The sequence below is a fragment of the Glycine max genome, chromosome 2, assembly GCF_000004515.6.
Source record: "Glycine max cultivar Williams 82 chromosome 2, Glycine_max_v4.0, whole genome shotgun sequence".
In the NCBI taxonomy this organism is placed as follows: Eukaryota; Viridiplantae; Streptophyta; class Magnoliopsida; order Fabales; family Fabaceae; genus Glycine; species Glycine max.
In genome coordinates, this window is record NC_016089.4 from 22,795,317 (window position 1) to 22,914,453 (window position 119,137).

General features: G+C 39.8%; 3 protein-coding genes and 2 non-coding genes across 6 annotated transcripts; 2 read left to right on the plus strand and 3 right to left on the minus strand.

The window, feature by feature from the left end:
• Positions 1-6,437: 6,437 nt before the first annotated feature.
• LOC113001022 (small nucleolar RNA R71) lies at positions 6,438-6,544 on the minus strand. The gene has a single exon (XR_003266352.1). It is a non-coding gene; the product is annotated as a small nucleolar RNA R71 (small nucleolar RNA).
• A 25,933-nt stretch (positions 6,545-32,477) lies between these two features.
• Positions 32,478-40,968, plus strand: LOC113000456 (uncharacterized; the record flags this gene model as incomplete). Its single annotated transcript, XM_026127125.1, has 2 exons — positions 32,478-33,680; positions 40,954-40,968. Coding segments are annotated over 2 exons (1,218 nt in total), but the record flags the coding sequence as incomplete, so codon positions are not given.
• A 5,903-nt stretch (positions 40,969-46,871) lies between these two features.
• LOC100783262 (CDPK-related kinase 1) lies at positions 46,872-55,200 on the minus strand. Of its 2 annotated transcripts, none has more exons than XM_003518936.4 (11): positions 53,967-55,193; positions 52,076-52,206; positions 51,747-51,788; positions 51,506-51,614; positions 50,588-50,666; positions 50,203-50,499; positions 49,990-50,105; positions 48,231-48,338; positions 48,092-48,154; positions 47,840-48,007; positions 46,872-47,547 (listed from the first exon to the last, which is right to left on the minus strand). In XM_003518936.4, exons 1-11 carry the CDS (start codon positions 54,465-54,467, stop codon positions 47,410-47,412), a joined length of 1,752 nt encoding a protein of 583 aa, XP_003518984.1. In that variant the 5' UTR covers positions 54,468-55,193; the 3' UTR covers positions 46,872-47,409. The 2 variants fall into 2 exon arrangements, 1 of the variants encoding a protein (XP_003518984.1); XR_005890388.1 differs by lacking the exon at positions 46,872-47,547 and adding an exon at positions 49,082-49,115 and having other exon boundaries at positions 47,885-48,007; positions 53,967-55,200.
• A 4,008-nt stretch (positions 55,201-59,208) lies between these two features.
• On the plus strand, positions 59,209-97,349 carry LOC100813567 (zinc finger MYM-type protein 1). The gene is given in 4 exon segments (XM_014771782.3): positions 59,209-60,102; positions 60,187-61,242; positions 61,244-61,523; positions 97,188-97,349. Coding segments are annotated over 4 exon segments (2,199 nt in total). The 5' UTR covers positions 59,209-59,401.
• LOC113001079 (small nucleolar RNA R71) lies at positions 74,443-74,549 on the minus strand. The gene has a single exon (XR_003266410.1). It is a non-coding gene; the product is annotated as a small nucleolar RNA R71 (small nucleolar RNA).
• Positions 97,350-119,137: the final 21,788 nt, after the last annotated feature.

A 119,137-nucleotide genomic window follows, 5' to 3' on the forward strand; every position in this document is an offset into this window, starting at 1 on the left:
ATTACTGTCAACACATGATAGATTTGATGGCCCATATAATTAGGAATCGTTAGGTTCTCTTGTAACACCTTTTGTATAATTTTGGCTAGATGAAAGCTTTGTTCTTTTTATAAAATGAGAAGTTTTGAACTCATCATGTTATCTAAAAAACCTTGGGGTGGATCCAAGTGCTCCGATCATCCATTTGCATACTCATGTTTTGGTGGCATACTCACTGTTGTTTATTTCTTTAGGAATTTCATCATAACTAAGAAAACACCAAGGCACCCCTATAACACTCGATCCAGAAAAATGGATAATGAAGAGGGCGTGCAGGAACAGATGAAGGCCGATCTATCGGCCTTAAAAGATCAAATGGCTTCCATCTCGGAGGTCATGTTAAAACTCCAAAAAACCATAGAGGATAAGGCCACGGCAACCGCCTCCAGTACAGTTAGGGAAGCGGAGCCAGTGCTGCAGCCCGCCTTGAATCCGGGCCTAGACAGAAACACGGCCGTGTTCGGTCGAAGGTATAGTCCGCAAGCTTATCGTTATGGCTTGCCTCCGGACTTCACCCCCCGTGCCACCCCGGAAGATTTAAGCCAAGCCCCTACTTTCGAGGGGCAACTCCCGCCTTATGACGACTATCCCGGGCAAGACGATGAGGAAGGAGATACCCATCTTGGCCCCCTGCTCCACCTCAAAGATCCGTCCCCACATGAACTACCCCAGCCGAACATAGTCCGCCATATCCGGGCCTCACCCACACCCATAAAAGAATATGTTCCCTTCGCGGAAGATAAGGGAAAGATTGAGGCGCTTGAAGAGAGGTTAAGAGCAGTCGAGGGCCTTGGCAATTACCCATTCTCGGACTTAGCGGATTTATGTCTCGTGCCCAATATCGTCATTCCTCCCAAGTTCAAAGTATCGGACTTTGATAAGTACAAAGGGATGACATGTCCGAAGGGGCATCTTCGGATGTATTGCCGAAAGATGGGGGCGTATTCTGCGAACCAAAAATTGTTGGTCCATTTCTTTCAAGACAGCTTGGCCGGGGCAGCTGTAGCATGGTATACCAATCTGGAAGCTTCCCAGATCCGATCATGGAAGGACTTGGCAACTGCCTTCATTAGGCAGTACTAGTACAATACGGACATGGCTCCCGATCGGAACCAGCTTCAGAGTATGACTAAGCAAGAGCATGAGTCCATTAAGGAATATGCCCAAAGATGGAGAGATCTCGCAGCCCAAGTCGTACCGCCCATGACGGAAAGGGAGATGATCACAACTATGGTAGATACGTTACCCACGTTCTACTATGAAAAGCTGATAGGCTACATGCCAACTAACTTTGCGGATCTCGTCTTCGCCAGAGAAAGGATTGAATCTGGACTACGGAAAGGCAAGTTCGAATATGCTTCCAATGTGGCCCCCAACAACAACAGAAGAGCCCCAGTAGTGGGCACGAGGAAAAAGGAAGGAGACGCCCACGCAGTCACCACCGCCCCGACGTGGATGAAAGCACCCCAAAATATCCAAAGCTCATACCAGCCCAATCCCCCAAATTTTTTAATCCTAGCCAGGAATTCCCTCCCGACTCAAGTAAAAGGACCACCTGCAGCAGAAAGAGCGCCGACCCAACGCACAGCTCCAGCCGCACCCCGGCTAGTTAATAATACAGCCCCCGACGCGACCTATAAATATGCACAGCACCCGCCCCCGAAAGACAACTTCCCTCCTATTCCCATGCCATACTCCGAGTTATGGCCTTCATTATTGGAGAATCATTTGGTGGTGGCCATACCTGGGAAGGTTCTCCAGCCACCCTAACCCAAGTGGTATGACCCGGGTGCCAAGTGTGTGTACCATAGTGGAGTTCTCGGACACAATATTGACTCCTGCATCCCGTTCAAGTATAAGGTGCAGCACCTGATTAGTGTCGGCTGGCTATCGTTTCAGGAGGAAGGCCCAAATGTTAAAACCAACCCGCTAGCTAGTCATAGAGGGGCTAGCGTGAACGCCGTCAAAGAGGATGGGCCATCGCGGGCAAAGAGATTAGGAGACGTAGCTACTTCTAGGCGCTTCATCTATCAATCACTGCAAGCGGCATGCATGGTCTCCCGTGGCAGAGGCGAAAGGCACGAATGTTTATTTCACCTCGGGGATTCGCACGACATGGAAACCTATCCCGCGGTAGAAGAATTGCTTCAGCGGCTCATGGACTGGGGGCAGTGATATTTTCTTCTATTTTCTAAACCCTTTTTGCACCATTTTAATTATTGATTGGTCTTAATTGTCAATTAATTAGGCAGTTTTATTATTTGGGCTCATTTAGCTAATTTGATGTTTTTAATCTAATTTCAGGAATTAATGAAATATTGGGCTTAATCCGGATTTTAGTTGTGGACTTTGTCATACCCTAATTTCGTCTGAGGACCTTTGCTTGATGACATGCGACTTTTCTTTGGTCCTTGCAAGGTGCTTGGCACCCATCATTAGGCAATTTGTGAAATTCCAGGACATGCCGGAAAACCAAGAAAATATTGATGCACAATCCGTAAGTTTCCGTGACACACCGGAAATCAAAGGGAAGCATCGTTGCTTAATTAAGTGAGGTTCCGTAGCATTCCGTAAGTCAAAAAGGGGATGATTATGTAATCCGCAAGGTTCCGTAACATTACGGAAAGAAAACAAGTATCGTTACGAAATTCGTAAGTTTCCGTAACTTTACGAAAAAAGAATCACCAAAAAAAGCAGAGGGGGATGTACTTAGTAAAAATGGGGGTGCAAATAGCACCCAGGCCCACTTGGGCCCTCCAGAATATTCCTCCAGAAGGCTGTTGCTTCTGGAGGAAGCAACCTGGCTCGCCTGGGCGAGCTGGGCGGCAAGCACCTCCCCTATTTTGCTATAAATAGGGGAGGAAGTGAAGAAGAAAAGGGTTCAGCCCCTTAGGCACTTCTCTCTCTTTCGAATTTGCTTGGAAAAATTGTTTCCGTGAAGAAAATCTAAGCCGAGGCGCTTCCAAAACGTTTCCGTAACGTTTTCCGTGAAGAATTTCGCAAAGGTTTCAACCGTTCTTCGACGTTCTTCATTCGTTCTTCATCGTTCTTCGATCTTCAAAGGGTAAGTACCTCGAACCAAGCTTTTCGATTCATTCTATGTACCCGTAGTGGTCCACATTGTGTTTCGTGCATTTTTATTCTCGTTTTGTTTACTTTTTATACCCCCTCTTGACGTGCTTAAGCCATTTTACTTAAGTCATTTCTCGCTTAACTTAAAAATAAAATAAATTTCCACCGAACGTTTGAATTGTATTATCCGTTAACTTCGGTTAAAATAAATTCCGACCGTTCAGTCGTGCCGTAACCACGTTGGAAATCAAAAAAAGAGGTAAAAAAATAATATAATAATCAAAAAACATCTTTTAGCAAAATAAAGCGGAAAATCAATCGGACGTTTTCTCTTTGGGATTTCTCATTCTTAATCGAATTGATTAATAACTAAAGTGAAACTAAGGCTAAAATCAACTCGCCTAGTCAAGCTCGTCCATAAAAATAGGCTTTTGAAGTTTGTCATTTCAATTTCTCACTAAGTAAAAGGGATCATTTTTAAGGTCCAACGCCTTAAAATGATCACCACTTAAGTAAAAAAGAATCACTTGATAAGAAAGAACTACGTAGGTCTGATTTCCTCATCGCAAATTGAGGAATACGTAGGAGCAAAGGGAAACACCCTTGTCGACCACAAAAAGAGAAAAATATAAAAAGGGTATAAAGGATATAAGGACATAAAAGGGAACGTAAAAATCAAAGTCATTTTTGCACATTCGATTAAAGGCTGCCGTCCCTTGGGACGGACGTGTGGGGTGCTAATACCTTCCCCGTGCGTAAATACAACTCCCGAACCTTTCACTTAAAAGTTCGTAGATCGCGTCTTTTCCGGTTTTTCCGACGTTTTCCTCAAATAAACGTTGGTGGCGACTCCGCGCGTATTCCTTTCATGGAACACGCATCCCGTGAGTCTCGCGTCGCCCTCCCGCCGAAGGGTAGGTTGCGACAGACTTGAAGAGGGCAAATAAAGCAGCGCTTACCTTAGTTAATTTCTAATTAGGAAATTTCGCAATTTTATTTTATGTTGTTCAGTGTTTATTTTGTTTTGGGCCAGAGTATTGTAATAGGGCCCAGTGACTTTGAGTGACTCTTTTTAAATAGCTGCCTTGGGATTCGTGCAAGGCATTCTATTCTGCTATTTTCATTATTCAAAGCTTTGGTTTTAGGTTTTCACGTTTTTCTGTTCCCTTGTTACAATTTTCGTTCTTAATGCAAATTTTCGTTTTCTGCTTCTAATTACGAGTTCATTTGTGCTTCTTCTTCTACTTTCATTTACGTTTCTGTTCATTTACGTTTCTGTTCATTTATGTTTCTGTTTCATGTTTCATTTGCGTTTTCTGTTTGAATCCATGGAAGGCTAGATTTTCTGGTGTTGTTTCCTTTTGATGACGAAGCCCAACTCTCTTTGAGGTTTCGCTTGTAATGTGGGTTCCTGGCAGTTTTCCCTTCACCAGTTATCCCAATTTCGTGAATATTAATCAGTGCACGCTTCGTGTTCGATTAATTGCCTCTGAGCCTAACTTGCGTTCATGCTTAATGGACGAAGGGCTAACTGGTGTATGTGGTGCCTAATCACGTATTGAAAACCCTAAGTTGATTTTCGCTTAGTAAATTGAAATAGGGTTGGATTAAGTGGTTGACTGTTAGGGACGAATTTTCCATAACCCATGATAAGAGAATGGCTTCTGAATCAGAGGAAACAACCCGTTTTTAATATTAGTATTTTCGTATTCTAGTTTACTTGTTCTGCTCTTTAATTACCAAACAACCAAACCCCCCCCCCAATCGTTACTGTTACTGCAAGTATATTATGAACATTTGGTCTGTCACTGCTCGTTGGGAAACGACCTAGGATCACTTCCTAGTTACTGCATTTTCATGTTTATTTGATTCGGGTACGGCCTCGATCAAATTTGGCGCCGTTGCCGGGGAGCAGTGTCCAAAGGTTCATAATAGCTAGCTAGTGTTGTGTGTTTAATCCTTTCGTGTTTTATGTTTAATTGTTAGTATTGTGTTAGTATGTGTGTTAATGTTGTTTAGTGTCCTGGTATTTTGTTTAATGTGTGTTCTGTTTCAGTTTTCCCATTAAGCGTTTCCCCTGTTTCAGTCTTGGGTGTTTTGCTATGAAGAGTGTGCTTGCGGCAAAAATAGAGTAGTAGTAGAAATCAATTAGAGACGGATTTTAGCGACCACCCATGCTGAATTATTTGAGATTTTTTGTTTTAGTAGCTAGGGTTGTTATTTTTGGCTGAATTTTTTTGTGGTAACTTCTTTTAATCCATATTTTGTGGGAAAAATAGCTAGAGCCTTTAGTTTGGTCAGATTTGAAAGTTCCAAAAAACTAGCAAATTTTGTGTATGTCAAAACTTCAAACGGCCATAACTTTTGCTCCGGTTATCAGAATCGCAATTATTATATATGCATTTGGGGTAGAAAAAGATTTCCTATGCCATGGCAGCTGGCCTATGGCCGGCTGAGGTCTCCATCGTCCAAAAAAAGCGATTCTGTTAAAAGTTTTTTATTTTTCAAGTTTTATTCACTTATTTTTCTTAACTTACCATTTTTAGCTTTCATAGTTAGACTTTGAATTTTTGTCTGAAATTTTTTGTGCTATCTTCTCATCATTTTATAAGGTTTATCACAAAATTTAAAGTCATTTGGATATCATTTGAGGGTAGCTGTAGTTCAAACCTACACCTTTATTTACATGACAAGGCAACTAGTTGTGCATGCTGAATGTAGTGCATGACTAGAGGCAATCCATCTGACTTACAACCCTTTGATCCTGAGATAGATAGGACATTTCATAGATTAGTTAGGCATCATTTTATACCTTTTGATCATTCTGAGCATTCCATTACTGGTGAAGCTGTGCATTCTGTTATTGGTGATTTTGAGCATCCTGATTTTGAGCATTATAATTTTGAGCATTCTGATTTTGAACACTCTAAGGGAGATGGATGCACCTGATTTCACCTACGACACCCCGTGAGAGGACTCTAAGGGAAATGGTTGCACCTGATTTCACCTACGAAAGCTTGTGCATCCAATACCCTGATGAGGATGTCCCATATGTTCTTAAAACTGGACTGATTCATTTGCTTCCAAAGTTTCATGGCCTTGCAGGTGAAGACCCGCACAAACATTTGAAAGAATTTCACATTGCCTGCTCCACCATGAAACCCCCAGATGTCCAAGAGGATCACATATTTCTGAAGGCTTTTCCTCATTCATTAGAGGGAGTGGCAAAGGACTGGTTGTATTACCTTGCTCCAAGGTCCATCACGAGCTGGGATGACCTTAAGAGAGTATTCTTAGAGAAATTTTTCCCTGCTTCCAGGACCACAGCCATCAGGAAGGATATCTCAGGTATTAGACAACTCAGTGGAGAGAGCCTGTATGAGTACTGGGAGCGATTTAAGAAACTATGTGCCAGTTGCCCCCACCATCAGATTTCATAACAACTTCTTCTCCAATATTTTTATGAAGGACTCAGTAATATGGAGAGAAGTATGATAGATGCTGCCAGTGGTGGAGCCCTTGGAGACATGACTCCTGCTGAAGACAGAAATTTAATTGAGAAGATGGCCTCCAACTCCCAGCAGTTTAGCGCCAGAAATGATGCCATAGTCATTAGAGGAGTGCATGAGGTAGCTACAAACCCATCTACATCATCTGAAACTAAGAAGCTTGAAGGCAAACTGGATGCATTGGTTAACTTGGTAACCCAGCTGGCCTTGAATCAGAAATTTGTACCTGTCGCAAGGGTTTGTGGTTTGTGCTCCTCTGCTGACCACCATACAGACCTTTGCCCTTCCATGCAGCAACCTGGAGCAATTGAGCAGCCTGAAGCTTATGCTGCAAATATTTACAATAGACCTCCTCAACCTCAGCAGCAAAATCAACCACAGCAGAGCAATTATGACCTCTCCAGCAACAGATACAACCCTGGATGGAGGAATCACCCTAACCTCAGATGGTCCAGCCCTCAGCAACAACAATAGCAGCCTGCTCCTTCCTTCCAAAATGCTGCTGGCCCAAGCAGACCATACATTCCTCCACCAATCCAACAACAGCAACAACCCCAAAAACAGCCAACAGTTGAGGCCCCTCCACAACCTTCCCTCGAAGAACTTGTGAGGCAAATGACTATGTAGAACATGCAGTTTCAGCAAGAGACCAGAGCCTCCATTCAGAGCTTAACCAATCAGATGGGACAATTGGCTACCCAATTGAATCAACAACAGTCCCAGAATTCTGACAAGCTGCCTTCTCAAGCTGTCCAAAATCCCAAAAATGTCAGTGCCATTTCATTGAGGTCGGGAAAGCAATGTCAAGTACCTCAACCCGTAGCACCTTCCTCATCTGCAAATGAACCTACCAAACTTCACTCTATTCCAGAAAAAGGTGATGACAAAAATTTACCTAACAATTTCTATGCAGGTGAATCTTCTTCCACAGGTAATTTTGATTTGCAGAAGCAGCACATTCCCCCTCTTCCATTTCCTCCAAGAGCAGTTTCCAACAAAAAAATGGAAGAGGCAGAGAAAGAGATCTTGGAAACGTTTAGAAAGGTAGAGGTAAACATACCTCTGTTGGATGCAATAAAGCAAATTCCAAGATATGCCAAATTCTTGAAGGAGCTGTGCACTAATAAGCGGAAGCTTAAAGGAAGTGAACGGATTAGCATGGGCAGAAATGTCTCCGCATTGATTGGTAAATCTGTTCCTCAAATTCCTGAAAAATACAAAGATCTAGGTACATTCAGCATACCTTGTATCATAGGGAATAGTAAGTTTGACAATGCCATGCTAGATTTAGGAGCTTCTGTTAGTGTTATGCCTCTGTCTATTTTTAATTCTCTATCTCTAGGCCCCTTGCAGTCAACTAATGTGGTAATTCATTTAGCTAATAGAAGTGTTGCCTACCCTGTTGGTTTCATAGAAGATGTCTTAGTTAGAGTTGGTGAACTGATTTTCCCTGTTGACTTTTATATTTTGAATATGGAAGATGGATTTTCTCAAGGATTAGTTCCCATCATTCTAGGCAGACCCTTTATGAAAACTGCTAGAACTAAGATAGATGTTTATGCAGGCACACTGTCCATGGAGTTTGGTGATATAACTATTCATTTTAATATTCTGGATGCTATGAAATACCCATCTGAAGATCTTTCTGTATTTCGTGCTGAAATAATTGACCATGTTGTTGATGAATACATGACTGATCTTTATTCTAATCTGCATGCCTCTCACTCTTCATGCATTGAGTCTGAAATTGTACTTGATCATATGTCTGAATTTGATGCTGAGAGTGAATCTGAGAGTGATATTGATTGCATGCCTGGTGGTGGTGTTTTACCTCTTGAGATTGATTTTATAGAGTCAGATAGGACTAACCATGTTTCAGGAAGTACACATACCTCTGACTTTCTTTATGAGGTAAAGGCTGAGAAACCATCCCCTTCCACCACTGTCCAGCCGACCACACCAGAATTTAAGCCTCTGCCAGATAGCAAGAGTTTTCCAATGATTATATCTGCCTCCCTTGCTGATGAGCAAGAGGAGAAGTTGTTGTCAGTTCTCAAGAAGCATAAGAAGGCTATAGGCTGGACCCTGGCGGACATTCCTGGTATTAGCCCATCCACATGTATGCATCGAATAAATTTAGAGGATGGAGCTAAACCAGTAAGACAACCACAGAGAAGACTAAACCCGATGATTCTTGATGTAGTGAAGAAGGAGATAACCAAGCTTTTGCAAGCTGGAATCATTTATCCTATCTCCGATAGCCAATGGGTGAGTCCCGTCCAGGTAGTCCCGAAGAAGACTGGCCTCACAGTGATCAGAAATGAGAAGGAGGAGCTAATTCCTACTCGGGTGCAGAACAGTTGGAGAGTCTGCATTGACTATAGGAGGCTGAACCAGGTTACCAAAAAGGACCATTTTCCCCTGCCATTCATTGACCAGATGCTTGAACGCCTGACAGGTAAATCCCACTACTGTTTCCTTGATGGTTTTTCTGGTTATATGCAAATTACTATTGTTCCTGAGGATCAGGAAAAGACCACATTCACCTGCCCCTTCGGCACTTTTGCTTATAGGAGGATGCCTTTCGGCCTATGCAATGCCCCTGGTACCTTCCAGCGGTGCATGATTAGTATTTTCAGTGATTTTTTAGAAAATTGCATAGAGGTGTTTATGGATGATTTCACTGTATATGGATCCTCTTTTGATGGTTGTTTGAATAGTTTGGAAAAAGTTTTGAATAGATGCATTGAAACTAACCTTGTTCTAAATTTTGAAAAATGTCATTTTATGGTTGAGCAAGGTATAGTTTTAGGCCACATTATTTCCAATAAGGGTATTGAAGTAGATCCTGCAAAAATTTCTGTTATTTCACAATTTCCTTACCCCTCTTGTGTGCGAGAGGTGCGATCTTTTCTTGGTCATGCAGGATTCTACAGGCGCTTTATAAGGGATTTTAGCAAAGTAGCCCTTCCATTGTCCAACTTGTTGCAAAAGGAGGTGGAGTTTGACTTTAAAGACAGATGCAAAGAGGCTTTTGATTGCCTCAAAAGAGCGCTGACTACCACCCCCATCATCCAGGCACCCGACTGGACAGCCCCTTTTGAGCTTATATGTGATGCATCAAATTATGCATTGGGGGCTGTCCTTGCTCAGAAAATTGATAAATTGCCCAGGGTGATATATTATGCTTCTAGGACTTTAGATGCTGCCCAAGCAAATTATACTACTACTGAGAAAGAGCTTCTAGCCATAGTTTTTGCTCTTGAAAAATTTCGATCTTATTTGCTTGGTACTTGCATTATTGTTTATACTGACCATGCAGCTCTAAAGTACTTGTTGAAGAAGGCTGATTCTAAGCCTAGTGTCGCAACCTACCCTTCGGCGGGAGGGCGACGCGTGACTCGCGGGATGCGTGTTCCACGAAAGGAATACGCGCGGAGTCGCCACCAACGTTTATTTGAGGAAAACGTCGGAAAAACCGGAAAAGACGCGATCTACGAACTTTTAAGTGAAAGGTTCGGGAGTTGTATTTACGCGTGGGGAAGGTATTAGCACCCCACACGTCCGTCACAAGGGACGGCAGCCTTTAATCGAATGTGCAAACATGACTTTGATTTTTACGTTCCCTTTTATGTCCTTATATCCTTTATACCCTTTTTATATTTTTTCTCTTTTAGTGGTCGACAAGGGTGTTTCCCTTTGCTCCTACGTATTCCTCAATTTGCGATGAGGAAATCAGACCTACGTAGTTCTTTCGGAACAAAGTGTTTGGTTTAAGTTTGTTTTTTGTCTTTTTTGCAAAATATGTTTTTTATTTGAACAAAAGGTCATTTAAGGTGTTGGACCATTAAACGGTCTTTTGATTTTGAAAGGAGAGAAACGTTAAGGCATTGGACCATTAACGATCTCTTGTTTTTGAAAGGAGAGAAACGTTAAGGCATTTGGACCATTAACGATCTCTTGGGGTGGTCGACAAAAGCGGGGCTTTTGCTCCTACGTATCCTCAATTGCGATGAGGAAATCAGACCTACGTAGTTCTTTGCAAAAGCGGTAAAGTTACATGTTGATTTTATGCTTTTGAACGGTCCATGTTAACCGATAAAAGCAAAGAGGACCGTTTAAGGCGCTGGACCTTAAAACGGTTTTTAGTGATTTTTCGGAAAAAAACTTGATTTGTGAGTTGATTTTAGTCTTAGTTTCACTTTGGTTTATTAATCAATTCATTCAAGGAAACTTCCAAAGAAAAACGTCCGATTGATTTTTTTTATTATTTTATTCAAAGATATTTTGATTATTTTATTATTATTTTTCAAGATATTTTGATTATTTTATTATTATTTTACTTTTTTTGGTTTAACCGAGGTTATAGCGTGAACGATCGGTTAGATTTCGTTTTAACAGTGATTAAACGAGATTACAACACAAATGATCGGTTGAAATTCATTTTATCATTTATTAGACGAGAAAACGGCTTAAATAAATGGTTAAAGCACGTTAAAAACGGAAGAAAAGAAAACTGAAAGTAAACGAAATTAAAGTGAAAGTACACAAAACAAGAAATGAATTGAAAGTCTCGAATTCGAAAACTTACCCGTTGAAGAACGAAGAACGAACGAAGAACGGATGAAGAACGGTGAAGAACGATGAAGAATTTCCACAGAACCGCTTACGGAAGCGTTTCGGAAGCGCCTCGGCTTAGATTTTCTTCACGGAAACGATTTTTCCAAGCAAATTCGAAAGAGAGAGAAGTGCCAAAGGGGCTGAACATTTTGAAACAGCTCCCCCCTCCCCTATTTATAGAAAAAAAGGGAGGTGCTTGCCGCCCAAAGACTTAATGAAGAAGATTTCTAAGCGCACCCGAATTACTAAGTTCACCCCCCTTTTCGTATTTTACGGAAAAGTTACGGAAGCCTTACGGAACTGTTTTCGAATTTGATTTTCATCTTTTTTCTCTTCCCTTTCACCAATTTTAAGTGGAATATGCTTACCCAAGGTTTTCGGAAATTTTACGGAAGTATTACGGAAGCCGCGGAAGCCCCGAAAACCATTTTTCAAAAACGTGGAGGAGCTTGCCGCCCAGTTGCTTCCTCCTTAAGCAACCCAACTTCCAAAATGTTCTAGAAGGGCCTAGATTTGAATTGCTATTTACACCCCTATCTTGATAAGTTCACCCCCTTACCTTTTTTGGTGATTCTTTTTTCGTAAAGTTACGGAAACTTACGAATCTCGTAACGATACTTGTTTTCTTTCCGTAATGTTACGGAACCTTGCGGATTACATAATCATCCCCTTTTTGACTTACGGAATCTCACTTAATTATGCAACGATGCTTCCATTTGATTTCCGGTGTGTCACGGAAACTTACGGATTGTGCATCAATATTTTTTGGTTTTCCGGCATGTCCTGGAATTTCACAAATTGCCTAATCATGGGTGCCAAGCACCTCACAAGGACCAAAGAAAGGTCGCATGTCATCAAGCAAAGGTCCCCGGACGAAATTAGGGTATGACAGTTGCCCCTCTTTACTTGTCTTTTATTGGAGATAAAAGGAAAGTAAAGATAAGACACTAATTTCGTTCCTCTCGATTTGACGAGAGTCGCGGGTGACCATAAAATCTCCACATGCAAATGACTTGTTGTTTCCGGAATTTCACAAATTGCCTAATGATGGGTGCCAAGCACCTCACAAGGACCAAAGAAAGGTCGCATGTCATCAAGCAAAGGTCCCCGGACGAAAATTAGGGTATGACACTAATTTCGCTCCTCTCGGTTGACGAGAGTCGCGGGTGACCATGACTTGTCGTTCCTGGATTTTCACAAATTGCCTAATGATGGGTGCCAAGCACCTCACAAGGACCAAAGAAAGGTCGCATGTCATCAAGCAAAGGTACCCGGACGAAAATTAGTGTATGACACTAATTTCGCTCCTCTCGGTTGACGAGAGTCGCGGGTGACCATGACTTGTCGTTCCCGGATTTTCACAAATTGCCTAACGATGGGTGCCAAGCACCTCACAAGGACCAAAGAAAGGTCGCATGTCATCAAGCAAAGGTACTCGGACGAAAATTAGTGTATGACACTAATTTCGCTCCTCTCGGTTGACGAGAGTCGCGGGTGACCATGAAATTTCCGCATGTAAATGACTTGTTGTTCCCGGAGGAACAAAAGGTGCAGAAGACTATGTCAGCCTCTGCATGCTATCAAGCGTTCTGTCTTACAGATAGCAAAAGAATGTTTATACGGATAACCACTCGGGTATTTCCGCGTATCATCGGGCCCGCCGCCTCTGGATGATACAAGGGTGCAGAATGACCAAATTTGGTCTCTGCTTGTCATCGGGCCCGCCGCCTCTGGATGACAAAAGGGTGCGGATAACCGTAAGGTATCTCCGCGTATCATCGGGCCCGCCGCCTCTGGATGATACAAGGGTGCAGAATGACCAAACTTGGTCTCTGCTTGTCATCGGGCCCGCCGCCTCTGGATGACAAAAGGGTGCGGATAACCATAAGGTATCTCCGCGTATCATCGGGCCCGCCGCCTCTGGATGATACAAGGGTGCAGAATGACCAAATTTGGTCTCTGCTTGTCATCGGGCCCGCCGCCTCTGGATGACAAAAGGGTGCGGATAACCGTAAGGTATCTCCGCGTATCATCGGGCCCGCCGCCTCTGGATGATACAAGGGTGCAGAATGACCAAACTTGGTCTCTGCTTGTCATCGGGCCCGCCGCCTCTGGATGACAAAAGGGTGCGGATAACCGTAAGGTATCTCCGCGTATCATCGGGCCCGCCGCCTCTGGATGATACAAGGGTGCAGAATGACCAAATTTGGTCTCTGCTTGTCATCGGGCCCGCCGCCTCTGGATGACAAAAGGGTGCGGATAACCGTAAGGTATCTCCGCGTATCATCGGGCCCGCCGCCTCTGGATGATACAAGGGTGCAGAATGACCAAATTTGGTCTCTGCTTGTCATCGGGCCCGCCGCCTCTGGATGACAAAAGGGTGCGGATAACCGTAAGGTATCTCCGCGTATCATCGGGCCCGCCGCCTCTGGATGATACAAGGGTGCAGAATGACCAAATTTGGTCTCTGCTTGTCATCGGGCCCGCCGCCTCTGGATGACAAAAGGGTGCGGATAACCGTAAGGTATCTCCGCGTATCATCGGGCCCGCCGCCTCTGGATGATACAAGGGTGCATGTCACATGACCTCAGGGTCAGTATGACAAAGATTATGGGGCGGCCGACAAAAGCAAGGCTCTTGCTCCTACGTATCCTCCAATGAGGAATTCAGACCTACGTAGTTCTTGATAACTTGTGAGACTTGAAAAGTCTCCATCGGAAGATGCTGACATCTCCGGAAAGGGCGCAGATGACCATATTGGCCTCTGCTCGTCAATCACACTTGGGGTGACTGAATGATGAGGTGCGGATAACCGTAAGGTGTCTCCGCGGGTTACCAGCTCTTGGGTCATGGCAACAAAAAGCGGTGCGGTCGACAAAAGCGAGGCTCTTGCTCCTACGTATCCCCCAATGAGGAACTCAGACCTACGTAGTTCTGGATAACTTGTGAGACTTGAAAAAGTCTCGGTGTTTTCTCCACTAAAATGCAAACATGCTTTAGCAAAGAGACAAATATTCCAACTGATTTAGAGCAGCATATGCTTTTTTGAGTGAAAAACAATGCGTCTACCGGGGAAGGAGAGTCTGCTAATGAAATCTCCCATAACCATAAATGAGATTTTGGATGTTAGCATTTCGTTTCTAAATGACCATTTAGAGGAAACACTGGGTTCGACAAAAATAGAAGAAATCCACTCAAAGTGTATCAATCTCGCACAGGTAAGTGTTTCATCCTAATTCCGAACCATAGATATGTCATGACTTGACTTTGCAAATTATTTCCTATCAAATCAAAAATTACATGTGTGATCATGGATCAAATAGGACTTCCCTTGGGAATGGGTTCTTTTGGGGAGTTTTTCGGCTTTTGATTATTTTTTTGCCTTTTCCTTTTCTGTTTTGGTTTTGCGCAAGGCGAACAAGTCACCGACGCACAGGATTTTGGTTGGTAATCAAAGGGAGAAGACCACTTTAGGTCATGGTTTCCTTTTCTTTCTTTTGTTCATTTGGTGACAATTCTGTATTGTTCAGATATTGTCTGGTCAAAAGACCTTTCTGCACATTTCTTCTAGTTTCTTTGATCAAGAACTTTCTTTCCTTCCTTTTTTTACTTTCTCCCATTCTTTGGTTGGGAATTTTCTTTCTTTTCTTTTTGCTTTCTCCCACTCTTTGATTGGGAATTTCCTTTCTTTTCTTTTTGCTTTCTCCCACTCTTTGATTGGGAATTTCCTTTCTTTTCTTTTTGCTTTCTCTTTGATTGGAAATTTTCCTTCTTTCCTTTTTTGCTTCCGAGGGTAAGGATTATAGTGAGTCATGATTTTGGCTCAAGGTTTGAAGAATGGCTAGACATGATACATGTCGGGGTTTGGTTTGGCTCAAGGATAAAAGGGGTGCCCCACATTATTTCCATGACACAAATGCAAAAATGATGATTTGGAAACTTTATGCAAAACTGGTCATGCATGCACCTATGCGGACACTCAAGTGTCAAATTTTTATGGTCATGTGCTAGGGCTCAGGATTCATTTCCTCTATTTTAGTCAACCCAATGTTTCCAAAATATGTTCTTTTATCCGTTTGTGCATTCATCCAAGTCCATTTCGAGCGTCCGAGAAAATTTTCACATCATTCACCTTTCAGGTGTAGACACATTTTTTTTTTCCAAAAACTAGCTATGATCAGCGAATTTTTCTTCAAAGAAAAGTTGGAAGTCATCTCTTTTCAAAAGCATGTTGGTTTTTCAGCTAGACAACTTATTTTTCTTTTTTCTCTCTTTTTTTTTATCATTTGTTTATTTCTTTTTCTTGTTTGTTTTTTTTGTTGTTTTTTTTTTCCTTTTTTTTCATGAGGTATTTTGCTACCTAAACATGTGTATATTTTTGTGAGGTATTTTTGCTATATACACGCATATCCAAGGTATCTTGCTACCTAAACATACATATATATGTTTTGTAAGGTATTTTTGCTATATACATGCATATCCAAGGTATCTTTCTACCTAAACATACATATATATATTTTGTGAAGTATTTTTTGTTTACATACATGCATATCTAAGGTATCTTTCTACCTAAACATACATATATATATTTTGTGAAGTGTTTTTTTGTTTACATACATGCATATCTAAGGTATTTTCACTACCTAAACATACATATATATATTTTGTGAGGTATGACTACCTTCCGAGCTTGCGCTTGTTTTATTTAAATTCCCAGGATCATGAGCAACTAGGTGCGTCCTACTATAAAAAGTGATCAAATAACAAGCATAGATTCAAAAGGTACTAGGTTGCCTCCTAGTAGCGCTTCTTTAACGTCTTGAGCTGGACGCCTTATGACTTGTCGGTCAATGACCTAGTACTTTGCTTACCTTTGGCTTTGGACTTGGTCGCCTGCTGGTCGGCCATGTGTTGTAGGCAACGCTCTAACCTTTTTGCGGATGAGCTGAGGTGAACTCTAGAGGTGGTGGCAGTGTGTCTATTGCCCGCTACCGGCCATCCCAATGCTGCTGTGGTGTTTCGCCCTGCGCCTGCCTGGGGGCGCAGTACTTCTTGATGAAAGCTCGATTAGTAGGGGGCCTGATGCCCTTGCTTGAGGTGACAGGTACTCCGTAGAACTGACAGAGACCCGTAATTAGAGCTTGACAACTCCAAGACCCTGTTGGATTTCTTCGGGTCCACTGGGTGTCTTGCAGGCGCGATCCCTGCAAACAATAGATGAAATCAGAAATCAGTTGAGCGATGTGCATACTTACCTATGATGACGTGACCTTGTCGGGGGGGTACGGGCACCCTGTAGGACTGATAGAGGCCCGTAACCAGAGCTGGAAACCCCAGGGCCCTGTTGGACTTTTCCGGGTCCACTGGGTGTCTTGTGGGTGCGATCCCTGCAAACAATAGATGGTATCAGAAATCAGTTGAACTATATGCATACTTACCCATGTCGGGACGACACAGACCAACTGATACTTTTGCAGGGAGAGATTGGCATTGCGGTCGCTGGGCAGAATGTTGCTAAGTAGCAATGTCATCTATATCTGTGTAAGAGTGGTCATGTTGGTGCGCATGATCCGCACTCGTCTCTTTGCAGCGGCACGGGTAAAATCTTGCCCCGGTATGCATAGTAGCTGTGTGATAGCCTCCCTCTCTGGTTGTGCTCGCACAGTTGGCCGTCCTCCAATATCAGGGGGTGGCCCAGGAACCGTTAAAAGGAAACTACTGGTCCCTTAACCGGGAGTGCAAGTCTTGGTTAAGCATTTAAGGATAGAGGACCTTAAATTCTCTTAAGGTGCGGATGTGGAGCACACTGAAAGTGAGGACGCGTAGTCCTCTAAAGGCGAGGGCGTGTAGCCCTCTGAAGTTCAGGACGTGTCGCCTTTCGAAGGCGAGGGAGTGTAGTCCTATGATGGCAAGGACGTGCAATCCTCTAAAGGTGAGGGCATGCCCCCCTTTGAAAATGGGGAACATGTAGTCCTCTGATGGCAAGGACGTGTAGTCCTCTAAAGGTGAGGACGTGTAGTCCTCTGAAGGTGAGGGCGTGTAGTCCTCTGAAGGTGAGGGCGTGTAGCCCTACAAAGGTGAAGGCACATGACCCTTTGACGGCGAGGACGTGTAGTCCTCTGAAGTTGAAGGTACATGACCCTTTGAAGGCGAGGACGTGTAGTCCTCTGAAGGTGAAGGTAACTAGTACCCAAGGTGAGGGCGTGTAGCCCTCTCAAGGCGAGGACTTATAGTCCTCTGGAGGTGAGGGCGTGCAGCCCTCTGGTGGTGAGGACGTGTAGTCCTCTCAAGGCGAGGACGTGTAGTCCTCTGACGGTGAGGGTAACTAGTACCCAAGGTGAGGGCGTGTAGCCCTCTCAAGGCGAGGACATGTAGTCCTCTGAAGGTGAGGGCGTGCAGCCCTCTGTTGGCGAGGACGTGTAGTCCTCTAAAAGTGATAGGTACAAGTACCCAAGGGTCCACCCTTATGAGAAAGCAAGAGATCGACTCATCGAGAGGGCCAGTCATCCCAAATCCACAAGATTTGGACATTAGATGTAGGAAATCTATGCAGTTAACATGATTTTTAGGGATGCATATGCATGCAACCTTTGTCGTGAAATTTGGTAAATGCGGACTTCATATGAAACAATGCAATGTAATGGAAAGTTGTACAATGTTCATGGCATTCTTTCCCTATTTTGTGATTTTGATTTTGATTTGATTTTTTTTTTTTTTTTTTTTTTTTTTTGGAAAACACAGATTGACTGCCCTTTTGAAAAAGGTGATAATTCATGCAACCTCATCCTATCTTTTTGCAAATCTCTCCGGGAACTCCCTCAGAGTGTATGTTCTTTTTGATTTAGTCACTTGACCATTTTGGAGTGACGGCAATGGAGTCGTTTGATGTTTAATCAATCCATTGAAATCCTAGGGTTTGTCCCTTTTTTTTTTGTTAAAAACATCGATGGGTGAGAACTTTTGATCGGCCCCTATGTTCACTTGAGGCTCATGCACGGTGCCCCTCATTGCCCCAGTGTAAGGCTTTGAGGTACCAATCGTTTTCTTTCGTCATGACCTTGTAGGAGGGAACCTATTGGGTGAGAACTTCTAATCTGCCCCTAGGTTCGTTTGAGGTTTATGCATGGGGCCTTTCATTGCCCCAGTGTAGGGCTTAGAGGTACCAATTGTTGTCTTGTTTTCACAACCTCGTAGTGAGGAAGAATGAAAGACGCAATTGATTCTTGCAAAAAGAATTTTCCAAGGACGAGAAATAGTTGAAGGATTTTTTGATGGATTAAGTCAAATGACTCCTATGTAGAAGCAAGATGTTTTGATGTTTTGATGATGCCAAAGGATCAAGTGCTTCCAAGTTTTATTCAAGGCAAGAATCCAAGAATACAAGAAAATCAAGATATATGATCAAGTTGATCTCTAGAATCTTAGGGAGAAGTTTCCAAATTGAAGAAGCAAAAGGTTTGACCAAGGAATTATATCCTTTCAAATTGAGATTTGCTCTCTGGTAATCGATTACCAACAGTTTGAAAATGTTTTAATTCAAATTTTTAAAACCTGTAATCGATTACATAAGTCTTGTAATTGATTACCAGAGGGGATTTTCAGAAAATAATTTCCAAGAGACATATCTATTCAAATGTTTTATGAACGGCCATTCAAATGTTTTAAAGAGAGTTTTTATTGCCCAAACAGTTTTATCCTCTCAAAAGATCAAGAGTATTTCTAAACTGAAATGTCTTATCCTCTCAAAAAGATCCCTTGGTCAACCACTTGCATATTCAATAAGGAATTTTTGATTGATCTTCATTTTACAATCTACCTCTTTTAAGAGAGACCTTTTCTTCTTTACTTCTTATTTCTGAAAAGGGATTAAGAGACCGTGGGTCTCTTGTTGTAGGGGATTCTTGAACACAAGGGAAGGGTTATCCCTATGTGCATTGTTAATCCGAAAAGAGAGAGTGATAGTTCAATTGGGGAATAGTCTTTGCATCTTAATTCAACCCCTTTTTTTCTTAAGGTAACTGAGGCCATTTGTCCAACATCCTATTCTTGACAACTCGCTTCTCTAAGAAGACAAACTTTCTGGAATGATAAAATGAAGTCACATGAACGTCTATATTTTTACTTGAAAACACAGTCAATCAAATGCCTTTTTATTTTTTTTTATTTTGAAACTTATTTTTTTATTTTGAAACTTATTTGTTTTGAACTTTACTCGTTGTTTTACGGCACCCCCACCAACGTGCAAGACGAGTAATCTCTGATTGAACAGTCTTGGAAGTCAACACTCAGGAGCGCAGGTCGCTTGAGCAAATAGACCAATGGCTTGCACCCACATTCCGGTGAAAGTTGAATAAGCAAACATGCATTTGTGAGAGGATGAGGGACAAGGATGTCCATTTTATCCATATCATTTAGCATTGTAACTGTGGTTTATAATAATGGCATAAACTTGAAAATCCTGATGAGTCATAACAACAGCTTCCAGAATTGCCCCATGTATGATGTTGCTTGTCAATGTTATGATTCAACACGCAATTCTCCTCAAATTTCAGCCAGCCCGCATCAATTAGACCTTGCACCTTACGCTTCAGAGCCCTACCATGCTCAATGGAACGCCCCGGGGCTTCTCCGTGACAAGCACACGTTGCGTTTGAGTCGTATTCTCGGAGAAATGGAGGTTGATGAACCTTGGCTAGGGTTATGGCTACCATTGAATTATCAAGTAGATATGGGAGCAAGTCAGCATAGGACACTGGAATTGGGGTGAATTCTACAGGCTTTCTCGCTGCAAAATTCACTTCTTGGTTGGTGTTTTTTGGTTTACGCTAAAGGTGGTGTTTGTCATTGGAAGTGCGGTAGGTAGGCTTTGTGGTTGATTTTAGGGATGGCCTTTGTGGATAACTGGGTGGTGGGTAAGGAGGAGGTTTGTTATTGGCTGAGTAATGACATTGTTGGGTTGGTGGGAAACTTGGCCGTATAGGAATGGCAGTCACAGCATGGGTTTCTCCCTCTTTCTCACCCTCTTCATTTGCCCCAGTTTTCTCAGTCGTCCTAGTAGGATGATCAAATTTGCCTCTTTTCGGACCCACATTGATCCTTTCACTGGCGAAGACCAAATCTGCAAAGCTTTGAGGGTGCGTAGCCCACCATCTTTTCATAGTAGAGTACCGATAATGTGTCTACCATCACGATTATCGTCTCCCTTTCCATTATTGGGGGTACCACCTGGGCCACCAGATCCCTCCACCTTTGGGTGTATTCTTTGAAAGATTTGTGCCCCCCCTTTTGCACATGTTCTGTAGTTGCATCCTATCCGAAGACATTATACTGACACTGCCTAACGAAGGCCACCACTAGGTCCTTCCAAGAATGGACTCGGGAAGGTTCCAAGTTAGTGTACCAGGTAACAGCTACCCAGTAAGACTTTCTTGGAATGAATGTATCAGTAATTCCTTATCTTTTGCGCATGCCCCCATCTTCCGATAATACATCTTTAGATGGTTCTTGGGGCAAGTAGTCCCCTTGTACTTGTCAAAGTCCAGCACCTTGAACTTGGGAGGGGTGATGATATTGGGTTCTAGGAACAACTCTTTGGGTTAGCAAAGGCATAATCTTCACCTCCTTCAATGGCCCTGAGCCTTTCCTCTAAATGATCCAACTTTCCCTTTTCGGCCATAGCAGGAGGGGCTCTTCCCACCGCAAAATGCAATGGTTGTAGTTGCGGGCGAAACTGAGGGCCCTCCAAAGTGTTTTCAAAGGGTATACCACCAACTGCTTGCCCTTCAGTGGCATATCCGAGCCAAGGCTCGAAGTCAGCTAGATTGTGGTGGGGAATTTTATGTGTCTCCCCCATGGTTTGAGAGATATGTGCCTGATCAGATTGAGGTTATTGGTTCTCAATGAGTATCGGAGTGGAGTTATTGAGATTTTCATTGAGAGTGTACGCCACGTTGGGTGGTGTATAGTTGGGAGGCAAGCCATATGATGGGAAGGCGTGCTTGTTTTGAATTTGCACATCATGGGGTCGTCCGTACTTCCTAAATCTTTGCCTACCATATTTGAGGTTGGATGATTCATTTGCTTGAGGCCGGATGGGGACGTCGGGTTCACCTTAGCAACAACGTTGGTAGCGGCAATTGCAACCGCATTGGCTTCCATTATCTTCTTCACGCTCATCATGGCCTCCATCATTGTGGCCATTTTCTCTTTAATGGCCTCCATGTCGGCCTTCATCTTCTCTTGTATCTCCTCTACTTCACCCATTACTCTAGCTCTAGCACAAGTTCGGTGAGGACGCCGTAAAGCATTTTTTTTTTTTTTTTTAACAATGATTAAGTTCATTTTATTTTATTTTATTTTATTTTTCAAGGAAAGAATGCAATGAGCAATGCAACCAATGAAAAGCATGGATGTATGCGAATGATGTACAGTTGAAGTATTGCGAATTTTTACGCAGGATATGGGGTTGAATCAATTTAGATTTTCAACATGGTCCATGACATCTTTGTCAAGGTGAAACTGGAAGTAACAAGGACATCAACAATCCTAAATATGTTTGGCAGTAGACGAAGCAGTGATGTGACTCGATTCATCTTTTGCCCCAATTTTGCAAGACGGTTACTTCCATATTTCAACTTGACTTGATGAACCTTTTTATAAAAGCATGAGCTTGGTTCAACCCTATAATCCAAGGAATGGCAATTCTGATCGCCAATATTTCAACAACATCTCATAGGGATGAATGACTCGGGCATACTTTAAGCTATGCATGGAAAATGTAATTATGAAATTGAGATGCCCGAAGAAACACCATTTCCTAGTTAACCATGCATTAGGTACCATGTTCAATTATTTTGTTTTGTTGTTGTGAAACGGGTTTATGATCCCAACATGGTTGGCTCATGGTACCGAATATATGCAACCAAGAATGCATCATGAATTTTCATGCTTCCTTTTTTTGTTTTCGTTTTGTAGAGGAAAATGCAAGGCTCATGCATGAGCAAACATGAAAACAAAAGGTATGCAGTTTGTAGAACAAAAAGTATGTTGAACGCATATGCATGATGATGCAATGACTCATGCAAAATGTGAGGCTGGAATATGATAACGGACAAATGCAGGAACGATATGTTCATTATGATGTTATGAAGAGATGCTTATGCGATGCATGATATGAATGCATTTTACGGATACGGGAGCCCGAGAAATTGTTTCCTTCTTGGATACAACGTTTGGGCAGCATGGCACCCAACGCATGTTTTTTAAGAAGGCGACACGGACCCTCCGTCGGTTTGCTAAAGTGAGGGGATCAAAGACGAAACCCACGCATGATGCATATGCGAAAGGCACAACACGGGGATGTACGTAGTACGATAATATTCACAAACAAATATAAGCAAAAGGGTATATGATACTTATGCATGGCAGTGTGAAAAATGGCACGCAGCGTGTTTGCTCCGTGCCCCTATTTAAGGGACCTATAAGGGAGAGAACTAACTAGGCTTTTAGCAATAATCCCCAAGGTAGTCATATCTCTCTTGATGGTTTCTAGAGGTATCATCCCCTTCGAAGAACATATTGTAGCAGTAGGGACTACTAGCAACAATAAATTTTCAAAGAGAAAAGCTCTAGATGAGGGTTCACTGTAATCAAGCAAGTCGGAGACCTAGCATGATCACAGATTCACCTCCACTCCTTATGTTCCCATGAACCCGGGTATAGGGCCCTTTTTCACTCACAGTGTGTGCAAATAGTGTTAGTGTTTGTGTGCATCAAATGAATAAATATTTACCTCATGCATACATTCTAAAACACACTAAAAGCAACAAATAGTTTATATACACAAGAACATAAGACAAATAAAGGGAAACCAACAAAGGAGAAAGTCATGATAAAACATTGCACAAGATTAAATGGCCTAACTCTCTAAAAAACAGTCCCCAGTGGAGTCGCCAACTGTCGCAACCTACCCTTCGGCGGGAGGGCGACGCGTGACTCGCGGGATGCGTGTTCCATGAAAGGAATACGCGCGGAGTCACCACCAACGTTTATTTGAGGAAAACGTCGGAAAAACCGGAAAAGACGCGATCTACGAACTTTTAAGTGAAAGGTTCGGGAGTTGTATTTACGCGTGGGGAAGGTATTAGCACCCCACACGTCCGTCACAAGGGACGGCAGCCTTTAATCGAATGTGCAAACATGACTTTGATTTTTACGTTCCCTTTTATGTCCTTATATCCTTTATACCCTTTTTATATTTTTTCTCTTTTAGTGGTCGACAAGGGTGTTTCCCTTTGCTCCTACGTATTCCTCAATTTGCGATGAGGAAATCAGACCTACGTAGTTCTTTCGGAACAAAGTGTTTGGTTTAAGTTTGTTTTTTGTCTTTTTTGCAAAATATGTTTTTTATTTGAACAAAAGGTCATTTAAGGTGTTGGACCATTAAACGGTCTTTTGATTTTGAAAGGAGAGAAACGTTAAGGCATTGGACCATTAACGATCTCTTGTTTTTGAAAGGAGAGAAACGTTAAGGCATTTGGACCATTAACGATCTCTTGGGGTGGTCGACAAAAGCGGGGCTTTTGCTCCTACGTATCCTCAATTGCGATGAGGAAATCAGACCTACGTAGTTCTTTGCAAAAGCGGTAAAGTCACATGTTGATTTTATGCTTTTGAACGGTCCATGTTAACCGATAAAAGCAAAGAGGACCGTTTAAGGCGCTGGACCTTAAAACGGTTTTTAGTGATTTTTCGGAAAAAAACTTGATTTGTGAGTTGATTTTAGTCTTAGTTTCACTTTGGTTTATTAATCAATTCATTCAAGGAAACTTCCAAAGAAAAACGTCCGATTGATTTTTTTTATTATTTTATTCAAAGATATTTTGATTATTTTATTATTATTTTTCAAGATATTTTGATTATTTTATTATTATTTTACTTTTTTTGGTTTAACCGAGGTTATAGCGTGAACGATCGGTTAGATTTCGTTTTAACAGTGATTAAACGAGATTACAACACAAATGATCGGTTGAAATTCATTTTATCATTTATTAGACGAGAAAACGGCTTAAATAAATGGTTAAAGCACGTTAAAAACGGAAGAAAAGAAAACTGAAAGTAAACGAAATTAAAGTGAAAGTACACAAAACAAGAAATGAATTGAAAGTCTCGAATTCGAAAACTTACCCGTTGAAGAACGAAGAACGAACGAAGAACGGATGAAGAACGGTGAAGAACGATGAAGAATTTCCACAGAACCGCTTACGGAAGCGTTTCGGAAGCGCCTCGGCTTAGATTTTCTTCACGGAAACGATTTTTCCAAGCAAATTCGAAAGAGAGAGAAGTGCCAAAGGGGCTGAACATTTTGAAACAGCTCCCCCCTCCCCTATTTATAGAAAAAAAGGGAGGTGCTTGCCGCCCAAAGACTTAATGAAGAAGATTTCTAAGCGCACCCGAATTACTAAGTTCACCCCCCTTTTCGTATTTTACGGAAAAGTTACGGAAGCCTTACGGAACTGTTTTCGAATTTGATTTTCATCTTTTTTCTCTTCCCTTTCACCAATTTTAAGTGGAATATGCTTACCCAAGGTTTTCGGAAATTTTACGGAAGTATTACGGAAGCCGCGGAAGCCCCGAAAACCATTTTTCAAAAACGTGGAGGAGCTTGCCGCCCAGTTGCTTCCTCCTTAAGCAACCCAACTTCCAAAATGTTCTAGAAGGGCCTAGATTTGAATTGCTATTTACACCCCTATCTTGATAAGTTCACCCCCTTACCTTTTTTGGTGATTCTTTTTTCGTAAAGTTACGGAAACTTACGAATCTCGTAACGATACTTGTTTTCTTTCCGTAATGTTACGGAACCTTGCGGATTACATAATCATCCCCTTTTTGACTTACGGAATGTTACGGAATCTCACTTAATTATGCAACGATGCTTCCATTTGATTTCCGGTGTGTCACGGAAACTTACGGATTGTGCATCAATATTTTTTGGTTTTCCGGCATGTCCTGGAATTTCACAAATTGCCTAATCATGGGTGCCAAGCACCTCACAAGGACCAAAGAAAGGTCGCATGTCATCAAGCAAAGGTCCCCGGACGAAATTAGGGTATGACACCTAGGTTGATCCGATGGATGCTCTGGCTCCAAGAGTTTGACTTGGAGATCCGTGATAGGAGCGGAGCACAAAATCTAGTTGCTGATCATTTAAGTCGGATCGAACGTGTATCTGATGCAGATTCACCTATTCGGGATGATTTCCCGGATGATCATTTGTATATACTGTATAGTATTTCTGACTCTCTTTCTACTCCCTGGTTTGCTAATATTGTCAATTATTTAGTTGCTTCTGTTTTTCCTCCCTTAGCATCTAAAGCCCAAAAAGATAAAATTAAAAGTGATGCTAAGCATTTTATTTGGGATGACCCCTACTTGTGGAAATTGTGCAGTGATCAGGTCATTAGACGGTGCATTCCAGATCATGAGACTGACTCAGTCCTGCAGTTCTGTCATTCTTCCGCACCGGGAGGTCATCTGGGTGTTCAAAGGACAGCTCGCAAAGTGCTTGATTGTGGTTTTTATTGGCCCACCATCTTTAAAGATGCGTGGAAGATCTGCAGCACTTGTGAGCAGTGTCAGAGAGCAGGAAATACACTTACATGGCGACGACAAATGCCTCAGCAACCTATGCTATTCTGTGAGGTGTTTGATGTCTGGGGTATAGATTTCATGGGTCCTTTTCCTGTCTCTTTTGGTTATGTTTACATTCTCCTTGCAGTTGACTATGTTTCAAAATGGGTGGAAGCCAAGCCCACTAGAACTAATGATGCTAAAGTTGTCGCAGACTTTGTCAGGTCTAATCTGTTTTGCAGGTTTGGAGTACCTAAAGCAATTGTTAGTGATCAAGGAACCCATTTTTGCAACAGGACAATGCATGCCCTGCTTAAAAAGTTCGGGGAGGTACACAGGGTATCCACACCATACCACCCCCAGACTAATGGACAGGCAGAAATTTCTAACAGGGAAATCAAGAGAATTCTAGAGAAGATTGTGCAGCCAAGCAGGAAAGATTGGAGTACCAGGCTTGGTGATGCTCTCTGGGCACATCGGACTGCCGACAAAGCACCCATAGGAATGTCTCCTTATTGGGTTGTCTTTGGAAAGGCATGTCATCTTCCAGTGGAAATTGAGCACAAAGCATACTGGGCAGTGAAGACTTGCAACTTCTCTATGGATCAAGTTGGCGAGGAAAGGAAGTTGCAACTGAGTGAGTTAGATGAAATCCGCCTAGAAGCCTACGAGAATGCCAAGTTCTACAAAGAAAAGACCAAGAAGTTCCATGATAGTATGATAGTTAAAAAAGACTTTGTGGTTGGGCAAAAAGTGTTATTGTATAATTCTAGGCTTGGACTCATGAGTGGTAAGTTGAGGTCTAAGTGGATTGGTCCTTTTGTTGTTACTAATGTTTTTCCTTATGGTACAATTGAGATCAAAAGCGACTCCACAAACAAGAGCTTCAAGGTCAACGGACATCGACTTAAGCCATTCCTCACGAACCCTTCTTTAGTGGACGTAGTGGTGGAAGAGATTTCCTTACTCCACCCTACTCTTCCTCCACCATGACTTAGGGAGTTTTTCTTTTCCTATCTCCTTCTTTGCTTTTATTACACTTGTCCGATTCTCTTTGATGATTTAATTGTTTTTAATCTTTTAATTGTGCTACATTGAGGACAATGTGTTGTTTAAGTATGGGGGGGAGTGTTCTTTGGTTTTGCTAGTTTTGTTGGTTTTGTTAATTTGTTAGTTGTGTTAATTTGTTAATGTTGTTAGTTTTGTCGGATTTTCAGTTTAACATTTTGGGTCAATTTTGTGTGCACGTACGAATTTGCATGTTTTTCTTTGAATTATAGGATATGTTCAAGAAATGGGTAATTGTTTTGAAAATAAAAGTTCTTGACATTTTGTGACTTGAAATCCTTGATTCTTCTCTACATGTCATGATAGTTTTGAAAGCTCAATTTGAAAGTGATGAGTTTACCTTTGTGAGAATTTGAGCCATCCATCATCATAATCATTTGGTGTGTTTTGCCCCATTGATTGCTTGCACAATAGCCTTGGCTTGATTCTTGTTGATGCGTCCTAATTCACATGCATATTTGGAAATGATTGAGGCAATTTTGTTCTTATAAGCTTCTAGCCAAATGGACTTACCTTGAATTAATTCCTTTGATAGCCCTTTTGAGCCTTGTTTCCCTTTCCTTGTTTTGAAGCTCACTACAAGCCTTAAGTGAAAAACCATGATATCACCATATCCTTAAGGAATTTTGGAGCTTTGGAATTGTTTTGGGACTAAGTGTGGGGGGTTTTTGTTTCATTGGAAAACTTGTTTTGTTGGCTATGCTTCATGATGTATTTTGGGCCATACTTGATGTACATTGTATATTGGTTAAATGTTGGACATGCTGAATGAAATGTTGTTTCTCAAAGGCTATAGAATAAAAAAAAAGAAGAATAAAAAAAATTCGAGAAAAAAAAAATTCGAAAAAAGAAAAAGAAAAGCAATAAAGTTGAGTGAATAAGATCTTAAATGGCACAAGAATGATGAAACTCTTGGTTCTACTCTTCATGTTTAATTTTTATCTTTACTTCTTTTTATTTTCTAATTTTTTTTCTTAATATGCACTTATTCCCCTTTGCTCCTCTATTCCTTTGGGATTTAGCCACTTATTCCATATTTCTCCATACCTTGTCCTTGGCCCCATTACAACCTTAAAAGACCTTTTGATCCTCATGTGCTTGTGTTTGTGGGTTGATTGTCAATTTTAGAATCTTGCCAAGTCTATGTGGTGTTTGCTTTCATGGGTGCTTTGAGGGTAAATAGTAGCCTAGACACTTGAGAGATAGAGTGTATATCTTGTGAGGCTTTATCACTTTTCATTCTTGAGCTGATTAACTATTTTGCCATGATTGGGTTGCTTGGATGATTTTCATGAATGTCTTGACTTTTTGGATCTCCTTATGTTAGATGTTACCCATTCCTTTCATTCCTTGATGTTCATTGAGAAATATATGAATGTGTTTGTTTGTCTCTCTTTGATATCCTTGGATTTTGTTCTTTGTTTCATTATGCCCAGGAGTGCAAAAGGCTAAGTATGGGGGGTTTTGATGTGCCATCATTTTCTTCTATTTTCTAAACCCTTTTTGCACCATTTTAATTATTGATTGGTCTTAATTGTCAATTAATTAGGCAGTTTTATTATTTGGGCTCATTTAGCTAATTTGATGTTTTTAATCTAATTTCAGGAATTAATGAAACATTGGGCTTAATCCGGATTTTAGTTGTGGACTTGAAGAGGGCAAATAAAGCAGCGCTTACCTTAGTTAATTTCTAATTAGGAAATTTTGCAATTTTATTTTATGTTGTTCAGTGTTTATTTTGTTTTGGGCCAGAGTATTGTAATAGGGCCCAGTGACTTTGAGTGACTCTTTTTAAATAGCTGCCTTGGGATTCGTGCAAGGCATTCTATTCTGCTATTTTCATTATTCAGAGCTTTGGTTTTAGGTTTTCACGTTTTTCTGTTCCCTTGTTACAATTTTCGTTCTTAATGCAAATATCCGTTTTCTGCTTCTAATTACGAGTTCATTTGTGCTTCTTCTTCTACTTTCATTTACGTTTCTGTTCATTTACGTTTCTGTTCATTTATGTTTCTGTTTCATGTTTCATTTGCGTTTTCTGTTTGAATCCATGGAAGGCTAGATTTTCTGGTGTTGTTTCCTTTTGATGACGAAGCCCAACTCTCTTTGAGGTTTCGCTTGTAATGTGGGTTCCTGGCAGTTTTCCCTTCACCAGTTATCCCAATTTCGTGAATATTAATCAGTGCACGCTTCGTGTTCGATTAATTGCCTCTGAGCCTAACTTGCGTTCATGCTTAATGGACGAAGGGCTAACTGGTGTATGTGGTGCCTAATCACGTATTGAAAACCCTAAGTTGATTTTCGCTTAGTAAATTGAAACAGGTTGGATTAAGTGGTTGACTGTTAGGGACGAATTTTCCATAACCCAGGATAAGAGAATGGCTTCTGAATCAGAGGAAACAACCCGTTTTTAATATTAGTATTTTCGTATTCCAGTTTACTTGTTCTGCTCTTTAATTACCAAACAACCAAACCCCCCCCCCCCCCAATCGTTACTGTTACTGCAAGTATATTATGAACATTTGGTCTGTCACTGCTCGTTGGGAAACGACCTAAGATCACTTCCTAGTTACTGCATTTTCATGTTTATTTGATTCGGGTACGGCCTCGATCAGGCAGCTTGAAGTGTCCATAGGAGGAAGGGAAGAACCACAAATTTGCATGCAGTCGGAAGAGAAGAAGGTTCCTCTAACCCCCAAGGCCCTAGTGATATGTTTTACTAGGAAAGGGACCGACTCCACACCCATATACCCCTGGACGGCGCCCAAGCCAACGCCATTTGCATATCAAAGTAATAAGGTCATTCCGTGGAAGTATACCTCTCCCGCGTCCAGCGAAAGAGTTGCAACCGAAGTTGACTCCCTATCAGCTAAGGTAACCAACATCACCGGCCTCAGTGGCGTAACCCGCAGTGGTCGGGTGTTCGTTTCCCCTCACCCGGCGGAATTGCCCTCTAAAGGGAAAGCGCCCATGGTCCAAGAGCCCACAGATATAGCCACCCCCTCGAAAGAAGCAGATCCTCCAGTGGTAAGAGGGGCCGAAAAGAAAGAGGGACTTCAAGGAAAAATAGTGACTTTGCAAGAGGCCCATGAGTTCCTCCGCCTCATCCAACAAAGCGAGTTTAAGGTAGTCGAGCAACTGAATAAAACTCCAGCAAGGATCTCCTTGCTTGAACTACTCATAAACTCCGAGCCTCATCGTGCGCTGTTGATGAAGGTCCTTAACGATGCCCATGTAGCACATGATATCTCAGTGGAGGGTTTCGAAGGCTTCGTTAATCATATAACCACCAACAATTATATCGCGTTTGCGGAAGAAGAGATTCCCGTTGAGGGGAGAGGACACAACAAGGCTCTACATGTGTCGGTGAGATGTATGGACCACGTTGTCGCAAAGGTACTTATCGACAATGGATCGAGCTTAAATGTAATGCCGAAGACCACTTTGGAAAAGCTTCCTTTTAGTGCGTCACGTTTAAAACCAAGCTCGATGGTGGTGCGAGCCTTTGATGGTACTCGGCGGGAAGTGATGGGGGAAATCGACATTCCCATTCAGATAGGCCCCCACACTTGCAACATGGTGTTTCAAGTAATGGATATAAATCCCGCCTATAGCTGCCTCTTGGGAAGACCGTGGATTCATGCCCTGGGAGTGGTCCCTTCAACGCTTCACCAGAAATTGAAGTTCACAGTGGGTGGACTTTTAGTGATAGTGTCGGGTGAAGAGGACATGTTAGTGAGCTGCCCCTCCTCCACACCATACGTAGAAGCGGCGGAAGAATCATTGGAAATGGCTTTCCAATCCTTTGAGGTGGTGAGCTGCGCCTCTGTGGAACCAAGTCCGTCACTACCTTCTCTCTCCAAAGTGGCCATAATGGTGGCGCGTGTTATGCTCAGGAACGGATTTGAGCCCGGAATGGGTCTAGGCAAGGACTGCCTCGGGAATGCCGACGTGGTCGATATCAAGGGAAATCCATACAAGTATGGATTAGGGTATGAACCCGGGATGCCGGGGAGGAGGAACGTGCCATCAAGATTTCGGGTGGATAGGGTATGGCCCGGCCGTATTAGCCAGTGTTTCACCAGCGCTGGAATGGTGTCCGAGGAGGAGGTGGCCGCAATAGAAGAGGAGTTCCCTCAAGACCCACCAAGTTTTGTGCAACCATGCCACCCCGATTCCCAAGTGGGGAACTGGCGCGTGATAAGCCAGTCAGAAGTCTATACCGCGGATTCAATGTAATTAGAGCCTATAGATTTTCGTTCTCTTTTGTTTTGTGAAACCTACCTTATTAAATAAACAAAGAGATCTTGTTTCATCTGTTCTTGCAATACCACCCTTTCTCATATCATTTTGCATGTTTTTTGTTTCTTTTGCCTTGTTTGGTATTGATACGAGGGTCGATTCTTTGAGGATCCTAACAACGAGGGTTTGACAATCGATTTCGATCGAGATATAAGCCAAACGATAAACGAGGAAGAGAAAGAGGACGTCCTGTCACCAGAGTTGGAGAGGTTGGTCGCTCAGGAAGAACATGAAATGAAGCCTCACCAAGAAGAAACCGAATTGGTAAACTTGGGGACCACGGAGGAAAAGAAAGAAGTAAAGGTAGGAACCGGTATGACCGCGCCTATCCATCAAGGCTTGATAACCCTTCTTCAAGAGTATCAAGATGTCTTTGCATGGTCATATCAAGACATGCCCGGTCTGGATTCCGACACTGTGCAGCATAAGTTGCCTTTGAATCCTGGGTCTTCCCCGGTTAAGCAAAAGTTACGAAGAATGAAACCCGAGATGTCCTTAAAAATTAAAGAAGAAGTAAGGAAGCAGTTTGATGCAGGATTCTTAGCTGTGGCCCGGTACCCGGAGTGGGTGGCCAACATTGTCCCAGTCCCGAAAAAGGATGGCAAGGTTCGAATGTGTGTAGACTACCGGGACTTGAACCGGGCCAGTCCAAAAGACAATTTTCCCTTGCCACACATTGACATATTGGTAGATAATACAGCCAAATTCGCCCTTTTCTCATTTATGGATGGTTTCTCGGGGTATAATCAAATAAAGATGGCACCCGAAGATGTAGAGAAGACCACTTTCGTCACCCTATGGGGGACATTCTGCTATAAAGTGATGGCCTTCGGGCTGAAAAATGCTGGGGCAACCTATCAGCGTGCCATGGTGGCGTTGTTCCATGACATGATGCATAAGGAAATAGAGGTCTACGTAGATGACATGATTGCTAAGTCTCGGACTGAGGACGAACACCTTGTCAATCTGCGTAAGCTGTTTGGAAGGTTGCGGAAATACCAATTAAAACTAAACCCAACGAAATGCACCTTTGGGGTGAAGTCGGGGAAGCTGCTAGGATTTATCGTAAGTCAGAAAGGGATAGAGATAGACCCCGAGAAAGTGAAGGCCATCCTTGAAATGCCGGAACCACGTACGGAGAAGCAGGTTCGGGGATTTTTGGGCAGGTTGAATTATATCGCGAGATTTATCTCGCAACTCACCCCTACCTGTGAACCCATTTTTAAGCTATTACGTAAGAACCAGGCGGTCCTGTGGAACGGTGACTGCCAAGAGGCCTTCGAGAAGATCAAACAGAGTCTCGCAAATCCCCCGGTGCTCATGCCACCTGTAACAGGAAGACCTCTTTTCCTGTACATGACCGTGTTGGACGAGTCTATGGGGTGCGTGTTGGGTCAGCATGATGATTCTGGGAAAAAGGAGCAAGCCATCTACTATCTGAGCAAGAAGTTTACTGCATGTGAGATGAATTACTCAATGCTGGAAAGGACGTGTTGTGCTCTGGTATGGGCATCACATCGGCTTAGGCAGTACATGCTCAGCCATACCACATGGCTTATTTCCAAAATGGATCCCGTGAAATACATCTTTGAAAAACCGGCCCTCACGGGACGAATCGCTAGGTGGCAGGTACTATTATCTGAATTCGATATCGTTTACGTCACCCAAAAAGCGGTAAAGGGAAGTGCCTTAGCAGATTATTTGGCCCAGCAACCCCTCCAGGATTATCGGCCGATGCACCCCGAGTTCCCAGATGAAGATATCATGGCCTTGTTTGAAGAGAAGCGGACGCACGAGGACATAGACAAATGGATTGTTTGCTTCGATGGGGCATCTAATGCTTTGGGCCACGGAGTAGGGGCAGTCCTTGTATCCCCGAATGATCAATGTATTCCTTTCACGGCTAGACTAGGTTTTGATTGTACCAACAATATGGCCGAGTACGAAGCATGCGCCCTCGGGGTTCAGGCGGCCATTGATTTTGATGTAAAACTACTCAAGGTGTATGGAGACTCAGCTTTGGTGATACGTCAGTTGAAAGGAGAATGGGAAACTAGGGATCCGAAGTTGATACCCTATCAAACTCACATCTTGAGGTTTGTCAAGTACTTTGACGACATTTCCTTCCACCACATACCTCGGGAAGAGAATCAAATGGCTGATGCATTAGCCACCCTGGCATCCATGTTTCAACCTGCCCCACACGGGGATCTGCCGTACATCGAATTCAAATCTCAAGGCAGGCCGGCATATTGTTATGCAATAGAGGAAGAGCGGGATGGGAAACCGTGGTATTTCGACATCAAGCAGTATGTCGAGAACAAAGAATACCCACCAGGGATTTCTGACAATGACAAAAGGACGTTGAGGAGATTGGCTACTGGTTTCTTTGTAAGTGGTACTATCCTATACAAACGAAACCACGACATGACCCTCCTACGATGCGTAGATGCCAAAGAGGCGAACTTCATGATTGAGGAGATCCACGAAGGTTCCTTTGGGACACATGCCAATGGGCATGCTATGGCCAGAAAAATTCTTAGGGCCGGTTATTACTGGCTCACCATGGAGAGTGATTGTTGTGCCCATGTAAGGAAGTGTCATAAGTGTCAGGCATACGCGGACAATGTCAATGTTCTGCCACATCCTCTGAATGTTATGTCCACCCCTTGGCCTTTTTCCATGTGGGGAATAGATGTCATTGGGGCCATCGAACCCAAAGCGTCGAATGGTCACCGCTTCATTCTTGTGGCGATAGATTACTTCACCAAATGGGTCGAAGCAGCTTCTTATACTAATGTCACAAGGAATGTGGTAGTTAGATTCATAAAGAAGGAGTTGATTTGTCGATACGGACTCCCCAGGAAGATCATTACTGACAATGGCACCAATCTGAACAATAAGATGATGCAGGAGATGTGCGAAGGCTTCAAGATCCAGCATCACAACTCTACCCCTTATCGGCCAAAGATGAATGGGGCCGTAGAGGCTGCGAATAAGAATATTAAGAAGATTGTTCAAAAAATGACAATGTCATACAAAGATTGGCATGAGATGTTGCCTTTCGCCCTACACGGATACAGAACCTCGGTACGAACTTCTACTGGGGCAACGCCGTATTCCTTGGTTTATGGGATGGAAGCAGTGCTCCCATTTGAGGTAGAGGTTCCTTCTCAGAGGATAATGGCGGAGTCAGGCCTAGAAGAGTCAGAATGGGCTCAAGCACGCTACGACCAACTTAACCTTATTGAAGGTAAGCGTTTGGCCGCCATGAGCCATGGGCGTTTGTATCAACGAAGGATAAAGAACGCATTCGACAAAAAGGTACGCCCGCACAAGTTCAATGAGGGGGACCTCGTGCTGAAGAAGATGTCCCATGTTGTTAAAGATAATCAAGGCAAGTGGGCCCCGAATTATGAAGGACCTTTCGTGGTGAAAAGAGCTTTTTCTGGGGGTGCTCTGATACTCACTGATGCAATCCTACCCCGCAAGGGCATTGGATAGAAAACTCCAAGTAGATTGGGCCTTAGGGTTCTTATGAGCCTTAGGGTAGATTTTGGGCCCATGGGCTAAGTACGAGCCCACTTATCTTTGTAAATATTAGATTAAGGTTTCATTATTTTTGGGCCTTGTATTTAGGGCTCCATAATGTAGGTAGGGTACCCTAGAAATATAGGATTTTTCAGCCCTTGTATTTTAGGGCACCTAGACTAGTTTTTGTATTAGGGGTAGTTTTGTAATTTCACATGCACTAAGTGGATATTTGATGTGTGTGGTTGGAAATAAATTTAATTGAATTGGTAGAAGCCCAATCCAATTAAATTTTAGAGGGGGAGGTGAGCATTTGCTTACTACACCCCATTGCCACATCATATAGTCACACTTTGTGCATGTCCTTCATGCTTTTCATGCCTCATGACACCTAAGCACACTTAGTGGAGAATCTTGGAATTGATCTTGGATTAGTGGGCTGAACCATAAATAAAATTCTCTAATCATAATTAGTGAAATTTTGGCTCCAAAGTTTGGCTCCACAAATTCAATTTCAAATTCAAGTGAAATTTGAATTTCCCTCCAATTTTGTGTGACACTTAGGCTATAAATAGAGGTCATGTGTGTGCATTTTTTTCAACTTTGATCATTTGAATATTAACTTCAGATTTCAGAGGTCTTTTAGAGCACAAAATTTCGTGCTCTTCTCTCCCTCTCTCTTGATTCATCTCCTTCTTCCTCCAAGCTCTTATCCATGGCCTCCTATGGTGGTGAGCTTCTTCTAGACTCATCTTCTCCTTGAAGTGGCGTCTCCTCTCTCTCTTCCTTCTCCATTCTGCTGCCATTCATCTTCCAAGAATCAAAAGAATCCATTGATGAAGAAGATCCTAGGCCTACAAGCTCCAATGGAGCTTACATCACTCACCCACATGGATGGCGAGGAGTTGCCCTCACTCGTGAACTCCGATGTAGTTAAACGTTATTATGCTTGAAGTCTGGGGCAATCGAGAGGACCGTTGCACGTTTTTTTTAATTTTGAGTTTTTGTTCTTCTTGGTTTCCTCCAGGGATTCCCTTCCTCTGTATTTGTCTCGTTCCTTTAAAAGAAGAAAAGATGGGCGAGGTTTTAGTCCTCCCTTTGGTTTCAAACCTTGTGTTTTAGATTTGTTATAGCTTGAGCCCTCTTCGCTCGGTGTATGGGGTGCCCCAAACGCTTATTTAAAATTGAATCTAACCAGCCTTTACTAAAATAAAAATCATTGCGTTAGAAACATTCATACATGCACATGCACATGCATATCTTGTGATAGCAAGGAGCAGAATCGTCTCAGGCCACGGTCAGAAGTCAAGACAAGTCAATGGCAGAAATCAACCAAGGTAAGACGATGACCGGTCACGATTGGTCGCATATCGTTTGGCTCTTACTTGCAGGTACTTAGGGATGGAAGCGAATGGAGGATAGGATCGCGACCGGCCAAGCGCCACCCCTTCCCGGCGCTAAACAAGCAGAGAACGTCGCTGCAAGGCAGCCCAGTATCCTTTGCGTTCGCAGTTTCTTTTACTATTGTTTGTTTTAAATAAATAATCGACACCTAATTCTAATTTAAGTAGGTTCAAGTGGGCAAACGCTAACCCATAAGGAAGGAGGGGACATGGTTAATGTTCCCCTCAAAAAAAAAATGTGGCAGGTTAGCTCGCCTGGGCGAGCAACCCCTGCATTCAAAATATAAAAATGAGGGAGGGGAACGTTTTTGCATCCAAAAACTTCCCCCCCCCCCGCTCATTCAAAAGAGAGGACTTAGGAAGGCTTGCGGTTCTTGCTCCCTCAAGCCACTTTTGGTTGCCTTTTGCTTTCATTTTTGGTGTTATTGTTCACTCCAACAAGTAAGTATTCAATCCTTGATGTTTTCAGCTTCCCATTGGTATATTTTCTTCATCTTTTGATGCTCCAAATTGTGGGAATATGCTTGTATTTGTGGGGCAGTTTTGGTTTGTTTTTATGCTTGTTTTCTTGAATTGAGGATTTGAATGAGAAGGCCTTAGGCCTATGCTGTATTCCGAAGCAATGGGGCGTGCCACATTGTCCCCATCCTCTTGCAATTTATGTCCAAACATGCGCTCACCAAGTGCTCAGTGAAATGCCCCAATGATGTATGAATATGATTTTGTAAAATTGGGAGAGTGGGACTGTTGCTTATATGTGGGTACGGCATAGGAGATTCAAAATAGGTACCCAAATGCAATTCCGAGCTTAGGAACCCAAACTTGTAGCTTCAATGCAAGGAAACATGCTTATGGCTAGGAATTCAAAATTTGGTTTTAGAATTAGAAAAACATGAAAATTAGGACTTGCTTGTGAGAGTTTTTGCTCGAGTTTGGGCTGCCCCATGTTTGATACTTTACATAGGGGTAGCGTGGAAAAAGCCTTGCAATAGTATGTATACATAGGTAAATATAAGGAGCATGAAATTCCTAGCAAAGTGTGAATGATTGTCTTCCTAAATGAATGTATGATAGCACAAAATTCCCTTTTGAATGCAAGTGTGTGCATAATGTAAATAGCTTGCCAATATGAATAAATGTGAATGAAACAATAAAAAAATTTGTATGATATATATTTCAAACATATGTAGGTAGTTTGTAAATAGCAAATGTTTAGGATATAAATTAGGTGTAAAGTTTGACGCAACACTTTGAGCATGAAAGTGTGTTTTCTTTTTCAGAATGTATATAGGTGTATGGCAGTTAGGATATGTTGGATGTTCTTGCATGTTGACATGAGTAATAGGATATTTTCTACACATACACGTGTGCATAAATGGATTACATGAGTTTGGTCTAAATCAGAGGGATTAGCACGACCTTTTTGCGTTAAGATAAGCGTTATCTTGTAAAGCTAACTTCTAAATGTTTGTTCTCGCAGGAAATGGCCCCGAGGAAACTTGCCTCAAAGAGATCCAGGAAAGATAAAGCGGCCGAAGGAACTAGTTCCGCTCCCGAGTATGATAGTCACCGCTTTAGGAGCGCTGAACACCAGCAGCGCTTCGAGGCCATCAAGGGATGGTCATTTCTCCGGGAGCGACACGTCCAGCTCAGGGACGATGAGTATACCGATTTCCAGGAGGAGATAGTTCGCCGGCGGTGGGCATCACTGGTTACCCCTATGGCCAAGTTTTATCCAGACATAGTCCTCGAGGCAATCCTCCATTCTCCCCTTTTTTCGGAGCTGTGTTTCATGATTGCCTAAGTGCGGACCCTCAAGGCAATCCTCCATTCTCCCCCTTTTTCGGAGCTCCATGAATTGCGTTTTCGTTCATGTGTCCTCCACTTTCGAGTTTGGAGCTGTGTTTCATGATTGCCTAAGTGCGGACCCTCAAGGCAATCCTCCATTCTCCCCTTTTTTTTTCGGAGCCCCATGAATGTTATTGCCTAGTGCTGTTCATGTGTCCTCCACTTTTGAGTTTGGAGCAGTGCTTCATGATTGCCTAAGTGCGGACCCTCAAGGCAATCCTCTATTCTCCCCCTTTTTCGGAGCCCCATGAATGTTATTGCCTAGCGTTGTTCATGTGTCCTCCACTTTCGAGTTTGGAGTTGTGTTTCATGATTGCCTAAGTGCGGACCCTCAACGCAATCTTCCATTCTCCCCCTTTTTTGGAGCTCCATGAATTGCGTTTTCGTTCATGTGTCCTCCACTTTCGAGTTTGGAGCTGTGTTTCATGATTGCCTAAGTGCAGACCCTCAAGGCAATCCTCCATTCTCCCCCTTTTTTTGGAGCTCCATGAATTGCGTTTTCATTCATGTGTCCTCCACTTTCGAGTTTGGAGCTGTGTTTCATGATTGCCTAAGTGCGGACCCTCAAGGCAATCCTCCATTCTCCCCCTTTTTCAGAGCCCCATGAATGTTATTGCCTAGCGCTGTTCATGTGTCCTCCACTTTCGAGTTTGGAGCTGTGTTTCATGATTGCCTAAGTGCGGACCCTCAAGGCAATCCTCCATTCTCCCCCTTTTTCGGAGCCCCATGAATGTCATTGCCTAGCGCTGTTCATGTGTCCTCCATTATCAAGCGCGGAACCTTTGGTGACTGGGGAATATGTTCTTCTGTTGTTTTCCGGATCGATTCCTTCGCCAGATATGTGTATATGTGTATATGTATATTATATTCGTTGTTCTTGTTGTTGTTTGTATTTTGTTTTGTGCAGAAGAAAAAAGAAGGAGTAGAGACGAGAGTTGTCATCACGGAAAGAGCAGGACGGACGAAATCAGTGTCCTATCTTTGCTTTCCTCTTATCTCCGATGAGAGGTAAGTAAAGAGGGGCAACTGTCATACCCTAATTTCGTCCGGGGATTATTACTTGATAACATGCAACATCTGGTTAGCCGCTTTGAGATACTTGGCGTCCTTTGTTGCACGATAAATGAAGTCCCGAGACGTGTCAGAAATCAAAAGGAAGCAGGCTTGCGCGATCCGTGAAATTCCGTGATGTGGCGGAAATCGAAAGATGTGTTTTTGCGCGATCCGTGAGTTTCCGTAACTTCTTCGAAAGCTAAAAAAGAGTAAATACATAATCCGTAAGGATTCGTAACCTTGCGGAAGGAAAATAAGTATCGTTACGAAATTCGTAAAGTTTCGTAACGTTACGGAAAAAGAATTACCAAAAAAAAATAGAAGGGGTGCATTTAGTAAAAGGGGGGTACAAATAGCAATCTGGCCCACTTGGGCCTTCCAGATCCTTCCTCCAGAAGGCTGTTGCTTCTGGAGGAAGCAACCTTGCTCGCCTGGGCGAGCTGGGTGGCAAGCTCCTCCCCTATTTTGCTATAAATAGGGGGAGGAGTGAAGAAAAAAAGGGTTCAGCCTTCTTGGCACTTCTCTCTCTCTCGAAATTGCTGAGGAAAATTATTTCCGTGAAGAAAATCCAAGCCGAGGCGCTTCCGTAATGTTTCCGTGAGTAATTACGCGAAGATTCTCGACCGTTCTTCAACATTCATCGTTTGTTCTTCGTTTTCTTCAGTCTTCAACGGGTAAGTACCTCAAATCGAGCTTTTCAATTCATTCTATGTACCCGTGGTGGTTCACATTTTGTTTCATGTATTTTTATTCTCGTTTTCATTTGCTTTTTATACCTCCTTTTGACGTGCTTAAGCCATTTATTTAAATCATTTCTCGCCTAATCTAAAAATAAAATAAATTTCCACCGATCGTTCGAATTGTATCATCCGTTAATTTCGGTTAAAATGAATTCCGACCGTTCGGTTGTGCCGTAACTACGTCGGAAATCAAAAAAGAGGTAAAATAATAATATAATAATAAAAAATACCTTTTAGTAAAATAAAGCGAAAAATCAATCGGACGTTTTCTCTTTGGGATTTCTCATTCTTAATTGAATTGACTAATAACTACAGTGAAACTAAGGCTAAAATCAACTCGTCTAGTCAAGCTCGTCCACAAAAAATAGGGTTTTGAAAGTTTATCATTTCAGTTTCTTACCAAGTAAAATGGATCATTTTTAAGGTCCAACGCCTTAAAATGATCACCCTTCAAGTAAAAAGAATCACTTGATTCACGTATAAGAAAGAACTACGTAGGTCTGATTTCCTCTTTGATGGAGGGTACGTAGGAGCAAAAGCCCCGCTTTTGTCGACCTCAAAAAATAAAAAGAAATAAAAGATAAGGTAACACAATTTCCACAATTCTAAAAAATAGGCTGTTGTCCTTTGAGACAAACGTGAAAGGTGTTAATATCTTCCTCAAGCGTAAATACAACTCCCGAACTTAGAATTTTCATTTTGACCGGTTTCCTTCGGTTTTTTCAACGTTTCCCACAAATAAACGTTGGTGGCGACTCCGCGCATCTTTCCTCCTTTGGAAGGCGCACCCGTGAGCCTCGCCTCGCTCGCCCGCAAAAGGGCACGTTGCGACACAAGGCATGCTTTTTGTTTTTTGGTTTAGTATTTTGAAAATAGGACAGAATTTAGGAGACACAATTCTCCTAAAAGTTGAATTTGAATAATGAAATTGTTTGCTTCCAAGGGAATAATCAAATCAAACATTATAAGATTTACTTCCAAGGGAAATATAATAGACAGAATTTTTTGTTTTTGGATCATGTTTAAATTCTTTTTACAGCTCAAACATGATTAGACAAGCTTATAACATTGCTTAGATTGTGTAGGTATCAGATTAGACAAATTTGTTTTCAATATCAAAAGAATTCCCATTGTAATTGACAGGTTGCAGGCTATTAGATTAGATTAGACAAATTTCTTTTCAATATCAAAATAAATTTAGAAACAGAGTAACACAGGAACTTTGTTTTCTTGTCTCATATTTTTTCTTAATTACATGTGTAACAGTAGTCTAATAGTTGCATATTAGTATCCTAACTTAACTTTTTTTTTTCTTAACCCTCTCATTCATCAGGGAAAAAGAATCCTAACTAATCCACATAATTTATGCAGTGTATACAGTCATTTATACATCCTAACCAAATGACAGCAAATAACAATTCAATTTAGACATCCTAACCAAATGAAAGCAAAATACAATAGGTGATGTATCAAAATTAGGGAGTTTGTGTAAGTTAAATACCATATACACTTTGTAATAACAAATAAATGAAAAAATAATTAATTACTATTATCATTAAATTGGTGGTCAGACAAAATTTTCAAAAAAAATAACCAAAAAACACCAAACATGCTCCGCGGAAGACGTTCGAATGTCTTCCGCGAGAAGGATAGGTTGCCTGCAGAAGAAGGTTCCACAGGTTCTTCGCGACCAGGAAATGTTGCCTGCGGAAGAAGGTTCCGCAGGTTCTTTCGCGGGATCCGCGGAAGACATAGTTCTTCCGCTGGATCCCGCGGAAGAACCTTCGGAACCATCTTCCGTTGGATCCAACGGAAGAACCTTCGAAACCTTCTTCTGCCAAAACGCGCGGAAGAACCTTCTCCCCTTTCTTCCGCAGGTTCCCGCAGAAGAACTCCTTCTTCCGCTTCAATATCCAACTGCCCCTCCCACATGCGCGGAAGAAGGTTCTTCTCGCGGAAGAACCTTCGTCTTCAACCTCAGCCACCACACATCACTCATGTCGTCTATCCTACGGCCATTAACGCTTCCAAATGAAGACACGAGGTTAGAACACTAACCTGGATGGTGGAAGAAACAAACAAAGCTAGTCAATGGAGGATGCCAATACCTGTGGAGGAGAAGGGAACCAAATTTCAAAGCGCGGAAGAAGAAGCTTGTCATTGTATACACAGAAGACGAAGGAAGAAGATGAACCTTTTTGGAAGGATGGAGAAGAACGAAACCAAGGAAGAAGAAGCTTGCGGGGAGGTTGCTGGGTGCACGGGAGAAGAAGGAAATCACGGAAGAAAACGTTTTTTGAAACGGAAGAAGAAGAAAATGTTTTTTTTTTAAATATATTAACTTTTATTTTTTAAATGAAGGGTATTTTAGGAAGTTCATTCAATTGCTGGGTGCACCAGCAATTTTGTTGGGTGCACCTAGCAACAGCCAAGTGAATTTCGTGCCTATGTTGTCCTCCTTTCCCTTAGCCAATGATTGGTCCTCCAATTGAGCATTCCCTTTTTTGTTCTGGGCCCCACCATTTTTACGACTCTTCCTTTTAACTACCAGCCATTCTCCGTGAGTTGGGTCATCATTATCCACGTCAGGTTGGAATTTTGAATTGATATCCTACATATTTGCAACAAAGATATTCTCTTTAATTCTAATTGATTCAATACCTTCCGTTACGGGATTCTCATTTAATGGTGATGAATATTGCGTCTTCCCTGTGTTCGTGGTAGCCTCCCTGGTAACTTCTGCTGCCTGTGATGGTTGTGAAACCACCTTAGTCTCCTTGCAAGGGATAGGATGAGTTTGGCAATCCCTTGAGAAGTGACTGTAACAACCACATGAAGAGAAGATACAAAGCGTTGGATCATTCTAAAATTTGAACAAGACCTTTGGAGCTCAATTTCATACATTCTCGCCGTTGGGATTTGTGAAAAAAGTGCATAGAGGGAGAAATTTCCCTCACATGAAGACAGTGAAATTAAGATTCCAATCCCTTTTTCTTCTCTCTAACATTTGGAAACCCTACCAGAGCAAACAAAGAAAAAGTTTAAAGAATCTTAGGAAATCACTAGAGATACCGCTATCACTTCTAGACTACACACGTGAGTCTACTTAGAAGTAAGGGATGAATTTATTGCAATTAGAATTATAATGAACATGTGTAGGGATCTTTAGAGGATCAAATTATGGTTTATTTTGGGATGTTTACTGTACTATAATTCTTCCTTTACAATTATAATTATGACATTGTTATGTTTGACGGGCTAATTGATGTCCTTATGCTAATTGGCTGATAAAATTGAGTGTTCGTGGTGTTTTCGTGTTTTTGATATGTGATTTTCATTTCTTTGATTTTGATATAATTATGTGAAATTGTTTGAGGGGTTTAATCATATGAACACAATATATTAATATTATTACTTTGTGACATGTATATGATGCAAGAGGTGTGATAATGTGTTGTCTTGGGATTATGGTAGTATGATGAACTATGTGTAAGTAACAAGTTGAGTATGTGTTAAATTGTGAAATCAGACATATATTGAAATGTGTGCATTGAGTTGTAAGGTATGAATTCTACAATCACACAACTGTAAGACCCTTTAAGGGCGATGAATTTTTGCACGACAAGTATTGTGATGGGATCCATTGTGGGAACCCGACAAATTGAATCATTTTGTGGAGCGATGAGTTACAATGATTTTGAAAATAAGGCAGAAGTAGAAAACGAAATTGCACGTTGAAGCAGAAAATGAAATTTATTGCTACGTGAACAGTGCGCGTGAACAGTAACATGCAAAACCCTAAAATTCTCCTATCTCTAGAGTCTCTTCTCACTAAAAACCCTGGTGCTGTTATATATGTCCTCAGCCCCAAAGCTTACAAATCTATTTTAAGTCCAAGCCCAAAACGAAGTAAAATAAAACTGGGCCAAATAAAATAAAATTGGACGAAATAAAATAAAATTTTCTTCTCTCTTCAAGTCCAATCCGGTTCAGCTCAATTCCGGATCCAAGCTCAATTTTACATAATTATATCAAAATCATAGGTCAAAAACACGAAAACATGAGCACTCAATTTTATCAACCAATTTGCATCACAACATCAATTGGTCCGTCAAACACAACAATCTCGTAATTATAATCGTAAAGGAAGAATTATAATACAGTAAACATCCCAAAATAAATAACAATTTGATCTTCTAAGGATCTCTAAACATGTTCATTCTAATCACAATTGCAATAAACCCACCCTTTACCTCTAAGCAAGCTCGCGTGTGTAGTCCGGAAGTGATAGCAACGTCTCTAGCGGTTCCCTAATATTCCTCAAGCTTTTCCTCTGGTTGTTCTGCTAGGGTTTCCAAGCGTTAGAGAGAATGAGAAGGGATTGAAACCTCAATTTCACTATCTCCATGCGAGGGGAATTTCTCTTTCTACAGACATTATTTTGTAAATTCCAACGGTGGGAATGTGTGAAATTGAGTTTCGCAGGTGGTGTCTAAATTTCAAAATGACCTAAAGGTTAACGAGTCCAGGATTGTAATTTTACTGAGACAGGTTTGAGTGTATGTGGAAAAAAGAGAGAGTTTTGGAAGAGGAAGAAGGAAGAACGAATTTGAGAGGAAGAGAAAACGTAAAAACATGATGTAGAAAATGTGAAAACTGAACTAATATGTCTCTATTTATAAGTTGGATACTTTGAGTCTTATTTACGAAAAACGGAATGCTACACCCAGCAAGCAAAATACTTTCATCATAAAAGTAAAGATTCAGTCCCGGGAATCTAATCCAAACCATTGTTGGATCAATCATTGTTGATGGAGACACAAATGCTAGAGTCCATGTTTGGATTATCAAATAGTGGTCAAATATCATCCAAGGACCATTCTCAATGATCTTTTTCCTGTCCTCATCCAAATTCAGCTTGACCACGAAAAAGTCATTGCCAATATCTATCATGTCAAATCCCACCTTTAACTTCCAAATTCTAGATAGTTTGTCCTTCATGATATTATAGCCAATGTGTTTGTCAAGTAGCTTCACGACTAGCGCATCTTGCCATGGTTTACACAAACCCTCGAAAACGGAATCCTCAATATAAACCATTGGGTTAAGAGGGTTACCATCTTGATATTCTATTTTCACTTGGATTCGCTTTCAAAAGATCCACCCTTTTACGTGTTGTAGGTTTTTCATTATTTTGCATTACTTTGTTACGAAACGAGACCATGTTCTGAACTATTTCACCGCCCCCTCCACCGTCCGGAGGTTCTTTACCCAAGCCCTGATCACCCAGTGTTCACAGAGAAACCGTAACCCTAGTGGCTCTCCATTTATTTAAAAGTTACTTTTCGTGTCAATTGTTATACCAATGTTCTTTCCAACTTCTTGCATAATTTGTTGAAGTAGTTTTTATAGAATTTCCATTTACTTCTTGCTTAAATGAGTTGCATCAAAAGTATGTTGTATCTACCTCCTTAACATCTGTGGAGGCTATGTTGCCATAGTACTCCCTACAACATGATGATTTTGCATTAGTTGATTTTACATGAATGTTCCAACATGTGTCCTTTGTGCCGCCTAGTTTGCAATGCTTGCATCATGAACTAGTCTTTTCCTATTGATTGATTTGGTTGATTTCCCATTTGTTACCATAGCTAATTTTTCAAAACAAAGATTTTAGATTGGCTCCTCAAAATGATTTTTCTCCTACTTTCTTCTCTTCTATCTTCTGAAAACACTTCACGAACCTTTGGATGTGGCTTAGTTCCAAGGGTTCTTCCACATACTTCATCAAGGTCTTTATTATGTCCAACTAGGAACTTGTAAGTCATGTCTTTCTCCACTAGTCATGTATTGTTTCCTGTCTTCTAGGCACTTCCATTTGATTTCTTCGTAAATATCAAGTTGTTGCTGATATCATGTGGACTCACCTTGTCGTAAATCATGAAGTATATTCTTACTAAGATTTCAAATTGTTGTCCACGTTTAAATGTCTCTTATGTTGCATCTCATATTTCTCTAGCAAATAATACTTGTACATAAAATTTTCTCTGATTCCATTGCTTGAGCTTCCACTTATCGGGGCCAATATGACTTTCCCTTTGATATATTACTCTCCCTTGGATAAAAGATCCTAACAGATCTTGTCCATTGGATGGAATTATGGATATTCAATTTGTGGCTACAAGACACTCTAATTGTGTTCTAATATGAATGATTGATTACAAGGGATATAATTTGGAACCTAGGTCAATAATTGTACACTAACATCATTAGGCATCTCCTTTAAAGATAGCAAACTAAAAAAGGAAAAACATATGCAAGACCTTTTAAAATAATAAAAGAAGAGCAAAATATGTTTGAAATCTTTGTAAAATTTAAAAATTATTAATTTTGTCCTCGTAAAATTTTTCATATTAATTTGACCCTCATAAAAATAAGACATGTTTTTATTAGTCCTCAATCATAGTGTTATTAGATCGTACTGACATGATTCACAATCTTACAAGTATAATTTGATTACAAATGAATTAAACAATTTCTAATGACTAAACATCCCAAAAATTTGTAATTTTTTTTACTTCCTGAATAATTTTCTTGCATTTTTTTAATGAGATTACGAGAAAAGATGAAACAATAATACATTTTGGTATTTTCTTAATGTACTTGAAAAGATAGAAAAAATAATAATTAAATTTATTAGTCACATAAGAAAACTATCTAACAAAAATTACTATTGAAAACCAACAAAAATTTATTTTATTTCTATAGGAACCGGATTAATATAAAAAATTTTATAGGATGAAATTAATACTTTTCAAATTTAAAAGGAATCCCAAACGTATTTTGCCCTAAAAAGAATGTTCTCCTAGATATGCGAATTCGAATTTTAATGCTAGAAATCTGAAATTAATATCCTAAATTGTAGACTCAATCACTAACATATTGAGAATTGAACTCCAGAAGCTTTTGAATGTCTGCAAAACTTTACACTGATATCGTTAGAAGTTTGGTCCCATCTAAAGATATTATGTATGGATCATTAACCAAATGCCACCCATATATGAGGAAAAAGGTTTTGCATTTGCATAGTTTGCAAGTTATAGATTCAAAACTCCATAATGCTATTGTATATAAAAGTACCATTCCTTGTTGCCTTGAATAATAATAACATATAAATACAAAAAAAAAAAAAGCTAAATATTTGTCTACTATCAAGGAGTTCACGTGATAAGGTTTATTGATAGGTGCCATGGGTACACAAGGGGTAAGCCCTTAAGACAACTCAACATTTTTCAGAGGTTCTGATGGTCCTAAGTACAATTTTTGGTCTAGCTTTCAACTGTACAAGCATCTAACTCCAGAACCACCAACCTAAAGTGAGTGAGAAACAAGGAGGGGAATAGGTTGTGTTTGAAAATCTTGGAAAAGAGGGATTGATATATGTTGCATAAAGCTTCAGAAACAAATTCCTATCAGCCACTGCTTTCAACTTGCAGAAGCCATCACTGAGGTCTGCTGATGGAGTTAGCATCAGCAGACCATCAAAATAATTAAAGGTAACATGGGCAAGAAAAAACAATAGCAACTGTGTGCATTCTCTCAGGCCTTCTGAAATGCACGGGCAGAAACCCCATGCAGAAGCCTAACAAACCCCAAGAAACTAAGCTTCCCGTCTGAGTGTCTTATCCAGTCTTGAAGTACTACATGAACAGGTACTGATGGACTAAGCCCAAGTTCCTGAAACATAGTTTTAAAGAGTTTAGTACCATTATACATGTGATGAAGGATTATACTATATGCATCTGATCAAAAATCTCATTAGAGGTATCGATCATGTTGATACAATAAAGAGGAGAATTAAACACAATCAGTTAACAAGTTCCAGGGAATAAACTAATCAGGCTCTTGGTTCTAATTATGCCCCAAAAAGAAAGAAAAAAAATCATAGCAGCTTAGGTATCATACACTACATCTAATCATGTAACAACATATTGGTGGTAATATTAGACACAACGGGATGTAAAAGTACCGAGGCAAGCTCCTCAATCATAATTGGTCTATTTCCTTCCTTTTCAAAAAGCTCATAGGCACGCCTTGCATGTTGCTCCCAGGTCTCCATTCCCTCAAGTTGGTGCACACTTATAGCAGCAGCACAAAACTCCTCAAAATCTAATTTCCTATATTGGATAGAACTAACCTGCAACATGGATGACAAATTAACTTTTCAGTTAAGCTAATTTGTTAAAACAGTTAATGAGGAGTGATGATCCCTCAAACTTACCATACTGACATATTCTAAGACCCGTGAATCCTTTGAGGCATCTGTGGAGCTCCTCAAAACAGCCTGCCAATATAACCGTTAATGCCTTAAAGAAATTTGAAAAACGAACAATAACTTCTAACTTCAGATATGTGCTGACCGTCTTAAAGTTCTGCATAGAAATTAATCCACTTTTGTTTGGCCCTAACAGAGTATATTGATCTCTGAGATATGTTAGCTGAGCTACTGTTAATGTCTTTGCAAGAGCCTGAAAAAATGACAATTTGTATCAATAAACATCCATGCTTCTAAGAGCAATTGCTAAAGGTTACGTCAAGAAACATGGAATAGTTTATTATACTTGCAAATGGTGACAGGAAAGTTCACAAAGCTCTCTTAAACCAGTCAATAAATTAACTAGTTATTAATTGATCAGTGCAAAGATTTCTATGATTCTCTCTCCTTAATTCTTCTCTTAAAATTTGTTCCTTTTGACAGGGGAGGTTAAATCTGTTAGGATATAAGGAGAAGGGAGAGTTAGTTAACATAGACTATTAATGAGTTAATTAGTTAGTTAGAGGGATTTATTAGATATAAATAGGGGAAGAAGGACGGGGGAGAGGGGGATCTTATCATTTGTGAAGGGGAAACCCTTGGAGGAGAGTTTTCTCTCCTATTTTCTGTTCTTTTCTTACTAGTCAATAAAATCCTTTCTTTTCTTTCTCATTTCAATTCTTGGTTCCAAACAAAATCCCTATCTGAAAACATTTAGTTTGAGTTTCTACCGATTTTAGCAATTCATCCATTCTGCTTTCCTTTTACGTTATAATTGAGCCATCTCATTATTAAAGAATCAAGGGAAGCAGTTAACTTTGAACTTGAACTTTGGAGACAAACTTTGGAAATAAAAGGTTGTCGCTTACATAGGAACAAGACAAAGTATATACATCATAATTTTATAAAAGAAAAGAGGAATATGAGTAGGAAATAAAAATGGGAGAAATGTCATACCACAGGTTTCGAAGTTTAATATCTGGATTCCATACTACAAAATGAGGGGAAATTAATAAGGATGCCATGCCACACACATGATACAAGAAGGATGGCTCATGGCTAAAATGGAAAAAGGCATCAAGGTCTAATTGTGATCACAAAATAGCTACCAAATTCAAAAGTATGTTTTCTCATTTTGCTATACATTCAGACATACTCTATGGTAGGGAATGTTAAGCTTTAAAGGGACAACACAAGAGAAAGGTAGGACAGTGGGAGTAGCAGAAAAGAGAATTTTAAGATGGATGTTTGGCCACACAAGAAAAGACAAGATACAAAATGATTTTATTAGTAGAGAATGGTGTAACACCAATTGAGGAAAAGATGTCAAAAAAAGTCGGTTAAGGTGGTTTAGACATGTACAAAGAAGGCCAGAGGAGACACTAGTGAGAAGAGTACATTGCATAGTTTATAGTTCTGCAGAAAGAGAAGGGGGCCAAGAAGGACTTTAGAGCAAGTTGTCAAGAGGGATCTCATGGTAAATAATATCTCTGAAACTTAAGTCTTTAACCAAGTTCAATGTCACTGTATGATCTATATGGCTTTATTGATGTTGTTGTCGTAAATTTGAAAGCCTGACCAAATCCCAACTACTTTAGATAGCTTTAGCAAGTTTCACTAGTTCAATAAGAGGTATTAAGTCTCAATATTGAGATATGATGAGAAAATTTGAGTAATTTTCACTTACTGTAGCATCAAATCATTTGATGATCCATGATTGAAAATAGTTGACTTTTCAAGTAGTTGTCATATTCAAACTCATTTAATGATGTCATAATGCATGATTAGACGATAGCATAAAAAAAATTTACAGTATCAAAAGAAAAAATCTGAAACCATAGCCAAATAACACCAGTACCACATACCCGTAAAGCAGATTTGCGTAAGGAAGACGAGCAAATGTAAGCTTTAACAAGCTTGTGGATTATCATATCCAAAGGTATCCTCATATCATCATGATGATTCACCAGCCATGGATGACCTATGCATAAAATCAGGCTATAAGCAACAGAATTAATGAGATAAAAAGTAAGAATATTGATACCATATACACCACCATGGGAAATGGGAAGACATACTTAGTGCCTGAGCTGCAGTCAATCTTTTACGGTAATCCTTATTCAACAACCTCTTTACAAAATCTTTAGCATCAACTGATAAAGAAGGCCAAGGAGCCTCATCAAAACTAGGATCTGCCTTCAGTACAGCCCGAAATATACCAGATTCTGTCCGGGCCCAAAAGGGACGGCTTCCACATAAAAGAATATAAGCAATTACACCAATGCTCCACATATCTGCTTCAGTCCCATAAGATCTATGCAAAACTTCTGGAGCTACATAATAAGCACTTCCCACAATATCATTCAACCTCTCATCTACAAAAAAAATTCTGATTGTTAGCACTGGTTGTTATATTCTGTCAATAAAAAAAGAGAAGTATAGAAAGCAGGCAATATGCCCAACCTGGCTTTACATAGTCAGACAATCCAAAATCAATGGCCTTCAACGAGGAATTGTCATCCTTAGAAGTGAAAAGAAAATTCTGAAGCATAAAACCAATATTCTTGATAAGAAAAACATCAGAACAATCTAAGTTGAAGTAATATATACACCCATGTAAAGAAATATTCAACTGCACGCCATTTGACTCATAATTAACTTTAACACAAACAGTTGTCATTCAGAATGATCATTAACCTATAAAGAATGAAGACGAAATAACTCCAATATATGTCATTCATATATTCACTCCATAACTCCATTATTTCCAGGGCTGGCAGTGGCACAAAAAGACTAATTTCTTTCTAAAGTGGAAAGGTACATTTGAAAACATTGAACATATTATGGTATCATATGATAAAGGGACACCCAAACTGTGATGAAACTAACATTTGGAGCATCACTCCATATGAGTTAAAAGCCTAAGCAGAGAATAAATTTGTTAGGTTTATGTTAGCACTAACTACGAAGTAATTAACAAAATTATTGAACATGCTAAAAAGATCACCTAATGGGATAAGGCTTTTGTTGTTGTTATTGACTGTTGTTGTCATTAAAAATTCTAAGAGGCCAACAAAAACATTCTTAATCCTTAGTTATAAACATATTGGGATATAAAATGCTACAGAGTAACTGATAAGAAAATGCATTAGGTAATTATACGGTATGGAAACTTGCAGGAGAATTGTGTTCAATTCTGTCCAGTATTCAAGTACAGCAAAAAATTTCCAGGACTTGCCAGTGCAGTATCAATATTAAATGAGAAACTTAGTGGAAATGTAGTTCTATGATGTAATTAATCCCAAAAACAAGAAAACCTCAATGCCTAAGTTTCTCAACTACCACAAGAAAAATAAATAATTAGCTTTCTAACTTAATCACCTCTGGCTTGAGATCACGGTGAACAACACCTTGCAGATGACAAAATGCTACCACACTCAATATTTGGATCATAACTACTCTGGCATCCTCTTCTGAGTACTTTCCACCCCTACACCCCACAATTGAACTTGTTCATGGTTTGAATGTTAATATATGCATGGGTGAAATAATTAAATCAGAATGTCTCTGTACTTTTTCCCACCTTGTGGCACAGAAAAAGCAAATTGATGAAAATTGTTACCTGGAAAGAATCCTATCTAGCAATTCCCCTCCTTTGCATAACCTGATAGCATAAGATACATAAGAATGTAAGCTCTTAATGTGTTAACTTCAATTAACTCCTTCAAGTTTCCTGCTCAATAAATCCAATATGTAAGAAAACAGCATAATTATTATACTGCTTTGGAAGTAAATTCCTGATGTAAAAGAAGCTTATGCCAATCAGAATTAGTAACACTAATCACACACATAAGTCTGCTTTTCCCCAGAAAACTCGTTCAGATTGAGATTATAATACCAGTAAAGGGGATTCACAACATGGTTAAAAGAAGAGTACTAGTATCAACTTACTCCATAACTATATAAACATTGGCATCATCTTCATAGGCTTCATAGAATTGCACCAGATTTTTATGTCCTGTTAAAGCCCGCAATATCTTCACTTCTCTCCTTACATCCTCTATAGCAATTGCCGTGGTCATCTGCCAATCATCACCATTTTCATAAGACACAAAAGAGCACACTACTGGATTCCATAATCAACAGACACAAGGAGAAAATGATCATAGTTGTGACACTTGAACTTCATCCAGAAGTCACTTTGAGAAAATAAATCCACGGAAGGTACTTCATTAAGAGCGGGGGCCGGGGGGGGGGGGGGGGGGCGGTGGGAGAGAGTGGTGTAGTAGGTCCATAAAAGTATTAATGGTTCCAAATTTTGCCAATTAATACATTTTACACCTGATTATACATGCAAAGGAAAAAAAAGAACCAAATTGTCATACACACATGGTTCAAAATTAGAGTTCACACTTTGCAGAATGTATTCCCAAAACAGCTATTCCCACCTACTTTACAAAATGGCATTTTCCCTATAAAGACAAATCTTGCAATCATGAGAGCATTGATGGTGAAAAGAACCAACAAATTCCTGATAACTGGCTTTAACTAACACAACCAAGGTTTTAAATTACACTCACGAACAGTGCAACAGTTTCATCCCAATCTTTAATATTTATGGACAAGTGCAGTTATTGCGGCCATAATGGCAGTCACAAAAACTCCAAAAATCTTGGTATTGCAACCTTAATTACTTCAAAATTCTTGATACAGCAACCTTAATTACTCCAAAAATCTTGATATTGCGACCTTAATTACAGTTGCGAACAGTTTTTTAAAACCTTGCAGTATGCACACAACAGATGCTTTTATCTTTACATGTCAAATAAAAAAAATACTAAAGAAACAAATATAAAAAAAAGTACTAAAATCATAAATCAAACACGTTTTTAAAATTAAGGTCAGCAACCGCAACTGTCATATCAAACATTGCATGCCTTTAAGATCTCCCCATCCATATTGCAACCACAATTTACGGCCACACATTTTGCCTGCAACTTCACTAGTCACAACATAACCGCAACTACATTTTTTTGAGACAACAAATAGAACCAATACAAAAAATAAGTGAAGGGATGTATTTATCTTCCTCATCGTGCATAATATTTTTCCTCATCAATATTTTAAAATATTGATTTTACTTCCATAAATTTATTAATTCATTTTCAGTTTCTACACTTAAAACAACAACATTTGTTGAATGATCAAAAAACAAAAAAACTTGTTTTTAAGTCATGATAAGAGACCTAAAAAAACGTGTTTCCTTAAAATATAGAAATTATAAAAACATTTAGAGTGTGTTTGGATGGAAAATTTTAAAATTCTGACAAATTTTAAATTTTAAGAATTTCAAATACTTCAATTGAATTTTTTTTATTTTCAAAATTTTGTGTTTGGATAAAAAAAATTAAAATTATGAGATGAAAAAAAAATGAATGAAAAAAAAAAATATGATTGGTGTTCCTCTATCCTTACTCCAGACCGATCTTTTATGAGTTTAAAGAAAAACAGAATTTCACCTTTTAGAAAAAAATTAAAATTTCAGATTTTTAATTGTTTAAAATTCTATTTTAAAATTCCAAAATTTTAAACATTTAAACAATCAAATTTCAAATTCTCTTAGTAAATTACTTTCTTGAGTTCCAATTTTTTATCCAAACACACTCATAAATATTTTTTTCAACCGCAAGTTATCTAGACTTCTATTTGGCATTCAACCAATTCCCCTCGACAACTTTTAATATATTAAAATTTTATAGAAAATAAACTAAATTTCAAAATATTTCAAACAACCAAAAATAACATATTTGATCATAGCAATGAGAAGAATTATTATCGAGACCTTGGCTTTAGGAATGACTTTGACGGCAACATCCACGCCCTTGAACGCCCCCTTCTTGCCCTTGGCAGAGCAGGTGTACCCAAAATGCCCCCGGCCGACTTCGTCACTGAGCTCATAATGAGCCGAAAACTGCTTAGCAAACCCAAAGCTCTTGTCAAGACCGACCTCGCACTCGCTCCCCTCCGGTATGGCGGCTTCGTTGGGCTTGACGGAGCCGTGGCGCCGGGCGAGCAGCGCCCGAATGTGCTTGGCCGGCGAGGGCGGAGGGAAGGGGCGCTTGAAGATCCTTAAGGGTGTTGAGCTGACACTGCTAGGGTTCGAGTTTGAGGATGGGGAGTTTTTGAACCAATTGGGGAGAGGGCTTGGGCTGTAGAATGGGAATTTTGATGAGGCTTTGGGGGGTTTTGTGGGAGTTGGGTGGTCACTTGGGAATTCTGATGGGTTGTTGGTCTCTCTTTGACTTTGTTGGGTTTCAATGGGTTTCCCATGGCAGATTCCCATCAAATCAGAATTCTAAAAGAATAACAATAAGAAGAAGGTGGTGGAGGAGGAGCAAAGATTTCACTACTAAAGTGAAACTTGAGATCAGGGAAGTGCCAAATTCAGAGGCTCTTGAGTTTTGAAGCTCAAATATAGAAAATTGAAAAGAAAAAAAAAAGTGAGTATGTACTGTGAGAGACAGAGAGAGAAGGGACTGTTAGCAGAAATTAGAGAAGGATGAGGAGAAGAAGAAGAAGCAAAGATTTGAACAAAGTATAAAACTTGAGATCAGGGAAGTGTCAAATTCAGAGGCTTTTGAAGCTAAAAAATATTGAAAACCAAGGAAAAAGAAAAAAAAAAGTGAGGTATTTACGGGGGGGGGGGGGGGGGGGGGGGGGGGGGGGGGGGGTGGGGGAGGAACTTTTTTTTGTAAAAAAAAAAGTGTTTTTTGGTGGGGTTGATCAATGAAACACCAGAAAATAGGAGGGAGGGAAATTTCCTGAACGAAAATCAGGGAAATTTTTATGGCCTTTTCAGGGTTGGAAATTGAAAATCTGAAAGAATTGATCTGTAGGAGAGAACCTTCTGTGGTTGGAACAAGGGAGAGAATTTTTTTTTAAAAAAAAAAAAGAATGATGGGAGGAACCAAAGGAAGAACACTGGAGAGAAAAAGTGAGGGAAAGGAAAGATGCTTGCTTAGCAGAAGCCGCAAGGAAAAGAAAACCAAGCTTCCTTTTTCTGCTTTTTGTAAGGCTTTTTTATTTTTATTTTTATTTTATTCTCTAGCTGTTAGTGCTTCCTTGGTAAACAGTTTCTGTGTAGAAATACACTTTGTCACAGAGAGAGAGTATTCACTGTATTGTTTCTTGTCTGACAATAATGGCGAGTGGGGTTCGCTTTGGATCCTTCCAGCCTGTACTTACTGACCGCAGAAAAACTGAGATGTTAGATGTATTACTACACTATCCATTTCGCATGAGAACAATGTAATTACAAGTTAAGAAATTCAAGTTTTTATACAAAAACAAAAGGATTTTGCTAATACTACAAGTTTTCAAGATTTTAAGTATTTAAAATAAAAAATTGTTGGAAAATAAAAAATTTATTAAATCATAATAAAAAATTAACTCTGAAGATAAAAGTTGATAACTTTTAGTATTACTAATACTTATTATTATTAAAAATAATGAAAATTAAAAAGGAGAAAACTCAAGCAGCCAAGCTTTCACTGTCCGTGCGTAGTTAAACTCTTGAGTTTGACCTTATTTTATTATTGGCCTTGAAAGGCTATCTTTTTTTTCTACTTTATTTATTTTTTTGAATTTTTGCATGGTGGGTCTGTTTTGTTTTGCCAAATAAGTGGCTTAAGATGGGAAAAACATTTCAATTATGGGGAAAACTAAGGCTGAAAGCACATTTATTTGGTCGTTTGACTCTCCGTAGAATTCTTTTTCATTGTTATCGAAAGTTTTCTAATTTCTTATGGAAATTATAATTATACACTGAATGAGTTATTTATTTATTTTTATGATGAAATCTGCAATTTATTTTTGAAAAAATACTCATTAAGTGTAAAGTGGTTTTGTGGGAAGATGAAAATTTTAAATTTGGATGTGACAATTAATTTTATAAATAATTTAATAATAAATTGGTTTTTAATTTTACAATTTAATGTTAATTTAGTTATAAAAAATATCATTTATTATCAAATTTATTTTTATCATTACAATTTAATGATAAAATATTCTCAGAATTTTAACAGCAAAACTAATCTTTTGCATCTTTTATATATTTAAAAATTAAATTTTTTAAATTTTTTATTTTTTAGGGACTAATTTTATATTACATTTTACACTTTCAAAAACCAAAATTATTATTCATCATTATTTTTCTTTGGGTCAAGTTGATTAAATTATGTATTACTACTATGTAAGAGGCAAAAGGGAATGTTGAAAACGGTCAATCAAAATAATATTATCAAAAGAAATTTAATTTAATTGGTTCAACTTTCATAAATTTTCTAAAATTATCTTGGATTCTTCTGATTGATAGATGAAATAAAAATCAAACTTAAATGCTAAAATGTTTTAAAGCAGCCATTTCATGACTTTAAAAATAAACATTTTCATGAAAACTTCAATTGTCATGAGTACATTAAAATTGCACTTCTCTAGTCATCTTGAACACAACATTTTGGGCATAACTAGTAGAATTTATTTTTCATTAATTACTAATCTAAAATAGTGTTGACTAATTAAATTTTATTCAGTATATAATTTTTAAAATACTTATTTAAGAAAAATGTATTTTATAGGATCTATTTATTCGTATACCGTTTTATTTACAATTTATAATAATAAGTATTTTTTAAATTCATAAATTAGATTATAATTATAATTCATAATAAATAAAAATTTTAATAATATAAATTATGTTTTAAATTATTCTACAAATAATTTAAACATTGTTTTGTTGATTAAAAAATTTAAATATTAATCCAAAATTCGGAATTTTGATATTTAAAATTTTATTATTTTAACTTCTCATTGTACATTATGCATTTATTTCTTAAATTAATATTTATTTTATCCTGTAAAGCATAAATAATATATATATATATATATATATATATATATATATATATATATATATATATGATATTTGTCGATGGCATATTCACTTATTATTTAGAATAAACATTTAACGAGTTATAATTTCTATATAAGAAATGCTAGAAATACACTTTCCTAAGTATTTTTAATAGGTTATAATTTATTTATTGAATTTTTTTAAAATCATGAAATTTTGTAGGTGTCATGTTTATTTTTAATAAATTTTTCTTTTAATATTCTAGTTTTTTTTATAAAATTAATCCTTAAGAGAATATATATATATATATATATATATATATATATATATATATATATATATATATATATGAGTATATTCTTATCACTAATTTTTTATATATTTTAAGAAAATCAAAATTATAACTTATTAAATTAATATTTCTAAAGAAAGTAGGACGTAGGTCAGCAAATTCCTATTATTATATTCAATTGAATGTAATATATAGTTTGTGCTCTAACATTTTATTTACTCCTAAACTCTAGCCGTTAGCTGGAAAAAAAAAAAAAAAAAAGCTGCATAAAAAATAGGTTCGCACATGGAGGGTCCCAATGGATCAGTCATGAAAGGGATAACACAATTCGTTACAATGAAGCAAAGAAGCCCATATATCACGTAACCTCAAGAGAAAACTACTTAATTGGTCAAATTGAAAAGGCATCGAATGCTTATTAACTATATTGGAAATTATGGATCGATAAGAATCCAATAGGGCATGGACAATGCACAAAAGGATAATATAAATTATTGTTTATACTTATGTAATAAACAAGAATGGTTATAATTTTTAATATAATATTTGTATTCAGTGGCGGAGCCAGGAAAATTATAAAGCCTGGGCAAAAATTTAAAGATAGCAAATTCACATTGTATATAATATGTAAATAGTAATCAATCAAAATAAAAGAGACTCGTCATTTTGTCAACAAAAATATAGTTTAAAATAAAAGAGATAAACATAATCTTACAATAGCGGGTTAAATAAAATTACGAGGCAAGTGTCCTTTCCGAGACTTCTTTGCGGTAAATGTTCGAATAATATCAATATCATCAAGTGACTTGAATATCTCCCGCTCGGTGTAACATACCATCAAGTCATTGAACCACACATCCATAGGCGGTTTCAAGGCCTGGCTACCCTGGGCAATTGCCCAAGCTCTGGCCCAAATTCATTTGGTAAAAAAAAAAAAAAAGGTAAAAATTAAAAGAAAAATATTAAAGAAAGGGCAAGAAATTGAAAGGGCAAAATAATTGTAAGAGTTAAAAATTAAAAGGGCAAAAATATAGGTAACAGAAACAAAAGAAATAAAGCTTCGTCACCGCAGCAACACTGTAGAAACCTTAAAGCTTCCGCCATCGACACCTACTGGTTCTTTTCCGACTACCGCCTTCCCCTTTTTTTTCGGTTAGTAATTGTTTAATTTCAACTGATTGTGGTTTTAAATTGAAACAATTAACACAAAGGTAGCAGAGAAGAAGAAGAAAAATTTGGGTTTATTTGCACCGCCTGGTAGTAGCAGACACAGAGAAGAAGAAAAATTTGGGTTTGTCTTTGAAAGGTTAAATATTTTATGTTATATAGAAGTACTAACATTGTGAAAATGGGTCCCATATTTTTCAAGTTTATCTAAAATCTCATATGGTGAAATTATAATATTGTATCATATTGATAACTTCAATAAATTTCATTATAAAAAATATTTACTTTATAATATATTTTGTCATTTTGTGTGCTGCTAAGTGTCAGATTAAGCTACTACACAACAAGATTCATTGGTTATAAAAGTTTTATTGATAAGTCAAACTAAAGTGTGTATCTAGTAATATTATAAGCATATAGTATTATTTATAATAGCAGTAAAAAGATCTTTTACAGTGGAATCATACCACTTGTAAATTTGTTTATTGATAGATAAATTATCTACAATAAAGGTTTCTTTTGGTTATCTAATTTTATTAGTTTCTATAATGGTGTTTAATTGAATATAATATAATGCTTGTTCCTACTCTTTATAAATCATAAGAGATTACTTTTATTTTGAAAAACTATTCTTATTTAAATTTTGATTCTTATGATTTTAATTGTTAATTGAGTATTAACTTAAGATCATTTAATTTCAGAGATGAGGAGATTTTTGGTTGATAGAGCAAGTATTGAGAATGTGAATGTTGTACAACAAGAAGCCGAATTAGAACCGCCACCTAATGTGGTTAATGAGTTTAACCCAAATGAGATTGTGCGTGATCCAGGTCATAGGAAACAAATTAATGAGTATGCTCCGGATATTCAAGATCAAGTGAGGAGGGCATATATATTGAAGGGTCCAATGCAACCACATTTGCCAAGCTTTCCTCGTACTCCATTTGGAAGTGTTTCTAGAGCATTTAGTAAATCATGGTATAAGAATTACACATGGTTAGAATACAGTGAGATCAAGGATGCAGCTTATTGTTTTTATTGCTTTCTCTTTAAGCAACCCGGGAGGGCCGAACACTTTGGTTTTGAAGTCTTCACTAAAAGCGGATATAGAGATTGGAAGCATGCATCTCAAGGCTTGAAAGATCATGTTGGTAGTCATAATAGTTTGCACAACTCATGTGTCAAGCACTACGATGATTATAATAATCAAAGACAAAGTGTGACAAGTAAGTTTGCTAAAGCAACCAAGGAATCAGAAGAATTGTATAAGATTCGTTTGACTTGTTCTTTAGATTGTTCAAGATATCTCATAGCACAAGGCATGGCTTTCCGTGGCCATGATGAATCCTCTACTTCGCTAAATAAGGGCAATTTTAGAGAGATGGTAGATTGGGTAAAATCTCAGAATGAACAAGTGAGGGATGCTTTTGACCGTGGTGGAAAAAATTGCACAATGACTTGCGGTGACATTCAAAAGGAGCTTGCAACGTGTTGTGCACATGAAGTTACCAAGGTGATTATGGAAGAGCTTGGTGATAGACAATTCTCCGTGCTTATTGACGAGTCACGTGATATATCCGTCAAAGAGCAAATGGCGGTGATGTTGAGGTTAGTAGTTGTATTTTCCAATTTCCAATTTTCATTACCTATTATTCTCTATGCCGCCAAGTAAACTGGTTGAATTTGTTTTAGGTTTTTGAATGACAAAGGGAATGTTGTGGAACGATTTATTGCTCTACATCATGTCACAGATACTTCATCTAAGTCATTAAAGGATGCTCTTTATGGTATTCTTGATAAGTACACATTATCTATTTCAAGGATACGAGGGCAAGGATATGATGGAGCTTCAAATATGAGAGGTGAATTTAATGGTTTGCAAAGAAAAATTCTAGATGAAAATCCTTATGCTTTCTATGTCCATTGTTATGCTCACCGTTTGCAATTGGTTGTTGTGTCTGTTACTAGTAGTTGCTCATCTATTCATGATTTCTTTGAGTACATCACCTTGATTGTGAATACAACAAGTGCATCTTGTAAGAGGAGGGATGCTTTGACAGAGGCACAACACAAAGATATTTTAAATAAACTTGAGAGTGGTGAGATATCTAGAGGAAGGGGCTTACACCAATCATCTAGTCTCACTAGACCCGGGGATACTAGATGGGGTTCACATCATACTACATTGCTTCGTTTGGATCAAATGTGGTCCTCCGTGTTAAAGGTGCTTAGTATGGTTGATGAAGATGGACGTGGACCATCTCAAGCAGCAGGTTTGATAGAAAAAATGGAGAGCTTTAAATTTGCTTTTATTTTGAGGTTAATGTTAAAGTTGTTTGGTATCACAAACGAGCTTTCAAATATATTGCAAAGAAAAGATCTTAATATTGTGAATGCCATGGAATTAGTTGATGTTGTCAAAGCTCGGTTGGGCACAATGAGAGAGAGTGGCTGGAATAATTTTTTTGCCGATGTCCAAGGATTTTGTGTTGCTAAAAGTATTCTGGTACCAAATATGGATGACGAAATACCAGTTCGGGGTCGTTCAAGAGCAGAAGGGAGGACTATCACTAATCTTCATCATTACCGTGCAGAGATTTTTTATGTTGCTATTGATAAAATATGTGTGGAGATGGATCACCGCTTTAGTGAAGGAAGTAGCATTATACTTGATTGCTTCTCATGTCTTGACCCCAAGAACTCTTTCTCCAAGTTTGATGTTGATAAGCTTGCTCGTCTTGCTGATATATGCAGACTTTTCTGATGATGACCGAGGAACAATTAGGGATCAACTTGAAACTTATGTGCTTCAAGTGAGAAGAAATGCTTCTTTTTCCACTTGTGAAGATGTTCAAAGTTTGGCTATGAAGATGGTTCAAACTGAGAAACATTTGGTATTTCCATTGGTTTATAAACTTATTGAGCTAGCTTTGATATTGCCGGTGTCGACCGCATCCGTTGAAAGAGCTTTTTCAGCAATGAAGATTATCAAGTCTAAATTGCGCAATAAGATCAACGATGTGTCAATTGTATTTGTAATTAAATTAAAGTATACAAGTAAACTTTAATATTTTAGCTTAAAAACATGAATACCAATACCACAATACTATTGATAATTGAATGAAATTTTAAAACATTAATAAAACAATAATTGTTAATTATTAAATAAATTTTACATAGTATTAAATAAATATGTTAACTATAATATGTACCATTATAATTTTATTTAATAGAAAATATTTTTTATTAATAAATTCAATCGATATATATATATATATTTGTCAATTTTTTTCAAATTTTAATAAATTTCATCCTTTTGTCCGTTAGTGTTTTTTAATATTAAAAATAATGAATTTGAACATAATAAAGATTTTTACACTATTATTTTATTAAATTTTATTATATGATTTTTGTAATTTAAAACCCATGATTTCTATAACAAAAAAAAAGTTATCTCCCCCTACCCATGCTCCTTTGGTTTTTCCCTTTATCTTCTTTCTTCTCTCCCCATTTGAATCTCTTTTGCCCCAACACCTAGGCTTCCTTCCACTACAAGAATTTCATACTTTAGTATTAGCCCAGACTCAATGCTAAAGCATGAACCGGATGTTCATTAGTGTTGGCTTTGTGGTAGTCATAAAATCAATGGTTAAATGGTTCAAGCTAATCAATTGTGTTGACAAAATGGTCTATGCAAATTGGCATCAATAGAAAACTAACACTTATGTCCATACTAGGGCAAAAAAAAAAGGGTTAATGCTACATATAGCATTGTACAAAGTTGACACTAATAGTGTTGACAAATTATCATCAGTTTCAAACTGATGCAAAGTTAGTGCCTAACATGGCTGACGCTATACCTCAAGCCTCCACCCTAATCCAACTTTTCTCCAACACTTGAATCTTCCATCTATGTTCCCCACTCTGAAATTTCTGTTTTTGAAAATAAACGTTGTGCGGATAAATGGCATAATTGAAGTTGAAATAAAAGAAGAAAATAACATAAATAATTAACCTTTGTGACATTTTAGCCTTTGTTATTTGGTAAACTCAACTCCAATTCCTACAAATGTTTGATGAAACATGAAGTGTAAGAAATATTTTAATCTTTATATGTTAATGTATTACCACAGAGAAAATTACTTTTCAAAATGATCTTGTTTGGTCTAATAAAGAAGATAAACTTGAAAAGCTTAGTGACTCAAATGTCATTAACTTCACATGGATTGTCAATCCTCGAGAAATGCTTTATGCATGTATAATAGATCCCTTTTTGGTGAAACTACCCAAGCAATCTAAACAATGCAATATGTTCCTATTTAATATTATTTTTTTGTCTAATAACTACTAACCTCAATTAAGCATCCAAATCTATACAAAAATATTCCACAATTTGTTTGATCTTATTCTAACTAACTAAATGAGTTCATGTGAAGCTCTAACCTTGGGGGTGTTATCAAGTTTGGAATCTCTATGTGGCTCATTTTGATCATATGAGTTGAAGTATCCTTGCAATGTTGGATAACCTTGATGTGTCATCAGTAGTCTTATCTTGGTCAAGAGAGTCAACTACAAGAGTATAAGTTAGACAAACACTTCATCTCATTGTTCCAACATGATGTAATTATCCATTTGTATTCCTCTTCTTGTTCTTATTTCTCATTGTTTTATGTTAGTTAATTCTCTTCCTTATTTTAATGTTTATTTGGAATCAATCATTCTAATACTCAATTGATTGCGTAATAGTGATCATCTGCATGTAATCAATAGATCTAGATAGAGAATATTTTATACTAAATTGCATGATCAAAACATTTAGGTAATCTCTGAGTGATTAGGTGATAACCTTGGAACCAACACCAAAACTTCTACAACAAGTTCTCTGAAACTTGTCAAAAAAACTCAAAACTTGGCCATTCATCCTCATTTCTCAAGAGCTGGTTAGGAGAGCAAGGGAATATTCCAAGCTTTTCCAAGTGTCCTTGAGTCATTGACCCATCAAGCTTAAGTACATAATTTCCATTCTCCATTTTAGATTTGATTTCCCCTTCATTTCCTTGTTCTATCTTCTCTAGTAATTTAAAATTTTCATTTTTACTCATGAAGGGAAACCTTTTGAAAGTTGGATATTCTTCATTTTTCTCTCAAAAATTTTGTGAGTTTCATCAAGAGGTAAGAGGGGTATTTCTCAACCTTGAATCCATTCTTGTTGTTGAACATGTTATTTCAAATTTTCATACTTGCTGCCCTGTACTGGATCTATTTTTTGGCTTTTTTTTCTTGCAATTTTGATGCAAAAAATGAGTTCCATGAATATTAAAGCCCAGGTTTTGACTTAAGGTTCACCTAAAACGGAATTTTCTAAAAAAAGTTACGAGCAAAACAAGTTTAGGGGACTTTTTGGAAGAAAAAAAATGAATTTTTTGTTACGAATTTGAAATGGGTTGTATTGTTGTATAGGCTGTTTTTATTTAATTTTTGACCTTTAAAATTATTTTATTCGGTATGAAAATGTAGGGTAGCATGTAAGATTTAAGAAAAATCAATTTTTAGAGCAACTGGAAAGTTAGAATAAAGTTTGAGTGCAAACTTGGCGAATCTGAACCATGTGTTGATTTTCGAGTACTAAATGACCTAATTTAACAATTTTAAGCTTAAAAATGAATTTTGAACATACAAAAACCTTCGTAGAGCAGTAAGGAACATTAAAATTGATCTCTAGTGAAATTACGTGACAATAGACTTAAATCGATAAAATTGCAAAAATTGGACACTTTGTGTTTTGTACTTCTAAATGACTAATTGAACATGCAAGAATTTTTGTACTAAATTGTTATAATTTAGAATGAAAAAACTTGAGCATGTGATTTCTGGCATTATTTATATGTTGCTTGTAAATTGTATCTGGTCTAGAACCTTAGGATAGTCACTGAATATGAGTAAGACCGTGAGAGTGTGAACTCCGGCAAAATATATCTGCAGAGAGCCTGCCATATTGTGTAAGATATACTTGCCCTTGTGCGAATCTAACATATTTTATGCATCAAGTTTCTAGCGTCGTTGTTGGGGACTAGTTGCAAAATTCTCAAGTAATTTAATTTTGTTAAACCAAATAGTTTTGTTTATAGACATTCTTTTATTATTTATTTAATTTTTTTTCTATTTATTTTTATTCTTTTATTTCCTATTACACTTGATCTTCTTCTTTGTTTTGTAGTGCATACAAACCAAGTCCCAAAATTTACCACTACAATATGAACCTAATATTGACAAGCTAATTCAAAAACTTCGTGCAAAAGTCTGTGAAGAGAGAGAGAAAGCAATGACAACTAATTAGGCTAATACGCTAATAAACTACTTCACCCCTACCTTGGGAGACACCAATACCATCTTACTACCCGAGCTGCTTGAGGGAGCCATATTTGACTTGAATCATGGATTCCTATAGATGTTGGAGAACAACCCATTCAATGGCACTGCCCATGAAGATCCTATGCAACACTTGAGGAAGTTCATCAAGTTGACCAACACGGTGAGACAAAATCATATACCAACAAAGTACATCAAGTTCACTGCGAGAAAATAGCATCACCACATGGAACCAATGCACAAGTACCTTCTTAAGGAGGTATTTCTCTCCCATGAAGACAAACCAGTACATTAGGGACATTGGGAATTTTGTGTAGAGAAAGCAAGAAAGTTTACTTGAAGCCTTGGAGAGATTGCAAGAGATGATAAGAAGTTGTCTACATCATGGCTTCTCCCCCACAAAGGCTAGTTCATATTTTTCAATCACCAATCACATTACGCATGAATCACGGACTGGATCAAGATGAAATAACACTCATCAATTTCATACTAAACAATTAGCAAGTGTTATGCAAAAATTATACTAAGACTCAAGCCTATATGCAATGTGGTACCATGTCAGTGAAAAACCACCATGAGGCGCTTAGGAGTACATAACAAGACACACCACACAATGGATATGTCAGATCACTCTCACTAAATAAAATCATAAGGTGATCAGTCAGGGCCACTCTATTTTGTGAGAATGCTCCAACCATATGGGATCAACATAGGCTTAAAGGAGCACTCAAACCAGTGTCTTTACCCCCAAGGCCTAGACTCCGAAGAATCCGTTAGGGCCTCACCTTCCTGATTCAGGTCCAACCCCTAAAACAATTTTTGCACGCAAACACTGCTTATGAATTATACAACATCTACAACCTCATACTCGTGTTTCAAACATGTTTAACACATTGCGCTACAATTTAACACTTTAGGTTCCTCACTAAGAATCCTACACTTTTCCTTTAACACTGAGCATAAACACTTTTCTCAAGGTAAACACCAGTTGAGTTATTGTATAATTCACAGCTCACAACAGAAGTATTGTCACATCAAGTGTTAACCACACACTTATTCACAACCAAATTCCATGTACACAATTTGACATCTCATAATGTCACAATCCATCATCACATGTTTACATGTATCTCAAAGGTTAACACATGTTCAACTTTACACTTGTGCTCAACCTCAACAACAATATTATACTCTCATTATAACAATTTATCACGCCTTATAACTCATATGCACATCACACAGTAATAATATTTGCATGAGACAACACACACACACACACACATATGTATGTATACACTAAATCAAGCTACCTTATTTTCAATCAAAAAGAGTTTCTACAACAATTAAATTAAAATTACATCAAAAGAAATACTACTAGGCATTAACTTGACAACTTTCTTTAATTTATTATTTTATTGTTACAATATATATATATATATATATATATATATATATATATATATATATATATATATATATATATATATATATATATATATATATAACATGTTGATCATCATTGTGGGAAAATACAGAACAAAGACAATAATTTGTATAAAATAAATAATTAAAGAGAATATTATTTAGAGTATAGTTCATGTTAATTAACAAAAAACTTAATTTTTTAGGGTTCATACTCAACACAAAAACACATCAATTTCACGACAATTTCTCATTGGGATATCAATTGATTTGTCAAACATGTATAATTCACAGTTATAATTGTAAAGATAGAATCAAAATTTGTAGAAACACCCCCAAAACTCATTCCAATTGATACTCTAAGATCCCTACACATGTTCTCACTACTCCCCAATTGTGAATAACTCATTTCTTACCTCTAAGTGGGCTCACGTGTATAGTCCAGAAGTGATAGTAGCGTCTTTAGCAGTTTCCTAAGATTCCTTAACCTTAACCTCTGTTTGCTCTGTTAGAGTTTTCAAGCGTTAGAGAGAAGGAAAAGAGATTGTAGCCTCCATTTTACTGTTAAAGTGTGAGACTAATTTCTCTCTGCCAAAACATTATTTCTCAAATCCCAACGGTGAGAATGTGTGAAAATAGGTTCCAAAGGTGGTGTCCAAATTTCACTACGAACCAACGGTTGACAAGTTCGGGATCATAGTTTTACTGGGACAGGTTTTTGGTCTCTGCGGGAAAAGAGAAAGCTATGATACGAAGGGAATTTCTCTCACTTCAGACATTTTTTTCACAAATTACAACGGTGAGAATGTTAGAAAATGAGTTCCAAACATGGTGCTCAATTTTCACAATGATCCAACGGTTAACGGGTCTAGGATCATGATTTTACTGAGACAGATTTGAGTGTATGAGGGAAAAAGAGAGGGTTTTAGGAGAGGAAGAAGAAAAAACGAAATTGAGAGAAAGAGGAAGCGTAGAGACATATCATCGGTTTAAAAACTGACCTAACGTACCTCTATTTATAGCTAGGATACTCTCAGCCTATTATTTCTCTATTTTTATTATTTTATAAATAAGAATTCTATTTTATTTCCTATCAAATGAATAAATAAATTTTTTTATTTTCCTTCAAACCATTATTTTAATTAATAAAGTTATTTCTTCCTATTTATTTAATTATAAAAACCTCATCATTTTTCTAAAATTATTTATTTTTAAAGAAATAAAATCCTTTTTAATTTATTTGACGAAAAATGGAGTGTTACAAAGACCAAAGCAAGAAATGATACTAAGGTATGCTTTGGCCAAGTGTTTTACCAATGTCAATCTTGCTTGTAAACTCCACTAACTGTGAAGTACACAACGTTTGTGTCTTGTTAACCAATGATTTCCTCAAACCCAAAGCCACCGACGTCAACTACTATTTCACGCCGCCAACTACTTCGAGTTTACTTACTCGACGATTGTCATACTCTAATTTCATCTTGGGACTATCGTTCGTTGATCTTTTGACCCTTGCTAGTCGGCTTACTGTGTTGAACGCCAGTTACAGTGCAAAGCAATGAACCATTCAGTGTTTCGATCAGGAAGACAAAAGATACCAAGAAAGGAGGGCAAAAGGAGTTGCGCTAAGCGCGAAAAGCGGACTCTCGCTCTCGCTAAGCGAGATCTGCAGATTATAAATACGTTCTTCAACGTGAAAAACATGATTTCCCCCCTCTCCTCCTCTCCAAACGCCACCCAAACCCTAACACCTCCTTCTCCACCACCCACGACCACCAGTGGCCACCACGAGCCGCCGTTCCTTGCCGCCAAACCTCCATGCCAAGAAGAATGTTGTAATCGGAGCGGAATCCTCAGAATCCTCCTCAAGGATTCGATGGAGAAAATTCCCTCAATCCTTCATTACATAGCTTCTGATGTGCCATCATTTTCTTCTATTTTCTAAACCCTTTTTGCACCATTTTAATTACTGATTGGTCTTAATTGTCAATTAATTAGGCAGTTTTATTATTTGGGTCCATTTAGCTAATTTGATGTTTTAAATCTAATTTCAGGAATTAATGAAACATTGGGCTTAATCCGGATTTTGGTTGTGGACTTGAAGAGGGCAAATAAAGCAGCGCTTACCTTAGTTAATTTCTACTTAGAAAATTTCGCAATTTTATTTTATGTTGTTCAGTGTTTATTTCGTTTCGGGCCAGAGTATTGTAATAGGGCCCAGAGACTTTGAGTGACTCTTTTTAAATAGCAGCCTTGGGATTCATGCAAGGCATTCTGTTATGCTATTCATTATTCAGAGCTTTTGTTTTAGGGTTTTACGTTTTCTGCTTTGATGCTACTGTTCACGTAATGCAATTTTATGTTTTCTGTTTCTAATTACAATTTCGTTCTTGCTTCTTCTTCTACTCTCATTTACATTTCTGTTTCATCTACATTTCTGTTCATTTACGTTTTTGTTCATTTACGTTTCTGTTCATTTACGTTTCTGCTTCATGTTTCATTTGCGTTTTCTGTTTGAATCCATGGAAGGCTAGATTTTCTGGTGTTGTTTCCTTTTGAGGACGAAGCTCAACTCTCTTTGAGGTTTCGCTTGTAATGTGGTTTCCTGACAGTTTTCCCTTCACTAGTTATCCCAAATTCGTGAATATTCATCAGTGCATGCTTCGTGTTCGATTAATTGCCTCTGAGCCTAACTTGCGTTCATGCTTAATGGACGAAGGGCCAACTGGTGTATGTGGTGCCTAATCACGTATTGAAAACCCTAAGTTGATTTTCACTTAGTAAATTGAAATAGGGTTGGATTAAGTGGTTGACTGTTAGGGACAAATTCTCCATAACCCAGGATAAGAGAATGGCTTCTGAATCAGAGGAAACAACCCGTTTTTAATATTAGTAGTTTCGTATTTCAGTTTACTTGTTCTGCTCTTTAATCACAAAAAAAACAAATCCCCCCCAATCGTTACTGTTACTGCAAGTATATTATGAACATTTGGTTTGTCACTGCTCGTTGGGAAATGACCTAGGATCACTTCCTAGTTACTGCATTTTCATGGTTATTTGATTCGGGTACGGCCTCGATCAAATTTGGCGCCGTTGCCGGGGTGCAGTGTCCAAAGGTTCATAATAGCTAGCTAGTGTTGTGTGTTTAATCCTTTCGTGTTTTATGTTTAATTGTTAGTATTGTGTTAGTATGTGTGTTAGTGTCGTTTAGTATCTTGATATTTTGTTTAGTGTGTGTTCTGTTTCAGTTTTCCCATTAAGCGTTTCCCCTGTTTCAGTCTTGGGTGTTTTGCTGTGAATAGTGTTTTGCGACGGACTTAGCGACCACATTTGCTTGCGGCAAAACAGAGTAGTAGTAGAAATCCCTTAGCGACGGATTTTAGCGACCACCCATGCTGAATTATTTGTGATTTTTTGTTTTAGTAGCTAGGGTTGTTATTTTTGGCTGAATTTTTTTGTGGTAACTTCTTTTAACCTATATTTTGTGGGAAAAATAGCTAGAGCATTTAGTTTGGTCAGATTTGAAAGTTCCAAAAAAGTAGCAAATTTTGTGTTTGTCGAAACTTCAAACGGCCATAACTTTTGCTCCGGTTATCAGAATCGCAATTATTATATATGTATTTGGGGTAGAAAAAAATTTCCTACGCCGTGGCAGCCGGCCATAGAGGTCTCCATCGTCCAAAAAAAGCGATTCTGTCAAAAGTTTTTTATTTTTCAAGTTTTATTCACTTATTTTTCTTAACCTACCAGTTTTAGCTTTCATAGTTAGACTTTGAATTTTTGTCTGAAATTTTTTGTGCTATTTTCTCATCATTTTATAAGGTTGCTCACAAAATTTCAAGTCATTTGGATATCATTTGAGGGTAGCTGTAGTTCAAACCTACACCTTTATTTACATGACAAGGCAACTAGTTGTGTGCATGCTGAATGTAACATCCTGGAAATTTCTACCCGGAATTTTTGGAAACGATGTATTTTGAATGATTATATATATATATATATATATATATATATATATATATATATATATATATATATATAAGTATTATTCAGTGTATATGTATAGATATGTTCTTGGTAGAAATAGGAATAGTGGGGGCAAGATATGCGGGTTGGACTAATTAAGGGAGAGAAATCCATAACTGGGAGGTTATGGGTTAATTCCTGATTAATTAATTAAAATCATCGTTTTGCATGCGACTTAAAATTTAACGAAACCAACCTCTGAACCACGCTCGGGGTTTTATTCTGAGCGTTTTGATATATATATTGCTTGCTTTCGAAAACTGGCCCCGGCGGACGCAGAGAAACGCGAGAAACTGGAATCAGAGAAACGACACGCAAATCGAGGCAGGATTTTAGCGTTTCAAAGGTCAGATTTTTCTCACTTTTGTGACTGAGTATGGGTCACAGTCAAAAAGAGAAAGTGGGCCCTTCTTGCTCCACTCAAATGGAGACATGTGGCATTGCTTGAATAAAATAATAGAAAAAGAGAAAAACCCTTTTTATTTAAAAACCACAAAGCTTTTCTCTCTCTTCACTCAGCACCCACACTTTTTTAGATAGCTCTCTCTCTCCCTCACGTTGGCATTTTCTCCTCCCTCATTCTCCATTGAAACCCCAACAAAGCTCCAACCTTTGGTACTCATTTCTGCTCCAAATCGCGAAAGGAGAGCATTTTCGGGGTCGTGAAGTGCGTGGCTACGAGTGGGACTTCGAAATTTCAGGTTTGGGTGGACTTCTTTCTCTCTTAAATTTCGTGGGTATGGGGTTTTGGGAGATATGATGGGTGGTTTTGTTAGTTTTCTGCTGTGTGATGATTATTTGTGAAGGAACTTGTTGAAAGCTTGTTGAAATTGCCATGTTTGGATGAGTTAAACATACCCATTCTGTTTTAGGGTTTTGTGATGATGTTTGTGATGTTGTATGCTGAAAAACTGCTCATGGAAAACTGTTAGAGATGAAATGTAGAGTTAACCTAGGGTTGGAAAGTGAGAATGTGATGTTATGAGTGGAAAAAGAGTGAGGCTTTGAGAGTTGGAAGGTTAAGTCTGAATTCTGTGGTAAATGGAGGTTAAAGTGAGTTAATACTAGCTTGAAATGTCATTTTGGACTTATGAGAAAGCTTGGACTGTGCTAGGGAGAAAAACAAATGACCAAAGTGAACCAAGAGCCATTTCTAGGGCAAAATTGGGTGTTGAAGAGTCAAATTTTGATTCGGTGGAATTTTAGGTGTAAATCCAGTTTGAGCAAGTTTAGATGGATGTTATGGACTGGTGTGAGGTGAGAGTTTGCTTCAAATTTACCTCATTCTCAATTTCACTTCTCAAACCTAGAAAACCCATTGAATGGAGGGGTGTTGGACACCTAGATTATGTGTTGCTGTGTTTTGAAGCTTGGTTTTGGGTTAGACATGATTGATGCATGATTTGGGACTTGTAGGAAGTGATTTGGGCAAGATTGGATGAGAGGAAGTGTGATTTTCGAAATCTGCACTTTGTGCAGATTTTTGCTGTGAAATTGTGCAGCAGGATTTTGCACAAGTGCAGAAAAATGCTATGTATTTACTGGGTGTGGAAAGAGCAGTGCAGAGTGAGTTCTGGATGTTTGCTTGTAGATCCCAACGGTCAAAATGTAGGCTTATGCACTATAGACTTCCAGTAAAATTTTGGAGTCGATCCAACGGTTAGTGAATTGGATCGAAGGAATTGTTACTGGGGTCTTTAAGTGAGAAAAGCTGTGATTTTAGTTGGTGTGTTGAGCAGAGTTCTCTGCCTTGCTCTGTTTTGCTTGGCTGTGATAGCTTGTGCTGTTTGTATGTTGTTTTGCTTGGATGTTGTGGAAGCTTGGGAGGATTGATGGGGGCCCGGTATTGAGAGAAACGAGGATATGGGCTACATGGGAGTACGTGAGCTCAATTGGAGGTGGGCAACAGGGGATGGTGGGTTTATGCGCGCATTGTGGATGTGGAAAACTTGTTGTGCACCATCGCCCGACCGCCACCTAGTACCACATGTGATGGATACCCCATAATCCTACAAGCTTGCGATGAGGAAGTGTTGAAGGGTGAAACTTCCTGCTTTTATTGTTGACCACAGAGTGGTACCTGGAGATATGTCGCGGGGGTCAGGAGACCTTGGGGACGTCAGGTGGGGTGCTATTGCCCAAAACCAAGCTTGACCAATCCCGACCCAACCCGGGCATAGTCGGTCAGTGAGAACCTGTGATGTACCTAAGCAGGCGAGCTCCTGGCAGTCAACAGATAAAAGGAACAAAGACCACAAAGCAAGGAGGCTTGTGGTGGCTGGCCAGCTGTGAATTTTGTGTAATATGTGGTTTGTGGCCTCTGGTAATCGATTACCAAGGGTGGGTAATCGATTACAAGGCTTAAAATTGAAGACAGGAGGCTAAGATGGTCTCTGGTAATCGATTACCAAGGGGTGTAATCGATTACCAGGCTTGAAAACGAAGTCAGGAAACTTAGGGAGCCTCTGGTAATCGATTACCAGCCTGTGTAATCGATTACACAGAGGAATGGGTCACTGGTAATCGATTACCAGGCATGTGTAATCGATTACACAGTGTATTATTGCATATTTCATGTCCTGAGGCTGTATAATTCAAGTTTAGCCTCTGGTAATCGATTACCAAGGCTGTGTAATCGATTACCAGAGATGGAAAGTCTTAAATACCCCTTTTTCTTGCATGTATTGGTTATGAGACAAATTGTGTGTAGCGCAGTTAGATTCTTGTGAAAGAGTCTACCCCTTTCTCTTCTTTCTTGTAGATCGTGATGGCGGCGCAGCTAATCCGTGATCGAGTAGAGATGGAGTGCCTAGAGGGAGCTTGGGAGACCCTCGAAGGCAACACGAGGTGCCGATTTCGGGGCACCATTCGATTCACGGCTACTTCTTTGGTGCATCCAGATGTACCTGCACGGACGCTTCAGCGCATGGTGGAGTGGACAACTCCTTGGATTAGTTTTGTATATTTTTGAGGGTGGGCGTATCTAGGACTGACTGTTAGGTTTACTCTTTTGTTTTGTATGGGTAGACCTGATGTATAGGAATTTGATAATTGTATACATGTGGCTGAAGCCACCACTATGGACACCTTTGCTCTGGATGACACTATATATTTTGTAAAAACTCCCATATTTTGGACAGCTTTAAAACGATGAATGCATTTATAATCGATCTTGTTATTTGAAAAGAAAGCATTAGCAAATTTATTTGTAAAAGAGTTTATCGACTGTATTTTATCCTTTTATTTTCACGTGACGACCTAAAGTAATGGCTGGTATATTCTTCCTTTTGAAACAACAAAATAATTTAGAGAATTATGAACGGTAAGAAAGAAATGACTCCGAATAGAGTTGTGAACTGGCCATTCAGGACTTTATAGTGAGGATTTTCCTTCTAAACCTAGTTATGGTGAAAAGAGAAAGAAATGAAAAAGAAAAAGAAGAAAAAAAAAATTACCATGGTTTTTGTTATTTAAATTATTACTATTAAACTAGTCATTAATTTAGGGACGCCACACTGAATGTAGTGTATGACTAGAGGCAATCCATCTGACTTACAAACCTTTGATCCTGAGATAGATAGGACATTTCATAGATTAGTTAGGCATCATTTTATACCTTTTGATCATCCTGAGCATTCCATTACTGGTGAATCTGTGCATTCTGTTATTGGTGATTTTGAACATCCTGATTTGGAGCATTATAATTTTGAGGATTCTGATTCTGAGCATTCTGATTTTGCACATTCTGAGAACATGGCACAACTTCCACCCTGTGAGAGGACTCTAAGGGAAATGGCTGCACCTGATTTTACCTACGAAAGCTTGTGCATCCAATACCCTGATGAGGATGTCCCATATGTTCTCAAAACTGGACTGATACATTTGCTTCCAAAGTTTCATGGCCTTGCAGGTGAAGACCCGCACAAACATTTGAAGGAATTTCATATTGTCTGCTCCACCATGAAACCCCCAGATGTCCAAGAGGATCACATATTTCTGAAGGCTTTTCCTCATTCATTAGAGGGAGTGGCAAAGGATTGGCTGTATTACCTTGCTCCAAGGTCCATCACGAGCTGGGATGACCTTAAGAGAGTATTCTTAGAAAAAATTTTCCCTGCTTCCAGGACCACAGCCATCAGGAAAGATATCTTAGGTATTAGACAACTCAGTGGAGAGAGCCTGTATGAGTACTGAGAGCGATTTAAAAAACTATGCGCCAGTTGCCCTCACCATCAGATTTCGGAGCAGCTTCTTCTCCAATATTTTTATGAAGGACTCAATAATATGGAGAGAAGTATGATAGATGCTGCCAGTGATGGAGCCCTTGGAGACATGACTCCTGCTGAAGCAGTTTAGCGCCAGAAATGATGCCATAGTCATTAGAGGAGTGCATGAGGTAGCTACAAACTCAGCTGCATCATCTGAGACTAAGAAGCTTGAAGGCAAACTGGATGCATTGGTTAACTTGGTAACCTAGCTGGCCTTGAATCAGAAATCTATACCTGTCGCAAGGGTTTGTGGTTTGTGCTCCTCTGCTGACCACCATACAGACCTTTGCCCTTCCATGCAGCAACCTGGAGCAATTGAGCAGCCTGAAGCTTATGCTGCAAATATTTACAATAGACCTCCTCAACCTCAGCAGCAAAATCAACCACAGTAGAACAATTATGACCTCTCCAGCAATAGATACAACCCTGGATGGAGGAATCACCCTAATCTCAGATGGTCCAGCCCTCAGCAACAACAACAACAGCCTGCTCCTTCCTTCCAAAATGCTGCTGGCCCAAGCAGACCATACATTCCTCCACCAATCCAACAACAACAACAACCCCAGAAACAACTAACAGTTGAGGCCCCTCCACAACCTTCCCTCGAAGAACTTGTGAGGCAAATGACTATGCAGAACATGCAATTTCAGCAAGAGACCAGAGCCTCCATTCAGAGCTTAACCAATCAGATGGGACAATTGGCTACCCAATTGAATCAACAACAGTCCCAAAATTCTGACAAGCTGCCTTCTCAAGCTGTCCAAAATCCCAAAAATGTCAGTGCCATTTCATTGAGGTCGGGAAAGCAGTGTTAAGGACCTCAACCCGTAGCACCTTCCTCATCTGCAAATGAACCTGCCAAACTTCACTCTACTCCAAAAAAGGTGATGACAAAAATTTACCTAACAATTTCTGTGCAGGTGAATCTTCTTCCACAGGTAATTCTGATTTGCAGAAGTAGCACATTCCCCCTCTTCCATTCCTTCCACGAGCAGTTTCCAACAAAAAAATGGAAGAGGCAGAGAAAGAGATCTTGGAAACGTTTAGAAAAGTAGAGGTAAACATACCTCTGTTGGATGCAATAAAGTAAATTCCAAGATATGCCAAATTCTTGAAGGAGCTGTGCACTAATAAGCGGAAGCTTAAAGGAAGTGAACGGATTAGCATGGGCAGAAATGTCTCCGCATTGATTGGTAAATCTGTTCCTCAAATTCCTGAAAAATGCAAAGATCCAGGTACATTCAGCATACCTTGTATTATAGGGAATAGTAAGTTTGACAATGCCATGCTAGATTTAGGAGCTTCTGTTAGTGTTATGCCTCTGTCTATTTTTAATTCTCTATCTCTAGGTCCCTTGCAGTCAACTGATGTGGTAATTCATTTAGCTAATAGAAGTGTTGCCTACCCTGTTGGTTTCATAGAAGATGTCTTAGTTAGAGTTGGTGAACTGATTTTCCCTGTTGATTTTTATATTTTGAATATGGAAGATGGATTTTCTCAAGGATCAGTTCCCATCATTCTAGGCAGACCCTTTATGAAAACTGCTAGAACTAAGATAGATGTATATGCAGGCACACTATCCATGGAGTTTGGTGATATAACTGTTCATTTTAATATTCTGGATGCTATGAAATACCCATCTAAAGATCTTTCTGTATTTCGTGCTGAAATAATTGACCATGTTGTTGATGAATACATGACTGATCTTTATTCTAATCTGCATGCCTCGCACTCTTCATGCATTGAGTCTGAAATTGTACTTGATCATATGTCTGAATTTGATGCTGAGAGTGAATCTGAGAGTGATATTGATTGCATGTCTGGTGGTGGTGTTTTACCTCTCGAAATTGATTTTATAGAGTCAGATAGGACTAATCATGTTTCAGGAAGTACACATACCTCTGACTTTCTTTATGAGGTAACGGCTGAGAAATCATCTCCTTCTACCACTATCCAGCCGACCACACCAGAATTGAAGCCTCTGCCATCAAATCTAAAATATGCTTACTTGGATGATAGCAAGAGTTTTCCAGTGATTATATCTGCCTCCCTTGCTGATGAGCAAGAGGAGAAGTTGTTGTCTGTTCTCAAGAAGCATAAGAAAGCTATAGGCTGGACCCTGGCGGACATTCCTGGTATTAGCCCATCCACATGTATGCATCGAATAAATTTAGAGGATGGAGCTAAACCAGTAAGACAACCACAGAGAAGACTCAACCCGGTGATTCTTGATGTAGTGAAGAAGGAGATAACCAAGCTTTTGCAAGCTGGGATCATTTATCCTATCTCCGACAGCCAATGGGTAAGTCCCATCCAGGTAGTCCCGAAGAAGACTGGCCTCACAGTGATAAAAAATGAGAAAGAGGAGCTGATTCCTACTCGGGTGCAGAACAGTTGGAGAGTCTGCATTGACTATAGGAGACTGAACCAGGTTACCAAAAAGGACCATTTTCCCTTGCCATTCATTGATCAGATGCTTGAACGCCTGGCAGGTAAATCTCACTACTGTTTCCTTGATGGTTTTTCTGGTTATATGCAAAGTACTATTGCTCCTGAGGATCAGGAAAAGACCACATTCACCTGCCCCTTCGACACTTTTGCCTATAGGAGGATGCCTTTCGGCCTGTGCAATGCCCCTGGTACCTTCCAGCGGTGCATGATTAGTATTTTCAGTGATTTTTTAGAAAATTGCATAGAGGTGTTTATGGATGATTTCACTGTATATGGATCCTCTTTTGATGGTTGTTTGAATAGTTTGGAAAAAGTTTTGAATAGATGCATTGAAACTAACCTTGTTCTAAATTTTGAAAAATGTCATTTTATGGTTGAGCAAGGTATAGTTTTAGGGCACATTATTTCCAATAAGGGTATTGAAGTAGATCCTGCAAAAATTTCTGTTATTTCACAATTGCCTTACCCCTCTTGTGTGCGAGAGGTGCGATCTTTTCTTGGTCATGCAGGATTCTACAGGCGCTTCATAAGAGATTTTAGCAACGTAGCCCTTCCACTGTCCAACTTGTTGCAAAAGGAGGTGGAGTTTGACTTTAATGACAGATGCAAAGAGGCTTTTGATTGCCTCAAAAGAGCGCTGACTACCACCCCCATCATCCAGGCACCCGACTGGACAACCCCTTTTGAGCTTATGTGTGATGCATCAAATTATGCATTGGGGGCTGTCCTTGCTCAGAAAATTGATAAATTGCCCAGGGTGATATATTATGCTTCTAGGACTTTGGATGTTGCCCAAGCGAATTATACTACTACTGAGAAGGAGCTTCTAGCCATAGTTTTTGCTCTTGAAAAATTTCGATCTTATTTGCTTGGTACCCGCATTATTGTTTATACTGACCATGCAGCTTTAAAGTACTTGTTGAAGAAGGCTGATTCTAAGCCTAGGTTGATCCGATGGATGCTCTAGCTCTAAGAGTTTGACTTGGAGATCCGTGATAGGAGCGGAGCACAAAATCTAGTTGCTAATCATTTGAGTCGGATCGAACGTGTATCTGATGCAGATTCACCTATTCGGGATGATTCCTGAATGATCATTTGTATATACTGTATAGTATTTCTGACTCTCTTTCTACTCCCTGGTTTGCTGACATTGTCAATTATTTAGTTGGTTTTGTTTTTCCTCCCTTAGCATCTAAGGCCCAAAAAGATAAAATTAAAAGTGATGCTAAGTATTTTATTTGGGATGACCCCTACTTGTGGAAATTGTGCAGTGATCAGGTCATTAGACGGTGCATTCCAGATCATGAGACTGACTCAGTCCTGCAGTTCTGTCATTCTTCCGCACCGGGAGGTCATCTGGGTGTTCAAAGGACAGCTCGCAAAGTGCTTGATTGTGGTTTTTATTGGCCCACCATCTTTTTAATGGAAGATCTGCAGCACTTGTGAGCAGTGTCAGAGAGCAGGAAATACACTTACATGGCGACGACAAATGCCTCAGCAACCTATGCTATTCTGTGAGGTGTTTGATGTCTGGGGTATAGATTTCATGGGTCCTTTTCCTGTCTCTTTTGGTTATGTTTACATTCTCCTTGCAGTTGACTATGTTTCAAAATGGGTGGAAGCCAAGCCCACTAGAACTAATGATGCTAAAGTTGTCGCAGACTTTGTCAGGTCTAATCTGTTTTGCAGGTTTGGAGTACCTAAAGCAATTGTTAGTGATCAAGGAACCCATTTTTGCAACAGGACAATGCATGCCCTGCTTAAAAAGTACGGGTTGTCTTTATCGGGTTGTCTTTGGAAAGGCATGTCATCTTCCAGTGGAAATTGAGCACAAAGCATACTGGGCAGTGAAGACTTGCAACTTCTCTATGGATCAAGCTGGTGAGGAAAGGAAGTTGCAACTGAGTGAGTTAGATGAAATCCGCCTAGAAGCCTACGAGAATGCCAAGTTTTACAAAGAAAAGACCAAGAAGTTCCATGATAGCATGATAGTTAATAAGGACTTCATGGTTAGGCAAAAAGTGTTATTGTATAATTCTAGGCTTGGACTCATGAGTGGTAAGTTGAGGTCTAAGTGGATTGGTCCTTTTGTTGTTACTAATGTTTTTCCTTATGGTACAGTTGAGATCAAAAGCGACTCCACAAACAAGAGCTTCAAGGTCAACGGACATCGACTTAAGCCATTCCTCACGAACCCTTCTCTAGTGGACGTAGTGGTGGAAGAGACTTCCTTACTCCACCCTACTCTTCCTCCACCATGACTTAGGGAGTTTTTCTTTTCCTATCTCCTTCTTTGCTTTTACTACACTTGTCCGATTCTATTTGATGATTTAATTGTTTTTAATCTTTTAATTGTGCTACATTGAGGACAATGTGTTGTTTAAGTATGGGGGGGGGGGAGTGTTCTTTGGTTTTGCTAGTTTTGTTGGTTTTGTTAATTTGTTAATGTTGTTAGTTTCTTCGGATTGTTAGTTTAATATTTTGGGTCAATTTTGTGTGCATGTACAACTTTGCATGTTTTTCTTTGAATTATAGGATATGTTCAAGAAATGGGTAATTGTTTTGGAAATAAAAGTTTTTGACATTTTGTGACTTGAAATCCTTGATTCTCCTCTACATGTCATGATAGTTTTGAAAGCTCAATTTGAAAGTGATGAGTTTACCTTTGTGAGAATTTGAGCCATCCATCATCATAATCATTTGGTGTGTTTTGCCCCATTGATTGCTTGCACAATAGCCTTGGCTTGATTCTTGTTGATGCGTCCTAATTCACATGCATATTTGGAAATGATTGAGGCAATTTTGTTCTTATAAGCTTCTAGCCAAATGGACTTACCTTGAATTAATTCCTTTGATAGCCCTTTTGAGCCTTGTTTCCCTTTCCTTGTTTTGAAGCTCACTACAAGCCTTAAGTGAAAAACCATGATATCACCATATCCTTAAGGAATTTTGGAGCTTTGGAATTGTTTTGGGAATAAGTGTGGGGGGGTTTTTGTTTCATTGGATAACTTGTTTTGTTGGCTATACTTCATGATGTATTTTGGGCCATACTTGATGTACATTGTATCTTGGTTAAATGTTGGACATGCTGAATGAAATGCTGTTTCTCAAAGGATATAGAGTAAAAAAAAAATTCGAAAATGAAAAAGAAAAGCAATAAAGTTGAGTGAATAAGATCTTAAATGGCAAAAGAATGATGAGACTCTTGGTTCTACTCTTTATGTTTAAATTTTATCTTTACTTCTTTTTATTTTCTTATTTTTTCTTATTATGCACTTATTCCCCATTGCTCCTCTATTCCTTTGGGATTTAGCCACTTATTCCATATTTTTCCATACCTTGTCCTTGGCCCCATTACAACCTTAAAAGACCTCTTGATCCTCATGTGCTTGTGTTTATGGGTTGATTGCCAATATTAGAATCTTGCCAAGTTTATGCGGTGTTTGTTTTCTTGGGTGCTTTGAGGGTAAATAGTAGCCTAGACACTTGAGAGATAGAGTGTATATCTTGTGAGGCTTTATCACTTTTCATTCTTGAGCTGATTAACTATTTTGCCATGATTGGGTTGCTTGGATGATTTTCATGAATGTCTTGACTTTTCAGATCTCCTTATGTTAGATGTTACCCATTACTTTCATTCCTTGATGTTCATTGAGAAATATGTGAATGTTTTCGTTTGTCTCTCTTTGATACCCTTGGATTTTGTTCTTTGTTTCATTTTGCCCAGGAGTGCAAAAGGCTAAGTATGGGGGGTTTTGATGTGCCATCATTTTCTTCTATTTTCTAAACCCTTTTTGCACCATTTTAATTACTGATTGGTCTTAATTGTCAATTAATTAGGCAGTTTTATTATTTGGGCCCATTTAGCCAATTTGATGTTTTTAATCTAATTTCAGGAATTAATGAAACATTGGGCTTAATCCGGATTTTGGTTGTGGACTTGAAGAGGGCAAATAAAGCAGCGCTTACCTTAGTTAATTTCTACTTAGGAAATTTTGCAATTTTATTTTATGTTGTTCAGTGTTTATTTCGTTTCGGACCAGAGTATTGTAATAGGGCCCAGTGACTTTGAGTGACTCTTTTTAAATAGCAGCCTTGGGATTCGTGCAAGGCATTCTATTATGCTATTCATTATTCAGAGCTTTTGTTTTAGGGTTTTACGTTTTCTGCTTTGATGCTACTGTTCACGTAATGCAATTTTACGTTTTCTGTTTCTAATTACAATTTCGTTCTTGCTTCTTCTTCTACTCTCATTTACGTTTCTGTTTCATCTACATTTTTGTTCATTTACATTTTTGTTCATTTACGTTCCTGTTCATTTACGTTTCTGCTTCATGTTTCATTTGCGTTTTCTGTTTGAATCCATGGAAGGCTAGATTTTCTGGTGTTGTTTCCTTTTGAGGACGAAGCCCAACTCTCTTTGAGGTTTCGCTTGTAATGTGGTTTCCTGGCAGTTTTCCCTTCACCAGTTATCCCAAATTCGTGAATATTAATCAGTGCACGCTTCGTGTTCGATTAATTGCCTCTGAGCCTAACTTGCGTTCATGCTTAATGGACGAAGGGCCAACTGGTGTATGTGATGCCTAATCACGTATTGAAAACCCTAAGTTGATTTTCACTTAGTAAATTGAAATAGGGTTGGATTAAGTGGTTGACTGTTAGGGACAAATTCTCCATAACCCAGGATAAGAGAATGGCTTCTGAATGAGAGGAAACAACCCGTTTTTAATATTAGTAGTTTCGTATTTCAGTTTACTTGTTCTGCTCTTTAATCACAAAACAAACAAACCCCCCCAATCGTTACTGTTACTGCAAGTATATTATGAACATTTGGTTTGTCACTGCTCGTTGGGAAACGACCTAGGATCACTTCCTAGTTACTGCATTTTCATGGTTATTTGATTCGGGTACGGCCTCGATCAGCTTCTCTGAGGTAATCTTGACTTCTAAGCCTTTTTCCTAGTTAGTTTGAGTTTCTCTTAATATCTCTCGTGTTGGGTACTGTAATAGGGTATTTTTACACTTCTTTTGAAAAACCCTTGAAAATGAGACATTGTAAAAGTTATCCTTTTATAACATTGATGTTATTTTCGTGACCTTCACTGAACCCCGATCACATTGGCGTGAGTGAAATTTCAAAATGATGTCTCCTTTTAGTAGAATCGGAAACACCCCTTAGCCCTTTATGTTTTGGCAGGGGTATTTGAATCTGAATATTGTTATTAACCTTATTTCTGAAATCTATACTAAATTTTCCTTCAATTTGATATATAGAACCTTGTGTTTGGACTGACGGGAATGAACGAGAGAGACCTCTGAGTGACGCAAAAAGGAACTGACGGAGAGCTCACGATAGGTGAGGGGAGTTTATTATCATTTACAATTTTTAATACCATAGTTGGGGGTCAGGGAATCTAACTATGGGGATGTATGCATGTCCCTATTGCATGTTGTTTTTCAAGAAAACAATGTTTTTGAGTAATGCGATGCGATATATCTATTATTGATGAATAACATTATTGTTTTTATTAGACTTGTATGGTCTGAAGACCTCGAGAGTGTGAATCTCAGGCATGAACTATACATATATGTATATGCGGAATGCGACTTACTAATGATACTATTATTGAGGATATTAATTGATGTGAGATGATGTTGTCATTGATGATTATGTTGATATGAGTTGATGTTGTTATTGATGATTATGTTAATTTGATATGATGTTGTTGTGGATAATGTCATTGAAATGAGATGAGGAAATGTTGATGTAGATAATGATATTGAAGTGAGATGTTGATGATGTTGAAAATGTCATTGTGATGATGTATGTTGTATATGTACATGGGGGGTGCAGTGACTTTGTTGGATATCCCTGGTGGGGGGAAATAAAGTAGTTAAAGAGTTTTAAGAATCTCTGGAGGGGGATGACTTAGAATCTTTAATTATCCACGGTCAATGCATTGATGGTGTCTATGTTTCATATGTTGTATGTTGTGTATGTACATGAGGGGTGCAGTGACCTTGTTGGATATCCCTAGTGGGGGAAATAAAGTGGTTAAAGAGTTTTAAGCATCTCTGGAGGGGGATGGCTTAGAATCTTTAATTATCCATGGTCAATGCATTGATGGTGCCCATGTTTCATACGTTGTATGTTGTGTATGTACATGGGGGGTGTAGTAACCTTGTTGGATATCCCTGGTGGGGGAAATAAAGTGGTTAAAGAGTTTTAAGCATCTCTGGAGGGGGATGGCTTAAAATCTTTAATTATCCACGGTTAGTGCATTGATGGTGCCTATGTTTCATATTTCATATGACATGGAAATAGTATAAACTTTGTCAGTAAGTACTTGTAGTTTCTCATGAGGAGGAATACTTGTAATTGGGGCATGTCACTCAGTTTGGAACTCCCTTGAGACTCAGGCTGATCACCATGGGAGGGGGGGGGGGGGGGAGTTGCCTATGCACGATAGGGTGACCTCGACACTTACTGCCTAGTTTTCCTAAGTGAGAGTGTCGTGTGGACATGCTTAGGCTATTTCCTTTGGGATGGTACCTGATCGAGGCCGTACCTGAATTAAATAAACATTAAAATGCAGTAACTAGGAAGTGATCCTAGGTCATTTCCCAACGAGCAATGATAAACCAAATGTTCATAATATACTTGCAGTAACAATAACAATGGGGGAGGGGGTTGTTTGTTGTGTGAATTAAAGAACAAGCGAACTGGAATACGAAATTAATAATAGTAAAAATGTGTTGTTTCCTCTGATTCAGAAGCCATTCTCTTGTCCTAGGTTATGAAGAATTCGTCCCTAACAGTTAACCACTGAATCCAACCCTGTCGCAACATGCCCTTTTGCGGGCGTGCGAGGCGAGGCTCACGGGTGCGCTTTCCAAAGGAGGAAAGATGCGCGGAGTCGCCACCAACGTTTATTTGTGTAAAACGTTGGAAAAACCGAAGGAAACCGGTCAAAATGAAAATTCTAAGTTCGGGAGTTGTATTTACGTTTGAGGAAGGTATTAGCACCTCTCACGTTTGTCTCAAAGGACAACAACCTATTTTTTAGAATTGTGAATTTGTGTTATCTTAACTTTTATTTCTTTTTATTTTTTTGAGGTCGACAAAAGCGGGGCTTTTGCTCCTACGTACCCTCCATCGAAGAGGAAATCAGACCTACGTAGTTCTTTCTTAAGAGTGAATCAAGTGATTCTTTTTACTTGAAAGGTGATCATTTTAAGGCGTTGGACCTTAAAAATGATCCATTTACTTGGTAAGAAAAATTGAGATATTGAACTTTCAAATCCTATTTAGTGACCTTTTTTGTAGACAAGCTTGACTAGGCGAGTTGATTTTAGCCTTAGTTTCACTTTAGTTATTAGTCAATTCGATTAAGAATGAGAAATCCCAAAGAGAAAAACGTCCGATTGATTTTTCGCTTTATTTTACTAAAAGGTATTTTTTGATTATTATATTATTATTTTACCTCTTTTTTGATTTCCAACATGGTTACGGCACGACCAAACGGTCGGAATTCATTTTAACAGAAATTAACGGATATTACAAATCAAATGATCGGTGGAAATTTATTTTATTTTTTGATTAGGCGATAAATGACTTAAATAAATGACTGAAGCACGTCAAAAGGGGTACGGAAAGTAAATGAAAACGAGAATAAAAATACATGAAACAAAATGGGGACCACCACGGGTACATAGAATGAATTGAAAAGCTCGGTTTGAGGTACTTACCAGTTGAAGACTGAAGAAAACGAAGAACGAACGATGGATGTCGAAGAACAGTTGAAAACCTTCGCGTAATTACTCACGGAAACGTTACGGAAGCGCTTCGGCTTGGATTTTCTTCACGGAAACAATTTTCCTCAGCAAATTTAAGAGAATACGAAGTGCCAAGAAGGCTCAACCCCTTTCCTCTTCACTCATTCCCCTATTTATAGCAAAATAGGGGAGGAGCTTGCCACCCAGCTCGCCCAGGCGAGCAAGGTTGCTTCCTCCAGAAGCAACCGCCTTCTGGAGGAAGAAACTGGAAGGCCCAAGTGGGCTTGATTGCTATTTGTACCCCCCTTTTTACTAAATGCACCCCCTTCTACTTGTTTTTGGTAATTCTTTTTCCGTAATGTTACGAAACTTTACGAATTTTGTAACAACACCTATTTTCTTTCTGTAAGGTTACGAATTCTCACGGATCATTTATTTACTCTTTTTTAGCTTTCGAAGAAGTTACGGAAACTCACGGATTGCGCAAAAACACCTCCTTTTGGTTTCCGCCACATTACGGAATTTTACGGATCGCGTAAGCCTGCTTCCTTTTGATTTCCGGCATGTCTCGGGACTGCACATATTGTGAAACAAAGGATGCCAAGTATCTCAAAGCGGCTGATCAAAGGTTGCATATCATCAAGTAATAATCCCCGGACGAAATTAGGGTATGACAAACCCTATTTTAATTTACTAAGCGAAAATCAATTTAGGGTTGTCAATATGTGATTAAGCAACACATACGCCAATTTACCCTTCGTTCATTAAGCACAAACTTAAGTTAAGCACAGAGGCAATTAATCGAACACTAAGCGTGCATAGATTAACAGTAACGAATGTGGGTTGATTGGTGAAGGGAAAAACTGCCAGGAAGCTACATTATAGACAGAACCTCGAAGAGAGTTAAGCTTCGTCCTCAGAAGGAAACAACACCAGAAATTTAGCCTTCCATAATATCAACCAAAAACAGAAAACGCAATTGAAGCTAAAGACAGTAACGTAAATGAAACTAAATGCAGAAGAAGAAATAAAAAATCAAAATGCAATTAGAAGCAGAGAATGGAAAAGTGCATTACGTGAACAGTAACAATAAGCTCAAAAACGTAAAACCCTAAACCCTCTGCTCTGAATAATGGCCTAACATAATAGCCACTTACACGAATCCCAAGGCTACTATTTATAAGGGTCACTCAGAGTCACTGGTCCCTATTACATTATTCTGGCCCAAAACGAAATAAACACTGAACAACATAAAATAAAATTGCAATCTCCTAATTAAAAATTAACTAAGGTAAACGTTGCTTTATTTGCCCTCTTTAAGCCCACGACCAAAATCCGGATTAAGCCCAATGCTTCATTAATTCCTGAAATTAGATTGAAAACATCAAATTAGTTGAATGAGCCCAAGTAATAAAAATGCCTAATTAATTTGACAATTAAGGTTGTAATGGGGCCAAGGACAAGGTAGGGAAAAATATGGAATAAGTAGCTAAATCCCAAAGGAATAGAGGAGCAATGGGGAATAAGTGCATATTAAGAAAAAATAAGAAGACCTAAAGATAAAATTTAAACATAAAGAGTATAACTAAGAGTCTCATCATTCTTTTTTTAAGATCTTATTCACTTAACTTTATTGCTTTTCTTTTTCTTTTTTTTTCAAATTGATTCAACTTGATTTTTTTTAGAACAGTAGCATTTGAGAACTAGCATATCATTCAGTAGCATATCCAACATTTAACCCATATACAATGTACATCAGTATGGCCCAAAAATACATTATGAAGCATAGCCAACAAAACATGTTATCCAACAAACCCCCCCCCCCCCCCCCCCCCCCCCCCACTTATTCCCAAAACAATTCCAAAGCTCCAAAATTCCTTAAGGGTAAGGTGATATCATGGTTTTTCAATTAAGGCTTGTAGTGAGCTTCAAAACAAGGAAAGAGAAACAAGGCTCAAAAGGGTTATCAAAGGAATTAATTCAAGGTAAGTCCATTTGGCTAGAGGCTTATAAGAACAAAATTGCCTAAATCATTTCCAAATATGCATGTGAATTAGGAAGCATCAACAAGAATCAAGCCAAGGCTATTGTGCAAGCAATCAATGAGGTAAAACACACCAAATGATTATGATGATGGATGGCTCAAATTCTCACAAAGGTAAACTTATCACTTTCGAATTGAGCTTTCAAAACTATCATGACATGTAGAGGAAAATCAAGGATTTCAAATCACAAAATGTCAAGAGACTTTTATTTTCAAAACAATTACCCATTTCTTGAACATATCCTATAATTCAAAGAAAAACATGCAAAGTTGTACATGCAAACAGAATTGACCTAAAATATTAAACTAGAAACCCAACAAAACTAACAAAATTAACAAATTTAACACAACTAACAAAACCAACAAAACTAGCAAAACCAAAGAACACTCCCCCCATACTTAAACAACACATTGTCCTCAATGTAGCACAATTAAAAGATTAAAAGCAATTAAACCATCAAATAGAATCAGACAAGTGTAATAAAAGCAAAGAAGGAGATAGGAAAAGAAGAACTCCCTAAGTCATGGTGGAGGAAGAGTAGGGTGGAGTAAGGAAGTCTCTTCCACCACTACGTCCACTAAAGAAGGGTTTGTGAGGAATGGCTTAAGTCGGTGTCCATTGACCTTGAAGCTCTTGTTTGTGGAGTTGCTTTTGATCTCAACTATGCCATAAGGAAAAACATTAGTAACAACAAAAGGACCAATCCACTTAGACCTCAACTTACCACTCATGAGCCCAAGCCTAGAATTATGCAATAACACTTTTTGCCCAACCATGAAGTCCTTCTTAATTATCATGCTATCATGGAACTTCTTGGTCTTTTATTTGTAGAACTTGGCATTCTCGTAGGCTTCTAGGCGGATCTCATCTATCTCACTCAGTTGCAACTTTCTTTCCTCACCAGCTTGATCCATAGAGAAGTTGCAGGTCTTCACTGCCCAGTATGCTTTGTGCTCAATCTCCACTGGAAAATGACATGCCTTTCCAAAGACAACCCGATAAGGAGACATTCCTATGGATTCTTTGTAGGCAGTCCTATGTGCCCAAAGAGCATCATCAAGCCTGGTACTCCAATCTTTCCTGCTTGGCTGCACAATCTTCTCTAAAATTCTCTTGATCTCCCTGTTAGAAATTTCTGCCTGTCCATTGGTTTGGGGGTGGTATGGTGTGGATACCCTGTGTACAACCCCGTACTTTTTAAGCAAGGCAAGCATTGATTTGTTGCAAAAATGGGATCCTTGATCACTAACGATTGCTTTAGGTACTCCAAACCTGCAAAATAGATTAGATCTGACAAAATCTGCAACAACCTTAACATCATTAGTTATAGTGGGCTTGGCTTCCACCCATTTTGAAACATAATCAACTGCAAGGAGGATGTAAACATAACCAAAAGAGACAGGAAAAGGGCCCATGAAATCAATGCCCCAGACATCAAACACCTCACATAATAGCATGGGTTGCTAAGGCATTTGTTGTCGCCATGTAAGTGCACTTCCTGCTCTCTGACACTGCTCACAAGGGCTACAAATCTTCCATGCATCTTTAAAGATGGTGGGCCAATAAAAGCCATAGTCAAGCACTTTGCGAGCCCGGTGCGGAAGAATGACAGAATTGCAGGACTGAGTCAGTCTCATGATCTGGAATGCATCGTCTAATGACTTGATCACTAAACAATTTTCACAAGTAGGGGTCATCCCAAATAAAATGCTTAGCATCACTTTTAATTTTATCTTTTTGAGCCTTAGATGCTAAGGGAGGAAAAATAGAAGCAACTAAATAATTGACAATGTTAGCAAACCAGGGAATAGAAAGAGAATCAGAAATACTATACAATATATATAAATGATCATCCGGGAAATCATCTCGAATGGGTGTGTCATCATCAGACACATGTTCGATCTGACTCAAATGATCAACAACTAAATTTTGTGCTCCTCTCCTATCACGGATCTCCAAGTCAAACGCTTGGAGCCAGAGCATCCATCGGATCAACCTAGGCTTTGAATCAACCTTCTTCAACAAGTACTTTAAAGCTGCATGGTCAGTATAAACAATAATGCGAGTACCAAGCAAATAAGAACGAAATTTTTCAAGAGCAAAAACTATGGCTAGTAGCTCTTTCTCAATAGTAGTATAATTCGCTTGGGCAACATCTAAAGTCCTAGAAGCATAATATATCACCCTAGGCAATTTATCAATTTTTTGAGCAAGGACAACCCCCAATGCATAATTTGATGCATCACACATAAGCTCAAAAGGGGTTGTCCAGTCGAGTGCCTGGATGATGGGGGTGGTAGTCAGTGCTCTTTTGAGGCAATCAAAAGCCTCTTTGCATTTATCATTAAAGTCAAACTCCACCTCCTTTTGCAACAAGTTGGATAGTGGAAGGGCTACCTTGCTAAAATCTCTTATAAAGCGCCTGTAGAATCCTGCATGACCAAGAAAAGATCGCACCTCTTGCATGCAAGAGGGGTAAGGCAATTGTGAAATAACAGAAATGTTTGCAGGATCTACTTCAATGCCCTTATTGGAAATAATGTGGCCTAAAACTATACCTTGCTCAACCATAAAATGACATTTTTCAAAATTTAGAACAAGATTAGTTTCAATGCATCTATTCAAAACCTTTTCCAGACTATCCAAACAAACATCAAAAGAGGATCCATATACAGTGAAATCATCCATAAACACCTCTATGCAATTTTCTAAAAAATCACTGAAAATATTGATCATGCACCGCTAGAAGGTACCAGGGGCATTGCACAGGCCGAAAGGCATCCTCCTATAGGCAAAAGTTCCGAAGGGGCAGGTGAATATGGTTTTTTCCTGATCCTCAGGAGCAATAGTGATTTGCATATAACCAGAAAAACCGACAAGGAAACAATAGTGAGATTTACCTGATAGGCGTTCAAGCATCTGGTCAATGAATGGCAGGGTAAAATGGTCCTTTTTGGTAACTTGGTTCAGTCTCCTATAGTAGATGCAGACTCTCCAATTATTCTGCACCCGAGTAGGAATCAACTCCTCCTTCTCATTTTTTATCACGGTGAGGCCGGTTTTCTTCAGGACTACCTGGACAGGACTCACCCATTGGCTGTCAGAGATAGGATAAATGATTCCAGCTTGCAAAAGCTTGGTTACCTCATTCTTCACTACATCAAGAATGATCGGGTTGAGTCTTCTCTGTGGCTGGCTTACTGGTTTAGCCCCATCCTTTAAATTTATTCGATGCATACATGTGGATGGGCTAATACCAGGAATGTCCGCCAGGGTCCAGCCTATAGCCTTCTTATGCTTCTTGAGAATAGATAAGAACTTCTCCTCTTGCTCATCAGTAAGGGAGACAGATATAATTACTGGAAAACTTTTGCTATCATCCAAGTAAGCATATTTTAAATTTGATGGCAAAGGCTTCAATTCTGGTGTGGCCGGCTGGATAGTGGTAGAAAGAGATGGTTTCTCAGCCTGTACCTAATAAAGAAAGTCAGAGGTATGTGTACTTCCTGAAACATGGTTAGTTCTATCTGACTCTATAAAATCAATCTCAAGAGGTACAACATCACCAGACATGTAATCAATATCAATATCAAATTCACTCTCAACATCAAATTCAGACATATGATCAAGTACAAATTCAGATTCAATGCATGAAGAGTGACAGGCATGCCGATAAGAATAAAGATCAGTCATGTATTCATCAACAACATGGTCAATTATTTCAGCACGAAATACAGAAAGATCTTCAGATGGGTGTTTCATAGCATCAAGAATATTAAAATGAACAGTTATGTCACCAAACTCTATAGATAGTGTGCCTGCATATACATCTATCTTAGTTCTAGCAGTTTTCATAAAGGGTCTGCCTATAATGATGGGAACTGATCCTTAGAAAATCCGTCCTCCATATTCAAAATATAAAAATCAACAAGGAAAATCAGTTCACCAACTCTAACTAAGACATCCTCTATGAAACCAGTTGGATAGGCAACACTTCTATTAGCTAAATGAATTACCACACCAGTTGACTGCAAGGGGCCAAGAGATAGAGAATTAAAAATAGACAGAGGCATAACACTAACAGAAGCTCCTAAATCTAGCATGGCATTGTCAAACTTACTGTTCCCTATAATACAAGGTATGCTGAATGTACCTGGATCTTTACATTTTTCAGGAATTTGGGGAACAGATTTACCAATCAATGTGGAGACATTTCTGCCCATGCTAATTCTTTCACTTCCTTTAAGCTTCCGCTTATTAGTGCACAGCTCCTTCAAGAATTTAGCATATGTTGGGATTTGCTTTATTGCATCCAGCAGAGGTATGTTTACCTCTACTTTTCTAAATGTTTCCAAGATCTCCTTCTCTGCCTCTTCCATTTTTTTGTGGAAATTGCTCTTGGAGGGAATGGAAGAGGGATATGCTGCTTCTGTAAATCAGAATTACTAGTGGAAGATTCACCTGCACAGAAATTATTAGGTAACTTACTCTTTAAATTTTTGTCATCATCTTTTTCTGGAGTAGAGTGAAGTTGGGCAGGTTCATTTGCGGATGAGTAAGATGCTACTGGTTGAGGTCCTTGACACTGCTTTCCCGACCTCAATGAAATGGCACTCACATTTTTGGGATTCTAGACAGATTGAGAAGGCAGCTTGTCAGAATTCTGGGACTGTTGTTGATTTAACTGTGTAGCTAGTTGTCCCATCTGATTAGTTAAGCTCTGAATGAAGGCTCTGGTCTCTTGTTGAAACTGCATGTTTTGCATAGTCATTTGCCTCACAAGTTCTTCAAGGAAAGGTTGAGGAGGAGCCTCAACTGTTGGCTGTTTCTGGGGTTGTTGCTGTTGTTGGATTGGTGGAGGAATGTATGGTCTGCTTGGGCTAGCAGCATTTTGGAAGGCAAAATGTTTGCAGCATAAGCTTCAGGCTGCTCAATTTCTCCAGGTTGCTGCATAGAAGGGCAAAGGTCTGTATGGTGGTTAGCAGAGGAGCATAAACCACAGACTTTTGCGACAGGTACAAATTTATAATTCAAGGCCAACTGGGTTACCAGGTTAACCAAGGCATCTAGTTTACCTTCAAGCTTCTTAGTTTCAGCTGATGAAGATGAATTCGTGGTTACTTCATGCACTCCTCTAATGACAATAGCATCATTTCTGGCACTAAATTGCTGGGAGTTGGAAGCCATCTTCTCAATTAAATTCCTGGCTTCAGCAGGGGTCATGTCTCCAAGGGCTCCACCACTGGCAGCATCTATCATGCTTCTCTCCATGTACTGAGTCCTTTATAAAAATATTGGAGAAGAAGCTGCTTCGAAATCTGGTGGTGAGGGCAACTGGCACATAGTTTTTTAAATCTCTCCCAGTATTCATATAGGCTCTCTCCACTGAGTTGCCTAATGCCTGAAATATCCTTTCTGATGGCCGTGGTCCTGGAAGCAGGGAATTTTTTTTCTAAGAATACTCTCTTGAGGTCATCCCAACTCGTGATGGACCGTGGAGCAAGGTAATAAAGCCTGTCCTTTGCCACTCCCTCTAAAGAATGAGGAAAGGCCTTCAGAAATATGTGATCCTCCTGGACATCTGGGGGTTTCATGGTGGAGCAGACAATATGGAATTCTTTCAGATGTTTGTGTGGGTCTTCACCTGCAAGGCCATGAAACTTTGGAAGCAAATGGATCAATGCAGTTTTAAGAACATATGGGACATCCTCATCAGGGTACTGGATGCATAGGCTTTCGTAGGTGAAATCAGGTGCAGCCATTTCCCTTAGAGTCCTCTCACAGGGTGGAGGTTGTGCCATGTTCTCAGAATGTTCAAAATTATAATGCTTAAAATCAAGATGTTCAAAATTACCAATAACAGAATGCATAGATTCTCTAGTAACAGAATGCTCAGGATGCTCAAAAGGTATAAAATGATGTATAACTAATCTATGAAATGTCCTATCTATCTTAGGATCAAAGGGTTATAAGTCAGATGGATTGCCTTTAGTCATACACTACATTCAGCATGCACAACTAGTTGCCTTCTTATGCAAGTAACAGTGTAGGTTTGAACTACAGCTACCATTAAATGATATAAGAATGACTTGAAATTTTGTGAGCAACCTTATAAAATGATGAGAATATAGCACAAAAAATTTCAAATGAAAATTCAAAGTCTAACTATAGAAGCTAAAAATGATAAGTTAAGAAAAATAAGAGAACAATACTTGGAAAATAAAAAACTTTTGACAGAATTGCAATTTTTGGAAGAAGGAGACCACAACCAACCTACAGCAGGCTACCAAGGCATGGGAAATTTTTTTCTACCCCAAATACATATATAATAATAGCGATTATGATAACCGGAGCAAAAGTTATGGCCGTTTGAAGTTTTCACAAAAATCAAATTTGCTACTTTTTGGGAACTTTCACATCTGACCAAACTAAGGGCTCCAACTATTATTCCCACAAAATATGGATCAAAAGAAGTGATAAAAAAAAATTCAGCCAAAAATAACAACTCTAGCTAACAAAACAAAAAATCCCAATTAATTCAGCAAGTGTGGTCTCTAAATCTTTCGCTAAGGGATTTGCACTACTGCCCTGTTTCCCAGTTCAGCAAAAGTGATCACTAAATTCATCGCAAAGCACTATTCACAGAAAAACACAAAAACTGAAACAGGGGAAGCGCTGAACAGAAAAACTAAAACAAAACATCACACTAAACAAAATAACAAGACACTAAACACACTAACACAACACGAAAGCGTAAAACAACTAACATAAAACACGAATCACTAGCTATTATGAACATTTGGACACTGTTCCTCGGCAACATCGCCAAATTTGATCGAAGCCGTACCCGAATCAAATAAACATTAAAATGCAGTAACTAGGAAGTGATCCTAGGTCGTTTCCCAACGAGCAAAATGATAAACCAAATGTTCATAATATACTTGCAGTAACAGTAACAATGGGGGGGGGGGGGTGTTTGTTGTGTGAATTAAAGAACAAGCGAATTGGAATACGAAATTAATAATAGTAAAAATGTGTTGTTTCCTCTGATTCAGAAGCCATTCTCTTGTCCTAGGTTATGAAGAATTCGTCCCTAACAGCTAACCACTTAATCCAACCTTATTTTAATTTACTAAGCGAAAATCAATTTAGGGTTGTCAATATGTGATTAAGCAACACATACGCCAATTTACCCTTCGTTCATTAAGCACGAACGTAAGTTAAGCACAGAGGCAATTAATCGAACACTTAGCGTGCATAGATTAACAGTAACGAATGTGGGTTAATTGGTGAAGGGAAAAATTGCCAGGAAGCTACATTATAGACAGAACCTCAAAGAGAGTTAAGCTTCATCCTCAGAAGGAAACAACACCAGAAATTTAGCCTTCCATAATATCAACCAAAAACAGAAAACGCAATTGAAGCTAAAGACAGTAATGTAAATGAAACAGGAGAAAATAATGGCACATCAGTACCTGATGGATTTGCTTTGGGATACTACTTGTTTGTGTGGATGCAAAATCTACCGGCAAGTGCATCAGGTTGTCAAGTAAATATTTAAAACGGTGTGAATCGAGTATCGAACTCAGGGAACTTGTTCATTTGGTAAAGGTTTGTTCAATAAGCAGGCATTTGCAAACAGAAATCATGATTGTGAATGAAAGTAAAAGTATGTTCTATCCTAATTACAAAGCAATAAACGTGGGGAAGTAAGTGTGAACATAAATATCTAAAGGCGTTGGGTCCTCTTACTGAGCAAATTGATGCAATTAAAGATGTTTCTCTAATTAAAGATGTTTCTGTGTTCTATGCTGAAGGCTCAAGTACTAAACACTAATGTCCCATGAGTTTAGCCTAATTCTAATTAAACTTTGTTCACAGATGTCTCTTATTGAACTTAGCTTAATTGAACAACTTTATAGTCACAACCTAATAAAAACTAAATTACCACACTCCGTGTCCAGACATACGGTAACCTAATCCTACTCTATCAAGTTCTAAGGAGACAATACATCTTTCAATGCTAAAGCCCCTAACAGTACACACATATGGGTGATCAAGCCACAAGCATGCAATAATATAGTGCTGATAGAAACAATGAACACATAAAAAAACCTTAATTAGATAGGGAAAGAGTTTACATCAATTACTCAGCAAGAATCCCCAACTGAGGGTTTAGCCTTCCATAGCAAGGAAGCTCCTTTTACAATGAAGAAGAAGAATTAAGAGAAATTGCTTGCTTACAAAGGAGTGGGGATGTCTCCTCCACCTCTAGGAATCTCACAATCACTCAAAAACTCAGAAATCTTCCTAAAAAGTCAAAACTTGGCTTTTTGCTCTGTTCTTTGCCTCTGTATTTCACTCTTCAAGCTCTGACGGCTACTTCTTCTTGTGTATTTTTTGCCTACTTTCATTCTCCACAAATCAAGCTTAAAAAAAGGGCTTCTTGTCCGCGAAGGCGTGCTTAGCGCCATTCTCGTGCTAAGCGCGAGTAAGTGAGATTTGGCTTAGCGCCAATCTCGTGCTTAGCGTAGAAGAGACAACTATCTCGCTTAGCGAGCTGCATACGCGCTTGGCGCGTGCTGGTGTGGAAGAACTCTCTTTAGGCTTATCCTCAGTCACTAAGCCACTACTATCTCGCTTAGCGGTTTGGTCTCGCTAAGCGCATGGTTCAGGCTTAGCGAGACCACAACTTTTGCACCTTCATAATTTTCTCCTTTTTACCTGAAATTGAGGTGAAATTTACATTAAATTCATAAGGAAGGCTTCTACTGAGCACATATGAAAAGTAAACTAGAAATATTTACAATCCTTCCAAAAATAACCATAAATTGGGAGATTTATATACATTTTGTAAAAGTTTTCTATACAAAAGTTAGTCGTCTAAGACAACTAACAAACTCCCCCAAATTTACAATTTCGCTTGTCCTCAAGCAAATAAAGAACAACTCACTTGTCCTCAAGTGACAAAATCAGTGGTTATTCACAAGGTTTTTGCTCCAAAGGATTCAATCACATGAAATGAATGGCATACAATGCTTCAACCACAGCTTCTCACAAGACATGCAACTTTTCAAAGATATGAACATGATTATTAAGAAACACAGCTGAAATAAGCTAGTAAGAACGACAGATATAATCAAGGAAGGATCATTAACCAAAGCCTCACAACTACTATTTCACTCAAGCACAAGTGTTTAGGCTTATCCATCAATCAACAACCAACATAAGTCTCAATCTTTGCACTTCATCTCATATCATACAGTCAAGAACACACAAACTGAATCTGAAGGACTTTTCTAGGCTTGTAACAAGGCTGGGCTACAATCAATTCATGGTTTTTCTAGGATGCAAAAGCTTAGGTTCTAGGAGAGCATTCATCCATAGATCAACCTTTTTCTTTTTATTCCAGCTCTATTATTTGCCTTTTTGCACTTAGTTTTTCTTTTTCTTAAATAGTAGCACACACTTTTATTTTATACTTACAGTTACATATATATATATATATATATATATATATATATATATATATATACTTGCTGCTTATTAGATGCCTGTGTGTGTTGCTCTTTTCTTACCATTACAAGCTTTCACCCCATAATTCCCCCAAATTTGGGCAAATTTGCTTTGAACCAAAATTTCCTTTTATGAATGATGCTCTCCTACAACCTAAGATAAGGTAGAAGGAGATAAACTATACAGGCTCAAGGTTCAATCAAACAATTATACTTTCAGCTCAAAATGGTGCAAGGGATAAATCAATCATGCACGAGGTAAGCTTTTTAGCTAAGTGGCTATCTTCAATCCAAACATGGCCTTCATCATCTTTAATTTCACGCATTCATTCCATACTCAAAGATTCATGCAAAAATCATTACTCAATGTTAGTCGTTCTCTCACAATTAAAGATCACACTCTCACCGGGTTACGGCTAATGCGTTCCTTCACAATCAACCTGACAAACCAACTAACATTTTCATTCATGATCCTCATTCCATGTTCTTTCTCTTCTAATGATTGCATGCTCATTCAAGGCACATGATCTACGCATTCCAATTCACTCAAATCACGCAATTGATCAATTCAAACCAATCACAAACACTAAATTCCGAAATCAAGTATCAACCACTGGATAATATAAATGCACTGTTTAATCAAGCTTTGTACAAGCTTTCAACCAAATTAAAAACTATAAACTGAAATTTAAAAGCTGAAACATAAACATAAATCTAAAGACTGAAGCATAAACATAAATCTAAAGACTGAAGCATAAACATAAATCTAAATTATAAAATGTACTAAAGACATGATAATAATAAAACTGTTCAAAACACAGGGAATTAAAAATCCTGATCCTGCCAATGATCCTGTGCAGAGTCTATGGCATGCTCATTCAGATCCAGTGCAGGAGTGCCTGATGATGAATCCTGAGGAAGGGGTAGGTCTGGCACTGGTGCAGATGACTCAGGCTGAGAAGAAGACATGTCCAGCACTGTAGTGGAAGGCTCTGGTGTCACTTGTGGGGTAGCTGCTACTAGATAAGTCTAAAAAATGAAAGGCTCGGGTGGAGTGGGCTCTGAGGCCTCTAGAATGTCATCCTCCTAGTTTGGCAGAGGCTCTTGGGATGTAGAGGCCTCACCCCCTCCCAAAGGAGAAGGCTGGACTCTTGGCCAGGCCACTTTCTAAAGAAACTCCTCGATGCTCATAACTGGCCGTTGTTGGACCACATCCTGCAAACTCTGCATGATCAGGAGCTGGCCCTGATGCAGGCTTTGCAACATAGACAAGGAAAGCTCTAAGCTCTGAGTGGAGGGACCTAGAAGAACTGGAGCTGGTGGTGGTGAAGGAAGAGCAGAAGTAGATGGAGCTGATGTAGATGGGGCCTTAGATCTTCTAGCCCTGGATTTCTGGGTTCCTGGAAAAGTGACTGAAGGGTCATCCAGGTTCCAACAATTCTTCTTAATATAAGCCAAATTAATGGTTGGGCTAAGTGACTTGAAGGAAACAAAATCTAAGGTAACTCCTCGGGCCTTGCACAAGGCAGTAATTAGGGCTGGAAATCCAAGCCGCAAGGAGTTAGACTGAGCAATAAGTGAAATCTGACCAGAAATAAGTGAACCTAAGTTCATATTCATCTTCATGACAAGCCCGTAAACTAACTTGGCCCTATCCATATTAAGATCAGAATATGGGATGTCGGGGCCAAGTTAGAATAAGATAAAACACTCTAGGTTTGGGCCAGAGTGGTGAGATCTTTCCTCAAGAGCTTCCATGGCAGACCCTCAGCATTAAGAACTGTAGCAACCTACCCTTCGGCGGGAGGGCGACGCGTGACTCGCGGGATGCGTGTTCCACGAAAGGAATACGCGCGGAGTCGCCACCAACGTTTATTTGAGGAAAACGTCGGAAAAACCGGAAAAGACGCGATCTACGAACTTTTAAGTGAAAGGTTCGGGAGTTGTATTTACGCACGGGGAAGGTATTAGCACCCCACACGTCCGCCCCAAGGGACGGCAGCCTTTAATCGAATGTGCAAACATGACTTTGATTTTTTATGTTCCCTTTTTATGTCTCTATATCCTTTATACCCTTTTTATATTTTTCTCTTTTTGTGGTCGACAAGGGTGTTTCCCTTTGCTCCTACGTATTCCTCAATTTGGGATGAGAAAATCAGACCTACGTAGTTCTTTTTTATCAAGTGATTCTTTTTTACTTTAAGAGGTGATCATTTTAAGGCGTTGGACCTTAAAAATGATCCATTTTACTTAGTGAAAAAAATGAAATGACAAACTTCAAAAGCCTATTTTTATGGACGAGCTTGACTAGGCGAATTGATTTTAGCCTTTAGTTTCACTTTAGTTATTAATCAATTCGATTAAGAATGAGAAATCCCAAAGAGAAAACGTCCGATTGATTTTCCGCTTTATTTTACTAAAAGATGTCTTTTTGATTATTATATTATTTTTTTACCTCTTTTTGATTTCCAACGTGGTTACGGCACGACCGAACGGTCGGAATTTAATTTAACCGAAGTTAATGGATAATACAATTCAAACGTTCGGTGGAAATTTATTTTATTTTTAAGCTAAGCGAGAAATGACTTAAGTAAAATGGCTTAAGCACGTCAACAGGGGGTATAAAAAGTAAACAAAACGAGAATAAAAATGCACGAAACACAATGTGGACCACTATGGGTACATAGAATGAATCGAAAAGCTTGGTTCGAGGTACTTACCCGTTGAAGATCGAAGAACGATGAAGAACGAATGAAGAACGTCGAAGAACGGTTGAAACCTTTGCAAGATTCCTCACGGAAAACGTTACGGAAACGTTTCGGAAGCGCCTCGGCTTAGATTTTCTTCACGAAAATAATTTTTCCAAGCAAATTCGAAAGAGAGAGAAGTGCCAAAGGGGCTGAACCCTTTTCTTCTTCACTTCCTCCCCTATTTATAGCAAAATAGGGGAGGTGGTTGCCGCCCAAAGACTTAATCAAGAAGATTTCTAAGCGCACCCGAATTACTAAGTTCACCCCCCTTTTCGTATTTTACGGAAAAGTTACGGAAACCTTACGGAACTGTTTTCGAATTTGATTTTCATCTTTTTTCTCTTCCCTTTCACCAATGTTAAGTGGAATATGCTTACCCAAGGTTTTCGGAAATTTTACGGAAGTATTACGGAAGCCACGGAAGCCCCGAAAACCATTTTTCAAAAACGTGGAGGAGCTTGCCGCCCAGTTGCTTCCTCCTTAAGCAACCCAACTTCCAAAATGTTCTGGAAGAGCCTAGATTTGAATTGCTATTTACACCCATATCTTGATAAGTTCACCCCCTTACCTTTTTTGGTGATTCTTTTTTCGTAAAGTTACGGAAACTTACGAATCTCGTAACGATACTTGTTTTCTTTCCGTAATGTTACGGAACCTTGCGGATTACATAATCATCCCCTTTTTGACTTATGGAATGTTACAGAATCTCACTTAATTATGCAACGATGCTTCCATTTGATTTCCGGTGTGTCACGGAAACTTACGGATTGTGCATCAATATTTTTTGGTTTTTCGGCATGTCCTGGAATTTCACAAATTGCCTAATGATGGGTGCCAAGCACCTCACAAGGACCAAAGAAAGGTCGCATGTCATCAAGCAAAGGTCCCCGGACGAAATTAGGGTATGACAGTTGCCCCTCTTTACTTGTCTTTTATTGGAGATAAAAGGAAAGTAAAGACAAGACACTAATTTCGTTCCTCTCGATTTGACGAGAGTCGCGGGTGACCATAAAATCTCCACATGCAAATGACTTGTTGTTCCTGGATTTTCACAAATCGCCTAATGATGGGTGCCAAGCACCTCACAAGGACCAAAGAAAGGTCGCATGTCATCAAGCAAAGGTCCCCGGACGAAAATTAGTGTATGACACTAATTTCGCTCCTCTCGGTTGACGAGAGTCGCGGGTGACCATGACTTGTCGTTCCCGGAATTTCTCAAATTGCCTAAAGATGGGTGACAAGCACCTCACAAGGACCAAAGAAAGGTCGCATGTCATCAAGCAAAGGTCCCCGGACGAAAATTAGGGTATGACACTAATTTCGCTCCTCTCGGTTGACGAGAGTCGCGGGTGACCATGACTTGTCGTTCCCGGAATTTCTCAAATTGCCTAATGATGGGTGCCAAGCACCTCACAAGGACCAAAGAAAGGTCGCATGTCATCAAGCAAAGGTCCCCGGACGAAAATTAGTGTATGACACTAATTTCGCTCCTCTCGGTTGACGAGAGTCGCGGGTGACCATGACTTGTCGTTCCCGGAATTTCTCAAATTGCCTAATGATGGGTGCCAAGCACCTCACAAGGACCAAAGAAAGGTCGCATGTCATCAAGCAAAGGTCCCCGGACGAAAATTAGTGTATGACACTAATTTCGCTCCTCTCGGTTGACGAGAGTCGCAGGCGACCATGAAATTTCCGCATGTAAATGACTTGTTGTTCCCGGAGGAACAAAAGGTGCAGAAGACTATGTCAGCCTCTGCATGCTATCAAGCGTTCTGTCTTACAGATAGCAAAAGAATGTTTATACGGATAACCACTCGGGTATTTCCGCGTATCATCGGGCCCGCCGCCTCTGGATGACACAAGGGTGCAGAATGACCAAACTTGGTCTCTGCTTGTCATCGGGCCCGCCGCCTCTGGATGACAAAAGGGTGCAGAATGACCAAACTTGGTCTCTGCTTGTCATCGGGCCCGCCGCCTCTGGATGACAAAAGGGTGCGAATAACCGTAAGGTATCTCCGCGTATCATCGGGCCCGCCGCCTCTGGATGATACAAGGGTGCAAAATGACCAAAAGGTATCTCCGCGTATCATCGGGCCCGCCGCCTCTGGATGATACAAGGGTGCAGAATGACCAAACTTGGTCTCTGCTTGTCATCGGGCCCGCCGCCTCTGGATGACAAAAGGGTGCGGATAACCGTAAGGTATCTCCGCGTATCATCGGGCCCGCCGCCTCTGGATGATACAAGGGTGCAGAATGACCAAACTTGGTCTCTGCTTGTCATCGGGCCCGCCGCCTCTGGATGACAAAAGGGTGCGGATAACCATAAGGTATCTCCGCGTATCATCGGGCCCGCCGCCTCTGGATGTTACAAGGGTGCACGTCACATGACCTCAGGGTCAGTATGACAAAGATTATGGGGCGGCCGACAAAAGCAAGGCTCTTGCTCCTACGTATCCTCCAATGAGGAACTCAGACCTACGTAGTTCTGGATAATTTGTGAGACTTGAAAAGTCTCCATCGGAAAATGCTGACATCTCCGGAAAGGGCGCAGATGACCATATTGGCCTCTGCTCGTCAATCACACTTGGGGTGACTGAATGACGAGTTGCGGATAACCGTAAGGTGTCTCCGCGGGCTACCAGCTCTTGAGTCATGGCAACAAAAGGCGGTATGGTCGACAAAAGCGAGGCTCTTGCTCCTACGTATCCTCTAATGAGGAACTCAGACCTACGTAGTTCTGGATAACTTGTGAGACTTGAAAAAGTCTCGTTGTTTTCTCCACTAAAATGCAAACATGCTTTAGCAAAGAGACAAATATTCCAACTGATTTAGAGCAGCATATGCTTTTTTTTTTTTGAGTGAAAAACAATGCGTCTACCGGGGAAGGAGAGTCTGCCGATGGGATCCCCCATAACCATAAATGAGATTTTGGATGTTAGCATTTCGTTTCTAAATGACCATTTAGAGGAAACACCGGGTTCGACAAAAATAGAAGAAAATCACTCAAAGTGGATCAATCTTGCACAGGTAAGTGTTTCATCCTAATTCCGAACCATAGATATGTCATGACTTGACTTTGCAAATTATTTCCTATCAAATCAAAAATTACATGCGCGATTATGGATCTATAGGGCTTCCCTTGGGAATGGGTTCTTTTGGTGGTTTTTTTTTTCGGCTTTTGTGTGTTTTTGGCTTTTGATTTTTCTGGCTTTTTCTTTTTCTGTTTTTTTTTTGTTTAGTGCGGGGCGAGAAAAAAAAGTCGCTAGCGCACGGGATTTTGGTTGGTAATCAAAGGGAGAAGACCATTTTAGGTCGTGGTTTCCTTTCCTTCCCTTTTTGTTCATTTGGTGACAATTCTGTATTGTTCAGATATTGTCCGGTCCAAAGACTTCTCTGCACATTTCTTCTGTTTTCTTTCGATCCTTGATCAGGAGCTTTCTTTCCTCCTTTTCTCTTTTTTCTTTCTCCCATTCTTTGATTGGGAATTTTCTTTCTTTTCTTTTTGCTTTCTCCCACTCTTTGATTGGGAATTTCCTTTCTTTTCTTTTTTTGCTTTCTCTTTGATTGGAAATTTTCCTTCTTTTCTTTTTTGGCTAAGGATTATGGTGAGTCAGGATTTTGGCTCAAGGTTTGTAGAATGGCTAGACATGATACATGTCGGGGTTTGGTTTGGCTCAAGGATAAAAGGGATGCCCCACATTATTTCCATGACACAAATGCAAAAATGATGATTTGGAAACTTTATGCAAAACTGGTCATGCATGCACCTATGCGGACACTCAAGTGTCAAATTTTTATGGTCATGTGATGCTAGGGCTCAGGATTCATTTCCTCTATTTTAAATCAACCCAATGTTTCCAAAATATGTTCTTTTATCAATTTGTGCATTCATCCGAGTCCATTTCGGGCGTCCGGGGAAAACTTCACAGCATTCACCCTTCAGGTGTATACCCATTTTTTTCAAAAACTAGTTATGATCAGTGAATTTTTTTTTTCAAAGAAAAGTTGGAAATCATCTCTTTTCAAAAGCATGTTGGTTTTTCAGCTTGACAACTTATTTTTTTCTTTTTTTTTTCTTCTTTTTTTTATCATTATCATTTGTTTATTTCTTTTTCTTGTTTGTTTTTTTTCTTTTTTTCTTTTTTTTTTCATGAGGTATTTTGCTACCTAAACATGTGCATATTTTTGTGAGGTATTTTTGCTATATACATGCATATCCAAGGTATCTTGCCACCTAAACATACATATATATGTTTTGTGAGGTATTTTTTTGCTACATACACGCACATCTAAGGTATCTCTCTACCTAAACATACAAATATATATTTTGTGAAGTATTTTTTTGTTTACATACACGCACATCTAAGGTATCTCTCTACCTAAACATACATATATATATTTTGTGAAGTATTTTTTTGTTTACATACATGCATATCTAAGGTATTTTCACTACCTAAACATACATATGTATATTTTGTGAGGTATTTTTTTGTTTACATACATGCATATCTAAGGTATTTTCACTACCTAAACATACATATATATATTTTGTGAGGTATGACTACCTTCCGAGCTTGCGCTTGTTTTATTTAAATCCCCAGGATCATGAGCAAGTAGGTGCGTCCTACTATAAAAAGTGATCAAATAACAAGCATAGATTCAAAAGGTACTAGGTTGCCTCCTAGTAGCGCTTCTTTAACGTCTTTAGCTGGACGCCTTATGACTTGTCGGTCACTGACCTAGTACTTTGCTTACCTTTGGCTTTGGACTTGGTTGCCTATTGGTCGGCCATGTGTCGTAGGCAATACTCAAACCTTTTTGTGGATGAGCAGAGGTGAACTCTAAAGGTGGTGGCGGTGCGTCTATTGCCCGCTACCGACCATCCCAATGCTGCTGTGGTGCTTCGCCCTGCGCCTGCCTGGGGGCGCAGTACTTCTTAATGAAAGCTCGATTGGTAGGAGGGTCTGATGACTTTGCTGGGGGCGACAGACACTCCCTAGAACTGACAGAGACCCATATTTAGAGCTGGCAACTCCAAGACCCTGTTGGACTTCTTCGGGTCCACTGGGTGTCTTGCAGGCGCGATCCCTGCAAACAATAGATAAAATCAGAAATCAGTTGAGCGATGTGCATACTTACCTATGATGACGTGACCTTGCCGGGGGGGTACGGGCACCCTGTAGGACTGATAGAGGCCTGTAACCAGAGCTGGAAACCCCAGGGCCCTGTTGGACTTTTCCGGGTCCACTGGGTGTCTTGTGGGTGCGATCCCTGCAAACAATAGATGGTATCAGAAATCAGTTGAACTATATGCATACTTACTCATGTCGGGACGACACAGACCAACTGATACTTTTGCAGGGGGAGATTGGCATTGCGGTCGCTGGGCAGAATGTTGCTAAGTAGCAACGTCATCTATATCTATGTAAGAGTGGTCATGTTGGTGCGCATGATCTGCACTCGTCTCTTTGCAGCGGCACAGGTGAAATCTTGCCCCGGTATGCATAGTAGTTGTGTGATAGCCTCCCTCTCTGGTTGTGCTCGCACAGTTGGCCCTCCTCCAATATCAGGGGTGGCCCAGGAATCGTTAAAAGGAAACTACTGGTCCCTTAACCGGGAGTGCAAGTCTTGGTTAAGCATTTAAGGACAGAGGACCTTAAATTATCTTAAGGTGTGGATATGGAGCCCACTAAAAGTGAGGACGCGTAATCCTCTAAAGGCGAGGGCGTGTAGCCCTCTGAAGTTCAGGACGTGTCGCCTTTCGAAGGCGAGGGAGTGTAGTCCTATGATGGAAAGGACGTGCAATCCTCTGAAGGTGAGGGCATGCCCCCCTTTGAAAATGGGGAACATGTAGTCCTCTGATGGCGAGGACGTGTAGTCCTCTAAAGGTGAGGACGTGTAGTCCTCTGAAGGTGAGGGCATGTAGCCCTCTGCCGACAAGGACGTGTAGCCCTTTCAAGGTGAGGGCGTGTAGCCCTCTGACGGTGAGGGTAACTAGTACCCAAGGTGAGGACGTGTAGCCCTCTCAAGGCGAGGACATGTAGTCCTCTGGAGGTGAGGGCGTGCAACCCTCTGATGGTGAGGACGTGTAGTCCTCTCAAGGCGAGGACGTGTAGTCCTTTCAACGGTGAGGGTAACTAGTACCCAAGGTGAGGGCGTGTAGCCCTCTCAAGGCGAGGATATGTAGTCCTCTAGAGGTGAGGGCGTGCAGCCCTCTGATGGTGAGGACGTGTAGTCCTCTCAAGGTGAGGGCGTGTAGCCCTCTAACGGTGAGGGTAACTAGTACCCAAGGTGAGGACGTGTAGCCCTCTGATGGTGAGGGCGTGCAGCCCTCTGCTGGTGAGGACGCGTAGTCCTCTCAAGGCGAGGATGTGTAGTCCTCTCAACGGTGAGGGTAACTAGTACCCAAGGTCCACCCTTATGAGAAAGCAAGAGATCGACTCATCGAGAGGGCCGGTCATCCCAAATCCACAAGATTTGGACATTAGATGTAGGAAATCTATGCAGTTAACATGATTTTTAGGGATGTAGATGCATGCAACCTTTGTCGTGAAATTTGGTAAATGCGGACTTCATTTGAAACAATGCAATGTAATGGAAAGTTGTACAATGTTCATGACATTCTTTCCCTATTTTGTGATTTTGATTTTGATTTAATTTTTTTTTTGGAAATCACAGATTGACTGTCCTTTTGAAAGAGGTGATAATTCATGCAACCTCATCCTATCTTTTTTGCAAATCTCTCCGGGAACTCCCTCAGAGTGTATGTTCTTTTTGATTTAGTCACTTGACCGTTTTGGAGTGACGGCAATGGAGTCGTTTGATGTTTAATCAATCCATTGAAATCCTAGGGTTTGTCCCCTTTTTTTTGTTAAAAACATCGATGGGTGAGAACTTTTGATCGGCCCCTATGTTCACTTGAGGCTCATGCACGGTGCCCCTCATTGCCCCAGTGTAAGGCTTTGAGGTACCAATCGTTGTCTTTCGTCATGACCTTGTAGCTGGGAACCTATTGAGTGAGAACTTCTAATCTGCCCCTAGGTTCGTTTGAGGTTTATGCATGGGGCCTTTCATTGCCCCAGTGTAGGGCTTAGAGGTACCAATTGTTGTCTTGTTTTCACAACCTCGTAGTGAGGAAGAATGAAAGACGCAATTGATTACCAGCAATTTATTCAAATTTTAAAGCCTGTGATCTATTACACAAGTCTTGTAATCGATTACCAGAGGAGATTTTCAAAAAATAATTTCCAAGAGTCACATCTATTCAAATGGTTTATGAATGGCCATCAAAGGTGACTTGGAAACACGAATTTAAAGAGAGTTTTCATTGCCCACAAAGTTTATCCTCTCAAAAGATTAAGAGTTTTTCTGAACTGAACTGTCTTATCCTCTCAAAAAGATTCCTTGGTCAACCACTTGCATATTCAATAAGGAATTTTGATTGGTCTTCATTGTACAATCTATCCCTTTTAAGAGAGATTTCTTCTTCCCTTCTTCTTACTTCTGAAAAGGGATTAAGAGACTGAGAGTCTCTTATTGTAGAGGATTCTTGAACACAAGGGAAGGGTTGTCCCTGTGTGGTTCAGACTTTGTAAAAGGAGTTTTACAAAGAGAGTGAAAAATCTCAAGTGGGTTTCTTGAGGACTGGACGTAGGCGCGGGAAGTGGCCGAACCAGTATAAATCAAGTTTGCATTCCTCTCTTCCTTTAAACTTCTTTTATTGCTATTTATCTTTTGCTTTAAAGAAGTTTATTTTGATTTGTCTTTTGAGTAATTCATGTTAAGGGTGCATTGTTAATCCAAAAAGAAAGAGTGATAGTTCAATTGGGGAATAGTCTTTGCATCTTAATTCAACCCCCCTTTTTCTTAAGGTAACTGAGGCCATTTGTCCAACATCCTATTCTTGACAACTCGCTTCTCTAAGAAGACAAACTTTCTGGAATGATAAAATGAAGTCACATGAACGTCTATATTTTTACTTGAAAACACAGTCAATCAAATGCCTTTTTATTTTTTTTATTTTGAAACTTATTTTTTTATTTTGAAACTTATTTGTTTTGAACTTTACTCGTTGTTTTACGGCAACCCCACCAACGTGCAAGACGAGTAATCTCTGATTGAACGGTCTTGGAAGTCCAAACTCAGGAGCACAGGTCGCTTGAGCAAACTGACCAATGGCTTGCACTTGAAAATCCTGATGAGTCATTAGAGACATCTAACAACAGTTTTCAAAATTGCCCCATGTGTGGCATCTCTTGTCAATGTCAGGATTTACACGCGATTCTCCTCAAATTTCAGCCAGCCCGCATCAATTAGACCTTGCACCTTACGCCTGAGGGACATACAGTGCTCAATGGAATGCCCCAGGGCTCCCCCATGATATGCACATGTTGCGTTCGAGTCATATCCTCAGAAAAATGGGGGTTTGAGGGAACCTAGCAGGGGTTATGGCTACCATTGCGTTATCAAGTAGATATGGGAGCAAGTTAGCATATGACACCGGAATTTGGGGTGAATCCTACAGGCTTTTCGCTGCAAAATTCATTTCTTGGTTGGTGTTTTTTTTGGTTTGTGCTAAAGGTGGTCTTCGTCATTGGAAGTGCGGTAGACAGGCTTTGTGGTTGATTTAGGGATGGCCTTTGTGGATAACTGGGTGGTGGGTAAGGAGGAGGTTTGTTATTGATTGAGTAATGACATTGTTGGGTTTGGTGGGAAACTTGGCCGTATAGGAATGGCAGTCACAGCATGGGTTTCTCCCTCTTTCTCACCCTCTTCATTTGCCCCAGTTTTCTCATTCGTCCAAGCAGGATGACTAAATTTGCCTTTTTTCATACCCACATCGATCCTTTCACTGGCAAAGACCAAATCTTCAAAGCTTTGAAGGTGCGTAGCCCACCATTTTCCATAGTAGAATACTGGTAATGTGTCTACTATCATTTTCATCGTTTTTTTTTTGTCATTGAGGTGCCACTTTGAGCTGCCAGGTTCTCCACCTTTGAGCGTATTCTTTGAAAGATTTGTGCCCCCTTTTTGCACATGTTCTGTAGTTGCATCCTATCTGAAGACATTATACTGACACTGCCTAACGAAGGCAACCACTAGGTCCTTCCAAGAATGGACTCGGGAAGGTTCCAAGTTAGCGTACCAGGTAACAGCTACCCAGTAAGACTTTCTTGGAAGGAATGTATCAGTAATTCCTTATCTTTTGCGCATGCCCCCATCTTCCGATAATACATCTTTAGATGGTTCTTGGGGCAAGTAGTCCCCTTGTACTTGTCAAAGTCCAGCACCTTGAACTTGGGAGGGGTGATGATATTGGGTTCTAGGAACAACTCTTTTAGGTTAGCAAAGGCATAATCTTCACCTCCTTCAATGGCCCTGAGCCTTTCCTCTAAATGATCTAACTTTTCCATTTCTACCATAGCACGAGGGTTTTTACTTGTTGTGGAATGCAAGAGGTGTAGCTGGAGGTGATATTGAGGGCCTTCCGAAGTGTTTTCAAGGGGTATACCACCAACTGCTTGCCCTTCAGTGGCATATCCGAGCCAAGGCTCGAAGTCGGCTAGATTGTGGTGGGGAATTTCATGTGTCTCTTCCACGGTTTAAGAGACATGTGCATGATCAGTTTGGGGTTGCTGGCTCTCAAAGGGTATAGGAGTGGAGTTATTGACATTCTTATTGGGAGTGTACGCCACATTGGGTGGCGTATAGTTGAGAGGCAAGCCATATGGCGGGAAGGCGTGCTCGTTTTGAATTTGTACATTATGGGGGCTGCCCGTACTTCCCAAATCTTTGCCTACCATATCTGAGGTTGGATGATTCATTTGGTTGATGCCGGATGGGGACATCAGGTTCACCTTAGCAACAACGCTGGTAGCGGCAATTACAACCACATTGGCTTCCATTATCTTTTTCACGCTCATCATGGCCTCCATCATTGTGGCCATTTTCTCTTTAATGGCCTCCATGTCGGCCTTCATCTTCTCTTGTATCTCCTCTACTTCACCCATTACTCTAGCTCTAGCACAAGTTCGGTGAGGACGCCGTAAAGCATGTTTTTTTTTTTTATAACAATGATTAAGGTCATTTTATTTTATTTTATTTTATTTTTCAAGGAAAGAATGCAATGAGCAATGCAACCAATGAAAAGCATGGATGTATGCGAATGATGTACAGTTGAAGATTGCGAATTTTTACGCAGGATATGGGGTTGAATCAATTTAGATTTTCAACATGGTCCATGACATCTTTGTCAAGGTGAAACTGGAAGTAACAAGGACATCAACAATCCTAAATATGTTTGGCAGTAGACGAAGCAGTGATGTGACTCGATTCATCTTTTGCCCCAATTTTGCAAGACGGTTACTTCCATATTTCAACTTGACTTGATGAACCTTTTTATAAAAGCATGAGCTTGGTTCAACCCTATAATCCAAGGAATGGCAATTCTGATCGCCAATATTTCAACAACATCTCATAGGGATGAATGACTCAGGCATACTTTAAGCTATGCATGGAAAATGTAATTATGAAATTGAGATGCCCGAAGAGACACCATTTCCTAGTTAACCATGCATTAGGTACCATGTTCAATTATTTTGTTTTGTTGTTGTGAAACGGGTTTATGATCCCAACATGGTTGGCTCATGGTACCGAATATATGCAACCAAGAATGCATCATGAATTTTCATGCTTCCTTTTTTTGTTTTCGTTTTGTAGAGGAAAATGCAAGGCTCATGCATGAGCAAACAAAAAGTATGTTGAACGCATATGATGATGCAATGACTCATGCAAAATGTGAGGCTGGAATATGATAACGGACAAATGCAGGAACGATATGTTCATTATGATATTATGAAGAGATGCTTATGCGATGCATGATATGAATGCATTTTACGGACACGAGAGCCCGGAAAATTATCTCTTCTTACTTGCGCATTTGGGGGCGCAGTGCCCCATGTGTACAATTAAGAAGGTGATATGGACCTTCCGGCTTCCCGTGACAAAGGACGAGACCAACATACAATGCATGCTAGAGATAAAATGTGGGAGTGACTTGATTCGCACTGATTTTTGGAGTAAAAACGTGGGATAAACTCATTTTTTTCAAAAAGTTATAACTAGTCAAGATCTGAGCGACAATACAAACTTCCTAGCGGTTTCTAATCATATGGTCCATTAAGTCTATCATATGCTGACAATAGCTGAGAAGTCCGTGGATCTCCTCGGGGGCGGAGTAGGTGTCCGCCACTGCTTTGGCCTTGGCTAGCAATCGGGGAAGTTCTTGACTCCTGTTCAAAGTAAGAGCAAATCAGTCCGTCCACATTGTTGCCTCTTGGTGCAATGAATCAATTACCCTTTCCCTTGCTTCCCTTTCTACTGATATCTTGGCGTACTCATCCTCTAGCCTTTGCTCGTGAGTCGCCGCTAGATTTAGCTTCTCTTTGCACTTATCAATGATGGCCCACATATTCCCTTCAGTCTCGCTTAACTGTTGGGACAAATTTCTTTTCGACCTAAGGTAAGCCTTTAGCTCGTCCTTCAAGATCATGCCTTTGACCCGTGATGATTCCTTTCACCTCTTCGGAGTTTGAGCTCACTATTGCTGCCCTATAAAGCCCCTCAAAACTTTGCTGGCACGTGCTCTTCCTTTCGAGCCTTCTTGGTTTCTCGTTCCAAGGCTTCATCGGTGGCCATATTGACATCCCTTAGTTCATCATACTCTTTTCAGACTTTGATGGCTATGGACTTGAACTTCTTTTCGACTACCCAGGCTCTTTCAAGCTCTGCCTTTAGGGCTTGTACCTCATCACTTTCTTCCGAAGCTTTAACCTCATCGTCTCTCACAGTCTTTAGATTTGGGAGCCAATCCAGTCCTTGTGTTCGGACTCTCAGCCACTTATGATAGCCGCCGATGATCCCATTACTGCTTCCCCTAAGCTCTCTGTCCTTTCTTCACGCCGCATCCCATGCCTTGCGAACTCCTTGGAGTACCCTCGCGTTGTGGTCAGTGAAACCTCGTGCGATGAAAGGCGTGATGCTTTCGTCTGATGGCACTCCTCTCATGGGACATCCTTCGCATGAAGATAGAATCCTGATTCTTCCTTCCTTCTAGCGAGGGAACCATTTAACAGACGCCCCTCCATGCTAGCCAAGAGTTGGTGCACAACAAATAATTCTTGCGCCGCTCTTTTCACATCCCCGGTCGAACGTGTCATACATGGCCAAAATGGCGGCGACCGGGCTTTCCTTGCCATGTCGAAAGGCGAGGAAAGCGTCAATCACCGCTAGGTCCACTAACCCTTCCATATTCGGAATGAGGACAACTCCAAAGATCAAAAGCGCCAAGATGTCAATAAAAGAAAGCCCATTCGCCTTGATTTGCCAAGGCCTTGCTTTTACCTCCAAATATTTTCTCGGTATTCCGACCACCCCATTTTCGACTTGCCTTTGGCGGTCTAATTCCTGCGCCGAGATTTGGACTTTTTTAGAAATTCTGGCCAATGAGGGGTAGAACCCTGAGAAGAGGTATGGTTTCCTTCCCCCTAGAGGACATCCTAGGATCTCTTCAAATTCTTCCACCATTGGTGATAGCTAGAAGTCCCCAAAGATGAAGCACCTCAACGGCTGATCATAATACTGGGCGAGGGAGGCAATTGGTTCCATGGAGACTTCTACCCTAGCTAGGTCCCAAATGCTTACCATAGGCTTTGCGGAAGGCTTGTCGTTGAAGTTGACCCATTAATTGCCCCAACTTTCGTAAACTGGTGACCTCTAAGCTCTTGATTTTGACTTGATAAAACCTCTTTTTAAGCGAAGGCTTTTGACTTGATCCCATGTTTTACTAAAGTGAAATAAAATCTAGTGCGAATCAAAACTCCGACATCTATCATGGGTGGAATGGATGAATGCATGAAGGAATGCATATGACACGGATGCAATTTATGAATACGGGAGCTCGGGAATTTGTCTCCTTCTTAGATACAACGTCTTGGGGTAGCAAAGTGCCCAACGTATGTATTCAAGAAGGTGACACGGACCCTCCGTTGGTTTGCCCAAGAGAGGGGATTAAGACGGAACCCACACATGATGCACATGCGAAAGGTACAATACGGGGATGTACATAGTATGATAATATTCACTGAACATAAGCAAACGGGTATATGATACTTATGCATGGCAGTGTGAAAAATGGCACGCAGCGTGTTTGCTCCGTGCCCCTATTTAAGGGACCTATAAGGGAGAGAACTAACTAGGCTTTTAGCAATAATCCCCAAGGTAGTCATATCTCTTTTGATGGTTTCTAGAGGTATCATCCCCTTCGAAGAACATATTGCAGCAGTAGGGACTACTAGCAACAATAAGTTTTCAAAGAGAAAAGCTCTAGATGAGGGTTCACTGTAATCAAGCAAGTCGGAGACCTAGCATGATTACAGATTCACCTCCACTCCTTATGTTCCCATGAACCCGGGTATAGGGCCCTTTTTCACTCACAGTGTGTGCAAATAGTGTTAGTGTTTGTGTGCATCAAATGAATAAATATTTACCTCATGCATACATTCTAAAACGCACTAAAAGCAACAAAGAGTTTATATACACAAGAACATAATGAAAGGAAACCAACAAAGGGGTAAGTCACGGTAAAACATTGCACAAAATTAAATGGCCTAACTCTCTAAAAACAGTCCCCAGTGGAGTCGCCAACTGTCGCAACCTACCCTTCGGCGGGAGGGCGACGCGTGACTCGCGGGATGCGTGTTCCACGAAAGGAATACGCGCGGAGTCGCCACCAACGTTTATTTGAGGAAAACGTCGGAAAAACCGGAAAAGACGCGATCTACGAACTTTTAAGTGAAAGGTTCGGGAGTTGTATTTACGCACGGGGAAGGTATTAGCACCCCACACGTCCGCCCCAAGGGACGGCAGCCTTTAATCGAATGTGCAAACATGACTTTGATTTTTTATGTTCCCTTTTTATGTCTCTATATCCTTTATACCCTTTTTATATTTTTCTCTTTTTGTGGTCGACAAGGGTGTTTCCCTTTGCTCCTACGTATTCCTCAATTTGGGATGAGAAAATCAGACCTACGTAGTTCTTTTTTATCAAGTGATTCTTTTTCACTTTAAGAGGTGATCATTTTAAGGCGTTGGACCTTAAAAATGATCCATTTTACTTAGTGAAAAAAATGAAATGACAAACTTCAAAAGCCTATTTTTATGGACGAGCTTGACTAGGCGAATTGATTTTAGCCTTTAGTTTCACTTTAGTTATTAATCAATTCGATTAAGAATGAGAAATCCCAAAGAGAAAATGTCCGATTGATTTTCCGCTTTATTTTACTAAAAGATGTCTTTTTGATTATTATATTATTTTTTTACCTCTTTTTGATTTCCAACGTGGTTACGGCACGACCGAACGGTCGGAATTTAATTTAACCGAAGTTAATGGATAATACAATTCAAACGTTCGGTGGAAATTTATTTTATTTTTAAGTTAAGCGAGAAATGACTTAAGTAAAATGGCTTAAGCACGTCAACAGGGGGTATAAAAAGTAAACAAAACGAGAATAAAAATGCACGAAACACAATGTGGACCACTATGGGTACATAGAATGAATCGAAAAGCTTGGTTCGAGGTACTTACCCGTTGAAGATCGAAGAACGCTGAAGAACGAATGAAGAACGTCGAAGAACGGTTGAAACCTTTGCAAGATTCCTCACGGAAAACGTTACGGAAACGTTTCGGAAGCGCCTCGGCTTAGATTTTCTTCACGGAAATAATTTTTCCAAGCAAATTCGAAAGAGAGAGAAGTGCCAAAGGGGCTGAACCCTTTTCTTCTTCACTTCCTCCCCTATTTATAGCAAAATAGGGGAGGTGGTTGCCGCCCAAAGACTTAATCAAGAAGATTTCTAAGCGCACCCGAATTACTAAGTTCACCCCCCTTTTCGTATTTTACGGAAAAGTTACGGAAGCCTTACGGAACTGTTTTCGAATTTGATTTTCATCTTTTTTCTCTTCCCTTTCACCAATGTTAAGTGGAATATGCTTACCCAAGGTTTTCGGAAATTTTACGGAAGTATTACGGAAGCCGCGGAAGCCCCGAAAACCATTTTTCAAAAACGTGGAGGAGCTTGCCGCCCAGTTGCTTCCTCCTTAAGCAACCCAACTTCCAAAATGTTCTGGAAGAGCCTAGATTTGAATTGCTATTTACACCCCTATCTTGATAAGTTCACCCCCTTACCTTTTTTGGTGATTCTTTTTTCGTAAAGTTACGGAAACTTACGAATCTCGTAACGATACTTGTTTTCTTTCCGTAATGTTACGGAACCTTGCGGATTACATAATCATCCCCTTTTTGACTTATGGAATGTTACAGAATCTCACTTAATTATGCAACGATGCTTCCATTTGATTTCCGGTGTGTCACGGAAACTTACGGATTGTGCATCAATATTTTTTGGTTTTTCGGCATGTCCTGGAATTTCACAAATTGCCTAATGATGGGTGCCAAGCACCTCACAAGGACCAAAGAAAGGTCGCATGTCATCAAGCAAAGGTCCCCGGACGAAATTAGGGTATGACAGACTGCACGTGCTCGCCTTTAGAGGACTACATGTCCTCGACTTTAGAGGGCTACACTTTCTCGCCTCTAGAGGGCTGCACACCCTTTCCTTCAGAGGATTGCAAATCCTCGTCTTTAGAGGATTACATCTCCTTTACTTTAGAGGGCTACACCTCCTCGCCTTAAGAGGGTTGCACATCCTCGCCTTCAGAAGACTACAGGTCCTCTCCATTAAAGGGCTGCTCGCCCCTCGCCTTTAGAGGACTGGATGTCCTTGCCTTCAGAGGAGTACATGTCCTCGACTTTAGAGGGCTACACGTCCTCGTCTTAAGCGGGCTGCACGTTCTCCCCTTAAGAGGGCTGCACGTCCTCGCCTTAAGAGGGTTGCACATCCTCGCCTTCAGAGGGCTGCATGCCCTCACATTCAAAGGACTTCACATCCTCGCCTTCAGAGCACTACATGTCCTTGACTTTAGAGGGCTACACGTTCTTGCCTTTAGAGGGCTGCACGCCCTTTCCTTCAGAGGATTGCACATCCTCACCTTCAAAGGACTACATCTACTTGACTTTAGAGGGCTACACGTCCTCGCCTTAAGAGGGTTGCACATCCTCGCCTTCAGAGGACTACAGGTCCTCTCCTTTAAAGGGCTGCAAGCCCTCGCCTTTAGAGGACTGGATGTCCTCGCCTTCGGAGGAGTACATGTCCTCGACTTTAGAGGGCTACACGTCCTCGCCTTAAGCGGGCTGCACGTTCTCCCCTTAAGAGGGCTGCACGTCCTCGCCTTAAGAGGGTTGCACATCCTCGCCTTCAGAGGACTACACATCCTCGACTTCTAATGGCTGCATGCCCTTGCCTTTAGAGGACTACACGTCCTCACCTTCAGAGGGCTTCACGTCCTCGCCTTCAAAGGACTGCACATCCTTCCCTTTAGAGGACTGCACGTCCTCGCCTTTAGAGGGCTACGCGCCCTCGCCTTAAGAGGGCAGCACATCCTCACCTTCAGAGGGCTACACACCCTCACTTTCAAAGGATTGCACGTCCTCGCCTTCAGAGGACTACATGTCCTCGACTTTAGGGGGCTACACGTTCTCGCCTCTAGAGGGCTGCACGCCCTTTCCTTTAGAGGATTGCACATCCTCATCTTTAGAGGATTACATCTCCTTTACTTTAGAGGGCTACACGTCCTCGCCTTAAGAGGGTTGCACATCCTCGCCTTCAGAGGACTACAGGTCCTCTCCTTCAGAGGGCTATGCGCCCTCGCCTTAAGAGGGTTGCACGTCCTCGTCTTCAGAGGGCTGCACGCGCTTGCCTTTAGAGGACTGGATGTCCTCGCCATCAGCAGAGTACACGTCCTCGACTCTAAAGGGCTACACGTCCTCGCCTTAAGTGGGCTGCACGTGCTTGCCTTAAGAGGGCTGCACATCATCGCCTTAAGAGGGCTCCACGTCCTCGCCTTTAGAGGACTACACGTCCTTGACTTTAGAGGGCTGCACGTCCTCGCCTTCAGAGGGTTGTACATCCTCGCCTTCAGAGGGCTACACGTCCTCACTTTCAGAGGGTTGTACGTCCTTGCCTTCACAGGGCTACACATCCTCGCCTTTAGAGAACTTAAGGTTCTCTACCTTTAATGCTTAACTGAGGCTTACGCATCTGGGTGAGGGGCCAGTGGTTTTCTTTTATCAGTTCTTGGGCCATCCCCTTTGATCTTGGAGGAGGGCCAACTATGCGAGCACAACCAAAGGAGGAGGCTATTGCCCAACTACTATGCATACCGGGGCAAGATTTCGCCCAGACCGTTGTAAGGTGATGAGTGTGGATCATGCACACCAACACATGGATGATGTTACTACTTAGCAACATTCTGGCCAGCGACCACAACTCTGATCTCCCCCTGCCAAAGTGTCAGCTGGTTTATGCCATCATGACATAGGTAAGTATGCATGTGGCTCAACTAATTTCTGATGTCATCTACTATTTGTAGGGATCGCACCTATAAGACACTTAGTGGATCCAGAGAAGTCCAACAGGGTCCTGGGGGTTTCCAGCTCTGATTATAGGCCTCTGTTAGTTCTACGGAGTGTCTGTCGCCCCCTATTAAACAGGGCCTTCATCAAGAAGTACTGCGCCCCCAGGCGGGCATAGGGCGAGGCACCACAGCAGCCTGGGGATGGCCAGCAGTGGGTGATAGACACACCGCCACCACCTCCAGAGTCCACCTCAGCTCATTTACAAAGGTTGAAGCATTGCCTACGACACATGGTCCACCAGCAGATGGCTAACCACCGGGGCAGGTACGAGCAGGTACTAGGCCTGTGATCGACAAGTCGTCATTATGTGTCTGGCTCAAGACATTAAAGAAGCACTACTAGGAGGCAACCTAGAATTGGCTACGAAGAAGCTCCCCACGAAGCGATCCAGGAAGGGCACCATTGAAGAGGGTTCCAGTGCGGCCCCACAAGCCGACACAGGCTTTGACAAACACCAATTCTAGAGTGCAGAACATCAGTAGCGTTTCCAGGCCATCGAGGGATGGTCATTCCTCAGACAGAGACAGGGGTAGCTGAGGGATGATGAATTTCCGCACTTCCTTGGAGGAGGCGGAGCCATACAACCGGGATCGCCAAACTTGTGATTTATCCTTCATTACTGCTTTTAGTTATTTTGTTATTCTATTATTTCCCTTGTGATTTGACATTATTTGCTTCCAATTATTATGTCCATTGTGATTGAACTAAACATGCAGTTATCTGTCACATTGTGAGAAGTTTACCGCTTTTGGCATATGGTCATACTTACTTTACGATGATTTGTCCGAAACGGAAAAATGTGTGTAAGTCTAGTGTACTTTCATTCACACGCCTTTTTTCAATAAAATGTATTATCGGGTGTCAACCGTGCCCAGGTTACGAGTTGTTTTTACTCTTTTGAAAAATAGCCGAATCAAAAAAAACAACAAAAACAAACAAGAACAAAAAATATATTTTTTGACTAAAAAGCAAAGACGCTTTCGAAAAGAAATAAACTCTAGCTCTTTCTTTGAAAAAGATTCACTGATCAAAACACAAAAGGGTTTTGTTGAAAAAATATGTATACACCTAAAGGGTGAATGCTGTGAAAATTTTCCCGAACACCCAAAATGGACTTAGATGAATGCATGAATTGATAAAAGAGCATGTTTTGGAAACACTGGGTTGACTTAAAATAGGAAAAATGAATCCTGAGCCCTAGTGTCAGAAAACCACAAAACTTGATGCTTGAGTGTCCACAAAGGTGCATGCATGACCAGTTTTGCATAAAATTTCTAAATCATCATTGTTGCACGCGTGTCATGGAAATAATGTAGGACATTCCTTTATCCTTGAACCGCTGGCCAAACCAACACCCTGACATATATCATGTCTAGCCGTTCTACAAGCTTTGAGCCAAAATCCCAACTCACCATAAACCTTGACACGAGATGAGAATTTCTATCGTCACCCTTGGAAGAAAACAAAAAAAGAAAAATAAAGTTCCCAATCAAAGATCGGAAGAAAACAAAAAAGAAAAAAGTTCTCGATCAAAGATCGGAAGGAAACAAAAGAAAAAAAAAGTTCCCAGTCAAAGATCGGAAGAAAACAAAGGAAAAAAGAAAATCCCCGATCAAAGATCGGAAGAAAATGAAAGAATTATACAGAAGGGTCTTTGGACCAGACAAATATCCAAACAATACAGAATAGTCACAACCCAATAAGGAAAGAAAGGAAACCATGACTTGAAGTGGTCCTCTCCCTTTGATTGCCAACCAAAATCTTGTGCGCTGATGACTTTCTCGCCCCGCACTAAACAAAAACAGAAAAGGGAAAGGTCAAAACACTCAGAGCCAAATATCTCACCAAAACACCATTCCCGAAAAAGTCCTATTGATCCATGATCACACATGTAATCTTTGATTTGATAGGAAATGATTTGCTAAAATCAAATCACGACATATCTATGGTTTGGAATTAGGATAAAACACTTGCCTGTGTGAGATTGATACACTCTGAGTGATTTTCTTCTATTTTAGTTGGACCCAGTGTTTCCTCTAAATGGTCATTCAGAAACGAAATGCTAACATCCAAAATCTCATTTGTGGTTATGAGAAAATTTCATGAGCATACTCTCCTTCCCCAATAGACACATTGTTTTTCTCCAAAAAATTATATGTTGCTCTTATCAGTTAGAGGTTTTGTTTCTTTACTAAAGCATGTTCGCATTTTAGTGAAAGAACACCAAGAATATTTTTAGTCTTACACCGCTTTCGTAAGAACTACGTAGATTTGAGTTCCTCATCTCAAATTGAGGATACGTAGGAGCAAAAGCCCCGCTTTTGTCGACCACCCCATCCTGCTATCATGACCCGTTAGTCCGATAGCATGCAGAGACACCTTGCGGTTATCTGCACCCAACATCTTCATGATTTGTGTACATAGGGACTC

Excerpts from the sequence above, each read along its gene's own strand:
- LOC100783262 (XM_003518936.4), bottom strand. The coding sequence starts at position 54,467 with ATGGGAATCTGCCATGGGAAACCCATTGAAACCCAACAAAGTCAAAGA. Across the intron at positions 50,500-50,587 it reads GTCTGACTATGTAAAGCCAG|ATGAGAGGTTGAATGATATT; the intron begins GTTGGGCATATT and ends TTTTTTTTGTAG. Across the intron at positions 50,106-50,202 it reads GACTGCAGCTCAGGCACTAA|GTCATCCATGGCTGGTGAAT; the intron begins GTATGTCTTCCC and ends TTTTATGCATAG.